Source organism: Cynocephalus volans, chromosome 14 (genome assembly GCF_027409185.1).
Source record: "Cynocephalus volans isolate mCynVol1 chromosome 14, mCynVol1.pri, whole genome shotgun sequence".
NCBI classification, from domain to species: domain Eukaryota; kingdom Metazoa; phylum Chordata; class Mammalia; order Dermoptera; family Cynocephalidae; genus Cynocephalus; species Cynocephalus volans.
The window spans coordinates 83738768-83882946 of NC_084473.1; the positions used below are offsets into that span (position 1 = coordinate 83738768).

Sequence of the window (144179 nt, forward strand, 5' to 3'; positions counted from 1 at the left end):
GAGTAAGAGGAATGGGAAAGAGGAGAGAGGGAGGATGGCAGGTGTGGGGAGAAATCAAAGAAGCAGGGTGTCTTTAAAACACATGACATGTCTGTCGTGGTGTCCATGGGGGTGTCCTTTCAGGGAAGGGGCCAGCAAGTGAAGTCAAGGGGACAGGAACTGGCTGGTGGGAAGGACAATCTCCTGTGACTCACTCTTTCCCCTCATCCTCTGTTCTCTTAGGTTCCTCCTGCCTAGAATCTTCACTTGTTTACTTCAATTACAGTTTCTTCCTGAATTTCTAAACCTACAAAATCTAAGCAATACACGTTTATTGGAGAAGTCATGAACAATCCCAGCACAACCGGGGATCTCTTTGCATCTGTGCCCTGGACACTCCCTTCTCTTCTGTCCCTGGGGATGGACTGTCTGCTCCTAGCTTTGGGTGACACTTCCACCTGTACTTCGCCCACCCCCGCTCACCTGCTCAGGGACATTGCTCCAGCAATTTTCTCCTCTATCTCCGGCAGCGCCAGATTTTCCTCTCTACTGGATCATTCTCATCAGCATCCAAAAATGGTGTCATTTCTCTCTATTTAAAATATAGCCTCTGTAGACTGCACTTCTTCTAGTTACTGCCTCGTTTCTCTCCTTTTTCAGTTCTTTCCTTGAACGAATTGTCTATGTACTTTCTCCAATTTCTTTCCTCCCATTCTCTTTTGAACTCCTTCCGATGAGACTTCTGCACCCGCCATTCTATAAAAACTTCTCTCACTCAATTCACCAATGATTCCCCCATATTGCTAAATCCAGTGGCCCATTTCCATTCCTAATTTTAGTGACCTGTCATCAGCAATTGACACAGCTGAATAAATTTTCCTCTTTGTAACTTTTCTTCTCTTGGATCCCAGGATAATACCACTCTCTTGATTTTCCTTCTCCTTCTCTGGCCAATTCTTTTCAATCTTCTTTTCTGTTTCCTCCTCTTCTTGCCAAGTTTTTAATGTTTAAGTGCCTCCCAGCTCAGTGCATGGATTTCTCTCTCCATACTCCCTTGTTAAGACCTCTTGACCAGTCTGATGGCTTTTAATACCACTTGTGTAATGACACCACACTTGTGTCTCCAGCACTGACCTCTTTCTTCTTAATTCTAGGCTGATATTCAGCCGTCTACCTGAAATCTCCACTAGGTTGTCTAATAGTCATCTCAGACTTAACGTGTCCAAAACAGAGCTCCCAAAGCTTCAGTAATCAAGGTAGTGTCTGTTGACATAAGGATAGTCAAATAGATCCATGAAATGAAGTAGGCAGCTTAGAAATGGACCCAGCTTACATGGTCAATTTATTTTCAACACAGGTGCCAAAGCAATCTAATGGGGAAGGGAAAGTCTTATTAAACAAATAGTGCTGGAACAGTTGCATATCTATATGGAAAAAAATAAACCTTGACCCTTGACCTCATACTATACAGAAAGATTGTTTCCAGAGAGATCAAAATTGAGCGCCTGGTCTTTTTTTTCCAAACCTGCACCTTCTATAGACTTCCTCATTTCAGTTAAGGCAATTTGATCTGTCTAATTCCTCAGGCCCTAAACCATGGATTTCCTCTTGAATTCTCTCTCTCTTTCTCCACGTCCACACTGTCAATGTGTCCTGTCAGGTCTATTCCCAAAGAAGCATCGTGTCTTGCTTGGATCACTGTATTAAGCTCCTATCTAGGGCCCTGCTGCCACACTAGCCTCTGTCCACCTCTGATGGTTTATTCTCATCAGAGCACCCAGGGAAATCCTGTTTATATGTAAGTCAAGAGAAATTATTCTTCTGCTCAAAACCCGCCAACCCTCATTTCACTTGGAATAAAAGAAATTCTCCCTGTGACCCATGAGGCCCTGCACAACCTGCCCTCCTCCCTGGAACCCTGTGCTGTCAACACCCCAGGCACATGCCCACCTCAGGGCTCTTCATTTGCTGTGCCTGCTGCCTTGAGCATTCTTATCCATGTGTTCTCATGGTTCACTTCCTCACTCCATTTAGGTCTTCGCCTAGGTGTTACCTTCTCAGGGACACCTTTCCTGATGACCCTGTCAAAATTTATAACCCTCCTGTAGCAATTTCTGCCCTCTTTCCCTGCTTTAATGCTCTCTTTAGCACATGCCATTATCTAACGTATTTTATTCATTAGTATTGTTTATTACTTATCTCTCCAGCTACACTATAAGCTTCATGAGGGCAGGGATTCTTACCTGTGTGATACACCCAGCATCTGAGACAGCACCTGACACATTTTAGAAATTCGATAAATACTTAATGAATGAAAGAATAAATTGGAATTCAAGTTCATACACTATGGGTCAATAGGTTTCACATTTCCCCAAACCATTCTCTTATCTGATGCTGTTGTCTCATTGGGCTAGTTCAATTTCCTTGTCCATCACTCGACTGTCCAATTAGATTGTAAGAGCATTAATGGCAAGGACTGTGGTTCTTATCTTATATTGCTTTATATTCTCCACTGTTGTAGCATTGTAAAGGGCACATACATGAGCAGCTGACCTCCTTCAATTCTCTACATCATATGTATCACGATGTAGATACATCAATTCTCTATATCATGTAAATATATCAGTGGTTATATATATATGAGGGCAACCTCCTTCTGTCTACAAAATATTTCATATCAAATATTTTAAATATTATAAATATAAGATATATAAACATATATCTTATAATAAATAGTCCTAGTATATTTGTTTACTTAGGCAGTTATATAATTATGGCTCATATTGTCATAACTTCTATACCTACATTTGCAAGAAAAAGTATTGAGAACATTTTCTGGAGAGTAATTGACTAGAAGGAGATTGAGTAGTAAAAAGGAATTAACAGTGAACTGTCAGGATATCCAAACCTTTTAGTAGCTGAATAATCTGAAGCAGTGATATCTCTGCCAGTTTTCTCATCTGTACAATGAAGAGATTGAACTAGAAAAAAATCCCTTCATTAATATTTCTTCTAATCCTTGCGAAGGGGCTGGGTGTGGGTTCAGGGAACTTTCTCTGTGGGCCAGCTTAATGCCAAGTTGCAAAACCGTTTTGTGTAAAGCTTGGAACCATTTTCCAGGATACATTTGGTAGTTTAGGATAATCTAGACATCCCTGTCTGATAGAAATAGAATGTGAGCCACATACATAATTTAAAATGTTCCAGTAGCCACATTATAAAAGTAAAAAGAAACCTGTGAAATTAATTTTGATAATATATTTAATTTAATCCAATATATCCAAAGTATTGCCATCTGAGCATGTAATCAATATTTGTTGTACTGAATGTTCAAAATGTGGTGTGATTGTGCACTACAGCACATCTCAGTATGGACCAGCCTCCTCTCCATGTGCGGCTCGTGTTATGGCTGAAGAATAAGCTCAAGGAGGAGACCAAACACTAGCCAAACTGAGCCCCTCTTATTACTACTGATAACTAATATATTTAGATCCCTCTGTATATGCTAGGCCAGGTGCTTAGCACTTTACATGAATTATTTCATTTAATTTTCACAGCAATCTTACAAGTAAGACCTTCCTCCCTTTCAGATGAGAAAACTGATGCACAAAAATCATGTAACTTGCTATTATGACTTGTGAGCGTATTTTTTCAGGCAATTACGTAAAAACAATGAGGTGGGAAAAGCAGCCCAATGCTGTATCCACTGCATTTCTGCAGGATCCTGGTAATGGCTGATTTGGCCACTGCTGGTAACTCCCCTGTGCTCACCCAGAGGGGAGAGGGTCTTCACAGCCCCTGACCTGTGACCTAGCGACTCAGCCTTAGGTCTTCCAGCAGCCACTCTGGTGACAATTTAACATAGTAAAATGTTAGATCTCACCTTGATAACTTTTATGAAAGTCCCCCTTCTTCTCCCCTGGCACAGGTACCCAGCCCAAGTGGCACCTTCTACAGGAAGATAAAAAGGCCTGACATGCATATGCACTCAAAAAGAACAGAGAGAGTTGTTAGGTTGAAGGGACATCACTGAAGAGTTAGATCTTGGAATTGTCAATGCGTGGTACCAGGCAGAGTGCATAAAGACAAACATCTATCTTTGCTTCCTCTCTGCCCTTCCTGTTTCATCTCTTACCCTCCACGAGTCAGCCTTTGCTTTCTCTGTCTCCCTCTTCCTTCCCAATTTCTTTCTCTCCAAATTCGGTCTTCTGTTCTTTATTTTTTATTATTTCTTTGTTTTGTTTTGGTAGCTGGCCAGGAAGGCGATCTGACCTTTGACCTTGGTGTTATCTGCACCACGCTCTCATCGAGTGAGCTGACTGGCTAGCCCTTTTAAAAATTTCTTTACTCATCCCCTCTTGTCTCTTTCATTTTTCTCCAAAATAATATGTTGTACTTGTTGACTTGCTCCACGACTTGTGAGAGTGAAGGAAGTAGCACCAACTCTAGGAAATGTGGCTAATTCTGAAAACTTTTCCTTTTATAGAAAAAAGAGTTAAACATAGAAAGCTACAGCCCATTTTTGAAGCCACAGATAATCCTGCTCTGATGTACAGACATCAGAGCTGGAAAAGGACTTCGAGGTCACCAGTGCAGCTCTTTGTCTCACACACAGGGTGAAGGAGGTGCACAGGGGAATTCCTGTGCCTGGGGTGCTTGAGGTGGTGTGGGTGGCCCACATGAGTGGCAGGTGAAGGTGGTGGGTTAGCAGTTGGATGACCCCAATCTTGTGACACTAAACGTGTATTGGTATTATAACCCCACTGCCAACCACCAGGAAGTTTTCATTTTTCTTACAGTGTCTTAGCCTATATGGAAACTGTACACTGCTTTCAAGATGACCAGGCATCTTTTCTCTCCAACTGTTGACGTCCAGCTCCATGCCATGGGTGTGGGCCTGCCTCTTCTTGCTCGGAATGATGGCTGCTTCATGCTTGGTAAGCTGCACGGGGTGCTGAGATGTTGTCTCTGACCTGGAGAAAGGATGCCCACCCCACCATAGATGCAGGCATGTCACAGTGGGGCCCTCCTAGTATTCCTTGACAGAGATCCTTTTCTCATTCTTTTTTTTTCACCTCTCCTCCTTTCTCTTTCTTCCTTCCTCTTTAAGTTCTTCTCTTTTCTTTTTCTTTCTCTTTTTCATTTCTTTCCTCACTTCTGCCTTAGATCTAGCATGGACCCATGGGGCTTTGGAGACAGAGTTAGCTCACGCTGAAGATGAGTGAAAGCATGGCATGTTCCTTCAAAAGCCAGCACTCGTGGAGCTGTTAATATGAACGAGGCAGTGCGCTGAGCTCTTTACACGTGCTATCTCTTTTAATCTTTACAAGTTTTTTACCTATCAGGTGGCTCCCATCATTATCTGCATCTTACAGAGGTGAGATGCGTAAAAGTGAGACCCATACAGATTAAAAACTTGCTCAGGGTCACACAGAGTTAGGGCTTTCTAGTCCAGAGTTCATTTTTAGGTCCAAAAAGCACTTCTCATGAGAAGCAGGCTGGATCTCTTGTCTGTTTGGCCTTTCATTCATGAACTTTCTGGATTTGAGGAACTCTCAGACCTGAGGAGCCCCATTTCTGTGAGTGGATTCAGCCAGCCGTGCCTGGGGAGATGAACACTTGCTGGGGGCCAGCTCGTCACCGTGGAAGGAAGCTCCTCAGGGCCGAGCTCTTCCTCTGTCATCACCATGGAAGGAAGCGCCTCAGGGCCGAGCTCTTCCTCTGTCATCCCCATTGTATTAGTTTCCTGGGACTGCCCCAGCAAAGTACTGCAAAGGGGGCAGCTTAAAACAACAGAAATTGATTCTCTCACAGTCTGGAGATCAGAAATCTGAAATCAAGGTATCAGCAGGGTTGGTTTCTTCTGGAGGCTGAGGAAGAAACCCTCCACGCCTCTCTCCTCGCTTCTGGGGGCTCCCGGCAATCGTTGGCCTTGCTGGGCTCACAGCTGCCTCACCCTGGGCTCTGCCTCTGTTGTCACACGATGCTCTCCCTGTGGGTCTCGCATCGCCCATCTCCTCCTCCAGATGAGGACACCAGTCACTAGCTTTAGGGCCCACTCTAATCCAGTATGACTTTTATTTTTTAATTTTTATTTTTTAGAACTTTTTATTTTAAAATAATTATAGATTCACAAGAAGTTGCAAAGATGGAACAGAGAGGTCTGGTGTGAGCTGTATATCCAGCTTTTTCTGATGGTTACTTGTTACATAATTCTAGTACAATCTCAAAACCAAGAATGTGACATTGGTACAACATATGTGTACAGTTCTACGTCATTTTATTCCATGTCAAGATGTACGTGACCACCACTGCAATCAAGATACAGAATTATTCCATCACCACGAAGATCTCCCTTGTGATGCCCCCTTCACAGTCACATCCACTCTCCTTTCCCCACCCTCCCTAACCCCAGGAATCCAGCAATCTGTCCTCCATCTCTAGAATTTTGTCACTTCAAAAATGTGACATAAAAGGAATCATGGGGTATGTGACCCTTTGACATTTGCTTTTTTCACTCAGAATCCTCTGAGTTGTGGCATGTATAAATGCTTTATTCCTTTTTATCGCATCATAGTATTCCATGGTACGGATGTATGAGGATCCTCCAAAAAGTTTGTGAAAAATTGCAATTAAAAGATAATATGAATCTTTCTAAAGAAAAGACCAAAATAATACCTTGACCTTTCAGAAGAGAACAAATCTGTAGTTTCTAGTTGAGGGGGAGGAAAAGGGGGAGGTGGGGAGAGATTGGGTAAGAGGCATGAAGAATAATTACGATTTGTAATAATGAATATGCTAATAATATTGATTTTATCATCACACGTTGTACACATGTGATGGTAGTCAACACTGTATCCCCAGAATGTGTATAATCAATTATGCTTCAATAATAATAAAAAAAGATAATATGAATCTTTCTATGAACTTTTTGAAGACCCCATGACAATTTGTTTGACCAGTCACCCATTGAGGGACTTGTTGATTCTTTTCCGTTTTTGCCTATTACAAATAAAGCTTCTATAAACAATCATGTGTAGGCTTTTGTGTGGACATAAGTTTTCATTTCTTGGGGGTAAATGGCCAGGAGTGCAATTGCTGGGCCATACGGTAGGTGTATTTTGTTTACTTTTTCAAGGAACTGACAAACTATTTTCTAGAGTGGCTGTACCATTTTATATTCTCACCAACAAAATATGAATGATCCAGTTTCACTGCATCCTCACCAGCATTTTAGTGTGACCTCTTTTTGACTTGATTACGTCTGTAAAGACCCTATTTCCAAATAAGGTCACACTTACGGTACCGAGTGTTTGTTAGGAGTTGAAAGACAAAATTCAACCTGAAACCCTTGTCTTCACTTGCGTGGGTCATGGTAGGTCTGGTTTAGAGTTTTGCCTCCTGAGAAGAGGCTTGCTTTGGATTATAGCCAGATTAGAGGTGCCCCTGACTGTTGACTTTGGCCCCTAGGGATGGTGAATAAGTTTATGTTATTTGAAGGGAACTCTACTCAGATCTCCAAAGTTTCAAAGATTTGATAATCATGAATATTCTCAAGAGGCAGCATGGCAAGAAGTCTCCCTATCCAGTTTTTGCATGACTGTCCTTGCCTACTGCCCCAGTGCTGACGAGGGCAAGGATAACAGAGTAGGAAAATTGAATTATAAGTTAATCGAGGGAAAGGACAGTGTCTTAGGTATTTCTGTACCTCCGTCACAGTGTGAGCTGAGAAAGGGGGTGAGTAAGCGTTTGTTGGATGGATGAGCAGATGAGAGGGGCAGGGCCAGGTGCCCATGCAACAGAGGGGAGGAAAGCCAAAGTTGGCTTTATGTGTGCCCCTCCCGCTTCCCAGACACATAACTTTGATACGTGGGTTTCCAGTACCTGAATTTTAATTCTGTCCTTTCTCCCCTTGCCGAAGATCTATTCCACTCCTTTTCTGGATTTGTGTGTTGCTAGTTAGCCAAAATGGAGGAGGAGACACCCGGAAAATAGTGTGTCTGACCACCTGTTCTGTACAGCACCTGAGTGCTGGAAGGCAGAATAGCACAGGGCTCAGGAGAGCAGAGTTAAGGAAGTAGAGATTTGATCCTGGGCCCCCCACTTAGCAGCTGCAAGGCCTTGACATAATACTTAATTCTGTCAGTTTCTCTTATCTATAAACTGGGTATAAGACATTTCTCTATGTGAACTTATTTTGAACTATAATATATCTATATGCACACACAGAAAAGTGCCCAGATCATAATGGTATAACTCAAAACATTTTCGTAAAGTGGCACATGCCATGTTAAGGAACAGGACATTACCAAAACCCCAGAAGCCTCTTCTTGTCCCCTCCCAGACACCACTTCACCCCACCAGTAGCCAAGAGTAATCCCCATCCCAATGTCTAATTTTCTTTTTACCTGGTTTTGAACTTCATATGGATGAAAACATACAGAATGTATCTTTTGTGCTTTGTTTCCTTTGCTTACCTTCATGTTTATGAGATTTATTTATGTTACTTAGTTGTAGTTTGTTAATTCTCCTTATTGAACAGTATTCTAGTGAGTAAACAGACTACAATTTAATGACCTATTCTACTCTTTGTGGACATTTAGGTTATTTCTAGTTTTTGGCTTTTATGAAGAAAGCTGCTCTGAACATTCTTGCATGTGTTTTTTGATGGACAGGGATGCTTAGTCATCTAGAAGTGGCATTGCTGGGTTATAGAATATGAACATCTTCAGCTTTATAGAACTTGCCCAACATTTTAATGAATACTTTTAACCCCACAGTGTAGTGAGAATTAAATTAGGTTGCAGAAAATGCTCAGTATGGTCCTTGGCAGATAGGAGTCCCTCAGTACATGTATGAAAATGTAATAAAGGCATACTATTCCATTAAGTCTAAGTTTCATGATGGATGTATTTCACTATTTATTTCACTATTGCTTGTTCATTTAGGTTGCTTTCATTGTTTTGTTATTTTATAACATGTTGCAATGAATGACTCTCTTTATAGTTGTTTTCTTTTGAAAGATTTGCTTTGGTAAATTTCCAGGGTAGGTTGAATTGGATCAAAGAATATGTGACTGTAAGAACTGTCTCCCTTAGCTGTGGGGCTTGCTGAGGAGGGGAATAAGGAGGCAAGTAGTCTTCACACCATGGCCGGGGGAGGGAGGTGGGAAGATGGGGCCTTGGGGATTTCAGGGAGGAGTGTCTTGTAGAGGACAGCAGGGGAGGGTAGAATGGAGGATGACTTTTATAAATGGTGGTGCATTTTAGGGCAACTAAATATGTAGTCCTTTAGAAGAGAAGCTGGGTAACTGGAAAAACAATGTATGACAACTATTAAATGAGGAAGGAGAGAGAAACCACAGGTGCTACGATTCACTTTATTTATTCATTCTCCCCCCCCCCCCCCCCCCCGCCCCCCAGTATTAGCATGATTAAAGCTAAGGGGAGGAGGGGGGTTGGGGTGGGCAGAGGGGCTAGAGGATTGTAGTAGGGGTGTGTCCCTTGTGGGAAAAGGGCCTGGGGTCTAAGGAAGGAGGGGTGAGCCTGGGCCTGAGGGGCAGGTGGAGGTGCCTGGCAGGCCTCTTGGCCTAACACTCTTGCTTGGTGAAGCTCTTGACCACAGGCGAGCTCAGGCTGTCATGTGTGGCCTCACAGGTATAGACATTATGGCTCTTATACTCTGCACTGGTCATCGTCAGGGTGCTGCTGAGGCTGTAGGTGCTGTCTGTGCTGTCCTGTTCTGTATAACTTTCCACTACGTCACCCTGTTTAACAACATCGTCTACCTTCCACTGGACTTTGTAATCTTTGGGGTAGAATTTATTCAGGAAGCACACGACAGAGGCGTATCCAGAATTCAGTTGCTCCTCAGATGGTGGGAAGATGGAGACAGTCGGCTGAGCGTCAGACCCTGAGGAAGAAAGCACAAGAGATAGTTTTTAAGTTACAGAGAAGTTCTCCACATGCGTGTTTGTTTGTAAATGATCACAAAGTACGTTAGGGACAGACAGACAGAAAGCAGCATGCTTATCCCGTATAATTGTAGCAGTGACTTTCTTTCTGTCTTCTTCCTAGCCCTTAAGAGAGCTCAGAATGTTCTGTTTAAACTCTCTGAAGCCATTCTGAGGCCTCTTTGCCTGCTTTTCTGACCTTACCTTTCTTTTCTTCAACTGTGTTTTCTGCCTCCTGCAGTAATCTCAGGGCTTCAGGTAAAGACCTACAGGCCACTTCATCTGAGGCCCTCAGAGTTTAGAAGTCAGAACAAGGTCTTGGCCCCTCTATGTGGAAGAAGATAGGGCAGCAGAAGACCTGCAGCGGCTGTTTCAGGGAAAGCCTTTGTTGGCTTTCCTTGCCCCTGTGCTTCTCCCAGACTGTGCCATAATGTTCCCCCAGGCTTCCTTTGGCTTAGCCAGGCTAAAGCTACCCTCGGAGTGGGCCCCGAGCCCTGTATCTACACCTTGGTAGGAGTCAGCTTTGCCCTCTGTGCTCAATGCCAGCAGCTCTCCCACTCCTCACAAAGGCCTCAGAGTGAGACCCGGGCCCTGGCCTGATGGCTCGTAACCATATGGGGCAATGTTCAGCCAGACCAAGGAAGGGTCAACTGTAGTCTTGGCCACCTGCCTAGGAGGAACTGTCTAGCTTCACTTCTGACCTTGAGCAGCTGCCAGATGGCCTCTTGAAAATCCCCCTCTGTGGGGCTTCAGACTCTCAGGTAGGAAAGCAATAGTTAAAATAAAAAATCAAGAATCCTTTGCTGGAAGAAGTCAACAGATATGTGAAGAGGTTTTGATAAAACTAACCTCAATGTTAATCAAGTAATCCAACATAAGAGACTGAACTTTTTATGTTTAATATCTTTTCTCTTTTTCATTACTATTTTTTTCCCCCACATAATTGACAGCAAAATCATATAAACTTTGGAAAACAAAGCAGGAGAAATATTCTACGAAGATACTTCTATCTGGGTGAATCCTTGGTAGCTTTAAATTTTTCATCCAGCATTAAAATATTAAACAATTAGCATATTTGATATGGAAATTATTTCAAGATACTTATTAGCTTTCAATAAAGTTTAAAGCTTGTTAAGAGTTTTTTAAAAGGTTCTAAAAATAGTTTAAAAATAGTTTAAAACAGTTCAATAGTTTAATTAGTTATAAACAGTTCTAAATTAGTTTTAAAAGAGCTAAAATAGTCCTATCAAGTTGTTGCAGAAACAAAATAATCTTTTTAAGCCTCACTTTTGAAATCAGCTGGGGTAAACAGCAGCAGCAGCAACAACAAATTATTAAACTATTTTAGAGGTTATGGGATTAAAATACCCAGATTAAAATTTTTCTATCACAGAATTAAAGTTTTGGAAATATGTTTATATTAACTTTTTATTAATTACATTGATATGATTAGCTATTTTGTACAACTGAAATATAATCCTACCCAAAGCAGATACATTTTTCAAAATTAAAAACAAGTCACAAATTTATCTTATTTTTTATCAGTTAATACACCTCAATGGTATATAATGTAAACTCAGTAAAAGTGAATTGATCAAGACCTGAATGGCTGGATTTATGGCATTAAATTTGATTTTTGCTGGAGTGGATTTTCTCTTAAGAGTTATACATTTTTAAAAAATTGAGATTATATTATTTAGATAAATTTGATAAGAGAGTATTGAAATAATTATATATGTCACTGAAAAAAAAATAACTTTAAGTTCTTTATAGTCCCTTAATGGAAATTTTCATTAATGGGATATAATAATGAATGTGAATTTTGTTTCTGAACTCTTTAATAAGTCAGTCTTCTCTCGGCTTTTCCCATATTAGCTCAGAGCCCACCGCGTTTTCATTCTCTTTTCCCTTGGTGGCAGTATTTGTATCACGGTGTGGCAGGAAGGCCGGCCACACAGTTAAACGGCTAAGGCGGGGTCGCCACCGCCCTTAGTGGCAAGGCGCCCTGTCACAGGTGCGCGACGGCCAGGCCACGTAAGTCATTCAATCATGAAAAGAGACCACCACGCGGTGTACGCACCACGCTAGCTGTGCCACGGCCTTCTCAGCGGTATGAAAATATGGACACATAATAACTGAGGGAAATAAAAGAACATACTCTTTAAAATAGCTCCTATTTTCCTACAGACCAGTGGGCATTTTCAAAATGCAATTATTTACTCTCCCTCACTCAAAATATTTTCTTTGAAATGGATTTTGGGAACAACTGTCTTTCCATCATTATAATAAAAGATCAAGTTTAGTGTAATGCAGAAATTGAATTTAAGGAAAAGGAGTTAATCCGTCAAGGCCTTATTCTATAGAATCTCTCATTTTTACAGTTTATCACTCAGTTTTAGATGCTAAAGATGCCATTGTGGCTGATTCTCAAGTGAGCTGCCTCTCCTACATGGCAAACTTTTCTAACTTCTTCTGATCTTTAGTGCATGCTATTGATTTTTATAGATGTCTTACAAAATAATTTATCAGACAAAAGAGAGAAAATAGACAAAGAAACACATTTCCCTACTTTTATGAATCATGCAGAAAGAGCAAAACCCAATACATTATTTGTCAAAACTGGATGAAAATGCATTTACTTTTCCTCTTTAAAGCTCCAAAGTTTCCTTTTTAATCTACGCTATTCTTTTTCCTTTGAGTCATTCAATGTAGGCCAACTTAATCATTTTATCTCCAAATTCATTTTTGGAGCTGAATTTAACTTTCACACCTGATGAGAAATCTGAAATGCTTTCATTTACCCATTTCCACAAAACTCCTGCTTAAGCCTCTAAAAGTCCTTACTGGCAAATAGACCCAAATTTCCGAAGGCAGTAGAGAAAAATTACTTACATTTAATCTCCAGTTTTGTCCTCTGGCCAAACGTGATCCACAATATTAGTTTAATTACTTTCTCCTCAACAAAAACCTCTTTTTGGGACTAATATCACTAGGCTGACTGATCCAGAGGAAATCTGGCAATTTAGATGCTGAGAGAACTGTCTAGATCTTTGCTTTTCCGTGAGATGAACTGACTTTCAGTCCATTACTCATCTGATTTTCTGGAGGGATTCCATTCTCTTTGGAACTGACTTCGACTCACATCACAAACAGAAACCCCCCAAATTTTACAACCCTATAAGAAAAAGGATTAGAGAAGTGCACTTACGTTTGATTTCCACCTTGGTCCCCTGGCCAAAACCGAACACACAATGGTTCCTGTTAACCTCCCTTCTATACAAAAACTGAATTTCCCTTTCTGACAATTGAGCAAGGCTCTGTCCAGAACACGTTATTATGCTCCCCAGTAAATTTCTGAAGTATAACTTGGACAAGTTATTCTCACCCAATGACTGAATCTTTCTCTTTATGGAACATGCACAATCAATTTTCAAGTTTGTTTACAGAGTTCATCTTTAGCTTTGGCCTGGAGGATGTCATAGCCTGGTTTCAAAGAGTCGGCTTATAGATCCCTTTCTAGACACAGAAGCCACAAGACACAGACAATTGAGGAAGGACAGCTTGGATTTTACTCACGTTTGACTTCCACCCTGGTCCCTTGGCCGAAAGTGAGTCACAGTGATTCGCTTTAACTTCCCCCTATACAAAAACCTCCCTGAAAGGGCTTCAAGTCCCCTCCCCCAATTAAGTTGTTTTGATTTAGAAATCCTAAAAATTAGCCGTCAGCTAGCCTCCCGTGGAACAATTTTCTCCTCTGTACCTAATCTGGGAATGAAATTTGTTGTATCCCTGACATCCAACTAACAAAAACAGACAAAAAGGAGCAAAAAGCAAACCAATTAAACAGAAACAGTGAAGAATCAGCTGAAAAAAATACTTACGTTTCATCTCCACCTTGGTCCCCTGGCCAAAAGTGTACACACAATGGTTCCTGTTAACCTCCCTCCTATACAAAAACTGAGGTTCCCTTTCTGACAATTGAGCAAGGCTCTGTCCAGAACACGTTATTATGCTCCCCAGTAAATTTCTGAAGTATAACTTAGACAAGTTATTCTCACCCAATGACTGAATCTTTCTCTTTATGGAACATGCACAATCAATTTTCAAGTTTGCTTACAGAGTTCATCTTTAGCTTTGGCCTGAAGGATGTCATAGCCTGGTTTCAAAGAGTCGGCTTATAGATCCCTTCATAGACACAGAGACTACAAGACACAGACAACTGAGGAAGGACAGTTTGGATTTTACTCACGTTTGACTTCCACCGTCGTCCCTTGGCCGAACGTCCACCACAGTGATAGCTCTCCATTGTCTTGCTGTACAAAAACCTTTCTCACCAAAGGGGAACAGAGCCCTCGGTCAGCTGCTGAAGCTTAACTACTTTTTCCAGCAGGTGTGGAAGCCCTGGGGCTTCTCAGACAGAGAATGTTTATTTTCTTAGGTGAGATCTAAAGTCTCAGAAGACAATATATTTATGTCTATGGCCAGATGAAAAATTATAATAGACCAGAGACTAATACTGACCGCTGCAATAGTAAGTTTTACAAAAGAAATTGTAACTGCACTTCCAAAGATTAAGGGTAGGTTTATTTGATTCTGTCACTGGGAGCTTTGCTAGTTGCCTTGAACAACAGAATCAGCAGTGGGTCTACGGAGGATGAGAAAAGAGAAGAATCAGGTCAGAAGGAGAGAATAGAAAGAAATTGGCAAGTGCAGATGAAGTGTACAAAATAGCTGGCCAAGAACATAGTCAATGTGGATCCCAAAGAGGATAGAAAGTGATTTTCTCTGCAGTTACAAGCAAGACCAATCATAAAGGCTGATGTTTATTGAGCACTTACAAAGTGCCAGAATTGTACAAGGATTGCCACATTTAATCATTCCCAAGACTATATGAACTGGAAACTAATATTGGTCGCTATTTTGTGAGTGCAGAGAAATCAAGTAACTGGCTTGTGGTCGTAAGTGGCAGAGCTGGGATCTGAATTCAGAGCCCATGTACTTAGTTAACTGCACTACACTGCGGGGTAGACTCAGGAGTAAAGTCACCCAATGGAAGCAGCATGCGTGGCAGAAAATGTCAGGTGAAGAGAAGGACGGAGAAGCTCCTTAGACTGTTCTAGGGTTGAAAATGTGTGGATAAGTGTGCTAAGATGTATATATGAGGGTATATACATATTCTGTGTGTGTGTGTGTGTATGTATGTATATATACTATTTTTCCACAAACTTCAAAAAAGTTTGTGGAAAAATAGAATTGAACTTTCATGAAGTACCTTGTATAAGACCATGCATGGAATTATTGTTTAAAAGGTGAAAAAGTGGAAAATAGCTGAAATCTTCATCAATAGGAATTTGATTAAACTATTTATGATAGAATGTTACCATAGTAAGATAGCTTATCAACACTTTTCAGGATGATTCATAGATGAGCATTTAGTCTCTCTCTCTCTCCCCCCACCTTCACAGGCAGTTTAGAATTTATTCTGAGAATCTACCTTTGCTGGGGATCAGATGGGAAGCAGCTTCAGGGATGCCTTTGTTGGAATGCTCCCAAGAAGTTTCACTTCCATTTCTCTTGCTCATGAAATCCAAGAACCTCTCAGACTGTCTTATTGACACTTTGCTTTCCTCAATAAATCAATCATATCAATGTCTATCATGGACACTTTGTAGAAAGGTAGATCCTGGCAGAGCCTCACAGATGCTTCTGAAAAATCCTTTGTTTTCAAATAATAAAGAATGAAATACTACCATTCGCAACAACATGGATGGACTTAGAGAAAATCATATTAAGTGAAACAAGTCAGGCACAGAAAGAGAAATACCACATGTTCTCACTTATTTGTGGGAGCTAAAAATAAATAAATAAACACACAAACATATAAAGGGTGGCAGGGGGGAAGAAGACACAACAATCACAACAATTCCTTGAACTTTTTAAGACAAGTGAACAGATATGATGTAGTGCAGGGGGAGAGGGAGGGGGAAGAGGAACAGGTAAAGGGTCATGAAAATCAACTACAATGTATATTGAGAAGTTAAAAAAAAATACATAACATAAAAAAAAAAATAAACCACACACATATTAAGGATCTCAACCATTTCTCAGTGACCCATTTTATTTTACAACAAACATCATGACAACCATTCCTATAGCTCACCACTGTATGTGATGAATGAGATAGTTTTTGGCACAATGATTCTTACGATAATCATATTTTATTAGCAGTAAATACTGCTTTATAATAGCCATTAGGTTGCACTGTTCATATTAGATCTCCAGTTTATTCACTTAGCAACATATATCCCTGGTACAGCCCAGTCATCTTTTTTATTCCCATTTCCCAGCCCCCACCTCTCCTACATTTGTGAAGGAGTATCTCCTATAAAGAACCAGGAAAGCTCTTATTATTTTTTGTGCTCTTGATTTAAATTCTACAGAAAAGTATTTAATTAACCAAGAAAACTCATGCATGTGTGTATATCATTTAAAAAATTATATTCACAGGAATATTGAGAATGCTACTAGGCAGTGTCAGAGTTTATCTTATTTCAAAATTGGTACAGTTTTATTGTTTCTAAAAACCATAAAATGGATATATTCACATAATTTTTAAAAATCAAATAATCTGCAATATACAGAAGATTAGAAAGAGAAAGTGTCATTGTTCCTCCTCTGTAATCCCAGGAGAAACTACCCAGCACAGTTTGTGTGTCCTTTAAGAATTAGCCTGCGTTTATACACATATGTAATCCATTTAAGTGGGATCATGATATCACACTATACGTACTGTTCAGTGACCTGCATTTTCATGAGCACCTTCCATGTGACTATAGAGAAACCTACTTCATACTGTTATTGGCTGCTTTGTGCTTAATGATAAGCTCTCTTAGCAATGTTTCTCAGGTCTAACATTTCAGGACACACCATTTTTGCTCTTATCTGACATAATTAACCAGTCTATTTGGAAAGGTTCCTTTCATATCAGTGACATGCAGTAAATCGCCCAGTGTGTCAAGGACACACTGGCAATGTTTTGTTCTCTGCAAGGTTTGAGGGATGGTGGCTTCCTTACCTAGCTCTGGAATATTAGTGTCTGAGATCCATTTTCAAGTCTGTGTCTTCAATATTTTTTTTCCAGCTCATCAGTCATGGTGGAATTCAAAGTAGGTGATTCTTTTTGCTTCAGCTTGACTCCTCCTTGGATTGTAACTGTCATTTTACTTGATGTAAACGGATATTCCACAAGGAAAACAGAAAAGTCTGGAATCCACATCCAATGGTGCTTAGAACCTGACCAGCTGGACTTCTGGCTAGAGTATCATGAATAGACATCTGTCCTGAATTCCCAAGGTGCAAGGTTGGCCCCATTATCCAGGAAGGAGGCAGACAGAGAAGGTGACTTGAGAAAGAGCTGTTTCTTTGCTGTCTCAGGGTTGCGTCGGTCAGAAGCAGAAGCAAAGCCCTTTGCCTGACCATGTGCAAATGCATGTGCCATGAACATGACCCAAAACCCTGGTCCCACTCTGGAAAATGTAGCTCCTTATTTTACTTCCAAGAGGACCTTAAGGCTGCAGGTATATTTCAACTTCCTTGAGCGAAAGAGAAAACAGCAGCGACTGTGTTAGGCGTTACTCTGCTACCCTTGGAGGGGCTCAGCCACTGAGATTTACATATTGAGTTCTTTGGTTTCCTGCTCATTTTACACCAGCGAGGAGCCCCTCCAGCCCCACCCTTGAGTTCCCTGCTCTCCCCCATCTTCCTGCCTGGCACCCATTCCTGTGTCCTTGCTCATTTGATAGCAGAGAAACTCATCATGGACAACTACTATGGTCCGGCTAGCTCTGGACAGTTGTGAAATCAGTGCATTCGGGCTAGGTTCTTCACAGCCCCAAATGCCCTGACAATCCTAGATGAGATCTAGAGTTCTAAACCTAAGTGGGAGGATAGAAAGAGGACAGGCCAACAGGCAAACAAATTCAAACAAGGAACAATTTAGACTTTTAGGTTCAATACAATATATATGTTCTCCAATCTCTCAAAATCCCCTTTGCAATGACAGAAGACCTATAAAAAGGACAACACATTTATTTCATGGTTGGGTAATCACAAGAGGTCCTATTAGAAAAAATTTTGGGACAGGTCCCAAGCCACCTGCACCGGAACAGGCAGGTGCTGCTCGACGTGATTCTTGGGTGAGTCCACACTGCCCAGAGAGGCCCAAGAGCCCCCAGGCACACAGGCCCCAAGCCACCTGCTCTGGAACAGGCAGGTGCTGCTGCTGGACGCCCAGCCTAGGCCAGTCCCCATGGTCCAAAGAGGCCTGAGCCACTGGCCCACAGGCCCTGGGGCAGCTGTTCCAAATTGGCAGTCCCTGCAGGATCCTAGCCACACACTAGGATCGAATGACTGGACTGTGAAATCACCTGTCACAATGACTAAACACCAGAGGAAAGATACCAGAAATATGAAAAATCAAGCAAGTATAATACCATCAAAGGAAAATAATAACTCTCAAGCTCTAGATCCTATAGAACAGGAAGTCCTTGAAATGACTGACATGGAATTTCGAGCAACAGTTCTAAGGAAACTAAATGAGATTGGAGAAAACTCAGACAGCACAATGAAATGAGAAAAAGCATAAAGGACCTGAAAGAAGAAATGTACAAAAAAATGAATGCCCTGAAAAAGAATGTAGCAGAGTTTGTGGAGCTGAAGAATTCATTCAGTGAAACAAAAAACAAAAAAGAGAGTTTAACCAGCAGGCTAGAACAAGCAGAAGAGAGAATTTCTGACCTTGAAGATGGGCTGTTTGAAATAAGACAGGTAGACAAAAAAAAAAAAAAAAAAAAAAGAAAGAAAAAGAAAAATGAATTAAAAACATTGAAGAAAAGCTAAGAGAGATGACAGACAACCTTAAGCATTCAAATATGTGAATCATGGGTATTCCAGAAGGGAGGAGAAAAGAAAAGGCATTGAAAACATATTCAACTAAATAATGGCAGAAAACTTCCCAGGTATAGGGAAAGACACAGATATTCAGAATCAGGAGTATCAAAGATCCTTAAACATATTCAACTCAAAAAGGTCCTCTCCAAGACATGTTATAGTCAAACTGGCAAAACTCAAAAGACAAAGAGAGAATCTTAAAAGCTGCAAGAGAGAAGCGTCAAGTCACCTGTAAGGGAGCCCCAATCAGACTACCATCAGACTTTTCATCAGAAATCATAAAAGCCAGAAAAGAATGGGATGATATATTCCAAATACTAATAGACAAAAATTGCCAGCCAAGAATACTTTACTCAGCAGGGCTATCCTTCTAAACTGAAGGACAAATAATATATTTCTCCAACAAACAAACACTGCAGGAGTTCACTATCAAACAACCAGCCTTATAAGAAATTCTCAAGGGAGTACTAGGCTTGGTACCTGAAAACAACCACCACTACTATGAATACTCAAGAAAAAACAAATCCCACCAGTAAAATAAAGTACTAATAATAAAGAGAAAAAAAGTTTATCTACCATCCCAAGAAACCAACAAATATGGAAGACAAACAGAAAACCAGAAAGAAAGGAACAATAACTCTTAAAGTAAAAGGATTAAATTCCCCACCCAAAAAACACAGACTGACTGACTGGATTAAAAAGATGGATCCAACAATATGCTGCCTTCAAGAGACCCACCTCACCTGTAAAGACACACATAGACTAGGAGTGAAAGGATGGGAAAAGATATACCATGCAAATAGAAATGAAAAACGAGCTGGAGTAGCTATTCTTTTATCAGATAAAATAGATTTTAAACCGAAAACCATAAAAAGAGATAAAGAAGTCCACTATATAATGATAAAAGGCTCTATCCATCAAGAAGACATAACAATCATAAATATATAAGGACCCAACTTCAGAGCAGCCAGATTTATAAAGCAAAGACTATTAGACCTAAAGAATGAGATATATACTAATACCATAATAGCAGGGGACCTGAACACCCCACTCTCAACATTGGACAGATCATCTAGGCAAAGAATCAACAGAGAAACGCAGATCTAAACAACACTTTAGACAAATTGGACTTGGCAGATATCTATAGAACATTCCATACAACAACCTCAGAATATTCATCCTTCTCATCAGCACATGGAACATTCTCCAGGATAGATCACATGTTAAGTCACAAATCAAGTCTCAACAAATTCAAAAAAATTGGAATTATTCCATATATTTTTTCCAAATCACAATGGATTAAAATTAAAAATCAGTGACAAATGAAATTCTGGAAACTACACAAATACATAGAAATTAAACAATATTTTACTTAATGACATATCGGTCCAAGAAGAAATTAAACAGAAAATCATAGAATTTATTGAAACTAATGAAAATAATGATACATCATACCAAAACCTGTGGGATACTGCAAAATCAGTACTAAAGGGGAAATTTATTGCATTAAATGCTTACTTCAGAAGAATGGAAAGATGGCAAGTAAACAACCTAACACTTTACCTTAAAGGACTAGAAAAACAAGAAAAATCCAAACTTAAAGTTAGCAGATGGAAAGAAATAATCAAGATCAGAGCAGAACTTAATGAAATAGAAACCCAGAAAACAATACAAAAGATCAATGAAACAAAAAGTTGGCTTTTTGTAAAGATAAATAAAGTTGACAAACCATTAGCAAGGCTAACTAAAAAAAGAAGAGAGAAGACCCAAATAAAAAAAATTAGAAATGAAAAAGGTGATATTACAACTGATACCTCAGAAATACAAGCAATCATTAGAGACTACTATAAACAACTATATGCCAACAAATTTGAAAATCTGGAGGAGATGGATACATTTCTGGACACACACAAACTACCAAAACTGAGCCAAGAAGATATAGAAAATCTGAGCAGACCAATAATAATAAAAGAGATTGAAAGCTATTATCAGAAGGCTCCCAACAAAGGAAAGCCCAGGACTGGATGGGTTTGCTGCAGAATTCTACCAAACCTTCAGAGAGGAATTGATACCAATTCTCTACAAACTCTTCCAAAGATTGAAACAGAGGCAATTTTCCCAAACTCATTCTATGAGGGAAACATCACCCTGATACCAAAACCAGACAAAGATACAACAACAAAAAACGAAACTACAGGCCAATATCCCTGATGAATATAGATGCAAAAATCCTCAATAAAATACTAGCTAACAGAATACAGCAACACATACATAAAATTATACACCATGATCAAGTGGGATTCATCCCAGGGATGCAAGGTTGTTTCAATATATGCAAACCAATAAATGTGATACACCATATTAATAAAATCAAGCACAAGGACCATATGGTCATCTCTACAGATGCTGAAAAAGCATTTGACAAAATTCAACATTTGTTCATGATAAAGACTCTCTACAAATTAGTTATAGATGGAAAAATATCTCAACATAATTCAAGCCATATATGATAAGCCCACTGCCAATATCATCCTGAATGGGGAAAATCTGAATGCTTTTCCCTTAAGGACAGGAACTAGACAGGATGCCCACCCTCACCACTCCTATTCAACATAGTGTTGGAAGTACTAGCCAGAGCAATCAGAGAAGAGAGGGAAATAAAGGGCATCCAGATTGAAAAAGAGGAAGTCAAACTGTCCCTGTTTGCAGGTGATATGATCCTATATATTGATCCTAAAGCCGCTACAAAAAAACTCTTAGAGTTGATAAATGATTTCAGCAAAGTCGCAGGATACAAAATCAACACACAAAAATCAGTAGCATTTCTCTACTCCTCAGTGAACATTCAGAAAAAGAAATCAAGAAAGCTAGCCCATTTACAATAGTCACCAAAAAAATAAAATACTTAGGAATAAAGTTAATCAAGGTTGTGAAAAATCTCTACAATAAGAACTACAAACCATTGTTGAGAGAAATTAAAGAGGACAGAAGAAGATGGAAAGATATCCCATGCTCTTGGATTGGAAGAATTAACATTGTGAAAATGTCCATATTACCCAAAGTGATATATAAATTCAATGCAATCGCCATCAAAATTCCAATGGCATTTTTCTCTGAAATGAAAAAAAACTATCCTAACATTTATGTGGAATAACAGAAGACCACAAATAGCCAAAGCAATTCTGAGAAAAAAATAAATAAATAAACAAATAAATAAATAAATAAAGCTGGAGGAATAACACTACCTGATTTTGAGCCATACGACAAAGCTGTAATAACCAAAACAGCATGGTACTGGCATAAAAACTGACACAAGGATCAATGGAATAGACTAGAGAATCCGAAAATCAACCCATACACCCACAGCCATCTGATCTTTGAAAAAGGCATCAAATCTACACACTGGGGAAGAGACTGTCTGTTTAGCAAGAGGTGCTGGGAAAACTGGATATTCATATGCAGGAGAATGAAACTAGACCTGTATCTCTCACTATATACCAAAATCAACTCAAAATGGATTAAAGAATTAAATATACACCCTGAAACAATAAAACTCCTTAAAGAAAACATAGGAGAAACACTTCAGGAAGTAGGATTGTGTATAGACTTCTTGAATACAACCCCCAGAGCACAGACAACCAAAGGAAAAAATAAACAAATGGGATTATATCAAACTAAAAAGCTTCTTCACAACAAAAGAAACAATTAACAGTGTGAAGCTGAGTTGGCAGAGAAAAAGGAACCCTCATACACTGTTGGTGGGACTGCAAAATGGTACAGTCTTTATGGAAAATGTTATAGAAGTTCCTCAATTACTGATAGATCTACCATATGACCCAGCTATCCCACTGCTGGGAATATACCCAGAAGAATGGAAATCATTGCGTTGGAGGGATACCTGTACTCCAATGTTTATTGCAGCACTATTTATGATAGCCAAGAGTTGGAACCAGCCCAAATGTCCATCATCAGATGAGCAGATAAGGAAACTGTGGTATATCTACACAATGGAACACTACTCTGCTATAGAAAAGAATGAAATGCTACCATTTATCACAACATGGATGGACTTAAAAAAAATTACATTAAGTGAAATAAGTCAGGCATGGCACAGAAAGAAATACCACATGTTCTCACTTATTTGTGGGAGCTAAAAATAAACAAAAACAAACAAACAAACAAACAAACACACAAATGGTGGTGGGGGGGAAGAAGACAAAACAATCACAACAGTTCCTTGAACTTTTTAAGACAAGTGAACAGACATGATGTTGATGGGGGGAGGGGGAAAGAGAGGGGGGTAAAGAGGAATTGGTAAAGGGACACAAAAATCAAGTACATTGTATATTGTGCATTTTATATTTTTTATTGTATAAAAAAATAAATAAATAAAAGAAAGCAAAAGAAGATAAATGGCTTTTGAAAGGACTGTATTCATTATGTGAATGAGGAGCTGGCAAGAATCTTCTGGAAGAAATAAAAATTCACAAAACAATTCAAAGAGCAGAAAGGAAGCTAAACATAAGTTGTGTGTTAGCACCGCTGAAAATGAAAAAGAAATGAAAGTAGACTAATTGCACGAAGTAGTTTCTTTGTTTGACTGCAGTCATTATCTGGAATCACCTGTGGCTCAAATCTATTTTACTGGATTTCAGGAAGTAAAGGATAATTACTTGGGCACACATGCATTTTCTTCCTTTCTTACTGCAGAGCTCTAGTGCTTTTGGTTTGATTAATTGCCTAAGCTACCTGACTGGCTTGAAGGGAAAGTTATGTTTTTCACATTTATATTAAACAAAAAACTTGTGTTTTAAGAATAAATCATCACATCTGAAAGAATTCTTTTTTAGGAGGAAAACGGCAAAGATTTAAATCATGTAATTGAATTGATGGAGAAATGAATCTAGAAACTTTTATTCTATTACAAAAATAGGAGGAACCCTTGAAGCAGCAACTTCTAGTCTTCCCCACAGATACCTGGAAAAACCTCGCTTCAGGGTCATCAGGGACTGGGAGTGGGGGTGAGGTGGGCACTGGAAGGTGGAAGTCCACCTAGTCCACCTCTCCTGGTTACAGAAAGCTTGGCCCTCATGCTCAGGCCTGTGAATAGTGTTTGAAATAAAAAGGGGTAAGGTTAACAGACACTCAACAGCAACAGGATGAAAAAACTTCCAAATCACTAGAAGAAAAAAAAGGGACAAAGAAAACTAAACCAATCCAGTAAAATTCAGGGAAAGGGAAGTAAATATCAAGAGGCAAGCATGATATTAAACAGAAATACGTCCAGTCAAGATGGTAGAATAGACGGTCCCCAGCATCACTCTCTCCCATAAATCAACCAATTTACAACTGTAAAAAAGCAATGACAGCCAAGCTGGGGCTGCTAGAGCTCAGGCAAAGAGGAGGAGAGACCTAGGGAGTATGTGAAGGCAGGAGAAGCCACGATGAGAGAAAGAAAAAACTGCTCTGACCATTTGAATCCCGGTCACGTCCATGCTGGAGCTGCTGAGTACATGGAGCAGGAGTTGGCAAAAGCTGCAGCTGTGCCCTCCAGATGAAGTTGCTTGGAGGCAGCAGGGGAGAAGAGAGCCTTGGTGGCCCCCAGGCCAGCAAAACCCATAATAGGGTTCCCATGGATTCATATAGGAGTGAGAAGCCACAACAAGTGAAGAAAAGGAGACAGTCAGAGGCCAGCAAGTCACTGCAAGGGACCAGCGCACAGTCTGTCCCATTGAAAGTGTTTGCAGCATGGGCAGTGGGGGAGACGGGCCCACTGAGAGAACTCTGGGACACAGCAAGGACAGCCGATCTGCACCCCTATCAGTGCAGGAACACTCAGAGGAGACTGGTCAGGAATATAGAATTGCATGGGGTGCAGATCACCCCATGATGAAAAGACTCAGGCCCAGATCAGAGTTTCAGATCTCTCGAGAGCCAAAAGTACCTATAAAGTCAGCCATTAAAATCTGAGCTGCACAAAAAGCCTTCCCTAGGGAATCAGCAGCAAAGCAGCTATTTAGCTCAACCACAGAGCTCAAGTACTGGTCCCCAAAGGAAGTTCCACCATTTTAGAAGTAAGCAAAGGACAACAAATTAGTTCCAGTGCAGAGTTTAAATGGTGGGAACAGCAAATAATCCAACACAGAGCTGAAAAAAAAAAAAAAAAAAAAATGAAGCACCTGTAACCAGAGACAAAGTGTCATATTAACTAGTAAAGGTCTCATTTCACCAAAGAACACCTATAACACCTAGAAGGACTGGAAGTCCTCTGGGATACCAAGCCAGAAATGAGGAAGGGACAGGGGCCTCAGCAATGCCCCCCAATACCTGCAACCAATCCCAAGGGTGGGGGATGAGGGCCTTGGCCATGCCCCCTGGACACACACAGCCAGCCCAGCAGTGACCACCAAGCTGCTGAAGGAAGTGCCCCAGGCTCTCACAAGCAGGGGCAGTGGGGGGCCTCAGGCCTTGGCCATACACCCCCCAACACATGCAACCAGCCCAGCAATGACCACCAAGCTGCAGCAAGAAGGGCCCTGGGTTCCCGGGCTGAGATTGCAGGGGTGAGGGCTTTTCCACACTCCCCTGACATCTGTACCCAGTCCAGCAATGACCAAGCCACCACTGGAAACCCCCCAGTTTCCCCTGTGGGAATGAGGGGGGTGCCACAGGCCTTAATCCCACCCCTCCTCCTTCCTCCTTCTTCCATCCCATTTCCTTTCCCTTTCCCATCTCACCCTCCCTCCCAACTGCTCTGCAACACCCTAGTATGTAAAATAATAATATTATAAAAATAAAAATAAAATAAATTAAAAAAAGAAAACTTTACTGGCAAAAAAAAAAAATAAAATAAAAAGAAATACAAAATAAATTTTAAGTCCAAATATAACAGTCACAAAGTATAATAAACGTTAAATTATCCAAAACTTAAAAGTAAAAATAAAGCAAAAAGACGACTGTGTGTCCTTTCAAGATTAGTTGATTTCAAGGTTATTTGATTTCTATTTACTACTGATTAAAAACTAGATTCCAGAAAGTTAGATGTTAACTTAGATAATGTTTACATCTCTATATTCTAGATAGACCTGTTCTAGAGAAAACTGAAATTATGAAAATGATACATGATTTTTATTTGGTAGAGAACATACCCTAGTGTTTATGGTTTTATTGCTCTGTAGAATGTTAACAATATTGCTTATTTAGCAATCTTATTCCAGCAATATAGGGGTGTGTGTGTATACACACACACACACATACACATACATAAATATACATACACCACCAAATGATAAAGATGGTTCAAAGCACAAAGCTGGTTATATCTACCTTATAGATATAAATTTATATATAAAAAAGGATATATAATTATTTGCTGGTTCTGTCATTAACAAGCTAAATAAGCCTTTGAGACATGTTCACAATATATATACATGAAAACTCTGTGTTTTTTTTCTTGTCAATTGTGTCTTTAATCATGACCATTTTAAGTTTTGTTGTCCAGTTTTTTAATTATTATTATTTTTTTATTTATTGAATCAAAATCGATTATACATATTTTGGGGGTTGAACATTGAGATATGTTGATTAAATCGATATTACTAGCATATATATTGTTACAAATCATAATTATTCTTTATGCCCCTTGTCCAACCTCTCCCCTTCCCCCATTCCCTCCCCCTCCCCCCTCTAATTACCCTAGATTTCTTCTCTCCTTCTGAAAGAATAATGGTTACTCCATTAACTTGTTGCCTAGATGATCTGTCCAATGCTGAGAGATGTGATCAGGTCCCCCAATATTATCATAGAGCAGATGCTTCTTCTGTCACTTTGGAATGGGCTTTGTGGAGAGAGACATCCTCTTCTTTTCTTTGGTCTCTGCTGGTGACTCTCCTTGTGTCAATGCACTCCAGTGGCTGGCAGACCATCTGCACGGTGGTTGTGGTACCTAGCCGCTTTTGTGGCAGCCATGGTTATTGTGGTGACTGTGGTGGGCCACCCACATGGAGGTGATGTTTTTGGAATCCTTCTTGGCACTGGTGGTGTGCCTGGTTGTGGGGGGTGGATCTGGTCTGTGGTTCCATACCTCAGGACCCTGGGTGGGCTCCAAGATGCTGGAAGTGTGCCTGGTTGTGGGAAGGGACATGTTCACAATATATATACATGAAAACTTTAAGTTTTTGAAATTTATACTCTAACAATGTAAATGGGAATTTTTTTTCAGAATTGAAAGACAAAGAAGAGCAGATCCAGCTATATGTTGTTTACATGAGATACATCTAAGAAAATACATAAAATGATTGGATTAATGCAATGGATGAAGATATATCATGCAACTGCTAACTGAGAGCAGAAAGGACAATACGTAATATCAGAAGAATAGAACTGAAGGAAAAAGCATTTCCAGGAATGAGATAAAATATGATAAATGATATATAAAAAGATGATCAATTGTAACACTGAAGAGGTCAGACTATGGTAAATATATTTATATCAGATTGATTTGTTTTTGTGAGTAATCTTATAATTTGGGAACCATTGGAGCAAGACAGCGAGGATCATGACTTCCAATTTTCTTAGGGACAAGAGGTGGGTGGGCCCTAGGACTGGAGGAGTGGGAGAACCCTGAGACTGAGGCTTCAGTAGCAGTGAGGGAAAGGCTGTGGCAGGGGTGGGGGAAGGGTGGGGGAAGGTCAAATCTCACCTGGCTTCATGGATGTCACTTGGATGGGGGCTTCATGGATGTCACTTGGATGGGCAGCACCTCCAAGCCTCTAATTTATGTTCACTGTCACCCTCAAATGTCCTTATAGTGGGAATATCCTGGTCAGGTTGCCGATATTAGATGAAATGAGATACTTTCAGTCTCTATGTCCTTTTTCTCAAGATTCAGGATGCAAGCAGACAGGTTTGTTTAGCCTTTGCTTAGGTCAGGTGCTCACCCCTTGGCTGGGAAAGGTTGGCCCAGGTGACATCCTCACCTGACCATATCTAATGAGAAGGAAGTAATTCCTCAAAAGACAGGTCAGGGTGCTTGCAGAAAATGCGAGGATGCAGTTAGGAAATGAAATGTCCATTGTATTCTATTTTTTTTGGGTATATTTTGAAACCAAAGCTCACGAATTAGGACATTTTGGTTATAGATAAAAGATGCAATTCACCAAGAAGATTTAATAGTGATGGTTCTTTATACTGAGTCCCATTGCATCCAACTACGTAAAGAAAGTAAAATCTTGCTAGAGGCAAAATAAGAATGTGAGAAAACAACTATACTGGAAAACTTTAATATGCTTTTCTCTGAAGTGGACATATCAAGTTAGACAAAAATAAATATGGATATGGAAGGTTACATCAACACAATAAAAAACTGAAATCTCCGACCCTTTCCTTCCCCCATCCCCCATCATTCTATTTACTCTGTGTGGATTCACAGAACTGACATACTGTTTGTGAGATAATCGTGTTGGCATGGACGTGTTAAAGATGCTTATGCCGACACATATTATGTGGCCTCCTTCCTGAGTATGCTTACGTAACAAGGGACATTTCAAAAAGTGGCTCAGAATATTTCTGTTTGGCTTCCCCAGTTGAGAAGCTCAAACTTCAAATAGATTCTTTATAATCCATAAATTGGCTCCCAATAGAAAAATAGAAAGGTCCACGTGTCTCAATTAATTATATATATATATACACACACACGAGTGTATATACATACACATATATAGACAGACATACATGCTTGTGTTTATAACATAGAAAATATAATCTCAGATACTCATGGAATATTTGTAACATTTGGCTATGTACTAGGCCAAAAAGAAAATGAAACATCAAATGCTGTCTTAAATCAGAAATCATTTTGGTAATAATTTATTAATCACAATGCAGTACGAATAGAAATTAGCCACAAAGCAGCCAAGTAACATATTATTGACTTGAAAAGTAAAAAAAAATCACATACTACTCTAAAAAACTTCAAAAGGAAATATATAAAATTACAGAGCATCCGACTATTTAAAAATAAACTACAAAAATACTACATATTAAAATCAATGGGATGGGATCAAAGTGGTTCTCAAGTGAAAATGTAGTTTCTTTACTGATTAAGGAAACAAGAGATTGAACTGAAATAAACTAAGAATTAAACTTAAGAAGCTATCTACAGAACAAGGAAAGAAAATGGAAGGAAGCAGTTAGTAATAATAAAAACAGAAGCAAACGAGAAAGAAACAAAAAAGTTAATTTGGTGAATAAAACCAAGAAACATTTATTTGAAAAGGATCAATAAAATAGACAAATGTCTGGAAGCTGACAAAGGAAAAAGACACACAAATAGACATTGGGAGTTGGAAAAGAGATCACAATAACAGATACATCAAAACTTATAAGAGTTACAAGGGTATGCAAAGTACTTGCTGCCTGGATTTTCCCCATTCTCCCAGTCTTCTGGAGCCACCCTTATTCATTTTTTCCTTTTCTTTCCTTTTTTTTATTTTTGGTGGGGTAACAGCTGTATTGAGATATACCTCATATACCATATAATTTATTTATTTAAAGTGTACAATTTAATAGTTTTTAGCATATTTGTTATACCACACCACAATGATCAATTCTAGGACATTTCTATCACCTCAAAAAGAAATCCCACACCCCTTAGCTGTCACCCCCTATCCCCTATTACCCCTAACCCTAGTCAACCACTAATCTACTTTTTGTCTCTCTCTATTTGCCCATTCTGGACATTTTATATAATTGGAATCATACAGTATGTGGTCTTTTGTGATGCGCTTATTTCATTTAACATAATGTACTCAAGATTTATCCATGTTGTAGCATGTGTCAGTACTCCAGTCCTTTCTATGGCTGAATAATATTTCACTGTATGGATATACCACATTTTGTTTATCCATTCACCAGTTGATTTAGTCTTTTTTTTTTTTTTTTTTTAATACGAATAAAACAGCTCAGTTTTCCCTGGGATGTTCTCAGGGACTCTCAAATGTGCAGTTCCTTTGCATGTCAGATTTCTGTTCAAAAGGGATTGCTGATCTCTCTGACTGCTGCTGTGGTTCTTGTGTTATTGCCTTCTCTGTGCCCCATGTCACCTGAACCTTCCTCTTCCTCTTCCTTCATTTCCCCAGAGACCCACTCATGCAGGGCTTCTGGGTTAGGCAGGGTTGGGTTATAGAACATTTATTCTCCCCACTTGCTCCTTACATTCAGAGTAAAATCTCCATAGATTGTTGCTTTTTGAATATCTAAATGAAGTGGACAATTCACTATGCCCGAAAATGAAATAATTGACTCAAGAAGAGACAGAAACTAGAATAAACCCACAATTATAAAACAAATTGAGGAGTTTGTTAAAGACCTATCTCCTTCAAAAAAACCTAATACAAGATGGTTTTCAGGCAGTTTCTTCTTAATCTTTTTTTTGGTTGTTGTTGAAAATGATAATTCCTATGTCAAGACGATATATAAATGTGGAACACTTTCAACTTATTCTCTGAACTGGCATCACTTTGATATTCTAACCGGTCTAGAGCAGTCTGTAAAAGAAACGTAGGACCATTGCGGATTGCAAGGATTCATCTCCGTTCATTGAATCCCAAATCCAACATTTTCACGGCTTTTTATTTTATTTTATTTTTTTATTTTTATTTTTACTTTTTAAAAGATGACCGGTAAGGGGATCTTAACCCTTGACTTGGTGTTGTGAGCACCACGCTCAGCCAGTGAGCGAACCGGCCATCCATATATGGGATCCGAACCCGGGGCCTTGGTGTTCTCAGCACCGCACTCTCCCGAGTGAGCCACGGGCCGGCCCTTTCACGGCTTTTTAAAGCAAAATGGAGAAAATGTAAAGATTTAGTCGCCTCTTGTAACTGTGTGGCTGGGAACTTGAACTACACGCAAAGGGCAGGTGCCCAAAGTAACAGAAACCCAGAGGAGTTCATCAAATGTGGGACGTAGACCAGTCCACATCAGCCTGGGGACAAAACGGGGATGACTAAAAAACCACACGGTATGTCTCCACCCCAAATACCGTAGCTTCCAATCCCACGAAAAATAATATCCTTCACCTCCCTCATTGTTCCTTGGATTTCATTTTTCCCTCTCATGAGGGCCGGCACTCACCATTGTGCCCCCAGTGACTAACGAGTTCCTGGCATACAGTTGGTGTTTAATAAATATTTATTGAATAAATCACTGAAATGAACAAGGATCGTTGGGCAGCCACGCTGCCCTTGCCGTTTTTCCTCGCTTTCTCTGGCGCCCTCTGGTGGTCATCTGTGGTAGTTTCTGAAGCCCTGGAAACTGCGCCTGATGGTGGCGCCTTAAGCTGGGATTGACTGTGGCTGCAGCTGACTTTGGCTTTTTGATGTTAGACTGGATAGAATATAGACTTAGTGCTTCTTTAGAGGGGATTTATAGGCTTGTGGACTGTTTGAACTGGAAGAGACAAACCATGTCTAGCTCCATTCATTACAAATAGGAGAAAATTGCGTCCCTAAGAGAGGAGGTGATTTACTTAAGGCTACACAGCTGGGGAAGGACTGGGCTGGAAGTAGAACCAGGTGTCTTGTCTCCCAGTTAATGTGCTTCCTCACATCCACTGAGGCACTTGGAAAAATCTTTGCAAACTGGGAAAATCTTTTGCACAGTTGCCATCTGGTCTCCCTCAAATCAGAGGAGACATTTTAATGCATTTTCTGAAATCCAGTGAAAGAATGAAAATGCCCTCGTGCAGGGTGAGAATATACCTCTTTGTTCAGCGTAACAGCTGCTCCAGGACTCTCGGTCACAGTACCATTCATCACTTTTAAAGCTGGAAAGAGCCTTAACTATTTTGACTTTTATAATTGAGGAAACCAGGGTTCCCTTAACAAGAGCAAGGTCATTGGGGCACAGCCAGGGTATAAACCCCTGCCTTTAAGTCCCAGTTCTGTGATTTCTGCTAAATGGGGCTTGCTTCAGTCAGCTTGGAGAATGCATCAGATTGGTACAGGAAAAATAATTTTTAGCTTGGTGAGTGTATTAATTAAGGGCAAGGGCACTATACCAGATGTGATCTCAACTCTGAATGGCCTACCACATTAGAAATTTATTTTTCACCTGCAAAAAATTCCAATTGGCAGTGGGGGGTGGGGTCCCTGTTCCATGCTGTCCCTTGGCACACAGACTGACGGAGTCCATCTTCAACGTGGGCTTCCACAGCGAGTTGCAAGACTGCTGATTATGAGAGAAAAATTGATCTTAGACTCACTGCCACTAAATCGGGCTGGGATTCTAGACTAGAACAGAGGCTTGGGGTATGGGGATTATATATATGTACATATCAAATGTGCATATTTATATGGTCATGGTTACATTACCCACTTGGAGAGTTTATGCTCACTCGATTTTCACCCTCTCCTTATGTGGCCAAAATCTCTTTGACAGCAATGGAAAACTTTTATAAATATGTATATATTTGTATGTAAGTATATGCTTACATACAAATGTATACTTGTATATATTTATATATACTTTTATAAATATACATCTTGTAAATATGTGTATATTTATATATAAAGCATATATAAATATATCTACTTTTTATACATACTTATATGAAAATAAATGCTCAGATATCTTTATATATGCTTTTATAAATACACATATTTATAAAAGTTTTCCCTTGCTGCCAGAGATTTTGGCCACGTAAGGAGAGGGTGACAACTGAGTGAGCATAACTCTCCCAGTGGGTAACACGCCCACTTTGGTAATACGATATTCATCATACTTTCCTGGATCTTGCCTTGCATTGTACCATTTTGTTGTCAGATTCTAAACTTCCTACTGGAGAATGGGCAGCTTGAGATGAGTGATTCTATGGAGAATAGTTCTATATTCTCCATGGCATCTTGATACTGAGTACTCAATCAGTCCTCCAGTCAAACTTGATAAATATGTGCATTTGGGAACATATCAAGTTGAAGCTACCTGGATATACCATTTAATTAAGAAAAAACTAGAATTTGTATGGATCAACTGACAAGTGCCTTTTTCTTTTTCTTTCTTTTCTTTTTTGAAACACAGCCGATACTGCTGGAGTTCAATGTTGTGCAGATGGTAGTCACATAATGTCGTGGGCTCCTGAAATATGATAAAAGATCCCCGAAGAAGGTGGAGAACCAGATATCTTATGACATATTTTCCAGAATGGGTACGGGGAAATGCCATACTGGCCTCGTCCCAAGGGGAGCCATTGCCTATTTATATCTTACAGAGAGGGAGGGCAGTGGCTGAGCCGGGGAGACAGATTGTAGCACTGAGTCTTCCATGAGGACATCAAATAGAAAGAAGGTGGCAAAGATGGAAAAATCATTTTTCTCTGGACAGGTCTTTTCTGTTCTAAACTTAGCAAGATTACGGGTGATTATTATGCCTTTCTGCGGCGCTCGACTCTCTCTGACAGTCTCGGCAGCAGAACAGAAGGTCGAAGGGAAGGGTGGTGGCCAGCTGGCTTGCCCGTGCCATGCTTGAGTCACAGGCTGCTCCAGTGGAGGGAAGCAATGCTACTGTTGGAGGTTAAATATGAAGGACGATCTCTAGGGAAATAGCAGTAGGCACCAAAAAGCATAGAACAAATAATAATAAAAGTGCATATACTCCTAGTGTTTGAAATCAGATGGAGCGAAGGAAGAGGATGTTTTACAGATTCCCTGTTTTCCACTGGCCCCAGCCTTCAACTCAAAACTTGGGAAATTCAGGACACAGGATGCCCTGTTGTTTATAAGGTACCCAAGCAACAATGCACGGAACTGGATATTTAATTATTAAGAAACTGATGCTACATAAAGAAATAGTAGTCCAGGGCCATCCAGTGTCACCTACAGTTCCCAGAGGAAGAATCCTGTCTTGAGGGGTGTACGGGGCAGGGGTGCGGCTCTCCCTGCTCTGCCCTCTAGTGGCCGGGTGGCTCAACTCCAGCTGTCAAGGCACCTTTCCCAGGGATCAAGAACAAAACAGGGGCCGACCCCGTGGCTCACTCCGGAGAGTGTGGCGCTGGGAGCCCCACGGCCACAAGTTCGGATCCTATGTAGGGATGGCCGGTGCGCTCACTGGCTGAGCGTGGTGCGGGGGACACCAAGCCAAGGGTTATTTACCGGTCACAAAAAGCAAACAAACAAAAAAAAAAAAAAATAAAATAAGTGCTTACTAAATATAAAAAGCCTTCATCTTTTACTATATGAGTAATTATAAATATAAATTTGTTAAAATCCCTAACTATACTGATGTCCTCACAGGTTAGCCAAACATTAACTGTACATTTGTTCCATTGAATTTTCCACCTCAGCATGATAGTGGTTCCTTGTTTTAGTGTTGCTACTGCGTTTCCTTTCATTTTTGAAAGTTTAAAAAATACAGAAGGGGACTTTTGCTTCCAGAAAGATGGAGTAGAAATACTTTTTCCTGTTCCTCTCATTAAGTATGAATCAAAATCCTGGACATTATTTGAGGGGTCTTCAAAAAGTTCATGAAAAGATCTGTATTATCTTTTAATTCCATTTTTCCATGAGCTTTTTAAAGTACCCTCATACACACAAAAAAGTGTGAAGACTCTGAAAGGTGGAGAAAAGAAGGCAGACCAAGGACATCGGGACCCAAAGAATGACACAGCAATGGGTTCCTCGGGTTTTCCTTTTGCCTAATGCAAGGGTACTTCAAAAAGTTCAAAAGAGTCTTTCCATGAACTCTTTGAAGTACGCTTGTATATCCCATACTTGGGGCTGGAGAAGTTGTCAACCCAGAAACACAACAGGCACAAAGACAAAAAGAGTCCCGACAAAAGCTGGCTCTCTCTAGTCAAAGGACGAGGAAAGGGGAAGCCTAGTAGGACAGGAAACTTTTAGACAGTGACTGCTCTGCTCTATTCAAACACCATGAAAGAAAATGCCCCCTCCCGTGCCGCCATCCCTAGCAAAGGCCCTGTGGGGAACCCCGGGCTTCCACACCAGTGTGGTTGTCACGAAGAGCCCCAGCCCCTCTGCTGGGTGGCATGAGAGAAGGATGTATAACACACCTCAAATAATTAAAATCACACGGAGTGTGTTCTCTGACCACCTGGATTCAAACTAGAAATCAATAACAGAAAAATAATGGGAGAAATCCCAAACCCTTAGGAATTGAAGTTTTGGGAAAAATAAAAAATTCTATATTGAACAGAATAAAACAAATTGCAACATATGAAAATTTGTGGGACACAGCTAAAGCTCGGAGAAATAAGCACTTATCCCAGAGAAATGAAAACTATGTCCACACGAAAACATACACAGAACTGTTCATAGCAGTTTTATTTGTGTTAACAAAAGACGGGAAGCAGCCAAAATGTCGTGCAATAGATTAGTGCTAAATCAAACTGTGGTATTTCCACAGCACGGAGTATTACTCAGGATTAAAAAAATAATGAACTGTTGATACACACAACAACTTGGATGGATCTCAGGGGCATTAAGCTGAGCAAAATGGTCGCATACTGCATAATTCTATTTCCATAACATTTTTGTCATTTCAAAAATGTTACAAAAATCTATAAAATCTTATAATTTAAATAAAATTACAGAGTGGTGGTAGCCAGGAGTTAGAGGCTGTGGGGAGCCAGAGAAATGGGTGTGACTATAAACCTCTAGATAGTTTAACTAACTCGTTAACTAAGTTGAGGTCACACAGCTATAGGTGATGGGACTCGAGCTGCAAAAACATTGAATGTATCTTGTATATGAATATAGGAACATTTCTTTATTGTATACAGATAGAAGGGGAATTTCTTGGTTGCAGGGTGTGTGCATTTTAAATTTACAAATTGGCCTCAAACTGGTATGATTAATTTAAATCCCCACATTTGCAGTGGCAGGTCCCCCATGGAGTTTCCTTTCTCCACGTCCTCTCCCGTCCTTGGTATTTTCAGGCTTTTTCATTCTTTTTGCCTGTCAAATGGTTAATACTCTGTATTTCATTTTTGGTTTAACATACATTTTTGCATTTCCTGATCACTAATGAAGTTGACCATTTAAAAATATTTATTGGCCAGTGGACTGTCATCTGTTGTGAATTGTCTGTCTGTGAGGTATGCCCACTTTCTATTGAGTTGCTTACTTTTCTATTGCTTTACAGGAGTTCCCATTTTTTCTCTCTCCCTCTGATTCCCTAATAATAGAATCCCAATTTTATACAGGGCAACAGTGTCTCAAACACAAATTGAATTTCTCAGCTTCTTTGAAGCTAGGGCTGATGAGACATAATCTGAAGTCTGTTTTGCATTTCTGGGAAAATTTTGCATAAAGCAAAAATGACCGAGGCACTGCTGCTCATTTCTCCTTTGTCTTCTTTTTACTTTTTTTTTGCCCGGAACATGGTACAGGAGCTATCTTGCAACAGTTAGGATGAAAGTCAGTTTAGGGTGGAGGAGTAGGGAGAAGGAACCTGGGTCCTGGAGTAGCTGCACTAACTAAAAAAGTACCCCCTTATCTGCTTAAGCTTTTTCTAGTTAGATTTCAACAACATGTAGCTGAATGAATGCTGATGAACAGTGAATAATGAATACTGATACAACTTTCTAATATTTTCTTTTAGAGTTTTGCATTGAGATTTTATAAATGAGTCTGGTCTATACCTTTCTTTTTCATTTTCAGTCTTTGATTTTAGCTTCAAGATTATTCCAGCCCTATTACATGATTTATGTTTGCAAGTAATGGTAGTTTACCTTCTTTCACTATTCCCTGGAAAACGTTATTTTTTAAATATAGGTTTTCATAAAAGTTAACCATATGTTTATCTGGACCTGGACCTTCACTTAAGCAAACTTATTGTAAAAACATTGGTTGGAGACAATCAAGGAAATTTGAATAGGAAATAAATATTAGATATTAGGGAATTAGTCTTAATTCTGCTAGGCATCATAGTAGCATGGTGGCTATTTTAAAAAAGTCCTTATCAGAGCAAAGAAGAGGTGCAGAGTAATAGTAAATTATTTTTAAAATTCTAAGTGATTTATTAAAGTCTTATAGAGAAATTAGGTAGAAAAGTAAAATAAAACAAAAACCCTGTAAACCTATAACCTTATTACAACTGTAAAATCATTTGGTATCTCTTTATATGTATATATACTGTCTTTGTAATAAATATGTATTGGTATTTTACCTATCTTTATTTTTAATCAGAATTTTTTTATGCATGTATATATTTTTTCAAAACCTTATTGATTTTTTAAAGAAATTTTTATTGAATCATAATTGATTATGCATATTTTGGGGGCTCAACGTTGACATATGTTGATCAAATCAATATTACTAGCATCTACATTGTTACAAATCATATTTATTCTTTACGGTTCTTGCCCAATCTCCCCCCTTCCCCCCTCCCCCTCTCCTCTCCTTCTCCGCCTCCCCCCAGCTCTAATTACCCTAGATTTCTTCTCTCCTTCTGAAAGAGTAATGGTTACTCTGTTAACTTGTTGCCTAGATGATCTGTCCAATGCTGAGAGGTGTGATCAGGTCCCCCAATATTATCATAGAGCAGATGCTTCTTCTGTCACTCTGGAATGGGCTTTGTGGAGAGAGACATCCTCTTCTTTTCTTTGGTCTCTGCTGGTGACTCTCCTTGTGTCAATGCACTCCAGTGGCTGGCAGACCATCTGCATGGTAGTTGTGGCATCTAGCCACTTTTGTGGCAGCCGTGGTTATTGTGGTGGCTGTGGTGGGCCACCCACATGGAGGTGATGTTTTTGGAATGCTCCTTGGCACTGGTTGTGTGCCTGGTTGTGGGGGGGGGGTCTGGTCTCTGGCTCCATACCTCAGGACCCTGGTTGGGCTCCAAGATGCTGGTCTTGGGAAGGGGGGTCTGGCCCCTGGCTCCATACCTCAGGCCCCCAGGCAGGCTCTGAGGTGCTGGCAGTGTGCCTGGTTGTGGGAGAGGGGGTCCGGTCCCTGGCTCAAAGCCTCAGGTCCCCAGCAGGCCCCAAGGCACTGGCAGAAAACCTTACTGATTTTATTGATGAAAATGATTTTGAAATTTGCTTTAATTGTAGAAAATTAAAGCAAGCATATATATATATATATATATATATATATATATATATATATATATATATATAATTTTAATATATGTATTTGTGGGGTACAGCCTGTTGTTTCAATACATGAATATATTGTACAATAATTCACTTAGGGTAGATGGCATACCTATCACCTAAGCATTCACCTTTTTTCTGTGGTAACTATGGTCAAGATCCTCTTATCTAGCTATTTAGAAATACACAATATAATATTATTAGCTCTAGTCAGCCTAGAACACCAGAACTTATTTTTCCTAACTACCTATAATTTTGTACCTCTTAATGTACCTCTTCCCCTCCACCACCCCCATGCTTCCCATCCAGACTTCTGGTAGCCATTATTCCACCCTCTACTTGCATGTGAACCACTTTTTTTTCTTTTTCTTTTTTAGATTCCACATATGAGTGAGATCTTTGGCATTTTGTCTTTCTTTGCCTGGCTTACTTCACTTAACTTGATGGTCTCCAGTTCCATCCATGTTGCTGCACCACAAATAAAAGAAATCAAGAAAGCTAGCCAATTTATAATAGTCACCAAAAAAATAAAATACTTAGGAAAAAAGTTAACCAAGGATGAGAAAAATCACTACAATGAGAACTACAAACCACTATTGAGAAAAATTAAAGAGGACCCCAAAAGATGGAAGATATCCCATGCTCTTGGAATGGAAGAATTAACATTGTGAAAATATCCATACTACCCAAAGTGATCTACAGATTCAATGCAATCCCCATCAAAACTACAATGACATTTTTCTCAGAAATGGAAAAAAATTCCCAAAATTTATATGGAATAACAAAAGACCATGAATAGCCAAAGCAATTTTGAGCAAGTAAAACATAAAGCTGGAGGCATAACACTACCTGACTTTAAACTATATTCCAAAGCTATAATAACCAAAACAGCATGGTATCGACATAAAAACAGACACACGAATCAATGGAATAGAATAGAAAATCCAGAAATCAACCCATATCCCTACAGCCATCTGATCTTTGAAAAGAGCATCAAGTCTACACACTGGGGAAGAGACTGCCTCTTCAGCAAATGGTGCTGAGAAAACTGGATATTCATGTGCTGGAGAAAGAAATTAGACCTGTACCTCTCACCATATACCAAAATCATCTCAAAATGGATTAAAGAATTAAATATGCATCCTGAAACAATAAAACTCCATAAAGAAAACATAGGGGAAACACTCCAGGGAGTAGGATTGGGTACATGAATACTACCCCAAAAGCACTGACAACCAAAGGAAAAATAAACAAGTGGGATTATATCAAACTAAAAAGCTTCTGCACAGCAAAAGAAACAAAGAGTGAAAAGACAACCAACAAAATGGGAGAAAATATTTGCAAAATATACATCATACAAAGAATTAATATCCAGAATATACAAGAAACTCAAACAACTATATGGCAAAAAAATAAGTAACCCAATTAAAAAATGGGCAAAGGAACTGAATAAGCATTTCTCAATGGAAGATATACAAATGGCCAACAGACACATGAAAAAATGCTCAACATCACTCATCATTTGGGCAATGCAAATCAAAACCACTTTGAAATACCATCTAACTCCAGGTAGGATGGCTAATATCCAAAAAACTGAGAATGATCAATGCTGGTGAGGTTATGGAGAAAAAGGAACTCTCATATACTTGGTGGGACTGCAAAATGCCAGAGCCTTTATGGAAAATGGTATGTAGGTTCCTTAAATAATTACAGGTAGATCTACCATATGACCCAGCTAAGCCACTGCTGGGAATATACCCAGAAGAATGGAAATTATCATGTCAAAGGGATATCAATGTTTATTGCAGCACTATTTACAACAGCCAAGAGTTGGAACTAGCCCAAATATCCATCATCATATGAGTGGATAAGGAAGCTGTGGTATATCTACACAATGGAATACTACTCTGCTATAAAAAAGAATGAAATACTACCATTTGCAGCAACATGGATGGACTTAGAGAAAATTATATTAAGTGAAATAAGTCAGGCACAGAAAGAGAAATACCACATGCTCTCACTTATTTGTGGGAGATAAAAATAAATAAATAAATAAATATACAATAAATGGTGGGGAGAGGGGAAGAAGACAGAACAATCACAACAACCCCTTGAACTTGCTAAGACAAGTGAGCAGATATGATGGTGATCGGGGAGTGAGGGGGGAGAGGGAGGGGGGAAAGAGGAATGGGTGAAGGGACACGAAAATCAACTCCATTGTATATTGACAAACTAAAATTTAAAAAAAAGCATTTCACTTGAATATTATTAACATTGTGATTGTTTCATGCCATATTTTGTGGGATAAAACTTGAGAATATGTGTGATGGGAAATGTATAAATGTTTTGCTTTTTATACGTGTGCACATAACTCATTTTTCTAGTTTTTGACAATTTTGTATTTCAGTGTCTAGTTGGTGGACAGAGTTGTGTGTGTGTGTGATTAATAAATGTTGAATTAATAACAACAAAAAGAAATATACAATATAATATTACTAGCTTTAGTCAGCCTAGAACACCAGAACTTATTTTTCCTATCTACCTATAATTTTGTACCTCTTAATGTACCTCTTCCCCTCCCCCACCCCATACTTTCCTTCTAGGCTTCTGGAAGCCATTATTCCCCTCTCTACTTACATGAGAACCACTTCTCTTTTTCTTTTTTAGATTCCACATATGAGTGAGATCATGTGGCATTTGTCTTTCTGTGCCTGGCTTTGTTCACTTAACCTGATGGTCTCCAGTTTCATCGATGTTGCTGCACCACAAATAGCAGAATTTCATTTTTTAAAAAATTTATTTTTTATTAACATATTCATTGTTACAAATCATGCTTATTTTTTCTGCCCCTTATCCAATCTATCCCCTCCCCCATTCCTCTCCCCCCCTTCCTTCCCCTTCTCCTTCCCTCTCTCCTCCACCTCTAATAACTATAGATTTTCTCTCTCCATCTGATAGATTCACTGTTCCTCTGCTGGTTGATTGCCTAGATGATCTGTCCAGTGCTGAGACAGGTGTGATCAAATCCTCCCCTATTATCACAAAGCAGATGCTTCTTCTATTACTCTGGAGTGTGCTTTGTGGAAAGAGAGGACCTCTTCTTTCTTTCTTTCTTTTTTCTTTTTTGTCTCTGCTGGTGCCTCCCCTTGTGTCAATGCAGTTGAGAGTCTGGTGTGCCATCTGCACGGTGGTTGTGACTGCTGCTATGGAGACTAGCTGCACTGCAAATGACAGGATTTCATTTTTAAAAAAATAGCTGAATAGTATACCATTGTGTATATATAACACAGTTTTTCTGGATCCATTCATCCATTGACAGGCATTTAGGTTGATTCCATCTCTTGGCTATTGTGAATAGTGCTGCAAAAAAACATGGGAGTGCTGGTGTTATAAGGTAGTTCTATTCTTAGTTTTTTGAGGAACCTCCATACTGTTTTCCATAATGGCTGAACTAATTTACATTTCCACCAACAATGTAAGGTTTCCCTTTTTTCTGTATCCTTGCCAATTTTTGTTATTTTTTTGTCTTTTCGATAATAGGCATTCCAACTTGTGGGAGATGATATCTCATTGTGGTTTTAATTTTCATTTCTCTGATGAGCAGTGATGTTGAGCATTTTTTCATATGCCTGTTGGACATTTGTATGTCTTCTTTTTTTTCTTGTTTCTTGTTTCTTTTCTTCTTTTTTTTCTTTTGTTGTAAGTTTTCTTTTTAGAAATGTCTGTTTAGGTCTTTTGCCCATTTTTTAATTAGGTTATTCATTTCTTTGCTGTTGAGTTGTTTGAATTCTTTTTATATCCTCAATATTAACTACTCATCAGATGCATAGTTTGCAAACACTTTCTCCCATTCTGCAAGGTATTTCTTCACTCAGCTGATTGTTTCCTTTGTTGTGCATAATCCCATTTGCCCATTTTTCCTTTTGTTGCCTGTGCTCTTATCTACAAAGTCTTTGCCCAGATCAGTGTCCTGAAGCACTTCTCTTAGGTTTTGTTTTAGTAGTTTTATACTTTCTGGTCCTACATTTGAGTCTTTATTTTGAGTTGATTTTTGTATATGGTGACATATAGGAGTGTAGTTTCACTCTTCTGCATTTAGATATACAGTTTTCCCAGCACTGTTTATTGAAGAGACTATTCTTTCCCCAGTGAACACTCTTGGTGCCTTTGTTGAGGATCAGTTGACTGTAAATATGTGGCTTTATTTCTGGGTTCTTTATTCTGGTCCATTAGTCTATGTGTCTGTTTTTATGCCAGTACCATGCTGTTTTGGTTACTATAGTTTTGTAGTATATTTTGAAGTCAGGTGGTGTGATGTCTCCATCTTTGCTCCTTTTGCTCAGGATTGCTTTAGCTATTCAGGGGCTTTTGTCATTACATATGATTTTAGGATTTTTTAAAATTTCTGTGTAGAGTACCATTGGTATTTTATTAGGGATTGCATTGAATCTGTAGTTTGCTTCTGGTAGTATGGTCATTTTTCACAATATTAATTCCTCCAACCCATGGACATGGAATGTATTTCCATTTCATTGTCCTCTTCAGTCTCCTTCATCAATGTTTTATAGTTTTCACTGTAGAGATCTTTCACCTCCTTCATTAAATTTATTCCTAGATATTGAATTTTTTTCTGTAGCTATTGTAAATAGGATTGATTTCTTTTTCAGCTAGTTCATTTATTGGTGTGTAGAATTTTTGTATATTGATTTTGTATCCTGCAACTTTACTGAATTTGTTTTTCAGTTCTAAGAGTTTTGGTGGACCTTTTAGAGTTTTCTCAATATAAGATCATGTCGTCTGCAAACGGGACAATCTGACTTTCTCCTTTCCAATTCGGATGCCTTTTATTTCTTTCTCTTGCCTAATTATTATGGCTGGGACTGAAATTTTAAAAGAAGTCAAACTCAAGACTTTGAAGAAATGTTTCCTCTGAAGCTTTAGGATAAGACCTCAGTATTCTGGATGATATGCATTTTCTTAATTCTGCCACTAGGTGTAGTCAGTGGAACGTGTTGAGAAACATTGTCATAAAGCTTGTAATTAAAGAACATCAGAGTACAAGACAGCAGAGTTGCCATAAAGCACAGAATAGCTTGTATGATGTACTTGATTAGAGATGGGAGGGGGTGGTGGGAGGAAGGATTGAAATAATGGGAAGAGAACTAGGAGTTAAGTCTGATAAACTACATTAATAGCCTTGCACAAAACTTTTCTGGGTGAACCTGTGCTTCCAATATGTAAAATAAAAATGTTTGGGCAGATGAAGAGCAAAGTTCTTTCTAGCTTTTATAATCTGAGGTATTTTGAAAAAAGAAAGTTGATGAGCAATCTTCCCTGGAATTTGCAGTGCATAAATTTGACCAGCAGAAAGCAGCAAGTGCTCAAGTTTTTCAAAAGTAACCTTCCAAATCTTCCTGCCTGGGGGAAGAGTCATGAATCTACGAATGGAACAGTGTTTGGACCATTTGATAAAAGAAAAGCCCTAAAAGAATCTTTCTTTTCATTAAACATTTTCATTCTACATTTGTAAGCCAAAGACAATATTAAAACATTGTCTTGGCTCTGAGACATCACTCTATTTTGGATCAACTCCTACCTCTGGTCACTCCTTCTACATCTCTTGTGCTGGTTCCTTCTCATCTCTTTGACTTCTACCTATTGGGTTACCTGCCACAGCTCAGTCTCCCTTTATCTATTTACACTCATTGCCTAGTGATCTCACCCTGTTTCCCAAATTTGCCCCCCAGCTCACACTGCTTCCTTAACTTTAGCATCACACATACACATCCGCCTAAGGGACATTGCCAACTGGAGGTCTAATAGGTCCAACTCGAAGTCCTGATTCCCACCTGCCTTCCAAAGTTGCTTTCCCTCAGCCTTCCCTGTCTCAGAAAATGTCCTTTCAAAATCTCTGGTTGCTCATGTCCTAACACTTAGAGCAGTCCTCGATTTTACTTTTCTCTCACACCTCACATCCAATATATCAGCAAATTTTATTTGTTCTACATTTAAAATATCACTGGAATCTGACCACTTTTCACCACACCTGTCTTTGGGCCTCTTGACTATTATTAAGAATTGAGGCATGTTCTGGTCTGGCCAAGAGTATCAAATGATGTTAAAATGGAACTTTTTGTGTTCGTTTTGTAAGACGTCTCAGAGGCCAACAATGATATAATAGGTATGAATTGCCCCTGTACAGAAAGTCTTCATTTTCTCTATTCCTACATTTTGGGGGTGTTGGTGGTACTGGAGGATTTTTGGAATAAGGAGTAAGCTAACTCTATTGAAGTTTATCAGATGTCATGAGGGTGGGGTGGGGTTGGGGAATGAACTGTTTAATCCTAGAACTATCAGAATGTAACTTCTTGGTTGTATGCAGGCTTAGATATAAGGGTCCCCATGGAGCATAAAACCTAGCAGACCTTGGTGAGTAATATAATGGATAAAAGAGAGCTCAACTTGACCATAAATCGCTTGGCCAGTTACCATTAATTGTGAGAAATTTCCTGAGAAGCTCCCACCCCTTTTTAATGGAGCTTCTGTTTACTGGATTCTGGAACAATTTCTATCACCAGAGAATCCTGCCTTCAAGTTGGATGGTGTTTTAGTTAGAGTTCTTGCTGCAAGCAGTAGAAGGCAGCTCTAATAGATACCAATAAAACAGGAATTTATTAGAAATATATTGGAAAAGGAAAAACAACTATACCGGGTCGTTTGCAGAGACACTGGGAAGGCTGGAGAACCAGGTTCGGGCTGTGCAGGTGGGAGACATGTCTCTGGTCATGCTGCTGAGCTAGTCCAGGGATATGCTAGAGACATGCTTGAGCTTGACACTGCAGTGTGTGCTGCTAACATTGCTGCTTGTGGACTACAGATGCTGTCCTGAGACCTTGGTCTTGCTGCTATTGCTTGTCATCAGAAGAAGTTCTCTTTATGAGAGTGAGGTGAATCTTAGGTCCACAAGGTGGTGCACAGGACTAACGTGAAGTCATGCCATCTCATGGAGCATCTTTTTGGACTGTCCATTTTACTTGAACATTTCTTGCAAAAAATTTATATTAGTATTTACACACACATATAGAATAGAAAGCACAAGTTGTATTATTTGCTATGAGAAAAAGACAATTTAAAAGATAAGTCTCAAACTGCACGCATAGCAGTGGGGAAGGTATTTATGCACTTTCTTCTGCAGCTTACTGAGAACAGTGAGAAGCTCCATATGAAAGAATCTTTTAAAAATTTTTTTTATTTTTACTGAAACATGGTCGATTGTACATATCTCTGGGTTACAGAGTTGAATATCAATACCTGTGTGCAATATGCAGTTCTCACATCAGGAGAAAAGATCTAATAAAATAAATTTAAGACGTTTATAACAGTAAATTTATGTCCAGTTCTTTTCCAGCCTGTGTTGTGCTGGACCTCAGACTGAAAAAGTGGTGTAAGAAGTTGGAAAGAGCACAAAATTAGGAGTCAAGAGATCTGGTTCTAGCCTCAGCTCTGCCACGAACTAAGTAAATGACCTGGGATGAGACATTTCTGTCTGTTCCCTCTGTTTTCTCCTATCATAGGGTGTGACAGGTAATTTCTAAGGTTCTTTTTGGCATTTAGTCTCTAAGCCATTGGCATTGGGAAGGTAGGTGAGCCGCCTTCCTTGGAACTGTAGAACACGAGTGTGACCACCAGAGGGCAGAGGGCAGCTTCAACTTCCCAGTAACATAATTTTTATGCTCACATTGTCCTGTCTGCAAGAGGGCGATGTGAACTACAAATAAGTTGGACTTATCAGCCCTGGAAAGATTTTATTTCTCAAGTATAAATTTAATTTTACATTTTTGGCTAAGATGATGTTATAGAAAGTAAACAAAACAGTCCTTTCACTACTCTCACACGTTTTCTCTTGTGTATGTATATTATTCGGGAAAGGCTGGATTATACCATTGCCCGAAATCTCATGGCCTAGCACTGACAAATTCCTATTTCTTGCTCATGATACATTCTCCACAAGAGCCAGATAGGTGCTCAGCTCCACACAGTCACTGGAGGACCCAGACTGACAGAGGCTCTATTATCTTGTATTTGCACCACATGGAGCACATGACTTTTCAGTTCCTGCAGGTAAAGGAGGGTGGAAAATTGCACATGGTCTTTCCCCCCGCTTCAAACTGCAAGGGACTTATGTTGCTCCCACTCATACTTCATTGGCCAGAACTAGATACATCTGTAAAAGGACTTGGAAATATAGGTGAGCAGATGGAACATAGGGAGAGCAATAATGGATCTGCCATAACAACGTACTGTCCAAACGTATACAAATAATCTCCATAGATGCATCCATATTTGCATTTATTTTTATATCATTATTTCACCTAAAATTACATGAAACATTTATATATGTCTATGTGATTTTTATCACTTTAATAGCCGTTCCATATTCTATTCACATAACATACCTTATAAAATTACGCTCTTAATGTTGGGCATTTAAGTGGAAATTTATTATTTTTAACTATTATAACATATTGAATCAATGAAATGACACGTCTTTACTTATTTATTTTTCTAAGATTAATTACTAGTGCCATCAGGCCTTTCATTTTGGATGGTAGAAAGGAAAGGATCAGCTGTACTATTTCCACATCACCCTTTTTGGCAGCGTGATGGATCTTTCACAAATGTCTGAGTCGGATCTGGTAGCTCAGCCGAAAGCCCATTCTCTTTCTGAAACAAACCGCGTCCGCGCTCGTCTCCAGCATCCAGGTGTAGGTGCCCGAGTGAAACTCTGTCTTCTGCCCTCAAAAGTCAAAAAGCTTCTTCATGCAGGAAGACAACAGCTTCAGAGGCCCGTCCCGTCACCTGGTCCCTCGGCTCGTACCCACTTGTGAAGCCGATATGAGCGAATATTACTCGATACTCTTATGTAGAATCCAACCTCTCTGCCACAACAGCTCAACTAAAAAGCCTCCAGTTTCCAACGATAACGAAACGCAGCTCTAAACACAAGTGAGCATGCGCACACAGCCCTGGCGCCCAAGAGTTCTAAGAGGGCTCGTGGGGGTCCGGGTTGACCAATGTTTGCTGAGTGATGTCAGCAGTTACTAGGCAGATTGAAAGTTGGTTCTCACCGGCTATTTCTTGCCATGGCTACAGATCACTTTCGGAAGCTTGGCACTGGCTCCGCCCCCTACTTCTCGTTCCACACTGTCATCCAGGTCCCCTACTCCATACGGAAGGATCTGCTGTACTCTTGGAAGATGACCCTTTTCGCAGCGTGATGGAACTTTCCCAGATGTCTGAGCCAGATCTTGTAGCTCAGCCGAAAGCCGATTGTCTTTCTCACTGAAACGGTGTCCGTGCACTCCCCCTGCAGCCTGGTGGAGATACCCGAAACCACCTCCACACGGAAGGATCTTCTGTACTCTTTCCACTTCACCATTTTTGGCAGCATGATTGATCTTTGCCAGATGTCTGAGACTGATCTAGTAGCTCAGAAGAAAGCCTATTCTCTTGCTCAATCAAACCGCGTCCGTGCTCACTTCCTGCAAACTCGTGGAGATGCCTTAGAGTGACTCTTCCTTCTGCCCTCAAAAGTCAAAAAGCTTCTTCATGGGAGAAGACAGCAGCTTCAGAGGCCCGTCCCCTCACCTGACCCTTCGGCTCTTACCCACTTCTGATGCCGATATGAGCGAATATTACTCGGTACTATTTTGTAGCAACCAACCTCTCTGCAACAACAGCACCACTCAAAAGCCTAGCGTTCAAAACGTTAACCAAGCAGCAGGTCGAAACACAAGTGAGAAAGCACACACAGCCCTGGCTCTCAAGAGTCCTAAGACGGCTCTTGTGGGGCCGGGGTTGACCAATGGTTGCTGACAGACGTCAGCAGTCACTAGGGAGATTGAAAGTTGGTTCTCACGCGCTATTTGTTGCCATGGCTACATATCAGTTATTTCCTAATCTTGGGCATGGGTCCGCCCCCCACTTTCCCGTCGAAGCTGTCATCCATGTCTCCTCCTCCACACAGAAGGATCTGCTGTACTTTTCCCACATCTCCCTTTTGGGTTGTGTGATGGAACTTACCCAGTTATCTGAGTCGGATCTCGTAGCTCAGCCGAGTGCCCATTCTCTTTCTCAACCAAACCGTGTCCGCGCTCACCGCCTGCAGCCTGGTGGAGATACCCGAACCCTACTCCACACGGAAGTATCTGCTGGACTCTTTAAACATCACCCTTTTTGGCAGAGTGAGGGAACTTACACAGATGTCTGAGTCGGATCTCGTAGCTCAGCCGAAAGCCGAATCTCTTTTTCAAACAAACCGCGTCCGTGCTCACCTCCTGCAACCTGGTGGAGGTGCCAGAGCGTGACTCTTTCTTCTGCCCTCTAAAGTCAAAAATCTTTTTCATGGGAGAAGACAGCAGTTTCAAAGGCCCTTCCCGTCACCTGGCCCCTTGGCTCTTACCTACTTCAGATGCCGATATGAGAGAATCTTACTCGGTACTATTTTGTAGAAGCCAAACTCTGCCACAACAGCACCACTCAAAAGCCTCCCGTTCGGAACGGTAACCAAGCAGCTGGTCGAAAGACACGTGAGAAATCACACACAGCCCTGGCCCCCAAGAGTTCTAAGAGGGCTTGTGCGGGCCGGGGTTGACCAATGGTGGCTGAGTGACGTCCGCAGTCACTAGGGAGAAATGAAAGTTGGTTCTAACGGGCTATTGGTTGCCATGGCTATAGATCAGTTCTTTGCTAAGTTTGGGCCTGGGCCCGCCCCCTACTTCTCGACCCACTCTTGTCATCAACGTCCCCTACTCCACACGGAAGCCTGAGCTGTACTCTTTCTATATCACCTTTTTTCTTTTTTTCTTTTTGTGACTGACTGAACAGTGCTCAGCCGGTGAGTGCACCGGCCTTCGTTATATATGATCTGAACCCGCGGCAGTAGCTCGTGTGCACCACAGGGTCGGCCCTTTTTGGCAGAGAAATGGAACTTACCCAGCTGTCTGAGTCGGATCGCCTAGCTCAGCCGAGTGCCCATTCTCTTTCTCAACTAAACCGTGTCCGCGCTCGCCGCCTGCAGCCCGGTAGAGGGGCCCGACTCATAATCCACACGGAAAGATCTGCTTTACTCTTTGAACATCACCCTTTTTGGCAGCGTGATGGATCTTTGCCAGATGTCTGAGTCTGACTTAGTAGTTCCGCCGAAAGCCATTTCCCTTTCTCAAAGAAACCTCGTCGGCGCTCCCCTCCTGCAACCTGGTGCAGGTGCCCGAGATTAACTCCTCCTTCTGCCCTCAAAAGTCAAAATGGTTCTTCATGGTAGAAGACAGCAGCTTCAGAGGCCCATCCCCTCACCGTGCCCCTCGGCTCTTACCCACTTCTGATGAAGTTATGAGCGAATATTACTCCTTACTATTTTGTAGAAGACAACCTCTCTGCCACAACAGCACCACTCAAAAGCCTCCCGTTCGGAACGGTAACCAAGCAGCCGGTCGAAAGACAAGTGAGAAATCACACACAGCCCCTTCCCCCAAGAGTTCTAAGAGGGCTCGTGCGGGCCGGGGTTGACCAATGGTGGCTGAGTGACGTCGGCAGTCACTAGGGAGATTGAAAGTTGGTTCTAACGGGCTATTGGTTGCCATGGCTATAGATCAGTTCTTTCCTAAGCTTGGGCCTGGGCCCACCCCCTACTTCTCACCCACTCTTGTCATCAACGTCTCCTACTCCACATGGAAGCATGAGCTGTACTCTTTCTATATCACCTTTTTTTTTTTCTTTTTGTGACTGACTGAACAGCGCTCAGCCAGTGAGTGCACCGGCCATCCTTATATATGATATGAACCCACGGCGGGAACTCTGCTGTGCTCGCAGTGCCGCAGTCTCCCGAGTGCACCACGGGGTCGTCCCGCTTTGGCAGAGAATTGGAACTTACCCAGCTGTCTGAGTCGGATCGTGTAGCTCAGCCGAATGCCCATTCTCTTTCTCAACCACACCGTGTCCGCGCTCACCGCCTGGAGCCTGGTGGAGGGGCCCGACTCATAATCCACACGGAAAGATCTGCTTTACTCTTTGAACATCACCCTTTTTGGCAGCGTGATGGATCTTTGCCAGATGTCTGAGTCTGACTTAGTAGTTCCGCCGAAAGCCATTTCCCTTTCTCATAGAAACCGCGTCTGCGCTCCCCTCCTGAAATCTGGTGGAGGTCCCCGAGAGTAACTCTTCCTTCTGCCCTCAAAAGTCAAAATACTTCTTCAAGGTAGAAGACAGCAGCTTCAGAGACCCATCCCCTCACCGGGCCCCTCGGCTCTTACCCAGTTCTGATGAAGTTATGAGCGAATATTACTCCTTACTATTTTGTAGAAGACAACCTCTCTGCCACAACAGCACCACTCAAAAGCCTCCCGTTCGGAACGGTAACCAAGCAGCTGGTCGAAAGACAAGTGAGAAATCACACACAGCCCTGGCCCCTAGAGTTCTAAGAGGGCTCGTGCGGGCCGGGGTTGACCAATGGTGGCTGAGTGACGTCGGCAGTCACTAGGGAGATTGAAAGTTGGTTCTAACGGGCTATTGGTTGCCATGGCTATAGATCAGTTCTTTGCTAAGTTTGGGCCTGGGCCCGCCCCCTACTTCTCAACCCACTCTTGTCATCAACGTCCCCTACTCCAGGTGGAAGCCTGAGCTGTACTCTTTCTATATCACCTTTTTTCTTTTTTTCTTTTTGTGACTGACTGAACAGTGCTCAGCCAGTGAGTGCACCGGCCATCCTTATATAGGATCTGAACCCACGGCGGGAGCTCTGCTGCGCTCGCAGTGCCGCAGTCTCCTGAGTGCACCACGGGGTCGGCCCTTTTTGGCAGAGAAATGGAACTTACACAGTTGTCTGAGTCGGATCGCGTAGCTCAGCCGAGTGCCCATTCTCTTTCTCAACCAAACCGTGTCCGCGCTCGCCGCCTGCAGCCTGGTGGAGGGGCCCGACTCATAATCCACACGGAAATATCTGCTGTACTCTTTGAACATCACCCTTTTTGGCAGCGTGATGGATCTTTGCCAGATGTCTGAGTCTGACTTAGTAGCTCAGCCGAAAGCCGTTGCCCTTTCTCAAAGAAACCTCGTCGGCGCTCCCCTCCTGCAACCTGGTGCAGGTGCCCGAGATTAACTCTTCCTTCTGCCTTCAAAAGTCAAAATGCTTCTTCAAGGTAGAAGACAGCAGCTTCAGAGGCCCATCCCCTCACCTGGTTCCTCGGCTCTTACCCACTTCTGATGAAGTTATGAGCGAATATTACTCCTTACTATTTTGTAGAAGACAACCGCTCTGCCACAACAGCACCACTCAAAAGCCTCCCGTTCGGTACGGTAACCAAGCAGCAGGTCGAAAGACAAGTGATAAATCACACACAGCCCCTTCCCCCAAGAGTTCTAAGAGGGCTCGTGCGGGGCCGGGGTTGACCAATGGTGGCTCAGTGACGTCAGCAGTCAGTAGGGAGATTGAAAGGTGGTTCTCAGCGGCTATTTCTTGCCGTGGCTACAGATCACTTTCGGAAGCTTGGCACTGGCTCCGCCCCCTATTTCTCCTTCCACACTGTCATCCACGTCCCCTACCCCACACGTAAGGATCTGCTGTACACTTCCCACATCACTCTTTCTGGCAGCGTGATGGACCTTTGCCAGATGTCTGAGTCTGATCTAGTAGCTCGGCAGAAAACCTTTTCTCTTTCTGAACCAAACCGTGTCCGCGCTCGCCTCCTGCAGCCTCGTGGAGATACCCGAACCGTACTCCACACGAAGTATCTGCTGTACTCTTTAAACATCACCCTTTTTGGCAGAGTGAGGGAACTTACACAGATGTCTGAGTCGGATCTCGTAGCTCAGCCGAAAGCCGAATCTCTTTTTCAAACAAACCGCGTCCGTGCTCACCTCCTGCAACCTGGTGGAGGTGCCAGAGAGTGACTCTTTCTTCTGCCCTCTAAAGTCAAAAATCTTTTTCATGGGAGAAGACAGCAGTTTCAAAGGCCCTTCCCGTCACCTGGCCCCTTGGCTCTTACCTACTTCAGATGCCGATATGAGAGAATCTTACTCGGTACTATTTTGTAGAAGCCAAACTCTGCCACAACAGCACCACTCAAAAGCCTCCCGTTCGGAACGGTAAACAAGCAGCTGGTCGAAAGACACGTGAGAAATCACACACAGCCCTGGCCCCTAGAGTTCTAAGAGGGCTCGTGCGGGCCGGGGTTGACCAATGGTGGCTGAGTGACGTCGGCAGTCACTAGGGACATTGAAAGTTGGTTCTAACGGGCTATTGGTTGCCATGGCTATAGATCAGTTCTTTCCTAAGCTTGGTCCTGGTCCCGCCCCATATTTCTGGACCCACTCTTGTCATCCACGTCCCGTACTCCACAGGGAAGGATGAGCTGTACTCTTTCCACATCACCCTTTTTGGCAGTGTGATTGAACTTTCACAGATGTCTGAGTCGGATTTGGTAGCTCGGCCAAAAGGCGTTTCTCTTTCTCAAACAAACCGCTTCCGCCTTAGCTTCCTGCAGCCTGGTGGAGATACCCGATCTCTATTCCACACGGAGGGATCTGCTGTACTCTTCCCACATCACCCCTCTTGGCTGCGTGATGGAACTTACCCAGATGTTTCAGTCGGATATCGTCGCTCAGCCTAATGTCGATTCTTTTTCACAAATATACCGTGTCCGCGCTCGCCGCCTGCAGCCTGGTGAAAGTGCCCGACCCCTCCTCCAGAAGGAAAGATCTGCTGTACTTTTTGAACATCACCCTTTTTGGCAGCCTGATGGACCTTTGCCAGATGTCTGAGTCTGATCTACTAGCTCCGCTGAAAGCCTTTTCTCTTTCTCACCCAAAAAGCGTCCGCGCTCGCCTCCTGCAGTCTGGTGGTGTACCCGAAGCCTAATCTACACGGAAGTATCTGCTGTACTCTTTCCACATCAGCCTTTTTGTCAGCGTGATGGATCTTTGCCAGAGATCTGAGTCTGATCTAGTAGCTCAGCAGAAATGCTTTTCTCTTTCTGAAACAAACCGAGTCCGCGTTCACCTCCTGCAATGTGGTGGAGGTGCCAGAGAGAGACACTACTTTCTGCCCTCAAAAGTCAAAAAGCTTCTTCATGGGAGAAGACAGCAGTTTCAGAGGCCGTTCCCCTCACCTGGACCCTCGGCTCTTACCCACTTCCGAAGCCGATATGGGCGAATATTACTCGGTACTATTTTGTAGAAGCCAACCTCTCTGCCACAACAGCACCACTCAAAAGCCTCCCGTTCGGAACGGTAACCAAGCAGCCGGTCGAAAGACTAGTGAGAAATCACACACAGCCATGGCCCGAAAGAGTTCCAATAGGGCTCGTGCGGTGCCGGGGTTGACCAATGGTGGCTCAGTGACTTCGGCAGTCACTAGGGAGATTGAAAGTTGGTTCTAACGGGCTATTGGTTGCCATGGCTATAGATCAGTTCTTTCCTAAGCTTGGGCCTGGTTCCGCCCCCTACTTCTCGACCCACTTGTCATCCACGTCCCCTACTCCACACGGAAGGATGAGTTGTACTCTTTCAACATCACTCTTTTTGGCAGGGTGGTGGATCTTTGCCAGATGTACTCAGTCTGATCTAGTAGCTCAGCAGAAAGCCTTTTGTCTTTCTCAAACAAACCGCGTCCGCTCTCACCTCCTCCAAACTGGTGGAGATGCCTTAGAGTGACTCTTCCTTCTTCCCTCAAATGTCAAAATGCTTCTTCATGGTAGAATACAGCAGCTTCAGAGGCCCGTCCCCTCACCTGGCCCCTCGGCTCTTACCCACTTCTGATGCCGATATGAACGAATATTACTCCTTACTATTTTGTAGAATCCAACAGCTCTGCCACAACAGCACCACTCAATAGCCTCCCGTTCAGAACGGTAACCAAGCTACAGGGCTAAACATAATTGAGCATTCACACACAGCCCTGGTGCCCAAGATTTCTAAGAGGGCTCGTGCGGGGCCGGGGTTGACCATTGGTGGCTGAGTGACGTCAGCAGTGACTAGGGAGATTGAAAGTTGGTTCTCATCCGCTATTTGTTGCCATGGATACAGATGAGTTCTTTGCTAAGCTTGGGCCTGGCTCCTCCCCATACTTCTCCTTTCACGCTGTCATCCATGTACCCTACTCCACACAGAAGGATCTGCTGTACTCTTTCCACATCACCCTTTTTGGCAGCGTGGTCGATCTTTCCCAGATGTCTGAGTCAGATTTGGTAGCTCTGCCGAAAGGCGATTCTCTTTCTCAAACAAACCGCTTCCGCGTTAGGTTCCTGCAGCCTGGTGGAGATACCCGATCTCTATTCCACACGGAAGGATCTGCTGTACTCTTTCCACATCACCCCTCTTGGCTGCGTGATCAATCTTTCCCAGATGTTTGAGTCTGAGCGAGTAGCTCAGCCAAAAGCCGATTCTCTTTCTCAAACAAACCGCTTCCGTGCTCACTTCCTGCAACCTGGTGGAGGTGCCCGACAGTGACTCGTTCTTCTGCCCTCAAAAGTCAAAATCTTCTTCATGGGAGAAGACAGCAGTTTCAGAGGCCCTTGCTCTCACCTGCACCCTCAGCTCTTACCCACTTCCGAAGCCGATATGGGCGAATATTACTCGGTACTATTTTGTAGAAGCCAACCTCTCTGTCAGAATAGCACCACTCAAAAGCCTCCCATTTGGAACGGTAACCAAGCAGCAGGTCGAAAGACAAGTGAGAAATCACACACAGCCCTGGCCCCCAAGAGTTCCAAGAGGGCTCGTGCGGTGCCCTGGGTTGACCAATGGTGGCTGAGTGATGTCAGCAGTCACTAGGGAGATTGAAAGTTGGTTCTCATGGCCTATTTCTTTCCATGGCTACAGATCACTTTCCGAAGGTGGGACCTGGCTCCGCCATCTTCCTCTCGTTCCACACTGTCATCCAGGTTCCCTATTCCACACGGAAGGATCTGCTGTACTCTTGGTAGATGACCCTCTATGGCAGCGTGATCGATCTTTCCCAGATGTCTGAGTCGGATCTGGTAGCTCTGCTGAAAGCCGATTCTCTTTCTCAAGCAAACCGGGTCCCCGCTAGGTTCCTGCAGCCTGGTGGAGATACCTGATCCCTACTCCACACAGAAGGATCTGCTGTCTTCTTTCCACATCACCCGTCCTGGCTGCGAGATGGATCTCTGCCAGATATTTGAGTATGATCTATTAGCTCAGCCGAAAGCCGATTCTCTTTCTCAAACAAACCGCTTTCGTGCTCACTTCGTGCAACCTGGTGGAGGAGCCAGAGAGTGATTCTTTCTTCTGCCCTCAAAAGTCAAAAAGCTACTTCATGGGAGAAGACAGCAGTTGCAGAAGCCCGTCCCCTCTCCTGGCCCCTCGGCTACTAACTACTTCTGATGCTGATATGAGGCGAATATTACTCCGTACCATTTTGTAGAAACCAACCTCTCTACCACAACAGCACCACTCAAAAGCCTCCCGTTCGGAATGGTAACGAAGCAGTAGGTCTAAACACAAGTGAGAAAGCACACCTAGCCCTGGCACCCAAGAGTTCTAAGAGTGCTGTGCAGGTCCCGGGTGGACCAATGTTTCCTGAGTGACGTCAGCTGTCACTAGGTAGATTGAGAGTTGGTTCTCCCATGCTATTTTTTGCCATGGCTACAGGTCAGTTTTTTCGGAAGCTTGGCACTTGCTTCCCCTGCCCACACACTTCTCGTTCCACTCTGTCATCCACGTGTCCTACTCCACACGGAAGGATCTGCTGTACTCTTTCAAGATGACCCTTTTTGGCAGCGTGATGGATCTTTCCCAGATGTCTGAGTCGGATCTGGTAGCTCTGCCGAAAGGCGATTCTCTTTCTCACAGAAACCGCGTCCGTTCTCGCCTACTGCACCTTGGTGGAGGTGCCCGACCCTTACTCCACATGGAAGGATCTGCTGTAGTCTCTCCACATCACCCTTTTTGGCAGTGTTTTGCATCTTTCCCAGATGTCTGAGTTGGTTTTGGTAGCTCGGCCGAAAGCCGATTGTCTTTCTCAACCAAACCGCGTCTGCACTCGCCTCCTGCAGCCTGGTGGAGATATCCAAAACCTACTCCACACGGAAGTATCTGCTGTACTCTTCCCACATCACCCTTTTTGGCAGCGTGATGGATCTTTGCCAGATGTCTGATCCTGATTTAATTGCTCAGCCAAAAGCCTTTTTCTTTCTCAAACAAACGGCGTCCGCGCTCACCTTCTGCAACCTGGTGGAGGTGCCCGAGAGCGACTCTTCCTTCTATCCTTAAATGTCAAAAAGCTTCTTCATGGTAGAAGACAGCAGCTTCATTGGCCCGTCCACTCACTGGGCCCCTCAGCTCTTACCCACTTTTGAAGCTCGTGTGAGCGAATATTACTTGATACTCTTATGTAGAATCCAACCTCTCTGCCAGAACAGCACAACTCAAAAGCCTCCCGTTGGGAACGGTAACCAAGCAGCCAGTCTAAACACAATTGAGCATTCACACACAGCCCTGGCCCCCAAGTGTTCTAAGAGGGCTTGTGCAGCGGGTTGACCAATGGTTGCTGACTGATGTCAGCAGTAACTAGGGAGATTGAAAGTTGGTTCTCACTGGCTATTTGTTGCCATGGCTACCGATCAGTTCTTTCCTAAGCTTGGGACTGGCTCCGCCCCCTACTTCTCCTTCCACTCTCTCATCCACGTCCCCTACTCCAGAGAGAAGGATGTGCTGTACTCTTTCCACATCACCCTTTTTGGCAGCGTGATGGATCTTTCCCAGATGTCTGAGTCGGATCTCATAGCTCAGCCGAAAGCCGATTCTCTTTCTCAAAGAATTCGCGTCTGTGCTCGCCTCCTGCAACCTGGTGGTGTTGCCCGACAGTGACTCTTTTTTCTTCCCTCAAAAGTCTAAATCTTATATGCTTGCTTTCAAAATCTCAAATGTCCTGTTGGGCTTCATACCTCAACAAATGCCGTGTTGTGGTTCAAATTAGAGCTGGAATAGTGTCATACAGCTAGTGATCTTAGTATTGGTATTTAACTTGGTTTTGGGAACTGAGGCTTACAGCAACAGAGCCAGATTTTTTTTTTTTTTTTTTTTTTTGGTGAATCTTCTTGTATAATCATCAGAACATTTTCATTCACCCAGTTAAAGACTTTCCCTTACTCATTGTTTCCGTGCAATGAGGTATCAAAAAAGAGTGGGAAGTTTTTAAATAGAAGCATCAACAGGATGAGCCTTGCCTCATGGTTTTACTATGGGTAGAGTCACTCATTTTGTGAGAGATTTCTAACGTTTTAATGATGTGAAAAGAATCTTTGGGAACCTGGGTAAGCCCAGAAAAATATGTTTCAATTGAAGTTTTTCTCTTAAGAGTTACTGAATGTCTTGAGCTGCCTTTACATGTTATTGACGACCACGGATTGCACAGCAGTGACGAAATTTATTGAGAGTGATTACTATGCAGTTCATTTGTTGCAGCTGTAGAAAGCAAATTTATTTTGGTGTATTGAACTTGAGTTCAATTATTTGCTATTTCTCCTACTAATTTTAATACTTCCTCTGTAGATTATTGTCAGTTTTTTCTGTACACAATACTTTCAGAAACCTGGGCAGGCTCCCAGGCTCCTCATCTATGGTGTGTCTACCAGGGCCACCAGCACCCCAGCCAGGTTCAGTGGCAGTGGGTCTGGGACAAACTTTACTCTCACCATCAGCAGCCTGGAGCCTGAAGGTTGTGTCTGTGAATTATGATAGTTTTAATTCCTTATTTCCAGTTCTTGCAATTTGTTGTGGTGGTTGTCACCTTCTTACTCTGGCCATGACACGTATACCTTTAAAGACATCCATTCACATGAATCTGATCTGATGCCTTTGCCATTGAGTGTTCCCAAAATGGGCTGTGTATCTAAGTCTGACAAAAACTCTGGAAATCAGAATACAAACCTTGTCATAGAGTTACTTTTTTAGAACCACAAAATCCAAAGAGAGATGGATATGCTAAAACTGAGCAGTCACCACAGCAGCTTCCTGTAAAGGAAGCAGCTGGTTGAAGCAAAACACGCTGATGGTCTTGTGGAGTTTTGTTTCAGGTTGAATCACTGTTGAAGACCTGCTACTATGTGGCTGACAATGATAAACCATACAATCTTCAGGCTCCAGGCTGCTGATGGTGGGAGTAAAGTCTGTCCCAGACCCACCGCCACTGAACCTGGCTGGGGTGCTGGTGGCCCTGGTGGACACACCACAGATGAGGAGCCTGGGAGGTTGCCTAGGTTTCTGCTGGTACCAGGCTAAGGAGCTGCCAACACTCTGACTGGCCCTGCAGGTGGAGGTGGCTGTTTCCCCTGGAGTCAAAGACAGGGAAGCAGGAGACTGAATCATCACGACTTCTCTGGTGGTATCGAAGATTTGAAATGAACAGAAAAGTCACTTGTGCAATCTAGATTATACCCATTGTCTTCCTGGCAGAGCCAGAAACATTGATCTACACTAAGCTTTAATTGCTGTGCTTGCTGAGCAGAGGTCCCAGGTTATAGAACCCCAAAACACAGAGAGCTTTCACTGACATGCAGAACCACCCTGTGTTCCCCTCACCTGGAGCCAGAGGAACAGCAGGCGGGGAAGCCAAGCTGGGGCTGCCGTGGTTCACCCTGGGTCTTCACTGAGGTAGATCCTCCCCAGAGCTCTGAGCTGGGCTCTGGACAGCCGGGTGGGCTGGGAAGACATACGTGCAAAGTATCTGGGGTGGGGCGAGCTGGGCTTACAGCTGAAGAGCCCACCTGTCTCCTCTTCTCTGCACTTGGGCAGCCCCTACACAGGTGGACAGGTCAGAAATGGTGGTTGGCTCAGCCCAAGAGTAGAATTTCTCCCCAGTAGTCACAGGATTTAATCTCTATATCCTCCCACCATATGAAACCTATCTAGACTCAAGCACAAGGTGTTTGGTACAAGCCTGTTGAGAGGAAGGTACATGCCTGTGATCCCACTTTTCTCCTTCTAACACCAACATACCTAGATATCTCCTTTGATGCATACTTGGATCAGATGAAATAAAGTTGCCCAGAAATTTGGATTTCTGATTCTTTTTTACCTTGCTGCTTAGCAAGTTTCCCTGAGGTCACTGAAGCTGCTTCACTTTTTGTAAGAATTAGTAAGGAGCAACACTAAATTAGGAGTGTGGATACAGTGGATACAAGGTGTGGATACAAAGAAGACCAGAACTGTGTAAATAAGCAGGACCCCGGCTCTGACCACTCTGGTTCCAACACCATTTCCCTGAAGACAGGGGACGGCGCTATCCATGCAGGCAGGGAACTTCTCCTTGGGGGATCCTCTGTGCTCTACACCACTATAGTGCTTGAAACCCTCACTCCAGGGGTGTTCTCTACTGTCTGAGCAGCTCTTTGGCTTGCATTGTCCCATTCTGATCCTCATTACCGTAAATATGCTGCTTTCCCTCTTAACTCATTTTCCTTCTCAACTTTTCTCTACTTTTAAAGGAAGCAGCTTTACCAATGGCACTTTGAGTTTCAAGTGATTGTCATCCATTCAGGAAGTAGAGTTTCATCCAGTGTCAGACAATATCCATCCAATGGTCCTGACGTTATCTTGGCAGGCCCTGAAATCAAATCTTCTGGGTTGGGGTAACGTTCCATGGTTTAAGGACTGTGTAATGTTGATAAGTTTCTTAACTTCTCTTTGCCTCAGTTTTTATGTCTGTGAAACTAAAAATAATAGTTCCTTCTTTACATTATGTTTCTTTCTATTTCAAACATCTTTCATCCATAGTCATGTTAGGTTCCAGGACTGTCTTTTCACTAACAGGCTAACAAATCTTACAAACCTAACTATTTTGTCTTAATCTACATTAAATCTCTCAGACCTTCAATTACACCCATCCAAACTTTTCAAATATATTTTCTCTTACCATCCATTATCAAAAACCTGTCCTGTAAAATGTTAGAATTTCAAATTGCTGTTCTTTTTTTTAAATATAAACCATATTCATCCTTCTTATCCTTTCACTTTTTCTCAAATACCTAGCCCATGACTTACAGTAAGGAAAAACTATACCTACCATTTTGGGGTCTTCTCCAGTATAACTTTTCAAGCTTTTCCTCTATGGCCTTTGCAACATATCACAATGTTGCTTTGTGTTGCTTCGTCCCCCATGGATTTGTCACCTCACTTCCACTGAGTGATGGAGATGCAAAGGATTACTCAAAGCCCATCTCTTCTGAGCAGTGAGAAGCCCGAAGTGGTTAACTTTCCGGGGACCCTCCAGCAAGAGGAACCCCTTCCTCGGGAAAATTATCACCAAATTGGGGTTCTCTTCCAGCATTTATTTTCTAGACCAAGAAGTTACAGGAAGAGAACAAAGGTGGGGTTATAGTTTAACAGTATAGGCTGGTAACTTTCTGTGAAACTAGCCAGATGACATTCCAGTAGACAATTAAGTGGTCCTATCAACAACAGTTTGATTTTAGCAGACATTTCTTCTTAAAGCAATTTCTCAGTATCTTTACATAAGAATCAGTACCTAGTCTGTCTTTGAGCCAGCAACCTGCTGTGCCACAAATCTTTATCTTACACCAGAGACTTTATAGCCTGGGGAAAATTTCCCGTCCTTGCAAGGTCAATATTTGAAACTTCAAGGCTTTGGAAAACCAGGCCCTGTGAAGTACATATGCTTTATAGTATATTCCACATCACACTAAGAAGCATATTCCCTCAGAAAGTGTTTTGTAAAATGTAGGATTTTAGATATTCACTGGCAAGAAATTGTTTACTGAATAATGACTAGATTTTTCACAACATAAATTAGAATAATAGAATGAAACAGTAAAATAGAAATATATACAAGAGTACTTCAGAAAGTTCATTGAAAATAGAATTGAATAGATCATACATCACTTCTTGGCCTTTTAGCTAAGATCAAGTGTACTATCTGTTCTTATCAGTTTAATATCTGATATATCCTCCTTCCAAGGACAATATATTAAATGGATTTTTGGAATAAGGACGTAGAATAGGAGCTTGCTCTATCCCCTGTATGCATCTACTTGTTACTGAAGTACCTCCAGGAACAGTGCACCCCCTTGGGGGATCATGAAAATAATAGTTAATACAAATTCTTCCATGAACTGATTGAAGACCCCTTGGTATGTGTGTACAATATACATGTGTGTACTTGCAACCCCCAAATTTTAGGGTAAGTAGATTAAGAAATCCATGTGTTATACTAGGCTTGCCTACTTTTCCTATTATGAACAAAAGGCTTCAGTATTATTTTTATTACCTTCAAAATTTGTAGCTGTTTAGAATGCAAGCAGAAAAGATTTATGAAAGTATTAGAAGCAGCAGACGCTTCTCCTGTGAATCTGTTTTTGTGGTTGTTGTTGTTGTTGTTGTTGTTAGGGAATACAGTGGGAGTAAAAGCACCTGAAAGATCTACAAGTTCTGCTCTTCCTCATACTCACAACTCCCTCTAGACATGTATGGATGACGGTCCAGTAATCTCCGAGACTTCTAGAGAAATATATTTGTGTGTGTATATATGTATGTGTGTATATACACGTAGCTTGATATTTTGATATATATATATATTTACATTGTGAAAGAATGACCACCTCTATTGTGATGGAGAGAGACAGGTGAAGCCAGGCTTACTCCTGGAAAATTACTAGGTTATTTTGTAGTGAAGGACCTTACCAATAGGTTTTTTTTTTCATTCAAACCACTTATCTATTATATCTTTTATCTTCTTTATACCCTATGAGTTGTGGAGGGCACATCTCACATTTGAACCCATGACTGTACTGCTTATGTCAGCTATACCAGCAAGGAGCAAAAAATTCCATATTGGTTGGAGAAGGTGCTTTAACACTATCACAAGTGTGTGAAGGAGGGACTTATGTCATAACATATTCCACAGTAGTACAGATAAAAATGGTGAATGGTCTCGTACCCAGAGGAACCAACAGTTCACCTGGGTCTTACTACTACCATAGAGGACTTAAGGCCGACAGCTATTTGATTAAGGGGGATGGGGGAGAGGGAGAAGAAAAAAAGTCACAAAAGACATTATCATCAGTGAAAAAGAGTAAATCATTACAGAGCATATAACAGTAAAAACATAAAAGAAGGACATAATTTTATGGCAACTAATTTGGCAAAGTAATAATAAATCTGGAATAAAAATAAAACAAAATAATAATAAAAATCAGAGTTTAATTGCTCTAGTTGACTAAACCCTTAGTACAGTATTCAACAAACAGTAAGTCTTCAAGACTTGAGTAAATGGCAATTGGAAGCATAGTAGTTGTTGCTGTTGGTGGTGGCAGTACCAGCAGTAGTAGTGGTATTTCCTTGGGTATGAGTTCCTTTTTTTTTGAAAAACAGACATATGGTCACTTAATTTTTTTCTTTTTAGCATTTTGCTGACTTTTTTAAAACAAATTTTTGTTAAATCATAATTTATAATACATATTTTTTGGGTTCAATGTTGACATATGTTGATCAAATCAGTATTTCCAGCATATATGTTGTTACAAATTGTACTTATTCCTTATGCCCCTTGCCCAATCTCTCCCTTCCCCCACCCCTCCCCCTTCTCTCCTCTAATTAGCCTAGATTTCTTCTCTCCTTCTGAAAGAGTAATTGTTACTCAGTTGATTTGTTGCCTAGATGATCTGTCCAATGCTGAGAGGTATGTTCAGGTCCCCCGATATAATCATAGAGCAGATGTTTCTTCTGTCACTCTGGAATGGGCTTTGTGGAGAGAGAGATCCTCTTCTTTTCTTTGGTCTCTGCTGGTGACTCTCCTTGTGACAATGCACTCCAGTGGCTGGCAGACCATCTGCATTGTGGTTGTGGTATCTAGCCGCTGTGGTGGCAGCCATAGTTTTTGTGCTGGCTGTGGTGGGCCACCCACATGGAGGTGATGTTTTTGGCATGCTCCTTACCTCGTTGTTGGTGGTGATACAGTGTGCCTGGTCGTGGAGGGGGCTGATCCCCATCTCCATGCCTCAGGACCCCAGGTCCATACCTCAGGACCCTGGGTGGGGCCCTGTGGTGCTGGTGGTGTGCCTGGTTGTGGGAGGAGGGTCCAGTCCCTGATGAGCTCCTTTTTTGTGCTGAATTCTCTGCCTTTAAGAACACTTCTCAGAGTGTCTCTCAGAAAAGTCTTTCAAAGTCCATGCTGTGGATGAAGTCTTTTGCAGGCCTGACCTAGAGATCATCTTTTCAGAATTAACTGAAGGCTTAGTGGTTTTGTTTTATCAAGAAAGTAAGCTTTCAAGGACATTAGTCCCTCATGGGCCTTTACCCTTAAGCCCTGCAAACCCTTCCCCTAAATAGATCCTGCACCTCTGAACAGACCAAAGGGGAGAGTGCAGCTTCTGGAACCATCACCTTCTCTATGCAACCAGCCCGGGAGGAAGGTTTACACTCAGGGCTGTAACACTAGGAGGGATTGTGTAGTCCTGCTGTTAGTAGCTGGAGGCATCATCAGCCTGTTCATTTGAGAATGAACTCTTCCACAGACTGTATCCCAGTGAACTGAGATGAGATACCTTTATATGCATTATCAGCATCATGGATGAGAATCTTGGGAGACTGGCCTGGTTTCTACTGATATCATGTCAAGTAATCATTAATGCTCTGGCTCTGCAGATGATGGAGACACTCCCTCTCAGAGATACAGAGTGGAGGGCTGGAGTCTGGGTCAGCACAGTGTTCCCTCTGGTGCCTGGGAAGGAAGCAAACACAAAGTCACACTGTTAACTAGGTCCCACTCCACTTTCCTCCAGCCGACCCTGGTCCCCCAACCTGACTGCACTTGAGCCTCTGAGGGAAGATCATGGGCCAGAGATCCACTGAGACCCAGGCAGGAGAGTACTCCCTTCATCTCAGGTGTGTTTCCTGCATTCCCCTCCTCACCTGGGCTGCAGAACAGCAGAAAGCAGAAGAGTTGAGTTAGGAGAACACCCATGTTAATCTAGGCCCTGACCAAGGCTCTTTTTGCCTCAGAAGCACTGAGCAGTCTATTCATGGGGATTCTGAAGAGCAGAAAGGGGTTCTGGGGGAAACATGCAAATCAGGGAGCAGCTGGGCAGGCCTGGCCTTGCAGCTGCAGAGCTGGTGCCCTGGTAGGTTTCAGTTCCTTCCGGTGTCCACATCAGACGTGGGCGTCACATCCAGTCCCAGAGGATTTCTCTTTGGTGTTTGTGAGATAAAACCATCATCAGGGTCTAAGGGTTTGTAGTTAGAATAGGGTACCCTCCTCCTAAGAATGAGGAAATAAGTTAGATGATCCCCCCTCCAGACTTAAACTTGAAGACGAACATGTAGTTTTCTCTGTAGAATTACATGAAATGTCATTTTCTAGAGATGTGTGAAATATTGGTTTGCATCTTGGTATGTTACTTAGAATAGATATTGTGGAGTCTTGGGGGGAGAAAAAAAGAAGAGAATAAAATGTTTTTAGAGCAAATCCATGCCTCTTCAGGCTCTGTGCATTGGAGAATGCTCTTATCTTATTGGTGTGTATTTTCATGGGCAGTGTCATTCTTTATTCTGTATATCTATTTTGTATATTCACTTTCTCTCATTTTCTGTATTAACTTTTTTCTTATCTTCTTTTTTATTAACTGTCTCTCAGTATATTGTCATGCCTGAGAATAACTATGTCTTCTTTTTGACTGCTATACTTCTAGTGTTATCGTTAATAGAATCCTCTTTCTACTCTCACAAATGACCCGGTTTGGATGAAAAGTTATATGATCGCCTTATATTCTGGTTCTTTCAATTCCTAGTTTACTAAAATATTTCTTAATTAAAAACTAGTGACGAAGGTAAAATTTTATCCAATATCTTTATATCATGTATTGTTATGATTGAACATGTTTTCTTCTGTAACCCATTATTATTTTCAATCACATTACTAAACCACCTGGACTCACTGGGGCTCATGAGGATCACCATCACTAAGGTTAAACATGCAATTCTCTATTGCTGCTCTTTTTAGAAGACAGTCCATAGAGTTGCTCATGTGGGAAGGAGCTTGATTGTAAATCACATTCAACCCCAAGTACCAGAGCTTGTGATTTTAAAAATTTGAACCTTACACTGTAAAACCTATTGAGTTTTTTTTTTTTTTAAAGCAGGGGTTGAGGGGCTCTTTCTTCTATTTTCCTTGTTAGAAAAAAGGGCCATAGAACTTCTTATGTCTTTTTTCCCTACTGGCAGCCTCATGGGATGCTCATTTATTCCTCTATAGTTGCTCAGAAGGTGGCTCTCTATCTCTCTGAGGTCCAGCCACAGCTCTTAAGGTGAAATCCAATCACACCTAATAAGTGAAACCTTCAGACAGACCTTTATGCTCTTGACCTCAGGACATCATGAAACTCTCTCCTTCATCTCAGCTGCTCTTTAGAACAAAATGTTAGCAAAATGAGGTGTTTCTGCAAGGACATTTTTCCTAAATGACAGAAGTTATATTGTCCTCAGTCCTTCCCAAGCAATCCCTGCATGATTTCCAACACTCTATTAACAATTTCCTTGTTATGTTATATCAGACAAACAGAAACTCCATTTTATTCATGAAATTTTATAATAATATTGATGCATTTTTGCATTCTAATTCCTAATGCTCCTGCAATTCATTATATTTTGTCATAATATTTTTACAATATAAGTGAGAGCAAATTTTAATGTTTTATTTGCTGTTTATACATTTATGGTCATAAATGACATTGGTCTGTATTTTTTTTGTGATATTTTTACATTTTAATTTAAAAGCTAACTCACTTTTATAAAAAAACTAGAAAGACCATCTCTCTGCATGATCTAGTCTAAAATAGTCAATGTGATGATTTAAACAGTATTTGTAAAGCCAATTTATGCAATCCAGAAATGTTTTTAACCAACTCTACCATAAACTTAAAGAAGAAAACTACATCAAAGAATAATAAATATATTTTCACTCATTCTGTGGCTAATGTAGGTCTCCAACCTTGTTCTTCTTCTTAAATATTGTCTTTATTTTTATTTGTCCATTAAATTTTCATATGTATTTTAGAACCAACTTGTTCCTAATAGTTTAAGACAACTGAAAACTGAATGACCAAAATTGTCACAATGAAAGAGTCTTCTTTTTTATTGTTTCTCTATGTGACTAACAACATAAGGAATTGTAAAGGGGTTGAGAGTCCAAGGAATTCAATTAGGAACCCCTTCCTTGTAGGTGTTGTAGGTGAAAGAGTGAAGTCCCTGATATGTCCTGGATAGGTTGCTTTACTGACCTGTTGATGCTCAGAATCAACAATGTTTTTAGCCTGCAGCCTACTCATTGCAAAGGTACAAGGTGTGATCTAATCATTTTAACTGTCACTACCATGGAGGGCACTACAGAGACAAAGAGAGTTGACCCATATCATTTAACATGGGTTTGTGTGTTTAGCCTAGTATTTTTTGATTCCATGTCATGGCATTATAGATTCTATCATCAGCCTCTGTCTTACAGGTTCTACTGATAATGGTGAGAGCCTCCCAAGAAGAAAAGTAGAAAGGGAAGCTGGAGACTAAGTCAACACTACCTGTCACCCAGAGCATTATGTTAGATATTAAGAAGATAAAAAGCAGGACTTCTGGTTTCTGATCTGGCACGTAAGGGGCTTAGAAGTTGCCACTCCATTTTTTAAAAAAGTGAAAACCAGAACAAACTGAAAAATCAGCAGTTCTTCTCAGATCCATCAGAGAAGAGAGGCCTTAAAGGCAAACTGTTGGCCCTAAAATTGGAGAGACAGACAGGGTGATACAAAGAATCACATTGCTCCATAACAGAAAACCATGAGAAGAAACCTTCATGAGAACCAGAGTTAGAGTAGGAAAATCTAATCTGTAACTGATGAATTGCAGGATGCTTGGTGTGGACAAGTCTGAGAGTTAAAAACCCCAAGGGGACCCAGTCACAGGGGGGCCCTATCTTTTGTGAATTTTACCTCCAGGAGCCCTACCAGGTCCTCACAGTAGATATCTGAGAAAAATCCCCTCAGGCTTCCAGTAGGGGGAAGGGAAAAGTAACCATTTTGAAATACACCAGCGCATTCTGTTCTTCTCAACAAGGGTTACCCTTAGGAGAAACTATTTAACCAGAGTCTAACCTGCTAGGGTTTCATCAGAGCTTAAATTACCTAGGGAAAGAAAAATATACAATTCCAGGCAGCTCTAGCCTTCCACTGTGGGGGAAGAAAAAGATTCAAAGGCAGGTCCCTTTAGCCTTCCACGTGGGGGAAGGGGGATATCAAATTTCAGCATCTTCTAATCATCCTATCCTACCTACAAGGGAGAAAAACAGAGAAACAATTGTGACGTTCACAGTCCAGAGGCCCAGGCTCATTAAAAGATGGAGAGCTGATCATAGAACTGTAGACACATCCCCTCTTCCACACCTTATCACTACATCACTGAAGTTTTATTTACTGCGCTTCCTTTTCCCAATGCATCATGTTGACCTTTCAAAAAAATTTATAAGACATTAGTAGACTAGACATCACTGAGAAAAGCATCTCTGAGCTCAAGGATCTTATAATAGAAACTATCAAAACTGAAAAGCAATGAGAAAAAAACTGAGTCCCCCCCCCACTGAATATCTAAGAACAGTAGGACAACTACAAAAGATATAACATACATTTCATAAGAATACTAGAAGCAGAAAAAAGATAGAAAGCAAGCAATAGAAACAATACTTACAGCAATGTGACTGAGAACTTCCCCAAATTAATGTCAGAATGTCAGACACCAAACAACAGATCTAGGAAGCTCAGAGAACACCAAACAGCATAAATACACAAAACAAAACAAAACTACCTACACCTATTATTATTGCATTCAAACTTCAGAAAAATGAAAGATGAAGAAAAAAATCTTTAATTAAATCTAAGGGAAAGAAAACCTTATAAAGAAGAAAAGACATAAATTGAATCTGATTTCTTCTCAGAAATCATGCAAGCAAGAATTAAGTGGAGTGAAATATTTAAAATGGAAAGAGAGAGAGAGAGAGAGAGAGAGAGAGAGAGAGAGAGAGAGAGAGAGAGAGAGAATAACTAACCTTGATTTATATACCCCGCTAAGTAACCCTTCAAGATGAAGGAGAAATAATTAATAGCATTTCAAAACAGAAAGCAACATGCCCAGGTGAGTTTATTGGTTAATTCTACCAAACATTTAAGAAAAAAATTATAGCAATCCTTTACAATCTCTTCCAGAAGATAGAAAAATTACTTCTTGATTCATTTATGAGGCCAACATAACCCTAATATCAAACCATACAAAGGAATTACAAGAAAAGGAAATTTTAGATCAATATCTCTCATGAACATAGATACAAAAATCATTAATAAAGTATTAGCTAATCAAATACAAAAATGTATGAAAAGAATTATACACCACATCTAAATGGTATTTATCCCAAGTATGCAAGCCTAGTTTAATATTTGAAAATTAACTAATGTAATCCATCACACCAACAGACTGAAGAGGAAATTTCACAGTCATATCAGTAGATGCCAAAAAGGATTTGACAAAATCCAACACCCATCTGTGATAAAAACTGTCAGCTAACTAGGAATAGAGGGAAACTTTCTCAACTAGATTAAAAAAATATCTACAAGAAAACCCCACAAAACAGTGTTAAATGTTGTACATAATGGTGAGGAATTCAAAGCTTCCCTGCTAAGATCAGGAAAAAGGCAAGGATATCCTCTCCTACCACTGTTTTTCAATATCATACTGGAGGTTCTATCTAATGCAATAAGACAAGAAAAGGAAATAAATGAAAGGTATACTCATTCAGAAGTGTAGGAAAAATAGAATAATTTAATAAGGCCCCTTGCTTTAGGTCCAGTTGGGAGTGGTGCATCACATTCCTTGTAAACAAGTTGTGTGTGGGTGGAGTTAGTGTGCATGCATGCCAATGTATCTTTTTGGTTTGTTGCTGTTGTGTGTTCTTGAGTTTGTAAAGCAGCAGACAGCCTGCAGAGCTTGTGTCTAAAAATAGAACATTTTTACTCTGCTGGCAGTTGCTTAATTTTTCCTTGGGCTTTGCCAGTAGCAGTTGAGTTTTTAGAGTTTCTCTGTGGACTGTTTAGCTCTTGGACGTGTGTGTGCTGAATAAAGACTACTCTTCAACCAGGGCTCCAAGGACCTTTTTTCTAGTTACCTAGCTTGTAGACCTGCGTGTGAAGGGTTTGTGACCCAGTCTGGACAATGGGCTTGAGGGGTCTGTGAGCTCCAGACCCAGCCCTAGCTCTACAATTGGCATAGCCATAGCAGGATTCTGAGCAGGTACAGGAGCCGAAAACCCTTGGAAGAAGGAGGAAATATGCCTACTTTTGAACACGTTGTGCCCTGTAGCCACTTTCCTGTTGACCGGGATCTGGTTGCTGCTCAGCAGCATAGACCAGGCACTACAGCAGAAAACCCCTTGGGAGGGGGAGGAAATGTGGCTGTACTTGAGCATGTCGTACCTGGTGGCCACTTTTCTGCTGACTGGGGCCTGGCTGCTGCTCACTGTGCTGCAAATTAATCGAGATTTGCAGAAGAAAGCAGAGTTGTTGGAAGCGCAGACAATTGTCCTGGAGGATGACATGCAGCAACTGGCCACTCCTGCTTCTCAGACTAGGGAGGACAACAAACCCAATGGTGAGTTTGGGGAGACTGTGCATCTCCAGGCACGACCTGTTGTGCATGAGAAAGTGAAATGCAAGCAGCCTATGGGACCAGGTGGGCAACTGGTGGGTGATCCACAGGTGACCCAGTTTGCCACCTATGTCCCATATACCCAGGTTGAATTGGTTGACTTGAGGAGACAGTTTAGGCAGAAACAGGGGGAGCCCCTGACTGCTTGGCTGTTGCAGTTTTGGGACCTGGGGGTGGATAGTGTGATGTGCTCTGGTGAGGAGGTGGAGAAATTGGCCTCTATTACCATACACCCATCCCTGAGGCAGCAGCTACAGAATAGCTGCAGATATGCACAAGGGCCAGGAAATTACTCCTTAATGGAATGGGTGAGTGCAGCTGCCCGAACCGTGTAGGCAAATGCTGGAGAACTGCTCAAGATTGTTAGTAAATGGCAAACATATACTCAGTTGGTCCAAATAATTCGCGAGCTGGGGATGTGGCAGTCCATGTTTAATGTGAACACTCGTGGCCCAGATGATGAAAATTTTACAGGCAGCATGAGAGACATAGTGCTGCAAAATTCCCCATCAATGCCCTTTGGGTCACTGATGGCCATACTGGATCCATACATTTGTCATCCTATACATGAGGCAAAGACCATGATAGCCAGCCTGGGTGAAGTAGAGGAGAGGAGACAAGCAAAAGGGGTCCGGAAGGTAGCTAAGTCTAAACCCCCAAGAAATGCTTGGGATTTTACCCTGAGGGGACCAAACAAGACCAACCATAAGCAGATGTGGCTTGACTTGCTTGCAGTAGGGGTTGATAGCAAGAAAATTGACCAGCAGCTAAATGCAGTTCTGTTTGCCTTGTGGAATAGGGAGCAGGCCAAGGTGCTTGTCTTTTGGGGGCAGGTGAAGACTTGAGGCCTCATGTTGAATTGGCAATGATGAAGCTGATGCACTGGCTAAGGTAAGGTGGCTGGAGAGAGCTCCGGCAGTTGATGTAGCTGGGTGGCTGCATTAGAGAATGCAGCATGCTGGCTGCATGACCGGGTGGTTGATGGCTTTCCAGGTGCTGCATAAACCTGAGAAAAAATGCCCCTGATGAGCAGATGGGGATGCAAAACCCAGAAGAGTCAACTCAAAGAAGAAGAGCAAAGTTGGAGGACTGACTTTAACATTTACTATAAAGCTATAGTATTCAGAAAAGTGCGATTTTGTGAAAGAACAGAGAAATAGGTTAATGGAAAAGGCAGAGAGCCCAGGATTAGTTCCACATAAATACAGTCTGCTGATCTTTGACAAAGGAGCAAAGGTAATGCAAGGGTACTACAAAAGTTCATGGAGAAATGCAATTAAAAGGTACAAAGAAAATAAAAAATAAAAACAGATAATACAAATCTTTCCATGAACTTTTTGAAGACCCCCTCATATAATGGAATAAAGATAGTCTTTTCAGTGAATGATGCTGGAACAACATGACATCCACATGCAATAAAATGAATCTAGACAAAGACTTCACAAAAATTAACTAAAAATGGATCTTATACATAAATGTAAAATGCAGAACTATAAAATTCCTAGAAAATAAAATAGGCAAAAACATAATTGACCTTGGGTATGACAGTGACTTTTTAGAAACAACACCAAAGGCACAATTTATGAAAGAAATAATTGACAAGCTAGACTTCATTACAATTAAAAACTTCTTCTCTGACAAGGACAATGCAAGAGAATGAGACTATAAGCCACATACAGAAGAAAATATTTGCAAAAGACACATCTGATGAAGGACTGCTATCCAATACATACAAAAAGCCTATTAAAATTCAACAATAAGAAAACACACAACCAGATTTTTAAAATGGGCAAAAGATCTGAAAAACGTGTCATCGAAGAAGATGGCAAGTAAGCATATGAAAAGAGGTTAAACATTATATGTTACTAGAGAATTTTAAAGTAAAACAATGAGATACCACTACACATACATTAGAATGACCAGAATCTAAAGCACTGACAGCACCAAATTTTAGCAAGGATGTGGGCTGCAGGAACTGTCATTCATTGCTGGTGGAAGTTCAAACTGGTGCAGCCACTTTGGAAGACAGTTTGGCAGTTTCTTAAAAAACTAAACATGTTCTTACTACATGATCCAGCAATTGCATTCCTTGGTATTTACCCAAATGAATTAAAAACTTGCATCCCCACATAAACCTGCAAACATCTGTTTATAACAGCTTCATTCAAAATTGCCAAAACCTGAAGCAACCAAGGTGCCTTTCAGTAGGTTAATGGATAGATAAACTGTGGTAATCTAGACAATGGAATATTATTCAGTACTAGAAATAAATAAGCTATCAAATCATAAAAAGACATGGAAGAAACATAAATGCATTTCAATAAGTTAAAGAAGCCAGTCTGAAAATGTCACATACTATGTAATTCAACTATATGAATGCTGTGGGTTGAATATCTCCCCAAAGTTCATGAGTTAGAAACTTGATCACCATTGTAACAGCATTATGATTGTGGGAAATTCTATTATGGTATTTGAAAGGTAGGACCTTTAAGAGGTGATTGGATCATGAGGATTGTGCCCTTGTGAATGGATTAACCCAGTCATGGAGTAAAGGGTTAATGGTTTAACAGGTTATCAGGGAATAGTTCTGATGACTTTACAAGGAGAGCAAGTGAACACATCAACTCTCTCATTTATATCATTCTTGCCATGTGATATCCTGTGTTGCCCCAGACCCTACAGAGAGTTCCCACCAGATGTGCCCTTTGGGCTTTGGATGTCCTAGACTTTGAAACTGTAAGAAATAAGCCTCTTTTAATATAAATGACCCAGTTTCATGTATTCAGTTTAAGCAACAGAAAATGAACGAATACAGAAAATTGGTACTGGGAGTGGGGCGGTGCTTGCATATTGTGCAGAACCATCTGTAAACCAGGCTTGAGTCTCCTCTTTCTCTGTCGACTGGTCATAGGGAACTTCCTATGAGGCCATAGGTGCAGGCTGGGAGAGAGAAAGAAGTGTAGCAGGAGTGGGGATTGTAGGCATTTGAGCCACTTCTTCAAATAACTTGTGCATTCAGGGCCTGCTCAGGCCTATTTACATATATACCCCTTCCATTTGATGATGGACTGCTGCTGATCATGCCCAACTTTATGGTTTGGTAGGTCAGAGAACACCCAGTTCATGGTGGGTATTTCAGGTCACATAGTAAATTGGTGGCCCATGGTTACAAATTCAATCTTTACTAAGGCCCAGTAGTAGGTCAAGAGCTGTTTCCCAAAAGGAGAGTAGTTACCTGTGGAATATGACGAGGTTTTGTTCCAAAGTCCTAAGGGCCTGCATTTTGATTCATGTGTAGGGACCTGCCAGAGTCTTTAAACAACATCTCTAGATAGACACTGATACTTCAAGTACCATTGAATCTGCAGAATCATATGGCCTAAGGGACAGAGCAGTTTTCATAGCAGTCTGGATCTGTTGCAGAGCCTTCTCCTGTTTTGGGCCCCACCCCAAACAAGCTGCTATTCAGTCACTCAGTTAATGGGACAGAATAACATACCCAAATGAGGAATATGTTGCCTCCAAAATCCAAAGAGTCACCCTAGCATTGCGCTTCTTTTTTGTTGTAGAAGGGGCCAGATGCAACAATTTATTCTTCCCTTTAGTAGGGCTGTCTCGACATAACCAAAACCACTGGACCTCTAGAAATTTCACTAAGAGAGTAGACCTCCAAATTCTTGTCAGTTTATTTTCCACCCTTATCCCTAACTATTCTTGTTAGATATCTTATAAATGAGCTAAATTTTTGTATTTATATGAATGAATTTCTAAGTATTCATATTTATTCAATCAGTTTTAATAAAATCTATTTAACCATACAAGTGGATGTTTAACACAAATAATAATTACAATTTTTATGGTGAACATGCTAATAATATTGAATTGATCTTCACCTATTGTAGACAAATACTGATAGTTGACTCTGTACCCCATATATATGTATTATCAATTATGTTTCAATTATAAAATTAAAAAAAAATTGTATGAGCTTTTGCACAAAAATGGTTTATAACAAACCACTCAAAAATTCAATGGCTTATGACCTAAGCATTAACATTAATATTCATAGATACCCATGTTAACAATAACAATAATTTGGCTGACCCTTGCAAGGTTCATCTGTGTGGTTCGGCTGCAGGCTACTGAGCTTTCCTCCAGCCTATGACTTGTGTTTGATATGGGGCCAGTGTTGGATGGGTCCCAACTGCCCAGGATAATAAATAAAATCCCCCAAACCAGCCGCAAAATTGAATTTAAGTCTAAAAATCTTTAACACACAGGCACACAAATTTTGTTTTCTACAAGCCTTGGTTTTTAAAACCTTTATTCAATTTGATTTTCAAGGTGTTTGGCCATACCAATGGCAAATAATTATATTTTCCAATTTTTGCCATCTTATTTTTTTCAAATTTAATTTTGTATTAATTGGGAAATAAAGGAGGTCCATTTTCACCATGGCTTTAAGTAGAAATATCCTTGTAAGTCCACATCAGAAAAAATTGTCTCTTTAGTTAAAATAAATGTCCATTTAAGCATAGCTTCTCAAACCTTATACGGATCCTCTAGTTTCTTGTTAAAAATGCGTCTTCTCATCAGTATATGTAAGGTAGGACTTGCTATTTTTCATTTCTAACAAACTCTCGTTGATGCTGATGATGTTGCTGGCATCTGGACAAATTTTGAGCAGCCAAGTATTTGCATATTAAGGAAGAAGAATATTTCATCTGCATTTGTTTTTTTTTTTAATCAACAAAACTTTTAAATTTATTTGCCTAATAATTGGTATGTACTTGTATTTAACACAATTTTCCATTTTTCTATTCACACAATGAATTAATGAGGTTTTCTTGCTGTGATCCCAGACTTGCTGATGACACTTTGAAGCACTATCAAGTGTATTTTTGGGCCATCCCCTAACTGTCAAAGTTCTGAGAGATGGGGGAAATAGTGATTGTATTAGTCCATTTGTGTTGCTTATAACAAAATACACAGAACTGGGTAACTACAAAGAAAAAAAAATTTATTGCTTACAGTTTCTGAGGCTGAGAAGTCCAAAGTCCATCTGGTGGTGGCAAAGTGACCCAAGGGGTCTCACATTGCAAGATGGTGGAAGCAGAGAGAGAGAGAGAGAGAGAGAGAGAGAGAGAGAGAGAGAGAGAGAGAGAGAGAGAGAGAGAGAGAGAGACTCTCCTCTTCTTTTAAAGCCCTCAGAATCATGCCCCTGACCACCATTTTTAATCCATTCACTACTGCACAACCCTACAATCTAATCACCTCTTCAAGGCTCCACCTTTCAATTACTGTAATAGGATTTCCTATCCTTTTAACAGTCACAGTGGGGGTTAAGTTTCTAAGACACAAAACTTGGGAGACAATTCAAGCCTCAGTGAGTTTTGAGGGGACATAATTCAATCCACTGCAGTGACCATACTGGACTGTTGCTGTGAGTTCTTCACCATCATCATCATGTTGGAAGCACATTTCACAGAATCCCTTCCCCTTCTGTCGTTTCCTGTATGGTTGCTCAATAAGGGGACCTCCCATGAGACTTGGAAGTCAGAGAAGGATTCATTACTATTCATCAGCATCTGTAGGCAGATGTGTGGACAAAGGCTAAGTGTGGAGAATCACCTGGTGAGGTGTTATGGGTAGCTGAGAGCATCAGCATCCCCACTTCTGGGCTTCCCAGACAGGTCTAAGGACCACATGGTTAGGCAGCCTGTGCCTTCAGTGGCAGATGTGCTCTGGCTTCTGGAGGAGCACCAAAGAATCCCCATTTGTAGCATCTGCTTCCCTGATTCCATAACGCAAAGACTTTGAAAGACTATAGTTTAGACATTAATTCCCTGTATTGAAATAATTCCTGCTTGGAATATCCAGATTGGCTTCTCTTTTGCTGTAGAATCCTTGATTAATGCCATAACCCAGAGTCATCAGTTATAATCATCTCTTTTCTTTATCAAATCAGGAGATGTATTGTCATGTCTATGCTGCTTGGGCTGAGGAGAAGGAAAGAATGTTTATGGAGGAGCCTTCCTGGCCCCTTCTACCAAAACCTTCCAGTGACCTTCAAAGCGTGTGTGCATCTGAGAAATGCTCTCAGCAGATTAGGGCACCAGGAGGAGCAGCTGGGGCAGCCCAGCCTCACACTTCTGCTTCTCTGGGGGTTTATGTTCGGGCTTATAACACTGTGGGAGGAGTACTACTATGCTGTTGACAGTAATAAGTTGCAACATCTTCAGACTCCAGGCTGCTGATGGTGAGAGTGAAATCTGTCCCAGATCCACTGCCACTGAACCTCGAGGAGACCCCACTTTGCAAACTAGATGCCTTATAGATCAGGAGCTTAGGGGCTTTCCCTGGTTTCTGCTGATACCAGGCTAACCAACTGCTAATGCTCTGACTCGCCTGGCAAGTTATGGTGACTGTGTCTCCTAAAGATGCAGACAGGGAGGATGGAGACTGGGTCATCTGGATGTCACATCTGGCACCTGAGATCGGACACATAAAAACAGATATCCACATGATCAATCATGTTGTAAGAGGAGTTCCTCAAAGAACCAGACAGTACTGACCTCACTGAGCTAAGTAAATTCCAAGTGTTCTCCCTCCTTACCTGGGAGCCAGAGCAGCAGGAGCCCCAGGAGCTGAGCAGGGGCCTTCATGTCCATGCTGTGTCCTGACTGGGACTGACTCCTGCACAGGATGTGAGCAGCCTATCAATAAGTCTTCAGGGCAGGGGGCTGTGCTCTGAGCACATGCAAATCACAGGTGCTGGGGCAGGGCTGGGCACAGCTGCAGGGCTGGCTCATCTCAGTAACTCAGCAGAGGTGCAGTGTCCCCAGGTGTCCCAGATCAGACCAGGGCAGCACAGCTTTGCCTTCAGAGATGGTGTTTCTCTCTGAGGGCATATGACAGAATCAGTCTACTGCCCTGTGAGCAGAGTATTCTATTGCTTTCTTCAAGGTTCAGGGCATGCTTCTCTTTCTATCTCTATCTAAGACATGCTTGTCAGGTATGGCACAACCCCAGAATCTGCAACAAATTTTACAATCGTCTTGCATTTGGTACTCGTGCACATTATTGAGGCCAGAGAGCTTCTTTTTTGCCCTCATTCTTGATGCCCTTAATGTGATAAACTATCAGCCCTACTATCCAGAGATACCATGAGATAGAAAAGCAGTAAAAAAATAGAAGGTCATGATTTGTAAGGAAAGGCTAGACACTAGGTGTGTGTCCTCGCTAACCTGCCATCTCAAGCTAAGCAATCTGTTTTCCTCTGTTTATGAATTCTCAGCTCCACTACTTCCATCAGGCCAACCAAAGTCAGGGATTTTCTCCCTCCCCATCTGAAAAGTATCAGTTACCTTCCTAGCTCTGCTTGCTTTTACACATATCCATGTTACATGTTCCCTGAATGCCTTAGATTATTGCTTGTGCTTTCTCATCCCTCTTAACATGAGCTATTTCCTTCAGATGTGGAGGTCCTCTCAGACCAAGTTCTCATTTATAATGTTGGATCTACTGTGTTCCCCAAACCTGCATATTTTACCATCACCAAATTTCTTCAAGTTTCTAAGAGAACATATTTCTCAATGGCTTGGTTTATGACAGCAAGGTCCAAGCAGGGTGAAGAGAGAAGCATGCAGAAAAGTAAAGGTCAAAACCCTGTATTAGGTGTTGGAACAAGAGTGGGGTAAGGAGGGCATCCCCACATGGGAGTGGTTGGTAGTACTATTGGCTCAGTGTGGGTGTCCCAGAGGAAGGGGATGAAAGGAAGGGGATTCACATGGGTAGGGCTCCCAATGCAGGTGTCAGAGTCCAGGCAGGGTGAGGAAGGCACCTATGCAGGAGGTTTCAAAGGAGGTGATGGCCATAGAAGGAGTAACAGAGCTGGAGCAGGATGTGCGGGTATGTGCATGAAGAGTTGTCTGCAACAGAGGTGTAGGTGATGATAGCAAGAGATTGGTTTAAGGAGGGAGACTGATCAATTAAGCAAATGCATTAATGACAATGAGAGCCAAGATTTGCACTTGAGAAAATCTTGCAGAAAGGAGTTACAGATAATGAAAAGGGAGTTTATTTGAATAAACTCTTTCATTTTGGGATGGAATTAGAGATCTCAGTGTAAACTCATGGTTTCTTGTAGATATAGAAATGATTACCAAGACATAACCCCATTGTAAGTTGAAGAGCATCTGGACTTGTGATGGATCTACTTGTAGGTTTTTGACTTTACATTGGGTTTATGGGGGGTACCAAATGCATTTTTGACTTAAGATACTTTCTTTCTTTTTTTAAAGTTTATTTATTAAAATTATTATTTTTTTGCATTCTAAGATGTTGTTGAAGAGCAGTTGGGGGGAAGGGGAAAAGGGAAGGGGGAATAGGGTGAGAGAAGGAAGGAGGGAGTTGCGGTTGAGGCACATGGTATTCCTCTCATTCTTGCAGGGGAGACAAAGGGGATTCCAGCAGTAGCTTGGTCTTTGCTGGACTGGATGCAGATATCAGGGGGCATGGCTGAAGCCCTGGGCCTTCCACTGTCCAGGCTCAGGAGACCTGGGGTCTTCCAGCAGTGGCTCATTGGTCATCGCAGGGCTGGTTGCAGGTATTGGGAGACATGGCTTAGGACCCCCACCCTCCCTGCTCCCTGGCTTGGGAGAACAGGGGGCTCCCAGTCCTTCTAGGTTTTATAAGTGCTCTTTGGTGATGTGAGACCTTTACTAGTTAATATCAAACTTTGTCTCTGATCTGTGTGTGTGTTTTTTTTTTTTTTTCAGTTCTGTGTTGGATTATTTACTGTTCCCACCACTGAAACTCTGCGCTGGAACTAATTTGTTGTCCTTTGCTTACTTCTAAAATGGGGGAACTTCCTGTGAGACCATCACTTGAGCTGTGTGGTTGCGCTAAATTGCTGCTTTGCTGCTGATTCCCCGGGGAAGGCTTTTTGTGCAGCTCAGGTTTTAACTGTTGACCTGGTATGTACCTCTAGGTCTTGTGAGTTCCAGTACACCTGGGTTATCTGGAAACTCTGGTCTGGGCCTGAGTACTTTCAGCAAACTGCACCCCCTGCAGTTCTATACTCCTGACCAGTCTCCACTGAGTGGCCTGTGCTGATTGGGGGGCAGATCAACTGTCCATGCTGTGCCCCAGTGTTCTCCTGGTGGACCTGTCTCTCCCACCAACCGTACTCCAAGCACTTTCCATGGGACAGACTGTGTGCTGGTCCCTTGTGATAACTTACCAGTCTCTGAGTGGCTTCTTTTCTCAGTCGTTGTGGCTCCTTGCTCCTGTGTGGGTCCACAGGAATCCTGTTAGTGGTCTTGCTGGCCTGGGGGCCACCAAGGCCCTCTTCTCCCCTGCCACCTCCATGCAACTTCTCCAAAGGTCACAGCTGCAGATTTTGCCAGCTCTTGCGCCATGCACTCACCAGCTCCAACCTTGAAGAGGTGGGGATTTGAAATGGTCAGAGCGATCCTTTGTTTCTCTCATGTTGGCTTTTCCCACCTTCATGAACTCTGTAGGTCTCTCCTGTTCCCCTGAGCTCTAGAGACCCCAGCTTGGCTGTTGCTGATTTTTAGTAGTTGTAAATCGGTCGATTTTTTGTGAGAGAGTGATGCTGGGGAACATCTATTCCACCATCTTGACTGGCAGCTCCGATTTAAGATATTTTCAATTTATGTTGGGTTTATCGGAATGTAACCCCATGAGTGTTTCTGTGTGAACAGACATATTGATAGATACTTTTCCCTAGTTTAGAAGAAATGACACCTCAGGTCCCAAATAACACTGATAGTGTCCAGATTTTGGTTTCTAAATATTATTCTCCACTAAAAGGAACCAGTAACCTTGGAGAAATGTCTATTTCTGGGATTAGGATAGGAAAATATAGCATGAGCCTCAACCAACTTGAAACTAAGAAAACATATGAAAGAATGATGGTGCCACGGCAAAACAAAATAGAAGCCAATTTGAAAGAGACACCAATTGGCCTGATTTTGAGCATCTGAATAATTAATGATAAGGAATTTTGAATGTCAAAATAATGATGATAGCATGTTATAACTCATTGAAGAAAATATTAATCCATGAGTTCATACTGATATCTTAGTAAAGAATGGGATATTCATAAAGTATCAAACAACTTCTCCACAAATTCTTAGTATTTACGAAGGAGAACAATGACTGTACAGCAGAGAATTCTGTTCTCTGTTGATTCAGGAGGTGCAGACCCTTCCTTAAACCAGGTTTACAGTGAAGATCATCAGTGATGGAGAAGGTTGACATCATTCACAACCTACAGATGCAGTCAGAAGAACAGAGCACACGACTAGGTTTTCCTTCTTGTTATGGGCTGAATTTTGTCCTCCCCAAATTCATGTTAAAGGTGCAACCACCATTACCTCAGAATGTGACTGTATTTGGAGATAGGCTGTTTAAAGAGGTAATTATGCTAAAGTAAGGAGATTTGTGTGGAGCCTAATCCAATACAACTGATGTCCTTATAAGAAGAGGAAGTTAGGACACAGACGCACAGGGAAGAAAAACCCTGTGGAAACATGGGAAGATGGCCATCTACAAACCAAGGAGACCTCAGAAGAGACCAACCCTGCTGACACCTTGATATCAAACTTGGAGCCTCCAGAACTGTGAGAAAATAAATTCTGATGTTTAAACCATCCACTCTGTGATACTTTGTTATGGCAGCCCTAGCAAACTAATAAATACATCCACTTAAGCTTAAATGCATTAGCTGAATTTAAGCTTAAGAAAAAAACCAAACACGTCCAAAACGAGGGAAGTTCTACAATATATCTGTTGTGTAACATTCAAAAGTGACAAGATCATTAAATTAAAGGAAAGAATGAAGACCCGTTCCCGACTGGAGGAGACTAAAGAGTCATGGGACAAAAAAGGCAACAAGTGCATCTGGACTGGATCATTTTGTTATAAAAGACATTAATGGGCCAATTGACAAAATTTAAATAGACGTGACACCTAGATGGGGTAATGCATTAATGCTGATTTTCTGATTTCATGGTTGTTTGGGGTTATGTCGGAGCAAATTGTTTGTAGAAAATACATAGTAAATTCTTAAAGGATGGGGCTATAAGGCCTTCAACTTACTCTCAAATGGTTCCAGTTGTAAATAAGTACTTTGTACTGTTGTTACATTTCTGTGAGTGTAAAATCTTCTCAAAATTTTTTAAAAACAAAAAAGCAGCTCTCAAAAGCATGCTAAATGTACTTCTAGCATTTTGGAATGGCGCTGAGCTATCCTTAATACCATTATAGAACCAAGCAATTTACTGCAGATATGCAACGATGATACCGTATTTCCTCAAATGTGGTGTCACTCACACATACAGTATTGTCCAAAGACCAAAAGTAATAGGTCCCTTTAATACCAGTGAACTAGCAGGCTGTACCTCGTTCTTGGTTTGGGATCTCCATATTTTCCCTACTCTCTGGCATTTGGCTTTATATTCTACAGCTCACCATAATGAAGCATCTGACTAGTGCTGCCATCCCCAATTACCTTACTATAAATCTTTTTTCCCCCCCTTCAACAAAAGAGGATGACACTGGAATTGGAGCCAGGATTAGGATAAACCAGCCACACCGGATCTCTCAGGCCAACTAGGACAAGTTTTATAAAAGTGGAATGAAGACCAGGACCATATCACCTGAGAAATTGTTGTTAGTTGCAGAGACAACAGAGAAGAAGGGGTTATGGGGATGAAAACAAAACCAACCCTGCGGTTAGTGTAACAAGGCCAAAGTGTCCCCCAGCCCTCAAGCAGAGGCTGAAAAGACAGAGAACCTGTGCCCGTACAACACAGGGCGAGAAGACCAGTCTCTGCACAGCAGTCCTGGGGCCATTTGTGTTGATATTGCCTCATATACCTTCTGTTGTGTAGATAAATGTTATTCAATGCCTTATAATATCTTTGTTTTCAAAAATGTTTTCTGAAATCTTTGCTCAAAGCAACATTTTCCTATTTATGAGATGAAGATGATATGACAATGAGTAATAGATTATGGAATGCATGTGAACATATATAGCTAATTAAAACATATGGACCATTGCTGCTACCAATTTTGCTATTATCTTTATATCACGAAGTGTGTGTGTGTATTTCCAGTTTCTTTCTGTCTTCTGCACTCATTCAGAGAAAGAACATGAATTAGTTCATGTTCTGTCTCAGGACTGCAACTAAGATTACCAAAAATTAAGTTTGTATTTCAAGTTAAGGGTTTTTAATTATTTAAAATAAAAAAAAATTTGCATTCTTAAAAACCAATCAGTCTACCAAATGGTAGTTGAGAGCTTTGGAAGGAGAAAATAGTTGCTTTGGGTGAGAGAATGCAGAGCTTCAGTCTGGTTACAAATGGGAGAGTGAACCTTTGTGTTCTCTCATCCAAGGCAACTGAATTAAGAAATACAGAAGGGAAAGACAGGTTTGAGTTTCAAGGAGGTGAGACCGACCCTGCTGACACCTTGATCTGAGGGACATAAAAAAATGGCTGCTTTCTCTCCTTTGCCCAGAACAACTTCATTCTTTAAGAAAAAATGGAGAAGAGTAAAGCAGAAAAAAAGTGATCTTCACTAAAAATAAATATTAAACAGAGTAAAAGATGCTCTGTTAAAACTAGGTCCAGTTCATTTTCATACATAGTTTTAGAGCATTGATTCTTGTCACTGAACTGTTTTGGTTGGATCTGTGCTACAGCAACATGATGAATTGAAAGACCACTATACTCACTCATAAGATATTTTGGGTATCTGGTGGTTAATAAGACAACAACTGATTTTATTTTTCCAGGAAATACAAATATTCAACTGCACTGACTTGTCCCTCTTCCTCTGACTCTGTCCATGCTGAGGACGAGGATACACTAAGTGGACCTGGAAGCCCTTTGCCCCACATGCCCTGAGTAATGGCATTGCTCCAGGAGAGGAATCTCAGAGGGAGCAGGCTCGGGGTGGCTGCAGAAATATTATTTGTTTATTATCCGTTCCTCCTGTTAACTGAGAGCTCTATGAAGTCATGGGTTCTGTATGATTTGTTCAAAATGCCCTATGCCTTGGTACAGTTCTGATACTGATATTGTTATTTTGTGTGCTGTTGTGTAAGTAATGATTCTGTCATTTGTGTAATTCTACAAATATTTTTATTTGGTTTTGGATTAAATGAAGAACTGCTGTAAGAGAGCTTGGGAGCTGAAGCTATTTCACCTATTACCCCCAGGAGGAGCTGTGACACCTTAAATCTGTGAAAGACAGAGGGATTTGGGAGGACTTGATGTTAATCGAGAAACTGGTTTTAAAGAGCAGCGAAGTGCGTGATTCATAAGTATGTAGTGACTCATTTTCTGAGATAGTGTTTGTGCTGAGGGAAATGTTAGAGGTCCGATGTCATTGTACTGAGGTACCTGTGAGATGTCCAAGAGGAGCTTCAAATACATATTTAAAATTCAAAAGAGATTCTGAGAGAGAGGGATAAATTTGTTTACTAGATCCGCATTTTATGTAGTGACATGAATATATTTCATGCACTGACCTCATATTTATATGTTTCAAGTAAGATTTGAAAGTATATGCTTACAAACACATAGATTCTATTACAAAAGTAATGTATGTTTTCAAGTTGACTGCAGCTGATTTGAAAGAGTACAACTGACATAAAAATATTTTTCATTTGGAAATTATGCTGAATTTCATTGACAATTATAGTCTTAACTTGTTTTGTGATCCTTTTGTAGGCATCTAATCTCATTTCCTGGGGTAATGATATGTTTGTCTCCTCTTTCCATTGTTTGTCTCCACAACTCGCACACAGGCACTTTTGCTTTTATGCTCTCTGATGCTTTGCACAGGCTCCTCAGGCACTAGACTGACTGCTTAGAGCTGTCTTTGAGGCCAGAGTCCATCAGATGGGTGAACACAGCGAGATGGTGCCACGGCCCTAACTCCTCATCTTCCTGGCAGTCTGGGAATCAGGTGAGATGTTTAGATGAGTAATATCCTTATAAAACTAGAAAATAATTTTAAAATGCAAAATAAAAAAAAAACATTTTACCTAATATAGTCTAATTATTTATGATAAATAACCAAACCTACATTTTTAGACATACATTTTAATATCTTAGTGATGCAATATGTGGTCACTGTCCATTCCCAATTGCAGGTGCCTGTGGGGACATCGTGATGACCCAGTATCCAGGCTTTCTGGCTGTGTCTGCAGGACAGAGGGTCACCATCAGTTGCAAGTCCAGCCAGAGTCGCTAATCCAGCTCTGACAAGAAGAACTACTTAGCCTGGCACCAGCAGAAACCAGGACAGGCTCCTAAGCTCCTCATCACCTAGGCATCCACCTGGGTATCTGGGATTCCTGATTGATTCAGTGGCAGTGGGTCTAGGACCGATTTCACTCTCACCATCAGCAGCCTCCAGGCTGAACACATGACAGTTTATTACTGTCAGCAGCATTATAGCTATCCTGCCACCTCCTCTCAGGACTCTCAGCCTTGCTTCCTCCCTACACAGCCCTGGACCTTCACATGTCCTCTCTCTGCGTGAGAGACTGTGTGTCCTGACTTATTTATGGGAGGGTTTGTACGGCTCAGCAGAAAACTGAAGGGTGCAGTGGCTCTTAGTTTCCTCGCTGTGGAAGGTCCCCATAGGAAAATGCTATAAAGACTTCTGTTAGTTTTCTAGGTCTGCTGTAAGAAATTACCACAAACTCTGTGCCTTAAATATTAGAAATTTATCATTTTGTAGTTCTGGAGCTCAGAAGTCCAACACAGGTCTTACTGGGCTAAAATCATGATGTAGGCAGGGCTGTATTTCCATTTGGAGGCCCTAGGAGAGAATCTGTTTCTTGCCATTTCCAGCTTATAGACATCTCCTGCCTTCGTTGGTCAGTGGCCCTTTCCTCCATCTCAAAGCCAGTGACAGAAGGGGCAGAGAAACTCTCTGGCACTTCTTCTAGAGTCATATCTTCCTCTGAAGTCTGCTTCCCAAACATCAACACGGAAAAACACCATTCCATAAATGATGGATGTGATTTTGTGTTTTACCTCCCAGTCTTCAAATCTCACCTTAATTAATAACATTCAGTGTTTGGGTAAGGAGAAACTTTGTGCCCCTGTGGAAACAATTTGCTGACTAATCCCACTTATATATTCATTTAAAATAGTAACAGCACCTACTTTGGGGAATGGGGATACAGTGGGAAATAAGAGTACCATAGACCACGTATAATTGTCTGAGAACTCTGAAGCATTTCAAAACTGCCTGCATGTGAATCAACCCTTCTAATTTGCTTGGTCTGCTGATTTGTCAACAAGAGGAAACAGATGTAGGGAGTGTTACCCAGGGAAGAGCATGGGGTGCTGTGAGCTGCACCAAGTAAATGCATAGTAGGATGCCACCTAGAATTTTATCTATAGTTAGGATACATATAGAATTTGAACAACAAGATTAGCCAATTTAAATTCTAAAAGAAAGGGAAGAAAAAATACTCTCCTCCAGAAAAGACAATAATTTGAACAGTCTTGTGATATCCCTCATGAAAGGAAATATCCATATTGGGCATCTGGAATGTCTGGGGCCTTAATCAAATGTGCAGGTAGCAGCACAGTTCGGGTTTATTTGGGATGTTCTCAGCTAATTCCCATCTCTTACAGAACACCTTGCTCAGAGTTCCTTCAGCTGTCAGAGAACTTGACCACGAAGACAGAAGCGACCGACTATGACCTCGTTCAAAACTAATCTGTCCCTACTTATATATTTTTCTTTTCTTTTATTTTGACTTACAAATAGTAATTGTACACACTTATGGGCTACAATCTGATATTTTGATACATATGTAGGTTGTATAATGATCAGGTCAGGGTAGTTAATGTATCAATGACCTCATGCATTTATCGTTTCTTTGTGGCAAAAACATCAAAAGCCTCTCCTCTAGCTTCTATATAATATACAAAACTTAACTGTTATCCATAGTCACCCAACTGTGCAGTAGAACATCAGACCTTATTCCTTCCAATTGTGATTTTACCCATTGGCCAGCCTCTCCCTATTTCCCTATTCCCACCCCAACCCCAGTCTCTGGTAACTACTGTTCTTTTCTCTACCTCTATAATATCTTTTTTCCCCCTTATATTCCACATATGAGTGAGGTCATGTAGCATTTGTCCTTCTGTGCCTGGCTTATGTCGCTTAATGTAATGCCCTCCAAGTTTATCCCTGTTGTCACAGATGACATGATTTCTTTCTTTTACTTATGGCTGAATGTAAATAAACCACATTAAAAAAAATCCATTGATCTGTTATTGGACACTTAGGTTGATTCCATCTCTTGGTTATTGTAAATTGTGCTGCAATAAACACGGGAGTGCAGATATCTCTTTGACATACTGACTTCATTTCCTTTGGGTATATACCCAGTAGTGGGATTGCTGTATCAAATGGTCATTCTATTTTTAATTTTTTGGGGAGCCTCCATACTATTTTCCATAATGGCTGGAGTAGTTTACACTCCCACCAACAGTGTGCACATCTTCCCTTTTTGCCACTTGCTTGCCAATACTTGTTTTCTTTTGTCTTTCTGATAATAGCCATTATAACTGGAGTGAGATGGTATCTCATTGTGGCTTTGATTGGCATTTCCCTGATGATTAGTGATGTTGAGCATTTTTTCAGATGCCTGTTGGCCTTTTGCATGTCTTCTTTTGAGAAATGTCTATTAAGATCCTTTGCCCATTTCTCAATTGGGTTATTTATTTATTTTGTTGAGTTGTTTCAATTCCTTACATATTCTTGATATTAACACCTTGCCAGTTATAAAGTTTGCAAATATTTTCTCCCATTCTGTGGGTTGTCTTTTCACTCTGCTAACAGTTTCCTTTGATGTGCAAAAGCTTTTTAGTTTGATGTGATTCCACTTGCCTATGTTTGCTTTAATTACTTCTGCTTTTGAAGTTTTATTTAAAAAATCATTGCCCAGCCCCATATCATGGATCATTTCTCTTATGTTTTCTTCTAGTAGTTTCATTGTTTCATGTTTTACATGTCAATATTTAATCCATTTTGAGTTGATTTCTGTATATGGTGAAAGGTAGGGGTCTAGTTTCATTCTTTTGCATGTGGATATCCAGTTTTTCCAGCATATTTATTGAAGAGACTGTCTTTTCCCCAATGTGTATTCTTGGCACCTTCATCAAAGATCAGTTGGCTGTAGATACGTGAATTTATTTCTGGGCTCGCTTTTCTGTCCCACTGGTCTATTTTTATGGTCTGTTTTTATGTTAGCACCATGCAGTTTTTGTTAATATAGCTTTATAATATAATATGATGCCAGATAGTATGATCCCTCCAGCTTTGTTCATTTTTTTCAGGATTCCTTTGGCTATTTGGGGTCTTTTCTGATTCCATATGAATTTTAGGATTGTTTTTCCTATTTCTGTGAAGAATGTTATTGGTATTTCAGTAAAGATTGCATTAAATCTGTAGATCATTTTAGGTAGAATAACCATTTTAACTATATTAATTCTTCCAACCCATGAGCATGGACTATCTTTCTGTTTATATGTCCTCTTCAATTTCTTTCTTAAAGTTTTATAGTTTTTATTGTAGAGGTCTTTCACTACCTTGGTTATGTTTATTCTAGGTATTTAATTTTTTTGTAGTTATCATAAAAGGAAACGTATTTTTGGTTTCTTTTTTTTAGTTTGCTATTTGTATATAAAAATGCTACTGACTTTTGTATGTTGATTTTGTATTCTGTAACTTTACTGAATTTGGTCATTAGTTCTAATGGTTTTTTGGTGGAGTCTTTAGGGTTTTCTATATATAAGAACATGTTGTCTGCAAACAGGGATGGTTTGACTTCTATCCAGAATCTAATTGCTCTGGCAAGGATTTCCAGTAATATGTCATGTAGAAGTGGTAAGAGTGGGCATCCTCGTTTTGTTCCTGATCTAAGGGGGAAAGGTTTCAGCTTTTCCCCATTCAGTATGATGTTAGCTGTGGATTTGTCATATATGGCTTTTACTGTATTGTGGTATATACCTTCAATACCTAGTTTGTTAAGAGTTTTTATTATGAAGGAACGTTGAATTTTGTTAAATGCTTTTTCTGCTTCAACTGAAATGATCATATGGTTTTTGTCTTTATTTCTGTTAATGTGATGTATCACATTTATTGATTTGCATGTTAAACCATTTTTGCATCCCTGGGATAAAGCCTACTCAATCACAGTGAATGGTCTTATTAACATGCTCTTGGAGTCAATTTGTTAGTTTCTTGTTGAGAATTTTCACATGTATGTCGATCAAGGATATTGGCCTAGAATTTTCCTTTGCTGTTGTGTCCTTATCTGGTTTAGGAATCAGAGTAATGCTGGTCTCATAAAATAAGTTGGAAAGTATTCCCTTCTCCTTAATTTTCTGGAATTATCTGAAGATAATTCATATTAGTTCTTGTTTAAATGTTTGGTGGATTCATCAGTGAAGGCATCAGGTCCTGAACTTTTCTTTAACGGTAAACTTTTTATTACTAATTCAGTTTTCCCCCTTGTTATTAGTCTGTTCATATTTCCTATTTCTTCATAATTTAATCTTTGTAGATTGTTTTATCCAAGAATTTTTACCTTTATTCTATATTATCAAATTTGTTAAAATATAGTTCACAATAGACTCTTATGATCCTTTGTATTTTTGTGACATCAGTTGTAGTGCTTCTGTTTTAATTTCTGATTTTGTTTATTTGAATCTTCTCTCTTTTTTCTTGGTTAGTCTGGCTAAAGTTTTGTCAGTTTTGTTTATCTTTTCAAAAAACCAATTCTTTGTTGATGTTTTTAACTGATTTTTTAGCTTGTATTTTGTTTATTTCTGCTCTGAGCTTAATTATTTCTTTCCTTCTGCCAATTTTGGGCTTAACTTATTGTTGTTTTTCTAGTCACTTTAGGTGCAATGTTCGGTTGTTTATTGGAAAGCTTTCTTCTTTTTTGATATTTGCACTTATTGCTATAAACTTTCCTCTTAGAACTGCTTTTCTGTGTCCCACAAGTTTTGGTTTGATGGGTCTCCAATCTTGTTTGTCTCAAGAAATTTTCTAATTTCCCTTCTAATTTCTTTATTAACCCATTTGTTGTTTAGGAGCATATTGTTTAATTTCCATGTACTTATATAGTTTCTGAAGGTTTTCTTGTTGTTAATTTCTAGTTTTATATCATTGTAGCCAGAAAAATACTTAATATAATTTCTATCTTTTTAAATTTGTATACACTTGATTTGAGACCTAATATAGGATCTATCCTCGAGAATATTTCATGTGCAGCTGAAAAATAAAATGTGTATTCTGCTGCTGTTCGATGAAATGTTCTGTAAATTTCTGTGAGGTTCATTTGGCCTGTGGTGTAGTTTAAGTCACATATTTCTTTGTTTATTTTATGTCTAGATGATCTGTCCATTGTTGAAGGTGGGATACGAAGTTGCCTACTATTATTAAGTTGCAACCTACCTCTCCTTTTAGGTTTAGTAGTGTTTGCTTTATATATCTATTCCAGTGCTGGGTGCATATATGCTAACAATTGGCATACTCTCTTGTTGAATCGATCCCTTTATCATTATATAATGACATTCTTTGTCTCTTTTTTACAGCTTTTGGTTTAAAATATATTTTATCTGATAGAAGTATAGCTACTCCTGCTTGATTTTGGTTTCCGTTGCATTACATATTTTTTTCTAGCCCGTCACCTTCAGTCTGTGTTTATCTTTAATAGTTAGGTGAGTCTCTTATAGGCAGCATTTTGTTGGGTCTTGTTTTTTTAATCCATTCAGCCACTCTATGTCTTTTAATTGAAGAGTTTAATCCATTTGCATTCAAGATTACTACCGATATGTGAGAACATATTCTTTCAATTTCATTAATTGTTTTCTGGTTATTTTGTAGATCCTTATTTTTTTCTCTTTTTATTTACCTCTGTGGATTGGTGGTTTTCTGTGGAACTTAGCTCTGTTTTCTCTCTTTCTTATTTGTGTATCTGCTATAATTCCTTTTTTGGGGGTTAACTTGAGGTTAATGTAAAGTGTCTTGAAGTTATAATAAGCTATCATAAGCTGATTGCAAATTAACTTTGATCACTTAAAAATACTCTAGACTTTACCTGTCCTCACAATTTATATTTTTGCTGCCTTAATTGAAGTTTGTATCTATTGTATATTCCTTAGCCTTTAGTTGCAACAGTTGTTTTTTGATTATTTTGACTTTAAAGCTTTACACTAGAGGATTGAAGGATTAACATAGCACCATTATTTCATAGAAATATTCTGAGTTTGAATTATGAATTTATTATATCTGTTCAGTTTTGTACTTTTTAAACTTTTCATGATAGTAATTATTGTCTTTTCATTTCCAGTTGTTGCACTCCCTTGAGCATTTCTCGTAAAGAAGGTCTAGTAGTGATTTCCAACAGATTCTGTTTGTCTGGGAAGGGTTTTTTTTTTTTCTCTCTCTCTTTCTCAAGGACAACTTTGCTGGATAAAGTATTCTTCGCTGACAATTTTTTTTCCCCAGCACTTTGAATATATCATTCCATTCTTTCCTGGCCTGTAAGTTTCTGTTGAGCAATCTGCTGGTAGTTTAATGGAGATTCCCTTATTTGCAACTTGACACTTTTCTTTTGCAGCTTTGAGAATTCTCTTTTTAGTCTTTGACTTTTGACAGTTGGATTATGATGTGCCTTGAAGAGGATCTCTTTGAGTCTAATTGGGGGCCTCTCTGCTTCCTGAATCTGAATGTCCATATCTCTCCCAGTACTTGGGAAGTTTTTAGCTATTATATCATTAAAGAAGGTTTCTGTGCTTTCTCCATCTCTTCTTCCTCTGGAATACTTATTTCAATATTTGTTTGCTCAGTGGTGTCCCATAAGTTTCATAGGCTTTCTTCATTACCTTTTGTTCTTTTTAAATTTTTCCCTCTGACTCGGCTATTTCAAAAGATCTGTCTTCAAGTTCAGAAATTCTTTCTTCTGCTTGATATAGTCTGTTGTTGAAACTCTCAATTATATATTTTTATTTCATTTGTTGGATTTTTCAGCTCCAAAATTTCTGTTTGATTCTTTTTTATGATGTCTATCTTTTTGTTACATTTCTCATTCAGATCATGAATTGATTTTCTGATTTCATTGAATTGTTTGTACGCTCTTGTATCTCATTGAGTATCCTTAAGATCATTATTTGAAATTTCTTTACATGCACTTCATAACTGTCCTTTTCTTTGGCAGCTGTTAATGGACAAGTTTTGTGTTCCTTTGGGGTCATCATGTTTGTTTGCTTTCTCATGTTTCTTGTGTCCCTGAGTTGATATATGTGCATCTAATTGAGTAGTTGCTTTTTGCAATTTTATGGAGTGGATTATATATAAATGACATTTTCCTGTAGGTGGGTCCAAGGGTATCTGTTGGATATATTGCATTGGTTTTGGTTCTGGGTGGACTCTGTAGTGTAATTTCTGTGAAGTTTCTTTTTAATCCTCCTCAATGATATATGCAGAGTTTTTGCCAACACTGGCACTGTTTTGCTCGGTTGGAGATTCTGGGCTGGTTGTTTTGCCAGGTGAGTGTGGGCACTATGGGTCAATCAGTGTTAGGTGGCCTCCCTGAGGATCAGAGTTGCCACTTGAGCAGCTCTGAGTCTGTCCAGGCATGAGTGCATAGCTCTGAGGATGTTTTTCACAGGGTATGGTGTACAGAGTAGTGGGCTTTTGGGCTGGAAATAGGTAAACCTGAGTGTGAAGTGGGGGTCAAGTGGCTCTGCAATGGCCTGTCAAAGAAGTGGATGCCACTGCCTGTCAGGAGCTGGTGTGTACAGGCATAGCTGAGCCTTGTGGCTCTATGGAGGCCTGCCTGAGGATGTGGAGCCACTACCTAATCTGCTGTGAAGCAGAGAGAAGGTGTGCACCAGTGCAGCAGGGCCCACCAGCTCTGTGGAGATCCAACAGATCAGCAGTCAGCCCTGGAGCAAGCTTTCTTTCCAGGGCATAGCAAAGCCCAGCAGCTCTGTAGTAGCCCACCAGTGAGAGGCAAGGCCACTTCCCAGTTTGATGTCTATAGGGCAAGTAGTAGGCCTACACTGGAGCAACAGAGCCTGGCAGATCTGCGGAGCACTGCTAGATCAATGGTTAAGCCTGGAGCAAACCTGCTCTGTAGAGACCTAGTGTGGGAAAGCAAATTCCCTTTCCAATTCAAAGTCAGTCAGGGAGCAGGTGTACACTGGTGCAGAAGGCCCAGTGGCTCTGTGGAGGGCCCAAGGAGAAGTTGGAGCTACCAACGGTCTAGCTGGCTGCCAGCACATGTACCTGTGGGTTCAGCAGGCCCTCAGGTTGTGGAGGGTAGGTGCACATGAGTGTGGTGGACTGTAGCTTTTTTCCACCTTACCTGCTGAGCAGGTCTTTCTGCTCTCCTGGTGGGGGGTAGTGGGTAAAGGGTTGCTGTTTGGGTTTAGATGCTGGGGTCTTGCTCCTTCTGTCTGGTCTAGGCTCCAGGAAGCTGAGGTGATGGTCCTGCCAGCTCTCATATGAATGTGGTAGAATGTAGGTTGGGCCTCAGGATGGAGAGGGTCAGATTTCACCACCTGCCACAGCAGGATGCATTCTAGCAGCAGATTCAGTTTCAAGACAGTGCTGTGCCATAGCCACTTAGATCAGGAGGAAAGAATCCTCTACCTGGGCTTCTACTACGAGACTATGCAGCTGCACAAACTCCCAGCTACTCTCCTACTGGGTTTGGGACCTGTGAGGACTGGGGGACTCTTCTGTGGCAGGGATTGCTGGTATTTGTGGAAGCAGTGGAAACAGCTGGGGTTTTTCCAGCTTACCTTCTCTTTGACTCTGAGCTTGTCATTGTGGCAAGGCAGAGTCTGTACCTTGCTCTGCTCTCTATGGTGTTACGCCTGTCTTCTGTGCTCCATAAGGATTTCATCTCTCCCCTGGTGTTCTGCAGTGTACTTCAGCTGTTCTGGTCAAAATAGAGTTTTTAAAAATTGTTTTGATTTCTTTTTGTGCAGGATGAGGGCAAGTGCCAGACAACTCTCGTTGACCATCTTGCTTCACTCTCAAGGGATTCCCTACTTGATTTTCATGGAGCAGTATTCAGCCCTGTTCGTGTGGGTGTGGACATATATTAAGCAAATATCTGTGGTAGGAAAAGGTACATGTGCCTTCCAAGTCGAAGATTTCAGCATCATCCTGGCCATGAGCTGCATGGGAAGATAAATTCTTCTATCTAGATCTATGATCCTCCTATTAAAATGTGGCACATTGATATCTCCATTAGTTTTCCATTGGTGAATAAGAAATTACCTCCAATTTAGCAGCTAATTAGCTTACAGGACAATAGCTTAGAAGTCTAGGAATGGCATGGCTGGGTTTTCTGCTCAGAGTCTTATGAAGCTAAAATTGAAGAGTCAGTCAGGATGCATTCCTTTCTGCAGCTTAGTATCTTCTCAGCTCATGTGATTGTGGCAGAATCAGTTTCTTGGAGTTGCATGGATAAGGTCTTTTCTGCTGGCTGTTAATTCACAGCTTACTGAAGGCCACTCTCATCTTTTATCCCATGTTGTTCCTTCCATCTCCAAAGCCAGCATCAGAGATTCTTCCCCATATTATATCCTTTTCACATTGTGAATATTAATTTTAGGTGTCAACTTAAGTAGATTATGCAGTAGCTAGAAACCTGGTAAAGCATTATTTTGGGGTGTGTCTGTGAGGGTGTTTTCAGAAGAGATTAGCATGTAAGCCTGAGTGATTGGGGTGGGAAAGATCTGCCCTCAAAATGGGCAGGCACCATCCAGTCTGCCTGGGGCCCAGAGAGAACAAAAACAGAGGAAAAGGTGAATCTCTCTCTCCATCCCCTGGAGCTGGGATACACTGTTCTCTCCTGTCTGTGGACATCAGAACACGAGACCCTTCAGTCTTTGGGTTTCCAGACTTACTCTAGTGGTACCTCCAGGTTCTCAAGACTTTGGCCTTCGATTGAGAATTACACCATCAGTTTCTCTGTTCTGAGGGTTTTGGACTTGGACTGAGCCATGCTACTGGCATCCAATTGGAGACATCCTATCATGGGATTTTTCATCCTTCATAATTGTGAGAAAAATTTCCCTAATAAACCCCCTCTCATATATTTATATACATATCCCATTGCTTCTGTCTCTCTGGAGAACCATGACTAATACACAGACCTTGTGTATTTTCTGAAAGCCTCTTCCCTGAGCGTGCATTCTTTTTTCAGGCACGAATTCAAGTGTCCCCTCCTCAAGAAGGGCACTCCTGTCCCCTACATTTTAGGTGGAGCTCCCCACCCCCGGCCACTTCCTATCACATAGCCTGTTCTGTTGCTTGTCATTCATAACTATCTCAGATTTTTGAGGGATCTGTGATGATATGAAGAAGTTTTGTTGCATTGAAGCAGGAAAATAATCAATGCTAGGAAGTAGAAAGTTAAATTAAGTTAGTATTTGTAAGAATGTATGCACATATAAATGCAACTTCATGCAAGAGAAGACAAAACAGGGTGGTAATGAGGTAGAACTGCAGCATATATACCATTTGAAGCCATTTATTAAGCAGGTCAAGACCACTGGGGGAATTTGAGGGAATCTCAGAGGGAGCAGGGTAGGAATGACAGAAGAAATATTATTTGTTTTCTGTGCCCTCCCCTGCCCCTCCCACAAATAAAAGCTCTGTGAGTTCATGGATTTGCTTGATTTGCTCATAACTTGTGGCCCTATGTCTAAACACTATTATGTGTGTTATTCTATAAATATTTTTGATTGTGTGTATACATAAATAAAGAGCTGCTCTATAGAGCCTGGGAAATAAAGCTATTTAACCTGTTATCCTCAGGAGGAGCTATGACACCTTATGCCTGTTCACAGAGAGATCTAAGAGGACTTGAGATGTTATAAAAGAAACTGGCTCAACTAAAAAGCAGCAGCAAGGGTGATTCATAAGTATCCAGTAACTCATTTTCTGAGTTAGTGTTTGTGATGAGGGAAATACCAGGAGTTTGGTTGGGATGTATTGAGGTGCCTTTGTATTGTCTATGAGAAACTTAAAATATGTATTTAAAATTCAGAAGATATATTGAGAGATATATAAATTTGTGCACTGTGTCCTGTTTTTATGCAGTAATATGAACACATTCCCATGCACTGACATCATATTTATATGTTTCAATTAAATTTTGAAACTATATGTCCATATACACAAGTATTCTATTACAAAATTAGTTTACATTTTCAAGTTGACTGCAGCTGGTTTGATATTTTACCTTTGTAGCTACTGTTGAACTTTAAGAATTATAGTCTTAAGTTGATTTCTGGTCCTTTTGTAAGCATACGATCTCATTTCCTGGGGTAATGATATTTTTGTCTCCTTTTTCCATTGTTTTCCTCCACAACTCAATACACAGGTGCTTTTGCTTTCATACTCTCTGATGCTTTGCATAGGCTCCTCAGGCACTAGACTGACTGCTCAGAGCTCTATTAATAGGGCTTGTCTGGAGATGGGGCCTGAGTGCTTCAGATGGGTGAGCGCAGCAGGATGGCACCACAGCCCCAACTCCTCGTCTTCCTGTTGCTCTGGGTATCAGGTGAGAAGCTTAGATGAGTTATATCTTTGTAAAATTAAAAGAAAATTGAACATGTAGAATAAAAGAAACATTCATCCCAAACAGTTTGATTATTGTGATAAAAAAGAAAGGCTACATTTTTAGATATATATTTTAATATCTTAGTATGTGATGTGTGGTCACTGTCAATTCTTAATTGCAGGTGCCTGTGGGGACATTGTGATGACCCAATCTCCGGACAACCTGGCTGTGTCTGTAGGAGAGAGGGTCACCATCAGCTGCAAATCTAGCCAGAGTCTTTTATCCAGTTCCAACAATAAAAACTACTTAGCCTGGTACCAGCAGAAACCAGGACAGGCTCCAAAGCTGCTCATCTACTGGGCATCCACCCGGGCATCTGGAGTCCCTGATCGATTCAGTGGCAGTGGGTCTGGGACAGATTTCACTCTCACCATCAGCAGCCTCCAGGCTGAAGATGCGGCAGTTTATTACTGTCAGCAGTATTATAGCAGTCCTCCCACAGTGCTTCAGCCTCGAACACAAACCTCCTCTGTCGGTCTGTCCGTCAGTGAGTGTCTGAAGCACCCGGTGCTTCCTCGCCACACAGCCCTGGACTTGAACACTTCCTCTTTCTGCCTGAGAGTCTGTGTATTCTGCTTATTTATGAGGAAGTTAGCAGGGCTAGAGAAAAGAGTTAAGGCGCTCAATATGTCTTTCAATCCCCTTGTTTAAGGTTTCACTCTAATGCAAACATTTAACTTAGATAAAATAATGGTTCTTTTAAATAAATGTTACTTAGCTTTGATTTCACGTTTTTTTTATGCTGATTTGGCAAGTGAAAGTATAACTTTTATGGCTCGTGTTTGTAAGTAGAAGAATAACTTTGGAAACAGTTCACTGATGCCTGTTGTATATGAGTAATCTCATATGCTTCAAGAAAAGAAGAAAAATCATTTAATTCCAGTAATGGGTTACTTTTTCTTTATCCAATTTCCAGTATGCCAGCACTTTTTTGAAATTTATTCTTATTAGGATTATTTTGTTATCGTAAGGTACTCACACTACCAATGAAGTGATAGATTGTATTTGATAGTGGGCTTGGGTTAACTGTAAATGTAACTGTAAACTCTAGGGCACCCACAAAGAAAAGTAAAAAGGTACATATATAAGAGATATGCTAAGAAGGAAAGAAAATGAAATCACATAAAATGCCCAGTTAAAAATCACAACAGATAGATAAAGAGGGGAAAATCACAATAGGCTTAAAGAGCAAGCGCAACAAATTGAAGACAGTAACAAGTTCAGTAATAATCCAACTATATCAATAATCAGTTTAAATGTCAATGGTGTAAATGCACCAATTAAAAGAGAAAGATTCTTAGAGTGGATCAGAAAGCAAAACTCAAATATATGTAGTCTACAAGAAAACTCTTCTTTAAATAGGAAGACACATATGAATTAAAAGTAGATGGATAAAGTTATGCCATGCTAACCCTAATCAAGAGAAAGTAGGCATGACTATATTAATTTCAGACAGAGCAGATTTCAGAGCAAGGAAATGTATCATGGGAAAAGAGGAGCATTACATAATAATAAAGATGTTTAATTCTCCAAGAACACATAATAATCTTCAATGTGTATGTGCTTAACGACAGAGCATCAAATATCTGAGGCAAAACTGATAAAACTGCAAGGAGAAATAGATATAGTTACTATTATACCTGATGAGTTCTATACTCCTTATCAAAAATAAATGAATCCAGAAGGCAGAAGGTCAGTAAGGACATAGTTTAACTCAACAACATCAGTCAACCAAACATAATTGACATAAGAGAGTATTTCAATTTAAAACAAATTATTTTAGTGAATTCTGAAACTTTAGCATTAAGCCAGAAGTATTATTGACAACCAAATATTTGTTATAATTTTTTCATATAATCAATAATTTCTCCCCTTTATTTGACCTAAAATGGATAATTTGGGGTCAATCTTTTTTTCTGGTATAGATAAATACAATAAGATTTTACAATAGGTTTCAAATTTCACCGAGGGTTCTAGGATACCATAACATGAGAGAGCCAAACAGTATGTGGTTTGAGGGGGTTCCTAATTTCTGAGGGCAAGAATATGAAAGATGAGTAAGATCTGCCCAGATAAGTTTCTAATTAGTTATCATGTTCTCTAAACTTTTGTTAAACTTTACAATTTTGCTTTGTGACTACTACAAAGAGCTCAAAATTTATTTTCTTTTATTTCATTTCCTAAACCTCATTCAGATCAGGCAGATGGAGTATACCATATTTATTTTATGTTTTTATTTCATTTATTGAAACAAAATTGGTTGTACGTTTCTGAGGTGTACAGTATTGAATATCCATACCCGTGTGCAATATGTGATGCTCAAATCAGGGTAATTTGTATATTCAACATTACACAAGGTAGTCATTTTTTTGTGGCCCTTTACTAATTCCTTGCTAAGCACCTGTCCCCCTTTCTCACCTCATAGGGCCTCAGTTCTGTTTTCTCATTTTGAAAGTTCAACAAATTATTCTGATTATTGTTTCTTTCTTTCTTTCTATTTATTTTTTTAGCTTTCACTTACAAGTGACGACTCACAATATTTCTCTTTCTGTGCATGGCTTATTTCACTTAACATAATTTTCTCTAAGTTCATTCATGTGGCTGCAATTGGTGGAATTTCATTCTTTGTTTATGGTTGAGTAGTATTCCATTGTGTATATATGCCACATTTTTCTTATCCAGTTTCTGTCAGTGGACACTTATGTTGGTTCTTGGCTATTGTAAATAGAGCTGTGATAAACATGGGAGTGTAGGTATCCCTTCAACATTATGATTTCCTTTCTTTTATTGTGATAATTTAGAAAAGTTGACCAAAGTCAATTGCAAGTGCCTTTGGACTCAGGAATTCACTCAAGCCAATCTGCAACTAAAGAAGCTACTCCCACTGGGCAGATTGATGTCAATTCTTATCCAAGGACAAAGTCTCACCTTTCATTAGAAAGAATCTCCATTAATGTCAAGGGAGAAACATTTCTCTCTGTGTTCTTAATCTTGTCCAAAGCAGTGTGGGTTTCGGGTGTTTGGGCTGAAAAAAGTGTATAGATTCAAAGCTATAGGATGTAACAGTATCACACTCTCTGGCCCATAAATCTGACTCCAGGATAACCAACATGAACATTTCCACCACCAACACTGTCTTCCCCGGTCATACAAATCACATATGGCTTCCAGTTGTATTCACCCAAAGCTAACAGCTCTGGCAACAGACCAAAAACTACAATATAACCCACCTGTATAAGTCCTTCCTCACTTGGCTGACTCTGGTCATGATGAGAGGCTCACAGAGTTCTGCTCCCCACCTGGATCTCATGGAGGTAATACTTAAACCCCTTTACCACCTCTTGATATTTGTGTCTGGTGTGGAGGAACCAGCTTTGGCTGCTGGCCAGTTTTGTTATGTAGACCACAGGATGGTTTCTTAACAAATGGTTAAGAGAGATTTTTTTTTTTTTAGAAATAGGAATATCCCACTTTCTGTCTATTGGTAGTACAGGAAAATTTCAAAGCCTTTTTCTGTTATAGAGAGAACTTTTATTAGAGTTTACATTTTGTGTATATAGCAGGGCAACAGATTTGGAATAAAACCAACATCAGAATTGAGCACTTGCAATGGTTTTCTATTTATTTCACTGAAAACAGCAGTATGCTCTGAAATTCAAGCATCTTAAAGAATAATTATTTAAAAGTAGCCTTTACATGTATAACGCAAACTCTAGGACACCCATTTGATGAAAGCTCAGGAAAATGTTACTCAAAGATTCAAATGACCCTGAGAGACTGAAAGATTGGATCAAGTTCTTGGTATCTTAACACATGGAATCCCTCTTTAAACTTTGGGCTCATGAATGTGGATGCCCAACATACATGACATGTAAGAGTAGATATGGGAAGAACTTTTTCTATAAACATTCAGAAAAAAATAATAGAAAATTATCCATTATCCCTTCTTTCCCACTTTCCTGAGGGAATTATTCCCTTAATAAATTCTTTGATTAATCTGGTGTATACATAGTGACGTAAGTAAGATAGGATATTCACCAGTTTGTAACAACAATTACCAGGATTTTCATATACACTGCTTGAAGCATAAAATTCTTTCCCCATTTCTTCTTGCCTTAGAAAGGGCTATTAACTCTGTAGTTGTAAGAGAGAGATCTTTTTTTCACCCTGTCAAGTTCTTTTTGACTTGAGTGCTCTTATAGAGTTTAATTCACCAGGTCCTGGAAAAGATTATTTTTAATATTTGTTTCTAACATTGTTAAATAGTTAACCTGGTAACAGCAGATACCAGACAAAAGCTAGCTCAGCTCCATGCTGTTATTGGGAGAAAACTCTGATGGCCCATAGTAGTGGGGGTGTGAGGTGTTTCCTTCCCTAGATGAGCTGGGAGGGAGCCAAGTGGGATGGCCACATGATATTGACCTGGATACACATCTCTCCATGGTCAGGGTAGGGCCAGATGTTTTCTTAGAGGGGCAGAGCCATGTGTACCGTGTTCTCTCCGCATATGCCGACTTTCACAATGAGATGCATTTCCCCACGACTGCAAGTGGAATGGACTTTAACTCTGTTGATATTCCTCCAAATATAGAAGACATTTTATGTCACTTTGCTCACAGGAGGGGCCCCACCCTCCCACTGTCTCTTTTAACACCACTGCACCCACCAGGGGATTTGCATACTATACCCTAGGGAGGACCTTCCCCTGCAAGTCTGAGATAAAAGCTCAGCTCTTACCTTGACTTATCAGGACTCTTCAGTTCATCTTCTCATAATGAGGTTCCCTGCTCAGCTCCTGGGGCTGCTGATGCTCTGGATCCCTGGTAAGGGCGGAAGGAGACGTGGGAGGAGAGTGGGGTGGGAGGGTGAGCTCTGGGCCCCACTGCTTTCCATGTGTGGTCTGTGCATGTGTAACATGTGCATGTCTCAACCTCCAGGATCGGGGCACGTGATGTTTAGATATGTGAGAGTGGGGAAGATTCCAGAAAGAACTTGTGCACTGATGAAGACTCTGACACAGAAAGAGGGATATGGTATAGGCAACTTCTAGAGGTTTCTTTGCTTTGCGCCTAGCAAATCTCAATTCATTTTTGAAATTGATAATTTCGGGGTATGAATCAAAACCAAAAACACACACAAAACATTTTGCCTGAAATAATTCATAACAAATCATGAAAAGTCTCATAAATTTTATACATAACCTTGCACATCTCTCATTATTTTATCCACTGGGGATACTGTGATGACCCAGACTCCACTCTCCCTGCCAGTCACCCCTGGAGAGCTGGCCTCTATCTCTGCAGGTCTAATCAGAGCCTCCTACATAGAAATGGATATACATGTTTGAATTGGTACCTGAAGAAGCCAGGCCGATCCACAACTCCTTATCTATGGGGTTTCCAACTGAACCTCAGGGGTCCCGGACAGGTTCATTGGCAGTGTGGCAGGGACAGATTTCACACTGAAAATCAGCAGGGTGGAGGCTGAGGACGTTTGAATTTATTACTGCATGCAAGGTGCAAAAAATACTCCAAAGTGGTATAGCCCTGAACACAAACCGCTCTTCTTTTTTTATTTTATTTATTTTATTTTTTTATTTTTATTTTTATTTTTTTTATTTTATGGAATAATGTTTGATTTATTGATGTATTGTTTTTTCTTCTTGTGAATAGCTTTTTTTTTTTTTTTTTAAATTTTATTTTGTCGATATACATTGTGGCTGATTATTGCTCCCCATCACCAAAACCTCCCTCCCTTCTCCCTCCCCCCCTCCCCCCAACAATGTCCTTTCTGTTTGCTTGTCGTATCAACTTCAAATAATTGTGGTTGTTATATCTTCTTCCCCCCCCCCGGTTTGTGTGTGTGTGTGTGTGTGTGTGTGTGTGTGAGTGTGTGTGTGAATTTATATATTAATTTTTAGCTCCCTCCAATAAGTGAGAACATGTGGTATTTCTCTTTCTGTGCCTGACTTGTTTCACTTAATATAATTCTCTCAAGGTCCATCCATGTTGTTGCAAATGGCAGTATTTCATTCGTTTTTATAGCTGAGTAGTATTCCATTGTGTAGATGTACCACATTTTCCGTATCCACTCATCCGATGATGGGCATTTGGGCTGGTTCCAACTCTTGGCTATTGTAAGGAGTGCTGCGATAAACATTGGGAAACAGGTATACCTTCGACTTGATGATTTCCATTCCTCTGGGTATATACCCAACAGTGGGATAGCTGGGTCGTATGGTAGATCTATCTGCAATTGTTTGAGGAACCTCCATACCATTTTCCATAGAGGCTGCACCATTTTGCAGTCCCACCAACAATGTATGAGAGTTCCTTTTTCTCTGCAGCCTCGCCAGCATTTATCGTTCATAGTCTTTTGGATTTTAGCCATCCTAACTGGGGTTAGATGGTATCTCAATGTGGTTTTGATTTGCATTTCCCGGATGCTGAGTGATGTTGAGCATTTTTTCATATGTCTGTTGGCCATTTGTATATCTTCCTTAGAGAAATGCCTACTTAGCTCTTTTGCCCATTTTTTAATCGGGTTGCTTGTTTTCTTCTTGTACAGTTGTTTGAGTTCCTTATATATTCTGGATATTAATCCTTTGTCAGATATATATTTTGCAAATATTTTCTCCCACTCTGTTGGTTGTCTTTTAACTCTTTTAATTGTTTCTTTTGCTGTGCAGAAGCTTTTTAGTTTGATATAATCCCATTTGTTTATTTTTCCTTTGGTTGCCCGTGCTTTTGGGGTCGTATTCATGAAGTCTGTGCCCAGTCCTATTTCCTGAAGTGTTTCTCCTATGTTTTCTTTAAGAAGTTTTATTGTTTCAGGGTGTATATTTAAATCCTTAATCCATTTTGAGTTGATTTTAGTATACGGCGAGAGGTATGGATCTAGTTTCATTCTCCTGCATATCGATATCCAGTTATCCCAGCACCATTTGCTGAAGAGGCAGTCCCTTCGCCACTGAATAGGCTTGGTGCCTTTGTCAAAGATCAGCTGACAGTAAGTGTGTGGGTTGATTTCTGGATTCTCTATTCTATTCCATTGGTCAGTGTGTCTGTTTTTATGCCAGTACCATACTGTTTTGGTTATTATAGCTTTGTAATATAGCTTAAAGTCAGGTAGTGTTATGCCTCCAGCTTTATTTTTTTTGCTCAGCATTGCTTTGGCTATGCGTCGTCTTTTATTGTTCCATATAAATGTCTGGATAGTTTTTTCCATTTCTGAGAAAAATGTCTTTGGAGTTTTGATGGGGATTGCATTGAATTTGTATATCACTTTGGGTAGTATGGACATTTTCACTATGTTGATTCTTCCAATCCAAGAGCATGGGATATCTTTCCATCTTCTTGTATCCTCTCTAATTTCTCTCAGCAGTGCAAACCGCTCTTCTTAGAGTGGCCCAGATGCCCAAATGTGTTGCAAATCTGATGCAATGTAGCAGATTCTCTGAGTCTATGTAAGAGGAAGATGTTGGACAACTCGTGTATGGTTTACAGTAGAGGGCTCTGGACCATGAGTACCTTGGCTATACCTCAGTCGCTACAGTAAAACCTGTTAGCCACAATAGCCATGGCATGGCAAAAGCAACAGCAGAATGAAGAAAGTTCTAATAACCAGAAATGAAAGGTAGAGCAGAGTAAAATCTCATGTTAATTTTCCCTGCTCTGTGTACCTTGATCAATTATTTTCACTCAGCATAACAAGCACATACTTGTGACTGATACCTGGCAACACAAAGCTAACATATTTTTTGGTTTTATATAATTATTCATATAAAACCAGGTGCAAGTATACATGCACCAGGTTAATATTTGGTTTTATTCAGACACTGTCTCTCACCTCCTCTACTTTCCCACTGTACTTTTTTTTTTCCCCTTCTGCATGAGGCAGACATAGGATTTTATGTTACTGTTCTCAAGGGAGTAGCAGAAAAAAACTATTCACATTTTTGGTTTTTGGCTACTGAAAAGACTTGGTAAATCTCTTCAAAATCAGAGACCTTGTGCCAATGTTATTGAACAGTTTCAGTCACAGCACACTGAGAAAAAAAATAAGAGAGAGAGAGAATTTTTTCAACTCCAAAGATGGATTTAAAAACAAAGAGCCATGTATAGAGGAATTAGAGATCATAAAGATATATGCTGTATTCAATAAAGTTTGGATCAATACAAAATAATGTGAAAGCCAATTTTTTTGCAAATGAAAAATAAAAATTTTAAAGCTTTGAACTAACAAGACAGGCAATTTATAGTCCTTTAGGAGCCTGAATGGGCATCTGGACACTTCCCACAGCTCCTCCCTGGCTCACTCCAGAGACAGAACCAAGTCTCCAGCAGACCCATCTGTTTCAGAGAGCTGCCAGGACTCATCATTTGCTAAGTGCCCTTGGGATGCCAAAGAGCAAAACAACAGGTTGTAAGTGGGCAGTCCAAACAAGAGTGCAGGCATTTGCCATAGATCCTTTCCCCCGTTTAGTACAAAGTGAGTGGTGCATAAATTTCAACTCCCAATTTCTCCCTGAGGAGAAAAGGAACTGGACCACATATCTAGCACTGCAAGTTTTTACTCAGATCTGTTACAAGGCAAGGACGCTGACTATCGCTACTTTTATTCAGAAAAGTATTGGAAGTACTACCAAGGGCAATCGAACAAGAGAAAAAATACAAGTCATTCAAGTTGGAAATGAAGAAGTAAAATTACCTCTCTTTGCAGATGACATTATTCTTATCTAGAAAACCTTAAAGAGTCCATCACAAAATTGTTAGAACTAGTAAAAAAAAAATCAGTGAAGTTGCAGAATACAAACCAAATATAGAAGTCAGTTCTGTTTCTTTATACCAATAACCTACCTAAAAAAAAATCAGAAAAAAATCTCATTTAGAATAACATCAAAACAAGGAGGTAAAAGATCTGTGCACTGAAAACTATAAAACATTGATAAGAGTAATTAAATAAAACACAAATAAATAGAAATATATCCTGTGCACATGGATTGGAAGTATTAGTGTTGTTAATATGTCCATACTACCAAAAGCAAAATACAATTGCAATGCAATCTTTGGTAATATCCCAATGCCAGTTGTTTTTACTGACATAGATAAAACGATTCTAAAATTTGTATGGAAAAACCAAGGTCCCCAAATTGCCAAAGCAAACTTGGGAAAGAAGAACTAAGTTGGAGCATCAAAATTACTGATTTCAAATTATATTACCAACTTGTAGTAATCAAAACTGTATATTTTTAATTGGGTTATTTGTTTTTTTACTGTATAGTTGCTTGACTTCTTTGTGTATTCTGGATATTAATGCCTTGTCAGATGTATAGTTTGTAAATATTTTCTCCCATTCTGTAGGTTGTTGTTTCACTCTGTTGATTGTTTCCTTTGCTGTGGAGAAGCTTTTAGCTTGATATAATCCCATTGATTTATTTTTTCTTTTGTTGCTTCTGCATTTGGGCTTTTGTTCATAAAGTCTGTGCCCAGTCATAGTTCCTGAAGTGTTTCCTCTATATTTTCTCTTAGTAGTTTTACAATTTCAGGTCTTTAATCCATCTTGAGTTGACTTTGTTGTGTAATGAGAGGTGTAGGTCTAATTTCATTCTTCTGCATATGGATATCCAATTTTCCCCGCACCACTTATTGAAGAGGATGTCTTTTCTCCGATGTATGTTTCTGTTGCTTTGTGAAATACTAATTGGCTGAAGTCTGTGGGTTGTTTTCTGGGTTGTCTGTTCTGTTTCACTGGTCTGAATGTCTTTTTCTATGCCAGAAGAATGCTGTTTTGGTTACAAAATGGACAAAGGAGCTGAATAGACATTTTTCAAAGGAAGACATACAAATGGCCAATAGGCACTGAGAAAGATGCTCAACATCACTGATCATCAAGGTGATGCAAATTAAAACCACATTGAGATATCATCTCACCCCACTTAGACTGGCTATAATCAAAAAGACAGAGAATAACAAATATTGGTGAGCATGTGGAGAGAAGGGAACACTTTTACACTGTTGGTAGGACTGTAAATTAGTACAACCACTATGAAAAATAGTATGGAGTTGTCTTAAACAACTGAAGAGAGATCTACCATACAAGCCAGCAATCCTACTTCTAGGTATATACCAAAGGGGATGGACATAATCATGTCAAAGTGATACCTGCACTTCCATGTTCATTGCAGCTCTATTTACAATAGCCAAGATATGGAACCATCCTAAAAGTCCATCGGTGGATGACTGCATAAGGAAACTATGATATATATACACCACGGAATACTACTCTGCCATAAAAAAAGAATGAAATTCTGCCATTCATAGTAACATGGGTGAGCTTTGAAAAAATTGTGCTGAGTGAAATAAGCCAGGCACAAAGGGAAAAATACCATGTGTCCTTCCTCCTAAGTGGGAGCTAAGAGAGAAAGAAGGAAGGAAAGAAAGACCACAGTGGTGCATTGGACTTGCAGAGGGAGAGAACATACCTAGGGATACAAAGTGGGGTGGGGGAGGGTAGAGGGGAAGGATGCCGGGGAGTGATTGGATGGGTGTATTTGTCTGTTTTGTGTTGCTACAACAGGGGTAAAGGATAATCTCTTCAATAAATGGTGTTAGGAAAACTGGATATTCACATGCAAAAGAATAAGATCGAACCCTTATTTCTCACCATGTACAAAAATCAACTCATAGCAGATTAAAGACTTAAAAGTAAGACTTGAAACTATAAAACTCCTGGAAGAAAATGTTGGGGGAAGTTTCTTTAACTCTGGTCTTGGCAGGAATTTTGCAGATAGGACACCATAATCTCAGGCAATAGAAGTCAATTTTTCTGTCCTGTCCCTTGTATTATTGTTGTGATTTGTTTCACTGATATATAAATACACACACACACACACACACACACACACACACACACACACACACACACAATTTTTCTGTCCTGTCCCTTGTATTATTGTTGTGATTTGTTTCACTGATATATAAATACACACACACACACACACACACACACACACACACACTCTCTCTCTCTCTCTCTCTCTCTCTCTCTCTCTCTCTCTCTAGAGGAGACTGGAGGTGGGTATTTCCATTCTCCCAGTATAGTCAGGCTTGTGTAAAAGCCCAGTATGTTAGGCTCTGGTTAGTTTCTGCTGACAGAAACTAACCTACCTTGTTAAGAACAGAGTGCTTTGGCTTATTTCAAAGTGATTTCTTTTTCCCTCCCCCATCCCATCATGAAGAGATTTTTCCCTGTTAAAACCTGCTAGAGCTCCTGGATATAAAGCTCACCGAAGTGTGGCGGTCTCCCCCATAACTGGGTCCCCATGGAGTTTGTAACTCTCAGTTTTCCACACTGAGCCTCCAGCATTTTTGTCAATTACAGTTCAGTGTTTGCTACCCCACTGCTGGTTTCCACTCCGGTTTTTGCTTGTGTTTTCTGCCCTGGTAATTGTGATTCTCTGTACCTGCAGTCCATTGTCACTTGTTCAGCTTTTTACTTGTTGTTAGATGAAGTGGCAACTTTCAATCTCCTTACAGGTTGTACAGGAATCCTTCAATCTATTTCCAACATGGACTCAATTAGATACTGACATTTAATACCATTAGAAAGCACATTTTAAATGACATATTTTAATGTGTATATGATAAAGTGTGTGTGTGTGTATGTGTGTGTGCATAGTTATTGTCCATTCCTGATTGCAGGTGCCCATGGGGATATCATGATGACCCAGTCTCCAGGCTCCCTGGCTGTGTCACCATCAGCTACAAGTCCAGGAAAAATCTTCCATCCAGCTCTGTCAATAAGAACTACTTAGTCTGGAAGTAGCGGAAATCAGGACAGGCTCCTAAGCTGCTCATCTCCTGGGCATCCACCCAGGCATCTAGTGTCCCTGATTGATTCAGTGGCAGTTGGTCTGGAACAGATTTCATTCTGACTATCAGCAGCCTCCAGGCTGAAGGTGTGGCAGTTTATCAGTCAGCAGTATTATATTGTTCGTCCCAAAGTGCTTCAGCCTTGAACACAAACCTCCTCTTTGGGTCTCTCTAGTATCTTGCTTCCCACACAGTTCTGGATTTGCACACATCTCCTATCTGCTTCAGGGAGTGCGTGTCCTGACTTATTTATGGGAAGGTCATCAGGGCTCAGGGGAGAATAAGTGGCTCTACGTGTTCTTTAATCCATCTTGTGGAAGGTACATCTCCAATGCATGACATTTCATTGAGATAATATATGGATCTTCTTAGCTTTAATTCCATGTTTTTCCAGGCTGATTTGACTAGTAAAACTATAATTTTTATGGTTTGGCTCAATTAGCAGAAGAATAAATTTGAAAACAATTCATTGATGCCTCTTTTTATTAGAAACCGCATGGTTCAGATAGAAAATCTTTTAATTGCAATAATGGGTTAATTTTTCTTATTCTATTTATAATATGTTAAAAGTTTGAAAAGTTATTCTGCTGGAAGTGAAATGTCTGATGTTGTTAGAAGTATTGAAAATTTAGTTAAAATGTTAAATATTTATTTTTGTGGTGGTGAAAATATAAATTTGGTAAGTAGACAGTTTGGTTATAATAATTTTTACTACAAAAAAGAAATCTAAGCTGTGTAAATTTTCTTAGAATTAATTGTGGTACAAGTGTGTTCATAATTATAAACAAGCTATCTGTGATAGTGTACTAACTGAAAGAGAAGCTTTAGTGGTAACAATTTAAAAATACTTTAAATATATGCATACATACATGTACATACATATTGTGTAATACATGTATATACACACTTATTCATATGTGCACACAGAGTAACTGAATAGCGACCTTTATAATTGTTGTAGTAGAACAAGTACAAGAAATTCACACACTTCTTTCCTCTTTGCTGCCAATTATCATCTGATATTCAGAAAATTTTGAGCCTTTGTAGAAGTACACAGATCAAACTAAGTGCCCTACGATGGAAATTAACTTTCTGTAAACAAATTCTTTTGGTCTTACTTGAATATTATTCAAAATTAATTGAAATCCTTTGATCTGATTATTCAGTTAAGTGGCAAAACTCCAGCTTTTGAATGTTTTAGTCAGTCATAATTATGAAAGGATAACTTTGCAAACAGAAAGACATTGAAAGCAAGGTAGGAATACAAGAAATTAAACAGTGGGAACTCCATCAGTGATTTGGTTTTGAAATTTGATTATTGTAGTTTTGAATAACATGGCTGATTATTCAATTAGGTCCCTCTTCAGTTTTGTTGAATAGGAAACATTGGATGCCCCAGAACTTGCTAAAGAAATTGCTGCCCAGACTAACATTGACCCTGGTGTGAGGTGTGAAAATTCCCTCTGTTGGGTGCTGCAGTGGTTTTGGATCCCAAGGGAATGTCCATGGTCCACTGGAAGATGAGTGTTGCTGAGAGGCATGGCTTTCTCTTGCAAAAGTGGAGAAGGGTATTTGTGAACTGGGAGGTGGGCGGAAGAGAGCCACCTGGATAAGTGGCAGTTCCTGAGAGGATACATTTTAGAAAGAGTTTAAGCAGAACATGAAGACCTAGAAATTAATTCCCTTAAAGCAATTCAAGCGCATGAACTCCTGGGAATCTTTATGTACACTTAGGGGTACATGTGTCCTGGTTTGAAGGTGGCTGCTGTAAAGGAAGAGTGTGAGGACTGGCGGGTCCTATGAGTTAAGGAAAATCAGGTGTCAATGAAGCACATTTTACAAGTAGTGTTCAGCTCTCCCCAAAGCAGTGGGGAGAGCTCCTGATCAAGGGGCCACCTGGTCACTTGAGATGGGCTCCAGCTTACGGGACAGTTATTTTATATGACTTCGCCTTGGTCAGACGTGACGTAGTCCCATTAACCTTCAGTCATCTTTACTAATGCATCTTTCCATGAATTATTTTGAAATAAATTCTTATTTTGGGATAACTTTAGGTTTACATAAGAGTTGCAAAGGTATAGTACAAATTTGCAAAGATCGTACAAAAGTCAAAAATACACAATTCTCCCAATTTTAACATCATACATATCAATGCAAATTAGTCAGAACCTAGAAATGAATATGAATGCATTAATATTAACTCAACCTGGGCTTCATTAGGATTTCAACAATTATTTTCCTTATGTCCTTTTTGTGTTCCAGTGTCTCATCCTGAAAACTGTAGTGCATTTGGTTTCCATGTACTCTCTTACTGGGAAATGTAGTGTTATGGTAAATGCTGATGCAATGCTCCCATTTTAAATGAATGAAGAGCATTTTATTCTACACATCAGTGTTACATGAGTTTGTCACCAATTCTGATTCCTTCAAGGTTATTGATAAATCTAGCTCTCAAGGGGAAGATTGAGAATCAAAACCTGTTTTGTGATATGTTTGTAAGGTTAATTTCTAGGTAATGAGTTAGACAGATTTCCATTTGCAAAAATTTTACTCTATGCCCTACCTGCCTTTTCAAAAAGACTTATATTTTCAAGGGCAGTCTTAAGTACACAGCAAAATCGAGAGAAGGTACAGAGATATCCCACACATGCCCTGTTTTCACACATGCATAGATTTTCCCATTATCAACATCCTCCAATAGTGTAGTACATCTGTTACAACTGATGAACCTACGCTGGGTGATTGTTATGATCCAACCTCCACAGTTTACATCAGGGTTCTCTCTTATGTTGTACCTCTGGACAAATGTATAATGATGTGTATTCATCATGATAGTTTCATGCAGTGTATTTTTTATTGCCCTAAAAATCCCCTGTGCTTTGTCTTTCATCCCTCTCTCCCCACTCATCCCTGGTAACTACTGATGTTTTTACTCTCTCCATAGCTTTTCCTTTTCCATAATGTCATATAGTTGGAATCATACAGTATGTGGCATTTTCAGATTGGTTTCTTTCACTCAGTAACATGCTTTTAACTTTCCTTCATGTATTTTCATGGTTTGATATCTCATTTCTTCTTAGTACTGAACAATATTCTGTTGTCTGGTTGTACCACAGTTTCTTTACCCATTCGCCTGATGAAAAACATCTTGGTTGCTTTCAGATTTTGGCAATTACGAATTAAACTTCTATAAACATGTACATGCAGGTTTTTGTGAGAACATGTTCAACTCTTTTGGGTAAATACCAAGGAGTGCAATTGCTTATGGTAAGAGTATGTTTAGTTTTGTAAGAAAGTGTCAAACTGTTACTCCAAAATGCAATATGTACTATTTTGCATTCTGACTAGGAATAAATGAGAGTTTCTGAGGCTGCACGTCCTCAACAGTACTCCATGTAAGTGTTCTGGATTTTGGCCACTCTAATAGGTGTGTAGCGGTATCTCATTCTTGTTCTAATGTGGATTTACTTGATGACATATGATATGAACAATCTTTTCATATGCTTATTTGCCATCTGTATAATTTCTTTGTTGAGGTGTCTATTAAGGTCTTTAGTTCATTAGTTTTTTCTTTTCAAAATGTTTATCTTTTTTAAAAAATTGAAACATAATTGAAAGTATGTATTTGTGTGGTACAGAGTTGACTATCAATATTTGTTACAAGTGATGATCAAGTCAGGATAATTAGCATATTCATCACTGCCCTATGTAATCATTCCTTGTGTCCATTAACCAGTTTCTAGTCAACTCTCTTTCCCCTCCCCCAACTCTAGTAACCACAGTTCTGTTCTCTTCTTGTGAAAGTTAAACGTATTATTGTGATTGTCCATCCTTCCTTCCTTCCTTCTTTTCTTTCTCTGATTATTTTGTAGCTCCCACTTACGAGCAAGGACATGTGGTATTTCTCTTTCTGTGTCTGGCTTATTTCACTTAACGTAATTTTCTCCAGGCTCATGCATTTTTCTGCAAATAGCAGAATTTCATTCTTTTTTATGGCAGAGTAGTATTCCATGGTGTATATACAACACAGTTTCCTTATCCCGTCGTCCATTGATGGGCATTTAGGTTGGTTCCATGTCTTGGCTATTGTAAATAGGGCTGTGATAAACATGGGTGTGCAGGTATCCCTTCAACATGATGATTTCCATGCTTTGGGTATATACCCAGAAGTGGGCTTGCTTGATCATACGGTTCTATCTGTAGTTATTTGAGAAAACTCCATACTGTTTTCCAGAATGGCTGTACTAATTTACAGTCCCACCAACAGTGTGGAAGAGTTTCCACATCTTCAACAGCATTTTTTATTGTCTGTCTTTTTGATAACAGCCAGTCTAGCTGGGGTGAGATTATATCTCAGTTTCTCTGATGATGCTGAGCATTTTTTCATACCTGTTGGTCATTTGTGTATCTTCCTTTGTGAAATGTGTATTCAGTTCCTCTGCCCACCTTTTAATTGGATTATTTACTTTTTTAACTTTATTAAGTTGTTTGAGTGCCTTTTATATTCTCAATATTAATCCTTTGTTGAATGTATAGTTTGCAAATATTTTCTTCCATTCTGCATGTTGTCTTTTCACTCTGTTGAATGTTTCCTTTTCTGTGCAGACGCATTTTCGTTTCATATAATCTCATTTGTTTATTTTTTCTTTGGGTGCCTGTGCTTTGGGGTCTTATTCATAAAGTCTTTGCCCAGTCCTACTGCCTAAATGTTTTGCCTATGTTTTTTTCTATGAGTTTTATAGTTTCAGTTCTTATATTTATTTATTCATTTGTTTATTTATTTATTAATATTATTCTTTTACATTCTTTGAAGTTGTTGCAGAGCAGATGTTCTGGAGGTCAAGAGGGGAAGGGGGAAGGAAATAGGCTGGGAGAAAGAGGAAGGAGGTGGGGTGGGGTTGAGGCCTGTGGCACCCCACCGTGCTGGCTTGGGGGAGCCCAGGGCACTTCTGTGGTGGCTTGGTGGTCATCACTGGGCTGGTAGCAGATATTGGGGGTATATGGCTGAGGACCTTAGCCCCTCACTGACCCAGCTCAAGTGAGCCCGGGGCACTTCCTGCATTGGTTGTGGGTGTCAGGTGGGTATGGCCGAGGTCTTTGGCCCCCCATTGCCCCAGCTCTGTAGAGCCCAGGGTGCTTCCTGTGGAGACTTGGGGATCGTTATTGGGCTGGTTATGGGTGTTGGGGATGTGTGGCTGAGGCCTTCAGGCCCCCACTACCCTGGCTTGGGAGAGCCCCGGGCACTACCTGTGGCAGCTCAGTGGTTTTAACTGGGCTGGTTACAGGTGTTGGGGGACATAGCTGAGCCCCCCAGCCCTCCTTCCTCCCTGGGTTGGTAACCGAGGGGAATTCTGATGCTTCTAGGTTTTATAGGTGTTCTTTGGTGATGTGAGACGTTTACTAGTTAATATCAAACTTTGTTTCTGGTCTGTGAGTATTTTTTTTTTCTTCCAGTTCTGTGTTGGATTATTTGCTGTTCCTACCACTTGAAGTCTGCACTGGAACTAATTTGTTGTCCTTTGTTTACTTCTAAAATGGGGGAACTTCCTGTGAGAACCAGTACTTGAGCTCTGTGGTTGAGCTAAAGTGTTGCGTTGCTGCTGATTCCCTAGGGAAGTCTTTTTGTGCAACTCAGGTTTTAATGGTTGACTTTGCAGGTACTTCCAGCTCTCATGAGATTTGGTGCTCCTTGTTGTGTAGAAACTCCGAGCTGGGCCTGAGTCTTTTCATCATACTACACTCCATGCAATTCTCTATTCCTTACCAGTCTCCTCTGAGTGGTTCTACACTGACTGTAGGGTAGATCAACTGTCCCTGTGTGCCGCAGTGTTCTCCCAGTGGACCATCCCCACCATCCACACCTCAAACACTTCCTAAGGGGTAGGCTGTGTGCCTGTCCCTTGCGATGACTCACCAGCCTCTGAGTGGCTCCTTTTTTCAGTTGTTGTGGCTTCTCATTCCTATGTGGGTTCATGGGGACCCTATTAGCAGTCTTGCTGGCCTGGGGGCCAGCAAGTCTCTCTTCTCCCTTGCTGCCTCCAAGCAACTTCATAGAAAGGGTACAGCTGTGGTTTTTGTCAGCTCCTGCTCCATGTTCAACAGTGCCACCCTTGAAGTGGCCAGGGCTTGAAACGGTCCAAGCAGTTCTTTCTTTCTCTCATCGTGGCTTCACCCACCTTCAGGCACTCTGTAGGTCTCTCCTCCTCTTTCCCAGAGCTCTAGTGGTCCTAGCTTGGCTGTCCTTGATTTTTAATAGCTGTAAATTGGTTGATTTGTGGGAGAGAGTGATGCTGGTGACCGGCTATTCTGCCATATTGACTGGAAGCCTTAGGTCTTATATTTAAATCTAGAATCCATTTTGAGTTCGTTTTGGTATAAAGTGAGAGGTACGGGTATAGTTTCATTCTTTTACACACAGATATCCAATTTTACCAGCACTATTTGTTGAAGATGCTTTTCTTCCCTCAGTATATGTTCTTGGTGCCTTTGTTGGAGATCAGCTGGCTGTATGTATGTGGGTTGATTCTGGGTTCTCTGTTGTGTTTCATTGGTCCAATTGTCTGCTTTTATGCTGATACCATGCTGTTTTTGTTCCTTTAGCTTTGTAGTATAATTTGAAGTTAGGTGGTATAATGCCTCTGGCCTTATTATTATTATTATTATTTGCTCAGTATTTCATTAGCTATTCAGGGCTTTTTGTTGTTCCACATGAGTGTTACGACTGATTTTTCTATTTCTGTGAAGAATATCATTGATATCTTGATGTGGATTGCATTGAATTTGCATATGGCTTTAGGTATTATGGACATTTTCACAATGTTAATTCTTCCAATCCATGTACATGGAATATCTTTCCATATTTTGGTGTTCTCTTTCTTTCAGCAGTGATTTGTAGTTCTCATTGTAGAGATCTTTCATCTCCTTGGTTAAATTTATTCCTAGTTATTTTATTCTTTTGTTAGTTATTGTAAGTGGGCTTGCTCTCTTGATTTCTCTTTCTGCTGGTTTGTTGTTGTTGTGTAAAATGCCACTGATTATTGTATATTGATTTTGTATCCTGCAACTTTGCTGAATTCATTTATCAGCTCTAGGAGTTTTTTTGGTAGAGTCTTTGGGTTTTTCTACGTATAGGATCATGTCACCTGCAAACAGGGACAGTTTGACTTTGTCTTTTCCACTTTGTACACACTTTATTTCCTTCTCTTGCCTGATTGCCCTGGCTAGTGATTCCAATACTATGATAAACAGGAGTAGTGAGAGTGGACATCCTTGTCTTTTTCCTGTTCTTAGAAGAAATATTTTAGTTTTTCTCAATTTAGGATGATGTTGGTGGCGGGTTTGTCATATATAGCTTTTATTATATTGAGATAGTTTCCTTCTATACCTATTTTGATGAGAGTCTTAATCATGAAAGGATGTTGAATTTGTTAAATCCTTTTTTCTGCATGTATGGAGATAATCATATGGTTTTTGTTCTTGACATTGTTGATGTGCTATGTAACATTGATTTACATTTGTTGAATCATCCTTGCATCCCTGGCTTGAATCCCTCCTGATCATGGTGTATAATTTTTTTGATGTGCTGTTGCATTCTGTTCGCTAATATTTTGTTGAAGATTTTTGTGTCTGTGTTCACCAAGGATATTGGCCTGTAGCTTTCTTTTTTGTTGTTGTGTCATTGTCTGATTTTGGTGTCAGGGTGATGCTGGCCTCATAGAATGAGTTTGGGAGAAAGGCCTCTGTTTCAGTTTTCTGGAATAGTTGAAAAGGGTTGGTATTAATTCTTCTTTAAATGTTTGGTAGGGTTCAGCAGTGAAGGTATCTGGTCCTGGGCTTTTCTTTGTTGGGAGTCTTCTGATTAGTGCTTCAATCTTGTTGCTCATTATTGGTATATTCAGGCTTTCTATTTCTTCTGGGTTCAGTCTTGAGGGATCTGTCTGATGCTGTTCAGTGTCTATTATCTGGGGAATGTTTCATATTTAATGTCTTTGGCAAAAGGACATTTGGGAGGGAGAAACTAAAAACAAACAGAAAACCTAAGAAATATGATGGTGGTGGCAGATAGGTCCTATAGTGTCCCCTATGACACATGTTCCCTTGGATTTATGTCCTGCATAATCGCCTCATATTCAGTGTGAGCAGAACCTATGAGGTGCTGTAGACCATAAAATACTGCAGAGGTGAAGGGATTTTGCAGATGGACCTAAGGTCCCAAATCAGTTGGTTTTGAGTTAATTAAAAAGGAAATTATTCTGGGTGAATCTTACTTCATTAGGTAAAAGCCCTTAAAAAAAGAACTGAGCCCTTTCTGTTGTAAAAAGATTCTCCTTGCTGGTTTGATTAATAAGCAGTCCTCAAGGCCTACATGACCTCAGGGTGGCCTCCAGCCAATAGCCCACAAAAATCCGGCATACTCCTTCATACATATTTCTTTTAATTCTTTTACTGTAGAAAAACATAAGTAACATAAGAATTACCACTTTAAGAATTTTAAAAAATGTAATTGCATGGATTTAATTACATTCACAATGCTGTGTAACCACTACCTCTATCTGTTTCCTAGACTTTTTCATCATTCTAAGCAGAATTCTACCAACAACCTTAAGGTCCATGAAAAACAAATTCTTCAAGCCTGCACATGAGAACATAGCCTGTTCAGCTCCTTATTACAGACTGTGAGTACCTAAGCGAGGAACCAGCTAAGCTGTGCCCAGTCTCCTGACTCATAGAAATTGTGATAATAAAGACGTGTTGTTTTAAGTCACTGGATTCGTGTTCATTTGTTGTGGAACAATAGAAAACCAATGCAATGATAAAATTTCTAGTGGAGTGAGCCGGAGTTACTAACTTGGAAACTAAGGTGAATCTGAGTTGACAGAAATTTTACAAAGGACTGTTTTGCCAGCGTTTGCCTGTTCCCTGTGCGGAGGATGCAGATGTCCAAGGGAAATCAAGGTAGGGATGGAGGAAGGAGGTATAAACTGAACTTCTCCTCATTCTGGCTGTGTGCACTCAGGCTTCTGCAGTCTTTTCTTCCTATAATGTAGAGCAATTAGAAAGAGAAGAAGAGAAAGACCATGCCCACATATATGGAAAGTAACACAGAAAAAGGACATGAGCGTTGGATGAGGAAAAACAGATGAGTAAATAAATCCATAGCCGAGAACTAAAGTTTTTGGAAGGACACAGAGATAGAAGTATTTGAAGCAAAGCAGTAAAGATAACTCCATGAAAATTCTTCGGCATCTAAAGAATTGCAGAGGAACTTTTTTTTGTGAGCTCAAGCAAACAGTGTGGTGAAAAAAAAAACTTAGGTGAGAATGTAAGTCTGTATCTGAAAAATATATTTAACAATCCTGACTGTTTGAAACTCTTTTTATTTGAAATGACTGAGGAAGGTTTCCTTTGAGTTAAACACTGTTCTCTGGGCAAAAACTTACTGAATCTAGAAAAAGCACTGAGAAATAGACTACCCATGAGCTCTTGCTGTTAATGAAATTATTAAATTGTAACATGGAAAATATGGGACACACACACACACATGTCAGTTAAAGTATTATTTTCTTTCATAGTTTATCCTCTGTGTCCAAACAAGCCGAAAGACACTCGGTTGGGTTCCCAGGTAAGCGATGCATCTGAAAGGGAGCTGAGCTGCAGTGAGCAGCCCCTGGGACGATTTTGCTCAGACCTAGAGCACTGCAGGAGGAAGCTCATTACTCTGCTGACAGTAATAGTTTGCAGCGTCATTGGCTTCCAGAAGGTGAACTGTGAGGATGAAGTCAGTCCCAGACCCACTGCCACTGAACCTGGCTGGGACTCCAGAGCATCTCTTAAACTCTGTGTAGATCAGGAGCTTAGGGGGTTATTAACTGTTGATGCCAGTTAATAAAGTTAGATCTTCCCCAATGGACACTCTGGTTGGCCGTGCAGAAGATGGTGGCCCTCTCCTCTGGGGTCACAGCTAAGGAGACTGGAGACTGGGTCAGCACAATGTCCCCAGTGGAGCCTGGCTTTACAAACATACACAATAAATTGTACCAGATGTACTGAGACCACCCCAATGTAGGCCCAGTGCATTGTTGACACGTCACCACATTCACAGGCAACACTCTGAATAAACAGAACATAAAAGATACCTGAGGTGTTTAAAACCTACAAGAAGTGCCTTAATTCAAGTGACCAAGAACCCACAGACCAAGGAAGCAATGATGGCCACAATGGGTTTGAAAAATGTCTCCCTGCAGCCCCCTCACCTGGAACCCAGAGCAGCAGGATCCACAGCAGGGGAGCCCCTGACCCCATCTCTGAGCTGAGCTAGAGGCTGCTCCTCAGGGGCCCTGACAAGCTGCCCTTAAGGATGTGTTGAGGAGCCCAGAGTATTGTCTATTAACATGAAAATAAACTCCGAAAAGCTTGGGTTGGTGCTCAAAGAGGACGCCTGCTTTTATTTCACTCCGTGAGATTAGGAGATAGTAAAATTTCCTAGGGCAGCTCAAGTGCATCCCAAGGGATTTTATGACCTGTTCCACTGATCTTCACCTCCCAGTCTGTCTGAGATGCTGTGTTGGGGAGTCTACTGGGGCTGCCCTGCCATAAGGATGTGAGCTGTTTCAGGAATGCTTTTGATCCCTTAAATTAAAATTTTGTATTGTCTCAAATATGAATGCATTTCTAATTTAATCCTTGTCAGAAAGAGCAAGCAGTAGCTTTGCGAAAGAGTGAAACAGGATAGCATTGTTCATACAGGGAGGGGAATTTAACCCATTGATTGCATGGCCTTTAGATCAAGTCTATAAATGTCATCGAGAGCTGAAAAGAATGTGAGTGGTGAACATGAAGCCTTGATGAAGGTTGGAAACCTAGATTAATCAATGAACTTGCCTCAGTGTGGATAAGGCAAGGTCTCTCCATCTGCTCAGTCCTGGAACCAATGTTGTGTCCACCAGAGGCCCTAGCAGGAAAAGTCATTCCACTGGGTCCCGTTCAGAGTAAAGAACGACCAGTCCCCAACTCCCAGTCAATTCATTTTTCTTGTCACATAAGGCTAGAGCTGAGGAGCCCCATGTTCTAATACAAGATATGGTATCTTAAAGACATTAGCAATGGTTATATAACTATATATATTTCAGACTATAAAGTATATCAGTTTATTTTAGACTATAAAGTAGATAGAATGATTTTCATTTAAAAATATTTCTTGGAGGTCAAAATGGTATAAGGAATCAACTGAAAACAACCTAGTAAAGTATTCTACGTAGTATACTCATGAACAGATACTTATATCAGCCTTTATAGAATTTTGAAAAATATTATAGCCTAGAAAATTGACCTTTTTGTTACATGTAAAAGAGTAATTAATGGATTTAATGCCATATGTTTTTCTCTTGTCTATTTTTAATTCTACATGATATTGTTTTTACTCCACAAACAAAATCTTTGGCAGTATCTCTAAAGAGAGAAAATAATCATTAACTCTAAAGACAGCAAAAGAGCTAGTGACAGCTCTCACTGGCACCAACAGCAGTCAGGACTGGATCCAGGATTCCTGCCAATCAGCGTTCAGCTCAGCAGTCCCAACTCTGTTTGTAGGCAGAGAGACAAATGTTCCTATGTGGTCTACACTCTATCAGCAGTGGGGAGGCTGGAGATGTTGTGCTTTCCTGTTCTCTGTGAAGCCATCTGCAACATCTCACAGTGTCACAACCCTGAACACAAACCCCAGGCCATTTGGGTAGTGAGGCTCCTTTGTGCCGATTGCTCCCCTTTTCCATACCACCTGCATTGGAGGCAATGACAAGGGCATGTTTGGGTGAAAACTGTGTAAGATATAAGGTAATGTGTCCCATCTTGCTGCTGCCTGAGAGAGAGGTCTTTGCCCTGATCCTCTCATAGATCTCTTTGGTTACCACCAGAGGGGCTGGTTGAGGCACCTGCCACTCTCTTACTCAAGTTATGGGGCCTTTTCCTTTGACTCAAACTCAGGGCAAGAGCTGCTCAATGTTTGGAAGATAGAATAATGCATGATGACTCACACTTCAGCTGATGTGGGTGAGATAATCTACAATAATCCAAAAAGAACAAGGAAATCAGTTGATCTAGAATCTACTGCCCCATGTAGATTACTTACGAAGTGAGAAAGACATGCAAAGTATCACATAGAATGCTGTCAGTATCACTAACAGATTGTTGGAGAAAGGGTGAATTTTAGGATTGGTTGGGTCAATGTCTGAAAGTAGGATTAAATAGTTTGCATGTCATTGCTCTGTCATTCTCAGACGATTCTTTTTACAGTCACCTCCATGGTTAGAAAGTGGTTGCCAGCAACAGGGGTGACATGCAACTTTCTGCAGAGCCAGAAGGAGAGAGATGCCAACCTTTCCCTGAAGCTTGGAATAAATGTATCGTGTACTTTCTTTAAGTCCTATTAGCATCCCACAATAACGACGACAACAATAATCCCACATACTGGTTTTCATTTATAATCAGAATCCATTAGTGGAGCTCAGGATTGTGTCAGCTTCCCTTGAATCCAAAGAAATGGGTGGGGATTGAAGGCCTAAAATAGTGAGATGTTTAAGAATGAAAAAGCAATAAGCATGATAGCCCCTTTCTACATTATGGTTAGAGATTACTGTTAGAGATCTATGTTGTGAGAAGTGTGTTAGTGGCTCCCCCTGTTGGAGACATAGTCAAAATGACAACAGGGTCAGCTCAATGTCCAAGTTGGAGACTAAAGTAAAAACTACACAGTAATGAAGGGCAATTGCAAGTGAGCTTGGGAAAAGCTAAATGGCTTGTGAAAAGCAGACAGTAGGGATGGTTCTCACTCTGAGTGACCAGCAGCCAAGGGATAATCTTAATCTTAATCTGGCCTAGTTAGTGAAGAAAGCTCTACAGGGAAATCTGTGAGGTGTATTTACTCTGTGATAAGAATATGCTAGGGAATGACTGTATGTAATGTTCATCAGAAACCCCAAAGCCTCACACACACACACACACACACAGCACACACAATCATTCACAAACATGCTCCAATTCGAGTTGTGAATAAGTTAGAAAATGCTAATGATGAAGCATTAACTTCATTTGGCAAAAGTTAATGGAGTGGAGTTTCCAGTTTCCAGTTTTGCATGTAGGAGCTTGGAAGTTGCCACTCCCTCTTAGCAAGTAAAAGTCTAAACAATGGGAAAAATCAACAATCCTTTTTAGATCATTAAGAGAAGTGAGGTCACAAGGCAATCCATTCCCCTCAAAATTGGAGAGACACATGTTGATACAGAGAATTACATGATACTGGAATGGAAACTTCCCTGGGAACCAGTTCAGGGGTAGGAAAACCTGAATTGTATGGATGAATTGCTGGGGACCAGGCATGGGAACAAGCTGTTCTTCACAGCAAGGTCTGCCCTCAGGAGAAACTATTTACCCAGAGTCTAACTTGCTAGGTTTTATCAGGGCCTATCTGAACTGGGGGGGAGGAGTGGTAGGGAAATAGATAATACGAGCCAGTTCTTGCTTTCCACATGGGAGAAGGGAAATACTAACTTCAGGACACTATATCCATTCTTTTCCAGCTAAAGAGGAGAGAAAAAAACTCAAAAACCCTGTGACATTTACAGTCCATAGACATAGGCTCACTGAAAGATTGAGACCTAATTATGGGATCATAGACTACTTCCCCTCCCTCCACACCTCACCATCACATTAGTAAATGCCGATTAGTGTGTAATATACTATAAAGCAAATGTACTTCACAGGGCCTGGTTTTCCAAAGCTTTGCAGTTTCTAATATTGACCTTGCGGAGGACTGGAAATTTTCCTTAGGCTATAAAGTCTCTAGTGTAAGATAAAGATTTCTGGCACAGCAAGGTTGCTGTCTCAAGGACAGACAGGTTACTGGTTGAAATGTGTAGATACTCGGGGGAAGAAGACATAACAACTACAATTCCTTGAAGTCGATATGACAAGCAAACAGAAAGGACATTGTTGGTCCTGAGTGGGGAGAAGGAGGAGGGAGGTAGGTTTCAGTAATGGGCCACAATAAGCAACCACATTGTATATCGACAAAATAAAATTAAGAAAAAAAAAAAGAAAGAGAATAAATTTAAATAGCCACATGTGGCTAACAGCTATCTTATTGGATGGCACAGCTCTCTGTCACCCCTCGGGTGTAATTCCTCTCCAGGTCATCATGATCTGAGGATTCTGGAGCTTGATTGGGTTCTGGGAAGACTCAAGAATCTGCTTATGGTTAGACTTGAGGATAACTCTGGGGTTTTTACTATGGACATTGGACACCCTAAAACCTTGGGAAAGGTAGGCAGAGTATCATTAATTAAGCATTGTTTGATTAACTGATTATTAATGATTAATAGTTTTTTATTGAGTATCTACAATAGGACTGTCACTGTGGTGGATGTTCTAGACAATGAAATATATTAAAGCACTAAAAAGAGCTGTCAAGCCACAAAAAGACGGAGAAGAAACTTTGTTAAGGCAAAGAAGCCAGTGTGAAGAGTCTGCATACTGTATGATTCCAACTACATGACATTCCTGAAAAGGCAAAATATGGAGACAAAAGATCAGCGGTTGCCAGGGGTGAGGGAAGGAGGAAGGAAATAGGTGGGACACAGGGTTTTTAGGGCAGTGAAACTACTCCCTGTGATACTGTAATGGTGGGTACATGTCACTATACTTTGTCCAAACCCATAGAATGTACAACATCGAGAGAGAGCTGTGGACTCACTCTGGGTGATGATGATGTGTTTGTGCAGGTTCACGGATTGTGACAATGTCCCACACTGGTGGGGGATGTTGACAATAGGGGAGGCTGTGCATGGGGGCAGGGAGAATTCTGTACCTTCCTCCCAATTATGCTGTGAACCTACAAGTGCACTGAAAATAAAATCTAAAATGTAAAAACTAAAACTAAAACTAAAAATAAAAAAATAAAAAATAAATAAAAATAAAAATCCTCATTAAAAAAAAAAGAAATGTGTAGATACTGAAAAATAGCTGGAGGGAGAAGGAATGTTTGCTAAGTTCAAGCTTTTGTTGATAAGACCACTTAATTGCCTTACTGGAATGTCATCTGGCTTGTTTCACTGAAAGTTACCAGCCTATATTCTTAAACTATAACCCCACCTATGTTCTCTTCTTGTAACTTCCTGGTCTGGAAAATCAATGCAGGAAGAGAACCCCAATTCGGGGTTAATTTCCCAAGGAAGGGATGCCTCTTGCTGGAGGGATCCAGGGAAGTTAACTGCTTCAGGGCCTCTCACTGCTCAGAAGAGATGGGCATTGGTAATCCTTTGTGGTTCTATTACCCAGGGGAAGTGGGGTGACAAATCCGTGGGTGGCAAAGTGACATATTAGCAACAGTTTCTTTCATTCAGTACATCATGCCTAGATATCAATATAAAAGGTATACTGAAAGGCAATAACCACAGTTTGAAGAGAGAGAGCAGTCATCAGAAACAAGCATGGTGGGAATGTTGGAATTATCAGACAGGGAATTTAAAACAGCTCTGATTGATATTCTAAAGACTCTGACACTGAGCTGCAAGCTTCCTCAGTACTTTGTGGATTCAGAGGCTATTTGAAGAGACCTTCTTGTTTGTTTGAACGACCTGCCTGCAGAAGAGGAGACAGATATGCAGAGGCTTTGGGTTTTCTGATGAACATTACATACAGTCATTCCTTAGCATATTCTTATCACAGAGTAAATACACCTCACAGATTTCCCGGTAGAGCTTCCTTCACTAACTAGGTCAGATTAAGATTTTCTGGAAAGGAACACGTAGGTGATGCCCTAGTCCAGGTGTTTACACCACCTCAGAAAAAGCACCAAACCCTCCCTCTCCTATTTTGGCTTAATGTATACAAGTGGGAGAACCACATGGAGTTATAACCAAGGACCTCCTATCCTACATCTGGCTGATTTGCATGTCTCTTCCTCAGAATCCAAATGATTCTCAGAGTTATTTTTTTTTTAATTTTTGAGAAATAATTATTCCTTTCCATTATTTAATATTTACTCTTCTATTAATTTAAAAAATTGAAACATTATACATGTTTGTAAAATTGATTATACATATTTTGGGCTATAGATTTGAATATTGAGACCTGTGTACAATATGTAATGATCAGATCAGGATAATTAGCATATTAATCATTGCGAAACATAACCATTCTTTGTGTCCATTAACCAATTTCTTGCCAACCTCCCTCCATCCCTCACACTCTCCCACCTCTAGCTATTTTTAAGGGATGTTCGTTATGAGAAGAGCTGTATTAAGCTTGTGACAGGGCTCAGCCAACATAATGAATGTTAGGATCAAATTTTCAGCTTCTTGCCACTTAGTGTCACAGATAAGAGGAGAGAAAGGTTTGAACTCAGAATTGTCTTCTCCATGAGAATTTGTGTATGACAGGCTTTTGTTTTTCTTTTTAAGTTGTCTTGTAGTAGTCTGTGTATTGCATTGTATTATGACATTCTGTGTCTCTATTTTTCCTAACTGCTATCTCTTTTCATCTCTCTTATTTGATCACAGAATCCAGTGGAGAAATCGTGCTGATCCAGTCTCTGGCTACCGTGGCTATTTCCCGAGGAGAGAGAGTCTCCATCACCTACAGGACAAGCTCAAGTAAGCACCAGCTATTTGTACTGATACCAACAGAAACCAGGAGCCCTGTACCAGTCAGGGTTCTGCTGAGAAACAGAACATAAAGGCTACACAAGGGGTCTTCAAAAAGTTCATGGAAAATGCATATTGTGGAAAAATCTATGAATGGATTTCAAACTTTCTTGCACCTGAATAAACTTGTACTAACTTGTAATATGTCTAAACAGGATGTAGTTTTAGGTACAAAGAAGGATAAGACATCAGTTTGAAAATTATCCCTATAAGAACAACATAAATTCTGCTACAATTAAAGCAAGAACAGATACCAAATTTTGGTGAAGCATGGGTGGAAAAATGGTGAAATTAATGATGTTATACTGAAAGTTTACAGGGACAATGCCCCAAGGAAATCAGCAGTTTACAAATGGATAACTCATTTTAAGAATGGATAAGATGATGTTGAAGATGAACTCTGCAGCAATAGACCATCACATCAATTTGTAAGAAAGTATTAATTTTGTGTATGCCCTAATTAAAAAATGGACCAATGATTAACTGCAGAAACAATAGCCAACAGCATAGATATCCTAATTGGTTCAACTTACAGAATCCTTACAGAAATGTTAGAGTTGAGCAAAGTTTCCGCTTGATGGGTGACAAAACTGTCACACCCACATCAGCTACAGACAAGAGCAGAGCTTTCAATGCAAATTTTACACAAGTGGGATCAAGATCCTGAAGCTTTTCTTCAAGGGATTAGAACAGTAGTTAAAACACTGGATTACTAATATGATCCTGAAGACAGAGCACAATCAAAAGAATGGCTACCAAAAGGTGGAAGTGATCAGTCAAAGCAAAAGTGAATCGGTTAAGAGCAAGAGTCATGAAAATAATTTTTTTTGGATGCTGAAGGTAGTTTGCTTGTTGACTTTCTGGAATGCCAAAGAATGATAACGCTTACTTATTGTAAGAGTGTTTTGAGAAATTTAACCAATGCTTTAGCAGAAAATTGCCCAGAAATCATCACTAGAGAGTTCTTCACCATGACAGTGCTCCTGTTATTCCTCTCTTCAAACAAGGGCAATTTTATGAGAGTTTTGATGGGAAATTATTATTCATCCACCTTATAGTCCTGATTTGGCTTGTTCTGAAATCTTTTTGTTTCCTAATCTTAAAAAAATCATTAAGGGCACCTATTTTTCTTCGGCTAATAATGTAAAAAAGATGGCACTGATGTGTTTAAATTCTCAGGACCCTCGGTTCTTTAGGAATGGACTAAGTGACTGGTATCGTCACTTACAAAAGTGTCTTGAACTTGATGGAGGATGTGAGATAAAATTTCATACAAGAAAATTTACATTTTTATTTTTATCTTTTAATTCCACTTTTCCACAAACTTTTTCGTTTTTTTATTTGTTATGAATATTCATGAGATACAAAGCTGATGTCAGTCCTTGTGCCTAAGATGTGAAGGCCAGATTCATACTGGCAGCATACCCATTATCACAAATTGTGTTTGTACCTCGTGTTCCCCACCCAATTATCCCCGTTCTCCCTCCACCTTACCCTTTCCCCCTCACTCCACTTTGTAGTCCAAGGTATGTTCTCTTCGTCTGCAATTCCAATGCATCACTGTGGTCTTTCTTTCCTTCTTTCTCTCTCACCTCCAACTTATGAGTGAGTGCCTTTGGTATTTATCCTTCTGTGCTTTACTTATTTCACTCAACATAAGTTTCTCCATGTTGTTGCAAATGGGAGTATTTCATTCTTTTTTATGGCAGAGTAGTATTCCATGGTGTATATATACCACAGTTTCATTATCCAATCATCCATCGATGGACATTTAAGTTGGTCCCATATCTTGGCTATTGTAAACAAATATGGAATGAACATGACAGTGCAGGTATCCCTTTCACATGATGATTTCCATTCCTCTGTGTATATACCCAGAAAAGGGATTGCTGGATCGTATGGAAGATCTGTAGTTGTTTGAGAAACTTCCATATTGTTTTCCATAGTGGTTGTACTAATTTACAGTCCCACCAACACCAACAGTGCAGGAGTGTTCCCTTCTCTCCACACCCTCGCCAGCATTTGTTATTCACTGTCTTTTTGATTATAGCCAGTCTAACTGAGGTGAGGTGGTATCTCAATGTAGTTTCAATTTGCATTTTCCTGATGACTAGAGATGTACACCATTTTTCACGTACCTGTTGGCCATTTGTATGTCTTCCTTTGAAAAATGTCTGTTCAGCTCCTTTACACATTTTTTAATTGGGTCATTTGGTTTTCTTACTGTGCAATTGCTTGAGTTGCTTGTGTATTACGGATATTAATCCCTTGTCAGATAATTAGTTAGCAAAACTTTTCTCCCACTCCGTAAGTTGTCATTTCACTTTGTTGATCATTTTGTTTGCTGTGCAGAAGCTTTTTAGTTTGATATAGTCCCATTTGTTCATTTTTTCCTTTGCTTCTTGTGCTTTCAGGCTCATGTTCATAAAGTCTGTGCCCAAACCTAGTTTCTGAAGTGTTTCACCTATATTTTCCCTAAGTAATTTAACAGTTTCAGGTCTTATACTTAAGTCTTTAATCCATTTTGATTTGTCTCTAGTATATGGTGAGCACGTCTAGTTTCATTCTTCTGCATATGGATATCCACAAACTTTTTGAAGTCCCCTCATGTATTTGTGTGTAATTTATTTATTATGAGCAATTGTGTCATGTAATTATGAAGGCTGAGAAGTTTCAGGATCTGCTATGTGTAAGCTGAAGATCCAGGAAAGTTGGTGGTATAATTCAGTCTGAGTCCAATGGCCTGAGAACCAGGGGAACTGATGATGCTGATGGCAGTCCAAGTGTAGGAGAAGATGAGATGAGATGTCCCAGCTCAATCAAGAGGCAGGAAAGAAGATATGAATTCCTCATTCCTCTGCCTCTTGTTTGGTTTATGACTTCAGCAGACTGGATAATGACCACCCAATTATAAATACACACACTCCTGTACTAGGACACCTAAATATTAGGGTACTTCAAAAAGTTTGTGGGAAAAAAGTTGAAATATAATACAAATCTTACCATGAACTTTTTGAAGTTCCCTCATCTATAAAGCAAATATTGACAGATATTAAGGGGGAAATTGAAAGCAATACAGTAATAGCAGAAGACTCCAATATTCTACTTTCAACATTTGTTAGAATATTTGGGCAAAAATAAATAAATAAAAACCCAGCTGACTTGAATAACAGTATAGACCAAATTGACCTAACAGACATATTCAAAACTTTCTATGCAACGGCAGACAAATACACCACCTTCTCAAGCACACATGAAACATTCTTCGGGATAGGTCATAAGTTGGGCTACATAACAAGTATTAAATTTAAGATTAGATTCACAGGAAGGATGTTTTCTGACCACAATTGTGTGACACTAGGAATCAATCAAAATATAAAGAATTTTAGAAAATACGCAAACGTGCAAATGATACATCACACTCCTGAACAACCAATGGGTCAAAGAAGAAATTTGAGGGAAACAAAAAATACATTGAGGCAAACAAAAATGAAAACACAACACATCAAAACTTATTGAATGCAGCAAAAGAAGTTGTAAGGGAGAAGTTTATAGTGATAAATGCGTGGGTTAAGAAACAAGATCTCAAATAAACAACCCTTTCCACCTGAAGTAACTAGAAGTGCAAGAATAAACTAATCACAAATTTAGCAGAAGGAAGAAAATACACTAGAGCAGAAATAAATCAAACAGAGAATAGAAAAACAAACAATATCAACAAAACTAAAATTTGTTTTTTTGATAAGTTAAACGAACTCAACAAACCCTTAAATAGACTAACTAAAAAAAAAAAAAACTCAAATAATAAACACATCCTGATCCTAAAATAAATAAATAAATAAATAAATAAATAAATAAATAAATAAATAAAGCTGGAGGCATAACACTATCTGACTTCAAACTATACTAAAAAGCTGTACCAAACAGATGTAACTAAAACAGCATGGTACTGGCATAACAACAGATACACAGACCAAACAAACAGAATAGGGAATCCAGAAATCAGCCATACACTTACAGCCATCTGATCTTTGACAAGGGCACTGAGACTACACACTGGGTAAGAGAGCGCCTCTTCAGTAAATGATGATGGGAAAATTGGACATCCCCATATGTAGAAGAATGAAACTATTTCTCGCCATATGCCAAAATCAACTCAAAGTGGATTAAATTATTAAATATATATCCTGAAAGTATAAAACTCCTAAAAGAGAACAGGGGAAACACTTCAGGAAGTATGATTGGGCATAGACTTTATGAATATGACCCCCAAAGTACAGGCAACCGAAGGAAAAATAAACAAATGGGATTATATCAAGCTAAAAATCTTTGGCACAGCAAAAGAAATAATAAACAGAGCAAAAAGACTACCGACAGAGAGAAAATATTTGCAAAATGTGTATCTGACAAAGGATCAATATCCAGAATATACATGGAACCCAAACAACAGCAAAAACCACAAGTAACTCAATTAAAAAATGGGCAAAGTAGTTGAAAATGCATTTCTCAAAAGGAGATATATGAATGGCCACAGACACATGAAAAAATGTTCACTATCACTCAGCATTCAAGAAGTGCAAAAATCCAAACCATTTTGAGATACCATCTCACTCCAGTGAGGATGGCTAATATCCAAGAAACTGAGACTGATAAATGCTGGCGAGGTTGTGGAGAAAAAGGAACTCTCATACACTGTTGCTGGGACTGCAAAATGTTGCAGCCTTTATGGAAAATGGTATGGAGTTTCCTGAAACAATTGCAGATAGATCTACCATATGACCCAGCTATTCCACTGATGATTATATATCTATAGAAATGGAAATCATTATGTCAAAGGGAGACCTGTATTCCCATGTTTATTGCAGTGCAATTTACAATAGCCAAGAGTTGGAACCAGCCTAAATGCCCATCACCGGATGAGTGGATAAGGAAAATATGGTTTATCTACACAGTGGAATAGGACTCTGCTGTAAAAAGGAATGAAATACTACCATTTGTAGCAACATTGATGAACTTAGAGAAAATTATATTAAATGATATAAGTCAGGCACAGAAAGAGAAATATCACGTTTCACTCATATGTGGGAGCTAATAAAAATAAATAACTAAATATACAAAAAAATAAACATGGGTGGAGGAAAACACAACAATCATAATAATTCCTTGAACTTGTTAAGATAAGTGAATAGATATGATGTTGATGGGAGGGTGGAGGGTAGAGTGATGGGGGAAAGAAGGAATTGGTAAAGGGACATGAAAATCAACTACATTGTATATTGATAAATTTAAATAAAAAATAAGTATTTACAACAAGAAAGAAATGAATGTTCATTAAAATTGGATGAGTAATCAACATACAAAAGTTAGTCACATTTCTACACACAAACAATCAACTATCTGAAAAGGAAATTTAAAAAGCAATGTAATTTACAATAGTAGCAAAAAACAAAATACTTAGAAATAAAATTAACTATAGAGGTTAAAGACATACACTGAAAATTAAAAAAACATTGATGAAGGAAATTAAAGGAGACAGAAATAAATAGAAAGACATTCCATGTCACTGAATTGGAAAAAATATTGTTAATATGCCCATACTGCCTAAAGTGATCTAAAGATTCAATGCAATCTTTGTCAAAATCCCGGTAATATTCTTCGTAGAAACAAACAAACAAACAAACAAAAAACCAGCAAACTATCCTAAAATTCATACAGAACCACAGAAGGCCCCAAATAGCCCAAACAATCTTGAGCAAGAAGAATAAACTGGAAGTATTATACTTTCTAATTCTAAATTTTATTATGAAAGCTATAGTAATTTAAAAAGTATGGCACTGACAAAAAACTGACACATAAACCAATGAAACAGAATTGAGAACTGAGAAATAAATCCGTGCATTTACAGTCAATTAATTTTTGACAAAGGTGCCTAGAACACACAATGGGAAAGAACAGTCTTTTCAATAAATGGTGTCGTGACAACTGGATATTCACATGCAGAAGAATGAAATTAGATCCTTATGCCATATACAAACATCAACTCAAAATGGGTTAAACACCTACACGTATGACCAGAAATTGTAAAACTACTAGAAGAAAACATGGAGAAAAAGCTTCCTTACGTTGGTTCGGGCAATAATTTTTTTGATATGATCCCAAAGCACAGACAACAAAAGCAAAAATGAGTAGAAATACAAGCCAAAAAGCTTATGCATAGCAAGGGAAACAAATCAACAGAATGAAGAGATAAACTGTGGAATGGGAGAAAACATTTGCAAGCCACACATCTGTTATGAGGTTAATATGCAAATTTTATAAAGAACTCAAATGACTCAATAGGAATAAAACAAATATCCCATTTAAAAAATGAGAATGAACCTGAAGGTATATTTCTTGAAAGAAGGCATACAAATAGCCAAGAGGTGCGTAAAAAAGGTGCTCCCATCACAAATCATCAGGGAAATGCAAGTCAAAATCACAATGAGCTATCACCTGACACCTGTTAAAATGGCTATCATCAAAAAGTGAAAAGATTACAAGTGTTGGAGAGGATGTGGAGAAAAGGGAACAAGTGTCCACTATTAGTGGGAATATAAGATGGTACAGCCATTGTGAAAAACATTATGGAGGTTCTTCAAAAAATTAAACACAGAACTACCATATGATCCAGCAATTCTATTTCTGGGTATATATACAAAGGAAATGAAATTAGGATCTTGAAAAACATATCTGCAGTCTCATGTTCATTGCAGCATAATTCATAATAGCCAAGATATGAAAACTACCTAAGTGCTTGTCAACGGATGAATACTTAAAGAAAATATGGCACATGCACACACAAACACCCACAATGGAATATTATTCAGCCCTAGGAAAGAAGGAAATTCTGCCATTTGTGACAACACTGATGAAGCTGGAGGACATTATGCTAAGTGAAATAAGCCACATGAAAAGGCAAGCACTGTGTATCTCACTTATAATTGAAATCTAAAATAATCGAACTCATTGGTGATTGCCAGATGATAGGGGGAGGCTGAAATGGGTAGATGTGGGTCGACGGGTACAAAATTTCAGATATTCAAGATAAATTCCGAATATCTAATATACAGCAAAGTAACTACAGTTAACAATATCTGTTGTATAATTAAAGTTTGTGAACAAGGTAGATCTTAAGTGTTCTCACCACACACAAAAAAAGAAAAAGAAAATGGTAATGATGTGACATGATGAATATGTCAGTTTGTGGTGATCATTTTACAATGCATATGTATAGCAAAACCTCAAGATGTACACCTTACATATATACAATTTTTATTTGTCAATTTTACCTCAATAAACCTGGATAAAAAAGGATACTCTACCAGAGTATGTTTTTAATAAATATTTTTTAGATGACAAAAATAAAAACTCACATGTAGTTCAATATTCTCTCAGGAAGGAGCAGCAGCTAGAAAAACAGGAAACCATGGATATTACAGCAACAATAATTTTTTTGCTTCTGAATAGCCCAATACTAGTCTTCTATCCTGGTTTACCCAGAACAGTCTTGTGTTGTGTTTGTTGTTCTTGACAATTTTAATAACATATTTTCACAGTCAAATGTGCCCATATTTGACAAAAATGATTTTATCACATATGTGTGGTTTGATTGACTTAGATTTATCAATATATACACCCTTTCAACACAAGAATTCATTCCCTCTGGGGTCAAAAAATTTAACTATGCATTTCTTTATTCTCAAATTCACACACACCAAAAAAACCCCAAAAAACCCAACACATACACAACTTCAATAACATTAAATCTGGAGGAAGTTTTAGTGTTCAACTATATGCCCAATGTCTTGATAAAATATTCAAGGCACTGACTGTTAAGTTATAAGCCTGGTACAATTGACTTCCTCAGTTGGTTCCAGAAGAGAAAGTTCTATGGCACTCAGAACCAGTTTTAAGTCTGGGAATCCAACTACTGTCCCATCAGTATTGGCAAATCCCAAGTACTTTACAGGGGCTGGAAACAAAGGGGCTCCCCATTTTGACCTGACTCTGATAATATTCTAGGTTTTTATTTCCCTGACACCTCCACACACTCAGAAAAAATCCTTCACACCATATCTACTCATATTTCAAAATCTTTCCTAAAGTTTTGGTTTCTTGATCCATTTCAGTGGTCCATGGTGACAGGGGAGATCCCTAATTTTGGTGTAAAAATTCTTTGTCTAGTCAATGAAAGTTTGAGGAAAACATCCTCTGAATGACCAGAGAGTCAGTTGTGTATCAAATCCAAAGGCTTCTTTCAGGTTTACAGATACAATGATTTTTTTTCTCCAGGTCTTATTATCCTCTCAACTTTGAAAATCCTTTAGGTAGGGTGACTATGGTTAACAGTTAAGTTTTGCATATTGCATAATAGCTAGAGGAGAGGCTTTTGAATGTTTTCACCACAAAGAAATGATAAATGCATGACTTGATTGACACATTAACTACCCTGACCCAATTATTATACAGCATATACATGTATCAAAACCTCAGATTGTACTCCACAAGCATGTACAATTACAATGTGCATATTAAAATAAAATAAAAAGAATAATAGAAAAAGAAAATCCTTTAGGATGCTAACCAACATCTTGCGTGCAGACTGCAAACATAAGCAACCCTAGTAGCTGGATCAGATCAGCTGAGTAAAGGGAAGCAGATGTGGAAACCAATTCTCTGTACCAAGAAGGGTAGTTGTTTCAGGCCAGAGACCTGGGAGAGGGTTTCCTGGCTCTGGTGATGATAAAGAATTTGAAACATCATCAGCTTCCATAGGCAGACTGACTATGGACGAAATTTGCTTAGACCTCATAGAAATGGCCAGAGACCCCAGAGATGTTCCTAGATACCAGGTAGATCAGGAGCTTAGGGATTTGTTTCTCTTGTTTCTACTTTTACAGGGGTTGTCAGCACTACTGCTGGTGACTCTTGTGTGGACAGATGTGTGTTTGTGGCTCCCCCTCCTGCAGAGATGTTCAAAATGAAGGCAGGGTCAACTTGATGTCCAAGTGGGAGCCTAAAGTACAAACTACTATAATGATCAAGGTCAAATCCAAGTGTGCTTGGACAAAGCTAAATGGCCTGTAAAAAGCAGACACTTGGAGAGACCTACAGCCTAGGGAAGACACACAAACACACACAACCACACACGCTGACACTTTAATTCCAGCTGTCAGGAAGTTAGAAAATATTGATGATGAGGTTTTAAATCCACTTGGCGAAAGGTTATGGAGTGAAAAGTGTATGCATTAAAAATATAGACTAAATATCTATATCCAAATTTCTAACATTTAAAGACACAATTAAACATCTTTTCCTAGCCTACATACCTTGTAAGACAATTGGTTAGGACACACTGTTGGACAAATATATGACTTAAATGTCAGAAAAAATATTTTTAATGTGAAAAAATAAAGAATAATTTTTTAAAATATAAATTTGCTTAGTTTCTACAAAGGTAAAGGAATGGTGAACTCTTGGCTCACCTATTTATTTATTTACTTACTAATATTATTGTTTTTTACATTCTAAGATATTGTGACAGAGCAGTTGGTGGAGAGGGCGAGAGGGGAGAGGGGGAACAAACAGGGTGGGAGGTGGAGGAAAGAGGGTGTCATGGTTGAGCCTTGTGGTAGCCCCTTATTCTGGTTGGGGAGACCACAGGTCCTCCAACAGCAACTTGGTCATTGCTGGGCTGGATGCAGATATCAGGAGGGGTGGCTGAAGCCATTGGACCCCTATTGCCCCAGCTTGGAAGCCCAGGGTGCTTCCGGCGGTGGCTCGGTGGTTGTCACTGGGCTGGTTGTTGATGTCAAGGGTGTGTGGCTAAGGCACTCAGTCCCCCACCACGCCAGCTCAGGAGCCCAGGGTGCTTCCTGTGGCAGCTTGGTGGTCATCACTGGGCTGGCTGCTGACATTGGGGGCCGTGGCTGAGGTAAAGGAATGGTGAGCTCTTGGTCCACTTGTTAAAAGTCACTAATGGTTAAAGTGAATGAACAGAGAACTATGAAGTTCACAACACATAAGAGCAACCCTAAAATATATAAAGAGAAAAAAAAAGCCCAACTTTCACAATCATTGTATTTATTACTAAATGTTTCATGGAATGCTTGAGCTCTGTGCCTAGCCTTGTGTTTTTTTCTCTTTGACTAAAATTCACCTTGAGCACTGGATGAAGTCAGACATTTTAATGTACAGAGGAATGACTTAGAGTATGTACTCATAATTATAAAGAACTAAATTTAAAATAAAGTTATAAAAAGTTAACTTATAGGAAAGATATAGCAAACACTAGGCTCTTTTGCTGATTTATAAAACTTTTTTCCATTTAACATTCACGAGGAGATTGAGACCTCATAGTGTGTGGTGAATTGAAATATCAACTTTAATAACTTATAATAAAGTTAAGAATTAATGTAAATGAGTAGTGATTTCTCAATGCTGCTGTTAGAATATGAACTAGAGGTTTTGTTTGAACCGTCATCTGACAATTAATTTCTACAAGGAAACTTAAATAAACTTAATGGGCCCAATAAAATACAGAACCTCTACCTCAATTCTAATAAAAATTACACCAGTTGACAGGGTTTAATAAAGTAATGCATGCTATGAATTTCTTCTTAAAACTCAGGATCAATAACTAATTTCCAAATAATGGTTAAAAAAGTAAAAAAGAAGACAATAATTTTTCTAACTTTCTGGAATATTTTATTCCTTTTCGTATTTCCATTTACTGTCATTACATCCAAAGGGAAATTTTAATCAACAGATAGGTGAATTAAAATAAAAATCATGCTCTTATACCCATGAAAAAATAAATAAACAGAAGGCAATGCAGCTGTCTAAAACTTATTCCATTTGCTGAAAATGTTAAAGGAAGAACATAACCGTATATATACTTTTTTTCTCCCCTTTTTCTTTAATTCTACATTCACTTACTTTCACTGTGTTACTATACACATTTAAAAATTGAATTCAAAGAGCATACATTAAACAATTAAACCTGTCCATGTAACCCCAAACTACATAAATATAAAATAAAATGTATGTTCTAAACATAATCATTTTGCTAAAATTTTTCTAAAAATGGAGCTTGGAGGCCAGTGCTCCATTGGCTCATTTAGCACCCCAGGTTCAGGCTCTTACTGGACCTTTGATCTCCTAGGTCTGAGGCAAGCTGGAGGCTGATGTTACTTACCACTCTGCAGCTTCCTTGAGCCTGGGAAAAGGCAGCAACTTCTTTGTTGGGGGAAAGCCTGGTCTGCAGGGTGACCAGGGTCTAGAGGGGTGGCAGGGTGTGTTTGACACTGAGCCTGCAGTTCCCATGCTGTGCTCAGTCCAGGACAAGTTTCTAGCTGCCTGTCACTTCCCAGGGGCTTCCTCCTCCAAGTAACTCTGTCTCTGGGCCACAAGTGGTGTTTCCTAGTAACTTTCATTATCTCAGGACCTTAGTCATTGCTTTCCCTTCCTTATGACCATGTGGCCCCTGAATGTCTTCTCTGCTCTGTGGCAAAGGTGATAACTACTTCAGGCCCACAAGCACATGGGCATGGCTGGGATGCTCTCACTGGAGTAATAGAAGTGTAGGATACAGGGATTTGGGCAGATTTAAGAGCAGTTTCCTGAGGAGGTGCTCATAGGACCAGGTGAAGTGGGTCATGTGTAGAGGTATCCAGGCAGCCTGGCATGGCTGAAGTAGTCCACCACCACGGAGAGTTACTGTGCGGAGACAGAGGGCCAGTGATGGGTGGCCAGGGGTGAATAGGAAAAGAGTGCTCTGAGTGGGACATTCAAAGACCTTGGTAGCAAAACTTCCCTCATGCAAAGGCCTTGGTGACAAAACTGCTCAGGTGGGAACTTGATGAGGGTCTTGAGTCCCTTTGCCCTGTGGAGATGAGTTGGTGAGAAGGCCAGGGAGGGGCTAGCCAGGGGGCAGGGCAGGGAAGGGTAGTGCCCCTGCTTCCTTCTGGCACTGATAGGGGGTCCCTCAAACGCTTCTCCTGCTCATGCAGAAATTTTATTCTCTCCACCTGTCACCCATGGGGTGGTGACTCTGCAAACCCCTTTGTCTTTCATCATTTTGTCCCTGTGGGTACTTTGACAGATACTTTGAGGAAACAGAATTTGTGACCATGGATTCTCACTCATCTTAAGGATTTTGCATGTGACATCTGAGGAGATAAGAGAGAAATGGCCAACCTCCCCTCTCATTTACCTGCAAAGTAGGGTAAGAATTGAATTACTTACTTGTCTTTCTTTGCCAAGCAAAGGCTGTTCTCCTGTGCCTATTTCTGCTGAAGGACACCTGTGTGAAGACAGATGTGGAATTCTTCCATCTTCTGGGATAGCTGTAAAAATAAACAAAAAATGGGCCTCCCTGGATACCTTTGGCTCATGTTGATACCCTTCCCCTACAGAACCTGACTCATGAGCCTGGAGGGGAAGAAGTGGGACCCATGTCAGAGTCATGATGTTTCCTCACCCTTCAGTCATTCAGAGACCAGGGGCAAAGTGTCGAATGACCACACACACCTGCCTTTCCTTCCATAAACACCCCTTACTTCTCTTCTTTTTTTTTTCTTTCCTTCAGTAAGAAAGTAGGATTTATTAGCGGGTGTGTGTAAGGGGTTGGGGCCGCACTGTGGAGCCCTCACGAGTGCAGGGCCCTCTGCTTTTTCAGGGGCCGTGGTTGGGGATGTATTTAACCCACAACCACATGGGATGAGCTGCTTCTCAGCCACCGTGTCTTCAAATTCATCCTCATTAAACTTGGTAAAGCCCTACTTTTTTGAGATGTGGATCTTCGACAGTGGTGAAATTGAATGTAGCCCTGCCTAGAGCCTCAATCACTTGCTTCTTGCTCTGCAGCTTAGTGCAGATAGACCTGATGATGTGGCCAGTGTGAACCCTGCTTCTGTGCCCTGGAGCTTTCCAGAAGCACCACAAATACCTGTCTGGAGCCTGTTACCCCACTGCTGGACAACAGCTTTTTATTTTTTTTTGACACTTCTTAATTTTTATTTCATATTTTTGTCTTTATTTTTCATTATAATGAATATTTATGAGATACAAATGACCAGAAATTGCTTTTATACCCTTTGTCCCCACCCAATTGTCAGCCAACCACCCTCCCCCTCCCCTCTCCCCCACCCCGCTTTGCAGCCCTAGGAATGTTCCCTCCCTCTGTAAGACGAACACACCACTGTGGTCTTTCTTTCCTCCCTTCTTTCTCTCTTAGCTCCCACATATGAATGAACACATGCGGTATTTATCCCTCTGTGCTTTACTTATTTCACTCAACATAAGTTTCTACAGGTTCATCCATGTTGTTGCAAATGGGAGTATTTTCTTCCTTTTTATGGCGGAGTAGTATTCCATGGTGTATATATATCACAGTTTCTTATCCAATCATCCATCGATGGACATTTGGGTTGGTTCCATATACTGGCTATTGTGAACAGAGCTGTGGTGAACATGGGAGGGCAGGTATCCCTTCGACATGATGATTTCCATTCCTCTAGGCATATACCCAGAAGTGGGATTGCTGGATCGTGTGGAAGATCTATCTGTAGTTGTTTGTGAAACCTCCATATTGTTTTCCATAGTGGTTGTACTAATTTACAGTCCCACCACCAGTGTAGGTGTGTTCGCTTCTCTCCACACCCTTGTCAGCACTTGTTATTCACTGTCTTTTTGATTTTAGCCAGTTTAACTGGAGTGAGGTGATACTTGATATGGTTTTAATTTGCATTTCGCTGATGACTAGTGATGCTGAGCATTTTTTCATGTATCTGTTGGTGGACAACATCTTACTGATGCAGATAACGTGGAAGGGTTGAAGCCCAACTCATATATGAAAGCCATGTTTGCCACAATTTTTTACAATGTACTTGTTGGCACAAATAGGGGCAGCCTGCAGGGCCTCAGAAGACAGCGGCTCCTACTCATTTGACACCATGTGGCCACAGAGTAGGCACACATCTTCTGTTGCCTTCATCCACCCGAGGTCAAAGATGCGGATATTGGCAACAGGAATGCCTCAGCAGAAGCAAGACTTTGGATGTGGCTTGTTCTAACAATACTGGTAACACTGGCAGGCAGGGCGGCTGCCCATGGCAACACCAGGATCCTGGCAAGTTTGTGGAGGCTGCTGGATCAGCATTTGAGCCTGGAGCAAGCCTGCAAGGGTGCAGCCAGTCCTGGTAGCTCTGTAGAGGTCCATTATGGGAAAGCAAAGCCCTGCCCAATCCACAGTTGGTCAGTGAGCAGGTGTACACCAGCAGGATGTGCTGTGGCAGATTGTGGATGGCCACGGGGTGAGACAGAGCTACCACGGGGCTGGCTGGCAGCCATGCATGCACCTGTGGGCTCAGTGGGCCCTTGGGTTGTGCAGAGTGGGGTCACATGAATGTGGTGGACCTCAGTTTTTCGTCAACTTCCCTGCCAAGAAGGTCTGTCTGCTCCCCTGGGGGTTGGGGCAAAGGGGTGCTGTTGGGTTTAGACAGTGGTGTCTTGGTTTTTCTGTCTGGCCTAGGCTGTAGGCAGCTGGGATTGTGGTCCTGCAAGCTCTTATGTGTATGTGGTAGAATGTAGGTGCGGCCTTCGGATGGAGAGAGTAAGCTTTATCACCTGCCCCCCGGCAGATTGCACTCTAGCCATGGTTTCAGTTTAATGGTGGTGCTGTGCCACAGCGACTTAGGTCAGGAGGGAGGATTCATCTACCTGGGCTTCTACTATGAGAACATCCAGCTGCACAAGCTCCCAGCTACTGTGCTACTGGGATTGGGGCCTATGAGGACTGGGGGACTGTCCTGTAGCAGGGATTGCTGCTGTTTGTGGTGGCAGTAGGAACAGCTGGGTTTTCCCCAGCCTACTTTCTCCACCTGATTGAGCAGGTCCCAGCAGTGAGGCAGAGGCTGTGCCTTGCTCTTGCTTGCTGTCTACGGTGCTACCCCTGTCTTCTGTGCTCCATAAAGATTTCATCTCTCCTCTGGTGCTCTGCCGTGTTTTCCTATTTGTATTTTCATAGAGTGGTGTATAGCCTCGATTGTGTGAGTGTAGACACATATTAGGCAAATATTGTGGTATAAAAAGGGCAGAGATTGACTACACTGCATTCCAAGTCCAAGATTTCAGCATCATCTTGGCCATGAACTAAGTGGGAAGATACTATCTTCGAACTAGGTTTCTGAGCCTCTTATGAACACGTGTCACAGTGATTAACTCTTAGTTTTCCACTGGTGAGTAAAAAATTACCTCCAATTTAGCAGCTCATTAGCTTACAGGATGATAACTTAGAAGTCCAGGAATGACGTGGCTGCGTTCTCTGCTGGGTCTTATGAGACTAAAATTGAGGAGTCAGGTAGGCTGCATTCCTTTCTGTCACGTGGAGTCTTCTTCCAAGCTCAGGTGACGGTGGCTGAATCAGTTTCCTGCAGTTGTAGGGCTGAGGTCTTCATTTCCTGCTGGCTGTTGATTCACAGCTACTGAAGTCCACCCTCATTTTTTTTTCCTATGTGATTCCTTCCATCTCCAAAGCTAGCATCAGAGATTCTCTCTCCATATTAAATCCTTTTCACACTTGAATCTTTCTGATTTCCTTGTCTCTGACTCAAGACCTAGACTTTCAGGACTCATGTGATTAGATCGGTTACACTCAGATAATCTCCCACTCTTTAGGTCAATTTATTTCATTATATCTACAATATCCCTTTACAGAAAAAAACAAATTACTGTTTGATTAAATATCTGGGGAAAGTTGTGTTGACACCAGGAACCAGTGATCTTTGGGGCCAGCTTGGAGTTCTGTCTTACAATATCCTTGTGAATCATTTATCAAATACTCACTGGACCCCAGTTGGATCTTTGTAATAAGATAGTGTTTAAACATTCCACTTTTTAATATTCCAGATTAGGACAAGATCAAAGAGTACATATCCCAGCTGGCACAGTAATGACAATGGCTTTCATACTTTCCTCTTCCTTGTGGTGCCAGGAACAATAACATGCCCTAGAAAATATTTGGTAAAGTCATGGACTAATTCTCACCACTGTCTCATGTGTTCTCATTTGCACTTCGTGTAAACCTCAAACTCTCTGGCAGACCTTTGTGATCTCCTAGCGTCATGTTTGTGTCTGCCTCCACACAGGGATTCCCCATACAGTCCGTTCTTCTCCCAGGCTTTGATGGTTAATTTTAGGTGTCAATTTGACTGGATTAAGGAATACCTAGCAGCCTGGTAATGTTTTATTTTGGGTGTGTCTCTGATGGTATTTTCATAAGAGATTAGCATGTGAGCCTAAGTAGACTGGAAAAAGATTTGTCCTTAATATAAGCGGGCATCACCCAGTCTCCTGGAGGCCCAGAGAGAACAAAAACAGAAGAAAAGGCAAATCTCTCTCTCTCTCCACTGGAGCTCGGAGACACTCTTCTCTTCTGTTTGTGGATATCAGAACTTGAGACTGTTCAGACTTTGGGTTCAAAGATTTACTTCAGTGACACTTCCTTGGCCTCGGACTGAAAATTACACCCTTGGCCTCTTCGGTTCTGAGGCCTTAGGACTTGGACTGAGCAATATTAGTGGCATCCAGTTGGGGACATCCTGTCACAGGACTTCTTAACTTTCATCATTGTGAGAAAAATTCCTCTAATAAATCCCTCTCATACATCTATATGTATACACCCCATTGGTTCTGTCTCTCTGGAGAACTGTGACTAATACACAGGTCCTGTACGTTTTCTGAAAGCCTCTGCCCTCAGCTTTGTACAGACAACTCCTTCCTTTTTTCAAGCATGAATTCAAATGTCCCCTCCTTAGGAAGGACATTCCTGTCCCCCATATTTTAAGTGCAAGCTCCAAGCCTTGTCCCAGTTACTCCCTATCACATGGTCTGTTCTATCTTCTTGACTATGTGAGATGTCTGAGGGTTTTGCTGAGAAGAAAAGAAGTTCTGCATTGAAGCAGGAGAACCATCAGTGTAAGGGAGCAGAAAGCTAAGTTAGTATTTGTAAGAAAGTGTGCACACGTAAATGTAACTTCATCCGAGAGCAGACAAAACAAGGTGGTAATGAGGTAGAACTAACTGTAGCATGTATTACAAATTTGAAACTACAAAATGAGGTATGTCAAGACTACTGGGGGCATTTGAGGCAATCTCAGAGGTAGCAGGGTAGGAGTGACAGCAGCAATGTTATTTGTTTGTTTTCTCTCCCTTCCTCTGCCCCTCCCACAAATAAAATCTCTGTGAGATCAGGGATTTGCTTGATTTGTTTATAACTCATAGCCCTATCTCTGGATATTTTTATGCGTGTTATTTCATAAATATTTTTGGTTGCGTGTATAGAATGAATAAAGAGCTGCTCTACAGAGCCTGGGAGCTGAAGTTATTTCACCTGTTATCCTCAGGAGGAGCTGTGACACCTTAGGCCTGTTCACAGAGGGATCTAATAGGACTTGAGATGTTGTAAGAGAAACTCATTGAACTAAATACGAGTGACAAGGGTGATTCTTAATTATCCCGTGACTCATTTTCCGAGTAGTGCTTGTGAGGAGGGAAATATCAGTGGTCTGGCTGGGATGTATTGAGGTGCCTTTGTATTGTCTAAGAGAAGCTTAAAATAAGTATTTAAAATTCAGAAGATATATTGAGAGATACATAAATTTGTGCACTGTGTCCTGTTTTTATGCAGTAATATGAACACATTCCCATGCACTGACATCATATTTATATGTTTCAATTAAATTTCGAAACTATATGTCCACATACACAAGTATTCTATTACAAAATTAGTTTACATTTTCAAGTTGACTGCAGCTGGTTTGATATTTTACCTTTGTAGCTACTGTTGAACTTTAAGAATTATAGTCTTAAGTTGATTTTTGGTCCTTTTGTAAGCATACGATCTCATTTCCTGGGGTAATGATATTTTTGTCTCCTTTTTCCATTGTTTTCCTCCACAACTCACTACACAGGTGCTTTTGCTTTCATACTCTCTGATGCTTTGCATAGGCTCCTCAGGCACTAGACTGACTGCTCAGAGCTCTATTAATAGGGCTTGTCTGGAGATGGGGCCTGAGTGCTTCAGATGGGTGAGCGCAGCAGGATGGCACCACAGCCCCAACTCCTCGTCTTCCTGGTGCTCTGGGTATCAGGTGAGAAGCTTAGATGAGTTATATCTTTGTAAAATTAAAAGAAAATTGAACATGTAGAATAAAAGAAACATTCATCCCAAACAGTTTGATTATTTGTGATAAAAAAGAAAGGCTACATTTTTAGATATATATTTTAATATCTTAGTATGTGATGTGTGGTCACTGTCAATTCTTAATTGCAGGTGCCTGTGGGGACATTGTGATGACCCAATCTCCAGACAACCTGGCTGTGTCTGTAGGAGAGATGGTCACCATCAGCTGCAAATCTAGCCAGAGTCTTTTATCCAGTTCCAGCAATAAAAACTACTTAGCCTGGTACCAGCAGAAACCAGGACAGGCTCCAAAGCTGCTCATCTACTGGGCATCCACCCGGGCATCTGGAGTCCCTGATCGATTCAGTGGCAGTGGGTCTGGGACAGATTTCACTCTCACCATCAGCAGCCTCCAGGCTGAAGATGCAGCAGTTTATTACTGTCAGCAGCATTATAGCAGGCCTCCCACAGTGCTTCAGCCTCGAACACAAACCTCCTCTGTCGGTCTGTCCGTCAGTGAGTGTCTGAAGCACCCGGTGCTTCCTCGCCACACAGCCCTGGACTTGAACACTTCCTCTTTCTGCCTGAGAGTCTGTGTATTCTGCTTATTTATGAGGAAGTTAGCAGGGCTAGAGAAAAGAGTTAAGGCGCTCAATATGTCTTTCAATCCCCTTGTTTAAGGTTTCACTCTTACGCAAACATTTAACTTAGATAAAATAATGGTTCTTTTAAATAAATTTTACTTAGCTTTGATTTCATGTTTTTTAATGCTGATTTGGCAAATGAAAGTATAACTTTTATGGCTCGTGTTTGTAAGTAGAAGAATAACTTTGGAAACAGTTCACTGATGCCTGTTGTATATGAGTAATCTCATATGCTTCAAGAAAAGAAGAAAAATCATTTAGTTCCAGTAATGGGTTAATTTTTCTTTATCCAATTTCCAGTATCCCAGAACTTTTTTGAAATTTATTCTTATTAGGATTATTTTGTTATTGTAAGGTACTCACACTACCAATGAAGTGATAGATTGTTGTTTGCTAGTGGGCTTGGGTTAACTGTAAATGTAACTGTAAACTCTCGGGCACCCACAAAGAAAAGTAAAAAGGTACATATATAAGAGATATGCTAAGAAGGAAAGAAAATGAAATCACATAAAATGCCCAGTTAAAAATCACAACAGATAGATAAAGAGGGGAAAATCACAATAGGCTTAAAGAGACCAGTCCTATTTCCTGAAGTGTTTCTCCTATGTTTTCTTTAAGAAGTTTTATTGTTTCAGGGTGTATATTTAAATCCTTAATCCATTTTGAGTGGATTTTAGTATACGGCGAGAGGTATGGATCTAGTTTCATTCTCCTGCATATGGATATCCAGTTATCCCAGCACCATTTGCTGAAGAGGCAGTCCCTTCGCCACTGAATAGGCTTGGTGCCTTTGTCAAAGATCAGCTGACAGTAAGTGTGTGGGTTGATTTCTGGATTCTCTATTCTATTCCATTGGTCAGTGTGTCTGTTTTTATGCCAGTACCATTCTGTTTTGGTTATTATAGCTTTGTAGTATAGCTTAAAGTCAGGTAGTGTTATGCCTCCAGCTTTATTTTTTTTGCTGAGCATTGCTTTGGCTATTCGTGGTCTTTTATTGTTCCATATAGATGTCTGGATAGTTTTTTCCATTTCTGAGAAAAATGTCTTTGGAATTTTGATGGGGATTGCATTGAATTTGTATATCACTTTGGGGAGTATGGACATTTTCACTATGTTGATTCTTCCAATCCAAGAGCATGGGATATCTTTCCATCTTCTTGTATCCTCTCTAATTTCTCTCAGCAGTGGTTTGTAGTTCTCATTATAGAGATTTTTCACCTCCTTGGTTAACTCAATTCCTAAGTATTTTATTTTTTTGGTGGC

General features: G+C 40.4%; 1 protein-coding gene, 1 non-coding gene, 1 pseudogene and 2 gene segments (V, D, J or C); 3 read left to right on the forward strand and 2 right to left on the reverse strand.

The window, feature by feature from the left end:
- Positions 1-9429: 9429 nt before the first annotated feature.
- LOC134362408 (immunoglobulin kappa light chain-like) lies at positions 9430-76426 on the reverse strand. Its single transcript, XM_063077642.1, has 5 exons — positions 76372-76426; positions 75962-76246; positions 29020-29036; positions 13813-13846; positions 9430-9891 (listed from the first exon to the last, which is right to left on the reverse strand). The coding sequence occupies exons 1-5, from the start codon at positions 76424-76426 to the stop codon at positions 9569-9571; spliced, it is 714 nt and encodes a 237-aa protein (XP_062933712.1). The 3' UTR covers positions 9430-9568.
- Positions 60904-61094, forward strand: LOC134363486 (U2 spliceosomal RNA). The gene has a single exon (XR_010021733.1). It is a non-coding gene; the product is annotated as a U2 spliceosomal RNA (small nuclear RNA).
- An 18944-nt stretch (positions 76427-95370) lies between the features above and the next one.
- LOC134362584 (immunoglobulin kappa variable 4-1-like) lies at positions 95371-96130 on the forward strand. The segment is given in 2 exon segments: positions 95371-95419; positions 95601-96130. Coding segments are annotated over 2 exon segments (579 nt in total).
- A 40607-nt stretch (positions 96131-136737) lies between these two features.
- On the reverse strand, positions 136738-138201 carry LOC134363038 (large ribosomal subunit protein uL16-like; annotated as a pseudogene).
- A 3990-nt stretch (positions 138202-142191) lies between these two features.
- LOC134362585 (immunoglobulin kappa variable 4-1-like) lies at positions 142192-142952 on the forward strand. The segment is given in 2 exon segments: positions 142192-142240; positions 142423-142952. Coding segments are annotated over 2 exon segments (579 nt in total).
- The last annotated feature ends 1227 nt before the right edge of the window (positions 142953-144179 follow it).

Excerpts from the sequence above, each read along its gene's own strand:
- LOC134362408 (XM_063077642.1), bottom strand. The coding sequence starts at position 76,426 with ATGGACATGAAGGCCCCTGCTCAGCTCCTGGGGCTCCTGCTGCTCTGG. Across the intron at positions 76,247-76,371 it reads CCTGCTGCTCTGGCTCCCAG|GTGCCAGATGTGACATCCAG; the intron begins GTAAGGAGGGAG and ends GTCCGATCTCAG. Across the intron at positions 9,892-13,812 it reads GACCAAGGTGGAGATGAAAC|GGTCTGACGCTCAGCCGACT; the intron begins GTAAGTATTTTT and ends TTTCTTCCTCAG.